Source organism: Pogoniulus pusillus, chromosome 39 (assembly GCF_015220805.1).
Source record: "Pogoniulus pusillus isolate bPogPus1 chromosome 39, bPogPus1.pri, whole genome shotgun sequence".
NCBI lineage: Eukaryota > Metazoa > Chordata > Aves > Piciformes > Lybiidae > Pogoniulus > Pogoniulus pusillus.
Window position 1 is genome coordinate 1999064 of NC_087302.1, and position 136393 is coordinate 2135456.

At 56.0% G+C, this 136393-nt stretch overlaps 4 protein-coding genes across 8 annotated transcripts; 1 reads left to right on the top strand and 3 right to left on the bottom strand.

The window, feature by feature from the left end:
* Positions 1-3939: 3939 nt before the first annotated feature.
* CEPT1 (choline/ethanolamine phosphotransferase 1) lies at positions 3940-64168 on the bottom strand. Of its 2 annotated transcripts, none has more exons than XM_064173942.1 (9): positions 64126-64168; positions 59570-59971; positions 51700-51847; positions 47565-47706; positions 17855-17939; positions 9215-9346; positions 7718-7876; positions 5506-5631; positions 3940-4597 (listed from the first exon to the last, which is right to left on the bottom strand). In XM_064173942.1, exons 2-9 carry the CDS (start codon positions 59963-59965, stop codon positions 4448-4450), a joined length of 1338 nt encoding a protein of 445 aa, XP_064030012.1. In that variant the 5' UTR covers positions 59966-59971; positions 64126-64168; the 3' UTR covers positions 3940-4447. The 2 variants fall into 2 exon arrangements, with proteins under 2 accessions (XP_064030012.1, XP_064030013.1); XM_064173943.1 differs by lacking the exon at positions 17855-17939 and adding an exon at positions 29079-29163.
* A 30-nt stretch (positions 64169-64198) lies between these two features.
* DRAM2 (DNA damage regulated autophagy modulator 2) lies at positions 64199-87971 on the top strand. Of its 3 annotated transcripts, none has more exons than XM_064173945.1 (9): positions 64199-64254; positions 70972-71060; positions 72421-72673; positions 75138-75205; positions 77174-77313; positions 81545-81722; positions 83971-84053; positions 85160-85252; positions 87597-87971. In XM_064173945.1, the coding sequence occupies exons 3-9, from the start codon at positions 72543-72545 to the stop codon at positions 87702-87704; spliced, it is 801 nt and encodes a 266-aa protein (XP_064030015.1). In that variant the 5' UTR covers positions 64199-64254; positions 70972-71060; positions 72421-72542; the 3' UTR covers positions 87705-87971. The 3 variants fall into 3 exon arrangements, with proteins under 3 accessions (XP_064030015.1, XP_064030014.1, XP_064030016.1); XM_064173944.1 differs by having other exon boundaries at positions 72516-72673; XM_064173946.1 differs by lacking the exon at positions 72421-72673.
* Positions 87972-89429: 1458 nt separating this feature from the next.
* On the bottom strand, positions 89430-99908 carry LOC135191380 (triggering receptor expressed on myeloid cells 2-like). 2 transcript variants are annotated; one of them, XM_064173625.1, is made up of 4 exons: positions 99805-99908; positions 94364-94705; positions 92386-92440; positions 89430-90416 (listed from the first exon to the last, which is right to left on the bottom strand). In XM_064173625.1, the coding sequence occupies exons 1-4, from the start codon at positions 99845-99847 to the stop codon at positions 90182-90184; spliced, it is 675 nt and encodes a 224-aa protein (XP_064029695.1). In that variant the 5' UTR covers positions 99848-99908; the 3' UTR covers positions 89430-90181. The 2 variants fall into 2 exon arrangements, with proteins under 2 accessions (XP_064029695.1, XP_064029694.1); XM_064173624.1 differs by having other exon boundaries at positions 94364-94708.
* Positions 99909-104317: 4409 nt separating this feature from the next.
* On the bottom strand, positions 104318-118270 carry LOC135191403 (polymeric immunoglobulin receptor-like). The gene is made up of 8 exons (XM_064173688.1): positions 118198-118270; positions 116855-117208; positions 115576-115887; positions 110016-110342; positions 108118-108193; positions 107272-107381; positions 106166-106215; positions 104318-104786 (listed from the first exon to the last, which is right to left on the bottom strand). The coding sequence occupies exons 1-8, from the start codon at positions 118238-118240 to the stop codon at positions 104580-104582; spliced, it is 1479 nt and encodes a 492-aa protein (XP_064029758.1). The 5' UTR covers positions 118241-118270; the 3' UTR covers positions 104318-104579.
* Positions 118271-136393: the final 18123 nt, after the last annotated feature.

A 136393-nucleotide genomic window follows, 5' to 3' on the forward strand; every position in this document is an offset into this window, starting at 1 on the left:
GAAATGAGGAGGAGGAGGTTGGGGATGAGAAGGAGGAGAAGTACCATGACAAGGAGGAAGAGGAGGAGGATAAGGACAAGGAGGGTGAGGAGACCAACCCCCACCTGGCTGCAGCCTGCCTTCAGGAGCTGTGAACAGCTGTCTGCAGCTGCCTGCAGGGAGGCTGTAGCCAGGTGGGGTTGGGCTCTGCTGCCAGGCAGCCAGGGACAGAAGAAGGGGACATAGGCTCAAGCTGTGCCAGGGCAGGTTGAGGCTGGATGTTGTTAGGAAGTTGTTGTCAGAGAGAGTGATTGGCACTGGAATGGGCTGCCCAGGGAGGTGGTGGAGTGGCTGTGCCTGGAGGTGTTGAAGCCAAGCCTGGCTGGGGCACTGAGTGCCATGGTCTGGGTGGTTGGGCAGGGCTGGATGCTAGGTTGGGCTGGAGGAGCTTGGAGCTCTCTGCCAACCTGCTTGGTTCTATGAACAGGACATGTCCATGCTCTGCTGGACAAGGCAGCATCTCAGTTCCACTTCTGAGGCCAGCCCCAGTTGATAGAATCCCCAGAGTGGGTTGGGCTGGAAGGGACCTTCAAGATCATCCAGTGCCAATCCCACGGCAGGGTCAAGTCCTACCAGCACAGGTTGCTTAAGGACTCATCCAGCCTGGTCCTGAACACCTCCAGGGAGGTGGTGGAGCACAGAAGCACCCAATGTGATCTTTGATCACATTGGGTGCTTCTGTGCTCCACCACCTCCCTGGGCAAACCTATGCCAGTGTCTCACTCACCCTCAACCTGTGCCAGTCTCTCACTCACCCTCAACCTGTGCCAGTGTCTCACCACCCTCAACCTGTGCCAGTCTCTCACTCACCCTCAACCTGTGCCAGTCTCTCCCCACCCTCAAGGCCAGGTTAGATGAGTCCTTGAGCAACCTGTGCTGGTGAGAGGTGTCCTTGCCCATAGCAGGGAGGTTGGCACTGGCTGCTCTTCAAGATCCCTTCCATGCCTGAGCAGGGCAGTGCCACACACACAGCTGCAGACAGTTTGGTTGCTCTCAGAATTCTCCTTTATTCAGAGCAGAAAGGGAGAAAGAATTTGTTTGGCTTCAGTTTTCTCCAGGAAAAAAGTGAACAGCAGATTTGCTTCCCCCTCCCTTCCTCTTCTGCCTTTCCCCCCTTCCCTTTTCCCTTTCCTCCTCCCCTTTCTTCCTCTCCCTCCCCTCTTTTCCCTTCCCTCCCCCTCTTTCTTCCTTTCCCTCCTCTCTTTTCCCTTTCCCCCCCACTTCTTTCTTGCTTCCCCTTCTCTTCCTTTCCCCCCCCTCTTTTCCCCCCTTCTTCTTCTCTCACTCTTCTTTTTTCCTCCTCTCTTCCCTCCTTTTTCCCCTCCTTTCTTCCTTTCCTCCTCCACTTTCTTCCTTTTCCCCCTTTCTTCCCTTTTCCCCTTTTTCCTTTCCCCTTCTATTTCCCTCTTTCCCCTTTTTCCCTCCCCCCTCTTTTTCCTCCTTTTTCCCTTTTCCCTTTTTTACCCCTTTTTCTTCCTTCCCCCCCTTTTCCATTGCCCCCCCTTTCCTTCTTCCTCCCCTTTTCCCTTCCCCCTTCTTTCTTCCCTTCTCTCCCCCTCTTTCCCCCCTTCTTCCTTTCCCCCACCTCTTTTCCCCCCCTTTTCCATCCTTTTCCCCCCCTTTCTTCCTTTCCTGACCTCTTTTTCCTTTTTCCCTCTTTCCCTTTTCCTTCCTCCCCTCTTTTTCCTCCTCTTTCCCCCCCTTTTTCCTATCTTCCCCCCCTTTTCCCTTTTTTATCCCTTTTTCTTCCCTCCCCCCCTTTTCCCTCCTTTCCCTCCCCTTCTTCCTTTTTTCCCCCTTCTTCCTTTTTCCTCCTTTTTTTCCTCCCTCTCTTTTCCCTCCTTCCCCCCACACTTTCTTTCCCCCCCCTTCCATTTTCCCCTTTCCCCCCCCTCTTTTTCCTCCTTTCCCTCTCCCCCTTTTTCTCCTTTTTTTCCCTTTCTCCCTCCCCCCCCCTTACTCTCCCTTTTCCCTCCCCTCTTTCCCCCTTCCCCCCCCTTTTTTCTCCCCTTCCCCCCCCTCTTTTTCTGCCTTTTTTTCCCCTTTTTCCTCCTCCCCCCCTTTTCCTCCTTTCCCACCCCCTCTTTTTCTTCCTTCTCCCCCTTTTTTCTTTCCTCCCTTTTTCTCCCCTTCTCCCCCTTTTTCTTTCCTCCCTTTTTTTCTCCCCTTTTACTTTCCCTCTCTTTTTGCCTATTTCTTCCTCTTTCCCCTCCTTCCCCCCCCCCCCTTTTTCTGCCTTTCTCTCTTCCTTTCCCCCCCCTTTTCCTCCTTTCCCCACCTCTTTTTCTCCCTTCCCCCTCTCTTTTTTTCCATCCCCCCCCTCTTTTCTCCCTTCCCCCTCACTTTTTCTCCCTTCCCCCCTCTCTTTTTCTCCCTTTCCCCTCTCTTTTTCTCCCTTCCCCCTCTCTTTTTTCCATCCCCCCTCTCTTTTTCTCCCTTCCCCCCCACTTTTTCTCCCTCCCCCCCCCTTTTTCTCCCTTTCCCCTCTCTTTTTCTACCTTCCCCCCCTCTTTTTCTCCCTTTCCCCTCTCTTTTTCTCCCTTTCCCCCTCTCTTTTTCTCCCCTTCCCCCTCTCTTTTTCTCCATCCCCCCCCTCTCTTTTTCTCCCCTTCCCCCTCTCTTTTTCTACCCTTCCCCCCACTCTTTTTCTCCCTTTCCCCCTCTCTTTTCTCCCTTTCCCCCCTCTCTTTTTCTCCCTTCCCCCCTTTTTTCTCCCTTTCCTCCTCTCTTTTTCTCCCTTTCCCCTCTTTTTCTCCCTTTCCCCCCTCTCTTTTTCTCCATTCCCCCCCTCTCTTTTCTCCCCTTCCCCCCTCTCTTTTTCTACCTTTCCCCCCTCTTTTTCTCCCTTCCCCCTCTCTTTTTCTCCATCCCCCCCCCCTTTTTCTCCCTTCCCCCTCTCTTTTTCTCCCTTCCCCCTCTCTTTTTCTCCCTTTCCCCCTCTCTTTTTCTCCCTTTCCCCCTCTCTTTTTCTCCCTTTCCCCCCTCTCTTTTTCTCCCTTCCCCCCTCTCTTTTTCTCCCTTTCCCCCCTCTTTTTCTCCATTCCCCCCCCTCTCTTTTCTCCCCTTCCCCCCTCTCTTTTCTCCCCTTCCCCCCCCCTCTTTTTCTCCCTTCCCCCCTCTCTTTTTCTCCCTTTCCCCCCTCTCTTTTTCTCCCTTCCCCCCTCTCTTTTCTCTCTTCCCCCCCCTCTTTTTCTCCCTTCCCCCCTCTTTTTCTCCCTTTGCCCTCTCTTTTTCTCCCTTTCCTCTCTTCTTCTTCTTCCTTCCCTCTCTCTTTCTCCTTCTTTTCTCCCCTCTCTTTTTCTCCCCCCCCCTTTTTTTCTGCCTATTTCTCCCTCTCTTTTCCCCCTTCTCTTTTTCTTCCCTTTCCCTCCCTCCCCATCCTCATTTCCCCCCCCAAGAAAACAGAGCAATAAAAGTTTTATTTTTTTGTTTGGTTTTTGTCTTTTTTTTTCTCCTTTTTTTTTTTAAGATAACCTTTATTTAAAAAAATAAAATTCCTTGCCCCAGAGACCTCTGCCTGCTGCTCAGCCCCAGCTGCTCAGCCCCTGCTGCTCAGCCCCAGCTGCTCAGCCCCAGCTGCTCAGCCCCTGCTGCTCAGCCCCAGCTGCTCAGCCTCTGCTGCTCAGCCCCAGCTGCTCAGCCCCTGCTGCTCAGCCTCTGCTGCTCAGCCCCTGCTGCTCAGCCCCTGCTGCTCAGCTCCTGCTGCTCAGCCTCTGCTGCTCAGCCCCTGCTGCTCAGCCCCTGCTGCTCAGCCCCTGCTGCTCACCCTGCACCTCTGCCTCACCCCCACCCCCTCCTTCAACAAACCAACCACAACCACCACAAGAAGCCCCCAAAAACCTCTCAGCCTCTCAGCCCAGGCTCTGCCAAGCTGCTTCAGCTCCACCAGGCAGTGAGAGATCTCCTTTGGGGGTTTTATTATTAACCAGCTCAGGTCTTTAGTCAAATCAAGTTTCAAGTGGCCACTAAACAAGGATCTGTCACTAAGAGATGATGAGAGATTAAGATGGGAAGCAACTGGAACTCTACTGCGTTAGAAACTGGGGGTGGGGGTGGGGGGTGGGGATCCATTCACCAGAGAGAAGATTAAGTTGTAATCAAAGGTAATTACAAAGACAGAGCCTTAACCCCCCCCTCCCCCTCCCTGCATGCTTTCCCAGGCTTGCAACCAACAGAGTTGACTACATGGAGAGTTGACTAAGGTGGACTTGGAAGTGACTCTCTTCAGGCAGGAGACTAATTAAGGAGTGTTACTGCTAACGAGGAGGAGAAGTGATGCGACACTGATTAGTAGCAATGACTTGGGTCTGCTCTGCTGCTTGCCTTTAGTCTCCTACTTCTCTTCACAGCCATTCATGTAGAAACTCAGCTCTTGCTTAGTTCTCAGCGTGGGGACTCCCCTGGGTCACTAATGGTGGTTAGAATGAGTGGAGGAAGAGGAGGAGGAGGAGGAGGAGGAGGAGGAGGCCTTGATCCTGAACACGTGGATATGCAGGTGGGCAGCGATCTGATTGCAGACACTGACACAGTACCGAAGCAAATCGAAGAGGGAAAGGATCTGCCAAGGGAGAAGGAGTGACACAGTCAGGCCTGAGGCAATGATTTCTTCCTCAGCTCCACTCTCACTCTGCCCTCTCCCACCTCAAAGCCATTGGCCCTCAGCCTGCCACTCCCAGGCCTTGTCACAAGTCCCTCCCCAGCTCTCCTGGAGTCCCTTCAGCTACTGGAAGCTTCTCTGAGGTCTCTCTGGAGCCTTCTCCAGGCTCCCCACACTTACAGCTATCCACTGCATGAACATCCTTGAGGGTCTCTGAGGTTTCAGTGCCAGCCTGGAGTGAAGCCCTGGCACCTCCTGGCCACCCTGTAGAGCCATCACTGCCCACTTCCAGGCAGTTTAGCCCACAAAGCTTTTCTCCAGCTCCCTTCCCCTGCTTCTTTTAGGTGGCAGAGTCCCTGGGGCTGGCTCTGGATGTGCTCAATTCCCTCTGCAGTCCTCAGGGGGCTCCCAGCCCTTGTCAGAAGTCCCTCCCCAGCTCTCCTGGAGCTCCTTCAGGTACTGGAAGGTTGCTCTAAGATATCCCTGGAGCCTTCTCTTCTCCAGGCTGCACAGCCCCAACTCTCCCAGCCTGTCCCCACAGCAGAGGTTCTTCAGCCTCTCATCATCTTTGTGGCCTCCACTGGACCCTCTCCAGCATTTCTGTGTCCCTCTTGTGCTGAACTGGAGGCAGTGCTGCAGGTGAGGTCTGAGCAGGGCAGATTGGAGGGGCAGAATCCCCTCCCTGTGCTGCTGCTCTCCCTCCTCTGCCTGCAGCCAGCACTCAGCTGCCTGCTGGGCTGCCAAGTTGGTGTCCCCAGTCCTAGCACACCCTCCAGGTGAGTCAAGCCAGGCTCAAGCACCAGCACCAGCAGCTGGAAGAGCAGGTGAACATCTGCCATGCCCCCCAGAGCACTGAGCCCCCCCCTCACCAGGGCAATCCAGAGGACAATGTACTCATCAATGAAGCTGTTGAAGTACTGGTCCAGGAAGAGCAGCGCGGGGCCGATGAAGGCTGTGTCATAAAGGTGCATTTCACTTTTGGTCATGTGTGCAACCTTGGGGGGAGGGCAAAAAGGAGAGGGAAGTTAAAGAACAAACATCCACCAGGCAAGGCTGAAGGAGCACAGAACAGGCAAAGCCCAGGCAGGGACAGTGACACAATCTCTGCCTTTGCAAAAGGCCTCCGAGAGCGGATGGGAGGCTGCAGAAGCTCCCCTGTGGGGGCAGGCTGGGGGCTGGCAGCCTGCAGAGTGCTCCAGGGAGACCTCAGAGCAGCCTTGCAGTACCTGAGAGCTGAGGAGAGGCTCGATGTGATCCTGGGCCACCTGCTTGAGTTGGAGGTGTCTCTGCTGTCCTGGTTGCTCAGGGCTCCATCAAGTTTGACCTTGAATGTCCCCGGGGTTGGGGCTGTAACCACCTCTCTGGGCAGCCTGTGCCAGTGCCTCCCCACCCTCACTGTGCAGAGCTCCCTCCTCATGTCCAGCCTAAATCCCCTCTGCTCCAGTTCCCAACCACTGCCCTTCATCCCTGCCCAGCCTGCTTGTAGGTCCCCTTCAGAGACTAAAATGCAGCTCTGAGGTCTGCCTGGAGCCTTCTCTTCCCCAGGCTGAGCAGCCCCAAACTCTCCAGAGCAGAGCTTCTCCAGCCTCTGATCGCCTTGGTGGCCTCCTCTGGGCCCTCTCCAGCAGCTCCAGGTCCTTGTGTTGAGGGCTCCAGAGCTGGCCCCAGCCCTGCAGGTGAGCTATGAGAGCAGAGCAGAGCAGAGCAGAGCAGAGCAGAGCAGAGGGGCAGGATCTCCTCTCTCCAGCTCTGCTCAGGCTGCTGTGGATGCAGCCCAGGCTGCCCTTGGCCTTCTGTGCTACCAGTGCCCACTGCTGGCTCCTGCCCAGCTTCTCCCCCACCAGCACCCCCAAGTCCTTCTCTCCAGGGCCCCTCTGGATCTCAGCATCCCCCAGCCTGGCCTGGTACCAAAGGTTGCCTGCAGAACTGGGATGCTGTGGGCCTGTTTCATCCCTCACTGTGTTCCCCAGGGGCTCCTCTCCTGACGACAGCACCACCCTGGTCCAAACCTGCCACTCCTCTTAACCTCAGTTTCTCTCCAGATGTTTAGCTTAAGCCTCCAGCAGCTGTTCCAAGCCTCAGCAACTCTGTCACCTCCTTTCCTCCCAAACCTTCCTCCCCTCTACACCTGTACCTCTGTTCCAGCAGAGCTCATCACACATCTGTGCCAACACTCTGCAGTGTGAATAAACAGCTGGAGGAGAGGAAGAAAGAACTCAGGGTGCTGGAGGTTGTGTAGCACTGACTGTAACCATGGCATTAGCTTGAGGTTTACCACCCCCACCTCTGAGAGAAGAAATGCTCCACTGCACCTCTGAGTAAAGCATGAGTATGGCTTGAGTACACAGACAGATGCAGGCTTCATGTTCATGGAATGGGTTGGGTTGGAAGGGACCTTCCAAGATCAGCCAATGCCAACCTCCCCTGCCAGGGCTGGGACAGCTCCCACCAGCACAGGTAGCTCAAGGACTCATCCAGCCTGATCCTGAACCCCTCCAGGGAGGTTGTGGAGCACAGAAGCACCCAATCTTTGATCACATTGGGTGCTTCTGTGCTCCACAACCTCCCTGGGCAACCTGTGCCAGTGTCTCAGCACCCTCAACCTGTGCCAGTCTCTCCCCACACTCACTCTCAACAATCCCTTCCTCCTCTCCACTCTCCCTCTCCCCTCTCCCAGCTCTAAGCCATTCTCCCTCCTCCTGACACTCCCAGCCCTTGCCCAAAGTCCTTCTCCAGCTCTCCTGGACTCCCTTCAGCTACTGGAAGCTGCTCTGAGATCTCCCTGCACTCTTCTCCAGGCTGCACAGCCCCAACTCTCCCAGCCTGTCCCCACAGCAGAGCTTCTGCAGCCTCTCATCATCTTTGTGGCCTCCTCTGGCGCCTCTCCAGCAGCTCCAGGTCCTCCTTGTGCTGTGTTCCCCAGAGCTGGAGGCAGTGCTGCAGGTGAGGTTCGAGCAGAGCAGAGCAGAGCAGAGGGGCAGGATCCCCTCCCTGTGCTGCAGCTCTCCCTGCTCTGCCTGCAGCCCAGCCACAGGTTAGAGCTTGAACAAAGAAGAAACTGGAGGCTCCTGCCCCACTTACCACGAGTTTGTTTGTTATCTTAGCAGACACAAAGCCAAAGGTGAGGATGTAGAGGCAGGGATGCCTCTCAAAGAGCTGCACAGCTGATTTCTTGTAGATCATTGCAGCCAGGGCGATCACTGAGCCGATGTGAAGGAAGGGGGACAGGACACTGGTACCCTGCAGAGAGAGGGCACAGCAGCAGCTCGACATGGACCCGTGGCAGAGAGCCAAGCACTCACCCTGGGGGCTTCTCTCTAAGGTCACAGCCAAACAGAACCTTCTGCATGCTGGGAAGCACAGGGGCAAGGAGTGAGGGCAAAGAGAGAAGGCAAAGCCTGAGGGCAGAGTGAGAGAGGGCAAAGAGTGAGAGAGGGCAAAGCCTGAGTGCAAAGAATGAGAAAGGCAAAGCCTAAAGGCAAAGAGTGAAAGAGGACAAAGAGTGAAAGAGGACAAAGAGTGAGAGAAGGCAAAGAGTGAGAGAGGGCAAAGAGTGAGAGAGGGCAAAGAGTGAGAGAGGGCAAAGAGTGAGAGAGGGCAAAGCCTGCAGGCAAAGAATGAGTGAGGCAAAGCCTAAAGGTAAAGAGTGAAAGAGGACAAAGAATGAGAGAAGGCAAAGAGTGAGAGAGGGCAAAGCCTGCAGGCAAAGAATGAATGAGGCAAAGCCTGAAGGCAAAGAGAGAGAGAGAGGACAAAGAGTGAAAGAGGACAAAGAGTGAAAGAGGGCAAAGCCTGAGGGCAAAGAACGAGAAAGGCAAAGCCTAAAGGCAAAGAGTGAGAGAGGCCAAAGAGCGAGAGAGGGCAAAGCCTGAGGGCAAAGAGTGAGAGAGGGCAAAGAGTGAGTAAGGAAAAGCCTAAAGACAAAGAGTGAAAGAGGGCAAAGAGTGAGAGAGGGCAAAGCCTGAGTACAAAGAATGAGTGAGGCACAGAGTGAGGGCAACGAGTGAGAGAGCAAGGAGTGAAGAGGGCAGAGAGTGAGAGAGGGCAAAGCCTGAGGGCAAAGAATGAGTGAGGCAAAGCCTAAAGGCAAAGAGTGAGAGAGGGCAAAGAGTGAGTACAAAGAATGAGTGAGGCAAAGCCTAAAGGCAAAGAGTGAGAGAGGCCAAAGAGCGAGAGAGGGCAAAGCCTGAGGGCAAAGAGTGAGAGAGGCAAAGCTTGAAGGCAAAGAGAGAGAGGACAAAGAGTGAAAGAGGGCAAAGAGTGAAAGAGGGCAAAGAGTGAAAGAGGGCAGAGAGTGAGAGAGGGCAAAGCCTGAGTACAAAGAATGAGTGAGACACAGAGTGAGGGCAAGGAGTGAGAGGGAGGAGTGAAGAGGGCAGAGAGTGAGAGAGGGCAAAGCTTGAGGGCAGAGTGAGTGCAGAGCCTGAGGGCAAAGCCTGTGTGTCCCCACACAGACCATACTCATTTGGTTTCTCCCAAGCCAGCAAGGCTCTGCCAGGGAAACTCCCCAGGCAGGAGGAGCCAAAGCTGGGCAAGGCCCCAGGCTGGGCAGAGGAAGCAGCAGCAGGCAGCACTTACTGCTATGGTGGATCCATTCTTGCCAACTCCACCTGTGAAGATGACACCAAAGTAGTTGGTACAGGAGAAGATGGTTCCTGCCACTGTGCAGAGAGCTGGGAAGATTTTCACCTGAATATTCAAGATTGGGATCTTGAGGGAAGAGAGAGAAGAAGTTAAACCCTGCAGCAGCCAACTGAACCTGGGCCGAGCAGATTGGGTGCACTCAAACACTCCACTTTCCACCACCACCTTTGCTTTTCTCTCCCTGGAAGGCACAGGTGGAAATGGCTCCAAGGCAGAGAGAAATCTCAGCTGTGCCAATAATCCTTCCTTGGTTTGCCACAAAGCCAGGTTCAGCTGCACACACCTGAGGAGAGCTGCTCACAGAGCCAGGCTCAGCTGCACACACCTGAGGAGAGCTGCTCACAGAGCCAGGCTCAGCTGCACACACCTGAGGAGAGCTGCTCACAGAGCCAGGCTCAGCTGCACACACCTGAGGAGAGCTGCTCACAGAGCCAGGCTCAGCTGCAGGCACCTGAGGAGAGCTGCTCACAAAGCCAGGCTCAGCTGCACACACCTGAGGAGAGCTGCTCACAGAGCCAGGCTCAGCTGCAGGCACCTGAAGAGAGCTGCTCACAGAGCCAGGCTCAGCTGCACACACCTGAAGAGAGCTGCTCACAGAGCCAGGCTCAGCTGCAGGCACCTGAGGAGAGCTGCTCACAGAGCCAGGCTCAGCTGCAGGCACCTGAAGAGAGCTGCTCACAGAGCCAGGCTCAGCTGCAGGCACCTGAGGAGAGCTGCTCACAGAGCCAGGCTCAGCTGCAGGCACCTGAGGAGAGCTGCTCACAGAGCCAGGCTCAGCTGCACACACCTGAAGAGAGCTGCTCACAGAGCCAGGCTCAGCTGCAGGCACCTGAGGAGAGCTGCTCACAGAGCCAGGCTCAGCTGCAGGCACCTGAGGAGAGCTGCTCACAGAGCCAGGCTCAGCTGCAGGCACCTGAAGAGAGCTGCTCACAAAGCCAGGCTCAGCTGCAGGCACCTGAAGAGAGCTGCTCACAAAGCCAGGCTCAGCTGCAGGCACCTGAGGAGAGCTGCTCACAAAGCCAGGCTCAGCTGCACACACCTGAGAGCCATCCAGAGCAGAGAAGTGGACACCAAGACCTTGCAGCTAAACCATCTCTGTGGCACAGACACACAGCAGCCATGGTTCAGCCTTCTCCCAGCTGCAGCCCAAGCCCCAGCTGGGCAGAGCAGAGCCACAGAATGGCTCAGGTTGGAAGGGACCTCACAGAACCTCCTCTCCATGGGCAGGGTCACCCCTGAACTAGACTCATCCAACCTGGCCTTGAACATCCCCAGGCAAGAGGCAGCCACAGCCTCCCTTGGCTGCCTGTGCCAGTCTCACCACCCTCCTACTCAATAACTTCTTCCTCAGCTCCAGTCTGACCCTCCTCTGCCTCAGCTCCAAACCATTCCCCTTGGCCTGGCTCAGACACCCTCAGCAGAAGTCTCTCTGCAGCCTTCCTGCAGGATCCCTTCAGGCTCTGGCAGCAGCTCTGAGGTCCCCCTGGAGCCTTCTCCTCTGCAGGCTGCACCCCCCCAGCTCCCTCAGCCTGTGCTCACAGCAGAGCTGCTCCAGCCCTCTGACCATCTTGGTGGCCTCCTCTGGCCTCCCTCCATAGCTCTGTGTGCTTCTGCTGGGGACAGCAGCACTGGAGGCAGGATTGGAGGAGAGGTCTGAGCAGAGCAGAGCCAAGGGGCAGGATCCCCTCTCTTGCCCTGCTGCCCACACTCTGGCTGCAGCCCAGCACTTGGCTGCCTGCTGGCTGCATGAGGGCACTGCTGGCTCCTGGGCAGCTGCTCAGCACCAGCACCCCCAAGGCTTCAGGGCTGCTCTCAACCCCCTCTGCACCCAGCCTGGATTTGTGCCTGGGGTTGGCCTGTCCCAGCTGCACTGTGACTTGTTGAACCTCATGCAGTTGGCAGTGGCCACTTCTCAAGCCTGTCAGGACCCTTCTGGAGGCCATCCCTGCCCTCAAGTGAGCCACTGGAGACGATGAAACAAAGCCCTTGCACAAACTGGGTACCACCTTAAGGGCAAGACAAGAGGAGCAGAGATCAGAGGAGTGATGGCAGGCAGGGAGCTTAGGAGAGCAAGGGATGAGGCTGCTGAAGAAGAGGCCCAGGCAGCTGTGGAGCTGTGGGGGGAAGGCAGCAGCTTTGGTCACTTCCAGCAGTGCTCTTTCAAGCAGGACAGGAGGAAAAAAGAGAAGTGAAGAAGAAAGAGTTGAAAATAAACCAAAGGAAACACATTATGGAAGCAGGAGTGGAGAGAGATCAACCCAAAGCACCTCAGCTGCAGCCAGACAACTGCCAAACCTCTTCAGTCACAGAATGGCTGTGGCTGGAGAAGACCTTGCAGACCATCAGGAGCAACCCTAAAGCCAGCACTGCCAGGGCACCACTGAACCATGGCCCTCAGCACCTCATCTCCATGGCTTTGAAACCCCTCCAGGGCTGGGGGACTCCCTGGGCAGCCTGGGCCAGGCCTTGGCAAACTTTTTTGGGGGGAAGAAATTGTTCCTCATGTCCAACCTAAACCTTGTGGGCTTCCTGAGGGCACTGCCAGCTCCTGCTGGTGTTGTCAGGTTCTTTGTCCTTCTCTGATGCCTCTCCCAGTGGAGATTTCCTTTCATTTTCTATCATGTTCAAGAACTTGAACCTTGATCTTGGCAGAGCCCAAGCCAGAGGCAGAGGCAGCTTTAACTCTTCATGCCTGGTGCTTGCCATCCTCCAGATCACCTCTCCAAATGCCTGCCCCCAGGCTTCCAGGCAGCTGGCACAGTTCCAGCACACTCAAATCTCTCTCTGCCTTGCCTAGGGTCAAATCCTGCTGCTTCAGGAGCTGTGGCAGCATTTCTGACCTGCCCTCACTGCAGTGAAGCAGGAAGGGGCACAGGAGTGGGCATCACATCTTGTGTGAGGAGACTGTGGCCAGGAAGCTGCAGCTCTTTAGAGATCAATTCACTGCAAGAAGGACATTGAGAGGGTGGAGAAGGTCCAGAGAAGGGCCACAAAGGTGGGGAAGGGTCTGGAGAGCAGGCCTGGGGAGGAGCAGCTGAGGGAGCTGGGGGTGAGCAGCCTGGAGCAGAGCAGGCTGAGGGCAGAGCTCATTGCTCTCTGCAGCTCCCTGAGAGCAGGCTGCAGCCAGCTGGGGGTTGGGCTCTGCTGCCTGGGCTCAGGGGATGGAAGGAGAGGAACTGACCTGAAATTGTGCCAGGGGAGGGCTGGGTTAGAGAAGAGGAAAAGTTTCTTTGCTGCAGGAGTGGTGAGGGACTGGCAGGGGCTGCCCAGAGCAGTGGTGGAGTGCCCATGGCTGGAAGCATTTAGAAGCTGCAGAGCTGTGGTGCTCAGGGCCATGGTTTGGCCTCAGCCTTGGCAGAGTTAGAGAATGGTTGGGCTGGAGGAGCTGAGAGCTCTTTTCCAGCTAAAACAAGGCTGTGACTTAAATCACAATGACCCCCAAACAACCTCCCTCCCTCCCCTCGTTTTCTGCAAGAGCAGAAAGAAGGTGGCACAGACTGGCACAGCCTGCAGTGCCAGCTGTCATCATCCAGCAGTGTCACCAGGCACAGCACTTCAGGAGGCCCCTGGGCTGCTCTGTGCTTTGGCATTTAAAGCAGGGAGGCAATTTGCTCTGCTGCAGGAGGAGGAAGGCTGTGGCAAGCTTCAGCCAGGAGTCACAGGACACTGAGGCTGACATTTCCCAAAGGCAAGAGGGGAATGGCCCCAGGAACTCCCAACTAAACACACCTGAGAAGCCCAGAAGCCAGCAGGGTGGGGGCTGGCTGTGTGTATGGACACTCAGAGCACATCTGCAAGAGGAACAACAACTCACAGCAGGCCAAAACCCAGCTGGCAGTGCAGAACCACAGAATGGTTGGAAGGGACCTCCAGAGACTGAGTTCAACCTCCCTGCCAGAGCAGGTCACACAGCAACACCCTGAGGAACAGGCCCTGGGGCTCTGGGCTGATGCAAAGCTCAACAGGAGCCTGCAGTGGGAGTGCAGCCCAGACACAACCCTGTGCTGGGCTGCAGCAAGAGCAGTGTGGGCACAGGGCAAGGGAGGGGACTCTGCCCCTTGGCTCTGCTCTCCTCACACCCCACCTGCAGTCCTGGGGGCACTTCTGCAGCCCCCAGCACAAGCAGGACAGGGAAGTGTTGGAGCCAGTGCAGAGGAGGCCACCAAGATGCTGAGAGGGCTGCAGCAGCTCTGCTCTGAGCACAGGCTGAGAGAGTTGGGGCTGTGCAGCCTGGAGAGGAGAAGGCTTGGAGGAGACCTTGGAGTGGCCTTGCAGGATCTGCAGGGGGCTGCAGGAGGGCTGGGGAGGGACTGTTGAGAAGGTCTGGGAATGGCAGGAGGAGGAGGAATGGGTTTGAAGTGGCAGAGGGAAGATTGAAAGTGGATGTGAGGAAGAAGTTGTTTGCAGTGAGGGTGGTGAGAGACTGGCACAGGCTGCCCAGGGAGGCTGTGGAGCACAGAAGCACAACCTCCCTGGGCTAACCTGTGCCAGCCTCTCCCCACCCTCACTCTCAACAATTTCTTCCTCCTCCCTCCATCTCCATCTCCATCTCCCTACCTCCCCTCTCCCAGCTCAAAGCCATTATCCCCCAACCTTGCACTCTCACTCCTTGTCACAAGTCCCTTCCCAGCTCTCCTGGAGCCCCTTCAGGTACTGGATTGCTGCTCTGAGGTCTCCTCAAACACCTTCCACTGGATCAGGTTGCTCAAAGTCTCATCCAACCTGGTCCTGAACACCTCCAGGGAGGTTGTGGAGCACAGAAGCACCCAATGTGATCTTTGATCACATTGGGTGCTTCTGTGCTCCACAACCCCCCTGGGCAAACCTGTGCCAGTGTCTCACCACCCTCAACCTGTGCCAGTGTCTCACTCGCCCTCACTCTCAACAATTCTTTCCTCCTCTCTCCCTCTCCCCTCTCCATCTCCTCATCTTGGCCTCTCCCAGCTCAAACACCTGGCCTCAAACACCTCCAAGGAGGGGACAATGCTCCTCAAGCTGACTCTGTGAAACAAACCCCCAGCAGCTGTAGCCAATTTGAAGGGCACCTCCCCTGTAGAACCACAGCAGCACACAAGTTGCACCTGAGCTTGCTCACTCTACTCACATTTTCCACCTGAGGATGGCAGCTGCAGTCCTATTCAGCACCCACCTGGAATTCCCAAGCTCCTGGAGCTTTGGAGAGCAGCTTCCACCAGGCTTTAAAGATAAGAACCTGCCCTGATGGAAAGGAAGAAGCAGGACAGGCACAGAGGGGAAAATAAGCTCACAAAAGTCACCCAATTGCCCTCTTGCCTCTTCAGGTGGTTTGGCTTTGCAGGTGTTAGCAGGAGGAAGTGGAATGTTTGAGTATCAACCACAGCTCAGATCATTCTTTTCCCCTCCAGAGAGAGCCAAACCCTCCCCTCCACCCCCACCCCCAATCCCAAACAGCAGTTATGCAGTCCCAGAAAGCAGGGAAGGACTGGGGAGAGGGGAGGGGGTAAGGAGGGGTTTGTGTGAGGCATTGTTGCTCTGCAAGTGGTAAATAGCATTTCCCTCTGAACAACCAAGATCTGCCAAGCTGAAGCAGAGAGGAGAATTCCCAATGGTCCCAGCATCATTCCCAGCAAACCTGATTGGAGTTGGTGCTCTGGAGAAAATCAATCCCAACAGCTTCAAAATCAGAGAATGGGTTGGGTTGGAAGGGACCTCCAAAGCTCATCCAACTCTCCCTGCAGGGACATCCTCCACCACAGCAGGTTGCTCAGAGCCTTGTTGAGCTTCACCTTTGAATACCTTCAGGGCTGAGGCCTCAACAGCCTCCCTGGGTAACCCTTTGCAGTGTCCCAGGGTTCATCCAGTCCATCCTTTTGGATTGGATCAGCTTGGAGGTCTCTTCCAACCTGATTGATTCTATGATTCTGTGATCTTTTGGGAGCTGACTTGGCCAAAAGCTGCTGCAAGGCTGCTAAGAGATGCCTGAGAAAGGCTTCTTTAAGAGGCTCATTTAAAGGGTTGATTATTGAAGTTATTTAATGAGAGGACAATTTCTGAGCTCACAGCAGCCTCCTCCTGCACTCAGCTGAGCCAGAGGGTGATTTTTTTCCCCCTTCTCTCTCTTTATGAAGGGGAAAAAGGAAAGGGAGAAGAGGATTTAGGACATCCCTGCCTGCCATGTGGAGCAGCAGCTGCTTGGAGACGTTGGCCAAGCTCCTCTCTGCAAGCCTGGCACCAAAAAGCTGACTTGAAGCCTTCATTCTTTTGGTCCATCCCTACTCATCCTCTCTTCAGAGTCACAGAACCCATCAGGTTGGAAGGGACCTTTAAAGATCATCTTGTCCAAACCCCCCCCTTGCAATCAGCAGGGACACCTCCAACTGGAGGAGGTTGTTCAGGGCCACATCAAGTCTGACCCTGAATGTCCCCAGGGATGGAGGTTCCAACCACATCTCTGATGTTATTTACTCTGCAGCTGACACAATTAACTAGGGTGGGGGGGGGAGGGAGGTTTTAAGGCTGAAAGCAAGGTTAGCTTCTCACTCTGCATTTGCTCCAGGAGGTTAGAAGGGTTCATTTCTCCAGGGGTATGCAGCAGATTAGGAGCTCATCAATTTGGGGAGGGGTGGGGGGGAGATGTTTCAGGCATTTTTGACCATCTCTTGGTTTTGTTGCAGGAAAAAAAAAGGATTGAAGATTTCTTTTGAGGTCCCAAACAAGATCAACCCCCAGGAAGAAGAAAAAAAAACCTTGCAGGAAATCAATGCTTTGAATTTGATTTCCAGGGGGGGGATTTCTCCTTTTCTTTCTCTATCTACCTAAATGGTTTTATTTCTCTGGATAAAGCCCAAGGTGGTTTCAGCTGTGAAGGTGAAGTCAGCTGCTGGCAGCCCATAAAGCCCCAGCTGAGAGCTGCAGCCAGCTCACCTTGCTTAATTACAACCACAGAATGGATTGGGTGGGAAGAGACCTCCAAAGGTCATCTTGTCCAACCCCCACCCTGCCCTCAGCAGGGACATCTTCCACTAGATCAAATGGATTGGGTGGGAAGAGACCTCCAAAGGTCATCTTGTCCAACCCCCACCCTGCCTCAGCAGGGACATCTTCCACTAGATCAGGTTGTTCAGAGCTTCAACTTGAACATCTCCAGGGCTGGAGCCTCAACAACCTCCCCATGGCAACCTGCTGCAGTATTTCAGCATCCCCATGGTGCAGAACTTGTTCCTCACATCCAACCTAATTGGGATGATCTTCACTTTGAGGGACAATGTTTGGTTTGCCCCCACTCAGATCCAAGTTGGCAGCCACGTTCAGACCAGATTATCTACTGCTGGTTAACAACTGCTCTGCAAAAGCTTCTCCCAGCCAACTCAGAACTCCTCCAGTGCTGAGCTCATTGCATGGCACTCACAGACTCACACAACAGCTGGGGTTGGAAGTGACCTTAAAGATCATCCAGTTCCAACTCCCCTGGCATGAGCAGAGACACCTCCCACTAGCTCAGGTTGGCTCAAGGTTGGAAGAGACCTCAAAGATCATCCAGATCCAACCCCCTGCCATGGGCACAGACACCTCTCACTAGCTCAGGTTGGCTCAAGGTTGGAAGAGACCTCAAAGATCATCCAGATCCAACCCCTGCAATGGGCACAGACACCTCTCACTAGAGCAGGTTGGCTCAAGGCTGGAAGAGATCTCAAAGATCATCCAGATCCAACCCCTGCCATGGGCACAGACACCTCTCACTAGCTCAGGTTGGCTCAAGGCCTGATCCAACCTGGCCTTGAACAGCTCCAGGGATGTTGCCAGCTGCACTTGCACTGATGAGTTCATTTTGTGCAATGCAAAGCCAAGCTACCAAACTTGTTTGAATCCCTCTGGTGGCACCAAACATATTTTAATCCCTCTGGTGGCACCAAACTTGTTCTGGATCCCTCTGGTGGCACCAAACTCATTTTGGATCCCTCTGGTGGCACCAAACTTGTTCTGGATCCCTCTGGTGGCACCAAACTTGTTCTGGATCCCTCTGGTAGCACCAAATTTGTTTTGGATCCCTCTGGTGGCACCAAATTAATTTTGGATCCCTCTGGTGGCACCAAACTTGTTCTGGATCCCTCTGGTGGCACCAAATTTGTTCTGGATCTCTCTGGGTCACCAAACTCATTTTGGATCCCTCTGGTGGCACCAAACTTGTTTTGGATCCCTCTGGGTCACCAAACTCATTTTGGATCCCTCTGGTGGCACCAAACTTGTTTTGGATCCCTCTGTGGCACAAAATTTGTTCTGGATCCCTCTGTGGCACCAAACTTGTTCTGGATCCCTCTGGTAGCACCAAAATTGGTTTTGGATCCCTCTGGTGATACCAAACTTGTTCTGAACCCCTCTGGTGGCCCCAAACTTCTTTTTAATCACTCTTGTAGCACCAAACTCGTTCTGCATCCCTCTGGTGGCAGCAGAAGCCACAGGAGAGGAGGTTGAGGTCTCGCCCTGGATTTCTTTCCACGGGAGGAGAAGTGAAGGAGCTTTCCCCTTCACCGTGCAGGCACTGAGGAGATCCTTACAAGAGGAGAAGAAGAAGAAGAAGAAGATGAACAAAATTACCAGAGATTGCCAAAAAGGAGGTCCTCCAACCACTGCCAGTAAGTGCATGATTATTATGAAGATTTGTACTTCAGTCACATCAATTCTGATTAGGTGCAGGGGAACAAAACAAAGCCATAAAAACAAACAAACAGAGAAAGCAGAAATTACTCAAAGCAGTTTTTGTTCCAGGCAGTTATTTGCAAGCTCAGCAGCTCTCCTCTATCATGCACCACAGGAAAAATAAACCAACTCCAGAATCCTGAGAGGAGAAGGAGTGGGAATGGTTCACAAAAGCACAAAGAGTCTGTTTGAGTTTGTCTGGTAGGGCTCAGAGCTGGGCTGGGCTTTGGGGGTCACTGCGCTGTGCAACTCCTTCGGGCAGCTGTTGGAATGCTTCAGAGAGAGCTGCTGCTGGAGGGGGGAGACAGAGAGAGAGGAGGAGAGAGAGAGAGAGAGGAGGGGAGAGAGAGAGAGGAGGGGAAGAAAGAGAGAGAGGGAGGGAGAGGAGGGGAAGAGGGAGGGAGAGGAGGGAAGAGGGCAGGGGGAGAGGAGGGGAAGAAAGAGAGAGGGAGGGAGAGGAGGGGAGAGAGAGAGGAGGGGAAGAAAGAGAGAGAGGGAGGGAGAGGAGGGGAAGAGGGAGGGAGAGGAGGCAAAGAGAGAGGGAGAGGAGGCGAAGAGAGAGAGGGAAGAAGGGGGAGGAGGAGAGAGAGAGGGAGAAGGGGGGAGAGAGAGAAGGGGAGAGTGAGAAGGGGAGAGAGGAAGAAAGGGAGAGGAGGGGAGAAAAAGAGAGGAGGAGAGAGAGAGAGAGAGGGGAGGAGAGGGAGAGAGAGAAGAGAGAGAGAGAGAGAGGAGGAGAAAGAGTGAGAGGAGGAGAGAGAGAGAGGAGGAGAAAGAGAGTGAGAGGAGGAGAAAGAGAGTGAGAGGAGGAGAGAGAGAGAGAGGAGGAGAGAGAGAGAGGAGGAGAGAGAGAGAGAGGAGAGGAGAGAGAGAGAGGGGAGGGAAGTGAGAGAGGGGAGGAGAAAGAGAGGGGAGGAGAGAGAGGGGGAGGAGAGAGAGGGGGGAGGAGCGAGAGGGGGGAGGAGAGAGAGAGGGGAGGAGAGAGAGAAGGAGAGAGAGGAGAAGAGAGAGAGAGAGAGAGGAGGAGAGAGAGAAAAGAGGAGGAGAAAGAGAGAGAGAGGAAGAGCGAGATAGAGAGAGAGGAGGACAGAGAGAGAGAGAGGAGGAGAGAGAGAGAGAGAGAGAGAGGAGAGGAAGAGAGAAAACCCAAACGTTCAGTTTTAACCTTTTCCACCAGGAAAATAAACCATTTCTTTCAGATGAGAGGTCTCAGGAAGATCTTTTTTAGCTCTTTGGATATTCTCTCCCCTATTTTTTCAGATGCACTTCTTGGGGTTCTCTGGAGCCTTCTCCCCTCCAGGCTGAACACCCTCAGCTCCCTCAGCCTGTCCTCACAGCAGAGCTGCTCCAGCCCCCTGATGATTTCAGTGCCCTCCTCTGGATCTGCTCCATCAGGTCCATGTCCTTCCTGAGCTGAGGGCTGCAGGGTTGGATGGAGCACTGCAGAGGAGGTCTCCCCAGAGCAGAGCCAAGAGGCAGAACCACCTCACTCGACCTGCTGGCAACACATCTTTGATGCAGCCCAGAACATCTAGTTCCAAGCTCCCTGCAGCCAGCAGGGACACCTGCTAGACCATGCTGGCCACTGCCTAGAAGACCTCAAATCACTTCTTTTGGGCACAAGCTTGGCTATTCCATTAGCCCCACTGCCACCACCGACTGCACAGGCACCAGGGACCTGCAGCTCAAGGATTTCCTTTGCCTCTCTGCTTTAAATGTGAGCTGCCAGACCATGGAATTAAGTTTAGCATTGGATAAACCACAGAATGAGGGAAGTGTTTAGGTCAGAAAAGGCCTTGAGGATCACTGAGTCCAAGCATTGACCCAGCACTGCCAGAGCACCATTAAACCATGGCCCTCAGCACCACATCTCCACACCTTTAAAACCCCTCTAGGGATAGGGACTGGGCAGCCTGGACCAGACCTTGAAAACATAAGAGGAAGAAATTTCCTCTCCTGTCCAAACTAAACCTCCCCTGGGGCAACCTGAAGCCATTTCCTCTTGCCCTGTTGTTCCTTGGGAGCAGAGCCCAACCCCCAGCTGGCTGCAGCCTCCTCTCAGAGAGCTGCAGAGAGCAATGAGGGCTCCTCTCAGCCTCCTCTTCCCCACACTGCTCACCCTCAGCTGCTCCTCCCCAGCCCTGTTCTCCAGACCCTTCCCCACCTTTCTTGCCCTTCTCTGGACCTGCCCCAGCCCCTCAATGTCCTTCTTGCAGCGAGAGGCCCAAAGCTGACCCCCAGGACTCAAGCTGTGGCCTCAGCAAAGTGATGTTGTTGTCAAGGAAGATCCTGAGCAAAGCTCACTGAGGTCACCACCTGCCAAATGCCACCAGGCTGGGCAGCCTGCAGGACAAGTCCTGGCTGTGCTGTAATGATTAACCTCTGCTTGTCAATAGCCTCAAGATAAAATCTGCCAGCCACAAAACCTGTGCAGGAGTCACCTCTGCCACCAGAGAGCTTTTGAACTCTGCTAGAACCAGGAAGGCTCCTCCTAAAATGAGCAGAGTGAAGCAAGGCTGCAGGTGAAAGCTGTTTGCTGAGACTGGATGCAGTGAGAGAAGCTTTGCTGTGCCCTGCAGGGAATCTTCCTGTGGCTTGCTTCAGAGGCTGGGGAGATCACTGGCAAGGCAGGGTGAGAGCAGCCCTGCTCAGCCAGCACAGGAGCAGCACTGGGGCTGTTCACACCCAGAATCATGGAATCAGGCAGGATGGAAGAGAGCTCCAAGCTCCTCCAGCACAACCTATCCCCAGCCCTGCCCAACCAACCACACCATGGCACTCAGTGCCCCAGCCAGGCTTGGCTGCAACACCTCCAGCCACAGCCACTCCACCACCTCCCTGGGCAGCCCATTCCAGTGCCAATCACTCTCTCTGACAACAACTTCCTAACAACATCCAGCCTCAACCTGCCCTGGCACAGCTTCAGGCTGTGTCCCCTTCTTCTGGCCCCAGCTGCCTGGCAGCAGAGTCCAACCCCACCTGGCTACAGCCTCCCTGCAGGCAGCTGCAGGCAGCAATCAGCTCTGCCCTGAGCCTCCTCTGCTGCAGGCTGCACTCCCCCAGCTCCCTCAGCCTCTCCTCACAGGGCTGTGCTCTCCTTCTGTCTATTCAGTTAAATGCTGGGGGGGGACTCACACATCTTCAGCAAACAGAAATGGAAGGAGGCAGCAGCAGGAACTCTGCAGCTCAGGGCAGGGGGGGTTGCTGCAGCCTCCTGAGGGGGCTATTTTCAGCAATCACTGGAGCCACACTTCCCCTGAGCTGCCACTTTTCTCCCTGCTGCTTCCTGCCACACTGCCTCAGCTCAGCATTGCCCAGACAGTTGCTGCTGCTGCTTGGCTGCTGCTGTCTCAGCACCCAACGGTGTGGCAGATCCTTTTAATGCTTCTGAACTGGAGCAAAGGAAACAAACTATTCCCACTGTGGTCACTGTGATGGTTCCTCAGCAGACACAAAGCAGTCCTAGCTCCAAAGATGCCTTCTCCAAATAAACCTGGGCCTTTTTTTTTATCTCCAGTCTCCTGGGAAAACAAACAGAAGATCCCTGAAAGGGGTTTGCAAGCTCAGCAGGAGCATGGCAAGAGGCAAGGAACTAAGCTCAGGCACTGAAGACAAAGCAACAAAGGATTCAGACTCAAGAGTTGAACAAACTAAATGTGCCCAGACAGGACATCCCACTGCAAGGCTGGGAATGACCCTGGAAAATCCTGGACCTGAAGCAAACTGCTGCTGGTAAAGACAACAAAGAGCAGCTCTGCAGGGCTGAGAAGCAGGGAGTAGGGCAGACAATGTCAGCACTGCAGCAGCTACCTGGGAATGAAAGGCTGCAAACAAGAAAGGGAAGTGAAGATGTTGGGAGGCTGTAAAGGAATGTTTCATAGATCCAAGGAATGCTTTAGGTTGGAAGGGACCTGAAAGCTCAGCCAGTTTCAACCCCCCTGTTATGGGCAGGGACAATTCCCACCAGCACAGGTTGCTTAAGGATTCATCCAGCCTGGTCCTGAACATCTCCAGGGAGGTTGTGGAGCACAGAAGCACCCAATGTGATCTTTGATCACATTGGGTGCTTCTGTGCTCCACAACCTCCCTGGGCAGCCTGTGCCAGTGTCTCACCACCCTCAACCTGTGCCAGTCTCTCCCCACACTCACTCTCAACAATTCCTCCTCTCCACTCTCCCTCTCCCCTCTCCCAGCTCAGATCCATTCTCCCTCCTCCTGCCACTCCCAGCCCTTGCCCAAAGTCTCTCCCCAGCTCTCCTGCAGCCCCTTCAGGCACTGGAAGGTTGCTCTGAGGTCTGCCTGGAGCCAGTCCTGTTCAATATCTTTATTGATGATCTGGACCAGGAGACAGAGTCCAACATCAGTAAGTTTGCAGATGACACCAAGCCAGGAGCAGGTGTTGGAGGGTAGGACAGGTTGGACTGGATGATCTTGGAGGTCTCTTCCATCCTGGTTGATTCTAGTTGAGAGGTGGCTGCCTCCTGGCTGGGGATGTTCAAAGCCAGGTTGCATGAGGCCTTTAGCAGCTGAGTCTAGCTGAGAGGCTTCCATGGTTGGAGCAGAGGATCTGTGAGGTCCCTTCCAAACCTGAGCCATTCTGTGGTTCTATGATTGAACTCCTTCACACAAGCCTGGTACCACCAGCAGAGCTGTGGGAAACCAAAAACCATTTCAGAGCACACAGGGAATTGGCCTGTTCAGAGATTCACAGCATGGGCTGGGTTGGAAGGGACCTCAAAGCTCAGCCAGTGCCAACCTTCCCTGCCACGGGCTGGGACATCTTCCACCAGCACAGGTTGCTCAAGGACTCATCCAGCCTGGTCCTGAACACCTCCAGGGAGGTTGTGGAGCACAGAACCACCCACTGTGATCAAAGATCCCATTCTGTGCTTCTGTGCTCCACAACCTCCCTGGGAAACCTGTGCCAGGGTCTCACCACCCTCAACCTCTGCCAGTCTCTCCCCACCTTCCCTCTCAACAATTTCTTCCTCCTCTCCACTCTCCCTCTCCCCTCTCCCAGCTCAAAGCCATTCTCCCTCATCCTGACGCTCCCAGCCCTTGCCCAAAGTCTCTCCCCAGCTCTCCTGGAGTCCATTCAGGTACTAGAAGGCTGCCCTAAGGTCTGCCTCAGATCACATTTGGTGCTTCTGTGCTCCACAACCTCCCTGAGCAACCTTTTCCCCTTGCCCCTCTCTTTCTTGCCCCTTCTGTGCTACACAACTCCCCTGGGCAACCTGTGCCAGTGTCTCCCCACCCTCACTCTCAACCTTTCTTCCTCCTCTCCACTCTCAATCTCTCCTCTCCTAGCTCAAGGCCCCTGCCCCTCATCCTGGCACTACAAATCCTTGTCCAAACTCCCTTCCCCTGTAAAAAGCTCCAATCCTGCCTCTATTTTCTCATAGAATCAGGCAGGTTGGAAGAGAGCTCCAAGCTCCTCCAGCCCAACCTAGCATCCAGCCCTGCCCAACCACACTGACCATGGCTCTATGTGCCTCAGCCAGGCTTGGCTTCAACACCTCCAGCCACAGCCACTCCACCACCTCCCTGGGCAGCCCATTCCAGTGCCAATCACTCCCTCTGCCAACAACTTCCTCCTAACATCCAGCCTAGACCTGCCCTGGCACAGCTTCAGGCTCTTCTCCAAGCTGAACACCCCCAACTCTCCCAGCCTGTCCCCTCTGAGCATCTTGGTGGCCTCCTCTGGACTCTCTCCAGCAGAGGTTGAAAGTTTTGTTAGCCACTTGGGGCTGCACAACAGGGAGGGACAAACACTTCTGTAGCACAATGAGTTCCAGGGCAGGCTTAATTAGTGTCCAGGGCAGGCTTAATTAGTGTCTGCAGCTCTTCCAATGTGGAGCTTCAGCTGCCTTCTGCTGGCTTTATTTTCACTCTTGACTTAGAAGCAGAAGATGCTGCACACAAAGCATCCTGCTCCAGGGCAGGCTGTAGGTCAGCTTTGGATTTCAGTGTTGCACCACCTCTGGGATGCTACAGCTACAGCAGATCAGTATCCCTCTTATTCTCTCCTATCTGAGAGCTCTTTCATCTGACAAATGTTTGCAGTGAGAAAGAATGGAGCTAAATCCTGCCCTGAATACACTGCCTGGGCTGGCCAGCTAGGAAATGAAGAGCTGAGAGTTCATCCAGTACAGATCAACCCTGTGCTGGGCAGTGAGGGAGGGGGGAAGGATAAGCCTCAGTTTGCTGATGCCTTCAGGCTGTGCAGAAAGGATTTACAAGGGTCTGAAGGCTTTAACCAATGGGAAATGGATCTGGGGCAAGAAGTGAAAGCAGGTTTGAGCTCTGCACATCCACACTTCTGAAGAGCTTCTTCAGCCCTCCCTCCCCACTCCCTGCAGCTCTGCTGTGGCATCCTCCAGCACCTGGAGGGCTGTGATGGGGACAGGATCAGAATGGGTTTTACAGAAGCACAGAGAGGCTCAGGTTGGATCTCAGAGATCATCTGCTGCAAACCCCCTCCACAGGCAGGGACACCTCTCAACTAGACTCAGCTGCTCAAGGCCTCATCCAACCTGGCCTTGAACACCCCCAGGCAGGAGGCATCCACTGGACAACCTATTCCAGAGTCTCACCACCCTCCTACTGATGGATTTCTTCCTCAGCTCCAGTCTAACTCTGCTCTCCCTCAGCTTCAAACCACGCCTGGATGTGTCCCTGTGTGACCTTGCTTGGGCAGGAAGGTTTGGACTCAACCTCTGGAGGTCCTCCCAACGCCTACCATTCTGTGATTCTCCTTGAACAGCAAATTCAGCCTTTCCAAAGGCAGAGCTTAGAGCTCAGAGGGGATCCAGAGAGCAACACCTCCATCAGTTCTAGGTCACTTGTGTAGAAGAATCATCTCTGACTGGGGCCAGAGTGGCTGAGAGTAGCCAGGCAGAGAGAGAGCTGGGGGTGCTGGAAGGGAGTAGCTGAAGAGGAGGCAGCAGTGCCCAGGTGGGCAGCAGAGCCAGTGGCATCCTGGGCTGACTCAGGAGCAGTGTGGGCAGCAGGACAAGGGAGGTTCTTCTGCCCCTGTGCTCAGCACTGCTCAGGCCATCCCTGCAGTGCTGTGTCCAGTTCTGGGCCCCTCAATTCAAGAGAGCTGTTGAGGTGCTGGAAGGTGTTTGGAGAAGGGCAGCAAGGCTGGGGAGGGGCCTGGAGCACAGCCCTGTGAGGAGAGGCTGAGGGAGCTGGGGGGGTGCAGCCTGCAGCAGAGGAGGCTCAGGGCAGAGCTCATTGCTGCCTGCAGCTGCCTGCAGGGAGGCTGTGCCCAGGTGGGGTTGGGCTCTGCTGCCAGGCAGCCAGGGCCAGAAGAAGGGGACAGAGGCTCAAGCTGTGCCAGGGCAGGTTCAGGCTGGATGTTAGGAGGAAGTTGTTGTCAGAGAGAGTGATTGGCACTGGGATGGGCTGCCCAGGGAGGTGGTGGAGTGGCTGTGGCTGGAGGTGTTGCAGCCAAGCCTGGCTGGGGCACTGAGTGCCATGGTCTGGTTGGTTGGCCAGGGCTGGGGATAGGTTGGGCTGCAGGAGCTTGGAGCTCTCTTCCACCCTGCCTGATTCTATTCTGTGATGCCTTCACTAAACAGCAAATTTGGCCTCATCCATTTGAAACAATTCACTTTCCAGGACAGAAGCTGAGCTGCTTCCTCTCCCACCATCACCAGACCAAGGGGTGACTTTGGAAGCCTCCAAACGTTTGGGCACTAAGGGAGCTTTTCTTGTGCTGCAAACGAGCCCTAGGCAGAGCTGTGATGTTGTTATCACCACTGGCTCACATCTTGATGAAGCTCTTCCTTCCTTCAAGCTCCTGCTTGCTGCCTCACCACTTCCTGACCCCAAGAAGTTCCAGGCTTTCAGAGACTGTCAACAAAGTGTTTTAAAATGATATCACCCTCCCTGCTCCCTCCAGAGAAAGCCTCAGTGAAGCTAGGAGGGAGCTGGCAGAGGCAGGGAGTGGGTATGAGCCACACCAGCAGGTTGCTGGGTCTAAAGGAGAGCTGCCAGTGAAGGGATCCTCCCTGCAGCCTCACTGAAGCAGAGAGAAAAAAAACACAACAGCAACAAACTTACAGAATGGTTTGGGTTGGAAAAGGCCTCAAAGGTCATCCAGTCCAACCAGCAACCCAGCAGCACCATGGCCACTGAGCCATGGCCCCACCTGCCATGGCCACAGCTTCCTGCAACCCCTCCAGCCATGGGCACTCCATCACCTCCCTGGGCAGCCTCTGCCCATCCCTGGCCACTGCTCTAGTAAAGACATTTTTCCTCCTCTCCAACCTAACCCTCCCCTGCTACAATTTCAGGCCAGTTCCTCTCCTTCCATCACCTGAGCCCAGGCAGCAGAGCCCAACCCCCAGCTGGCTTCAGCCTGCTCTCAGGGAGCTGCAGAGAGCAATGAGCTCTGCCCTCAGCCTCCTCTGCTCCAGGCTGCTCACCCCCAGCTCCCTCAGCTGCTGCTCCCCAGCTCTGCTCTCCAGACCCTTCCCCACCTTTGTTGCTCTTCTCTAGACCTGCTCCAGCCTCTCAATGTCCTTCTTGGAGTGTCAGGCCCCAAAGTGACCCCAGGATTTGAGGTGTGGCTGCACCACTGCCCAGCCTCACTCCTGCTGGCCACACCACTGCTGCTGTTCTCTTCCCACAGCCATCTTCATAGCCCCTCATGACACAAGCTGTGGCCTCCCCAGTGCCCAGCCCAGGGGCACAACAACCCCTGCCCTGCTCCTGCCCACACCATTGCTGATCCAGGCCAGGCTGCTGGTGCATTCCTTGCCCACCTGGGCACATTCTGGCTCATCTTCAGCTGCTGTCACCCAGCACCCCCAGATCCTTCCCCAGCAGATTGTTTCCAGCCACTCTGCCTCCAGTCTGGAGCCTTCATGGGCTTGTTGTGACCCAAGTAGAGGACCCAACCCTTGGCTTTGTTAATCCTCATCCCACTGGCCTCAGCCCATGGATCCAGCCTGGCCAAATCCCTCTGCACATCCTTCCTACTCTCCAGCAGATCAACACTGCCACCCAGCTTGGTCTCATCTGCAGACTGACTCAGGCTGCCCTCAGCTCCCTCATGCAGATGCCTGATGTGCAGCAATGGAAGTTTAATGAAGGCTGTGCAAACAAACCAGCAATAAAAACCACCAAACCCCAACCCAACCCAACCAACCAAGCACCCAACTCCACTTTACTTCAACCCTGAGGCAGTCCTAAGAAGGCTCTCAAAGCTCCATCCTTCCACCTTCAAATACTTCAAGGGAATCTCTTAGTTATTAATCCTTCAACTGGGAGAAGTTTGAAGGCTCTCAACTGACTCACTTTTATTGATGAGGTGGGGAAAAAAAAACCCAACCCACAAACCACTTAGGTATGGTGGAAAAAGAGCTCCAAAACCAGAATGAAGGAAGAGAAAGTCCTTTCTGAAGAGCAGCAGGGCAGAGCAGGATATATTTAGCACAGCCATGAGGAAAATCACTTTGAACATCAAGACAGGCAGGAAATGAAGCTACTTAACACAAGCCCAGTTGGGTGAGTGGGTTAAGAAGCATGGCCCAGTTCAAATGGCAAGTTTAAAACCACTCACTGGTGACTCTTGAAGCTATGGCAGGTCCCTGAACTAGTTTTAAACCACTACTGGTGACTCTGGAAGCTATGGCAGGTCCCTGAACTAGTTTTAAACCACTCACTGGTGACTCTTGAAGCTATGGCACAGCCTAACAGGTCCCTGAACTAGTTTTAAACCACTCACTGGTAACTCTTGAAGCTATGGCACAGCCTAACAGGTCCCTGAACTAGTTTTAAACCACTCACTGGTAACTCTTGAAGCTATGGCAGGTCCCTGAACTAGTTTTAGACCACTCACTGGTAACTCTTGAAGCTATGGCACAGCCTAACAGGTCCCTGAACTAGTTTTAAACCACTCACTGGTGACTCTTGAAGCTATGGCACAGCCTAACAGGTCCCTGAACTAGTTTTAGACCACTCACTGGTGACTCTTGAAGCTATGGCACAGCCTAACAGGTCCCTGAACTAGTTTTAAACCACTCACTGGTGACTCTTTAAGCTATGGCACAGCCTAACAGGTCCCTGAACTAGTTTTAGACCACTCACTGGTGACTCTTGAAGCTATGGCACAGCCTAACAGGTCCCTGAACTAGTTTTAAACCACTCACTGGTGACTCTTGAAGCTATGGCACAGCCCAACAGGTCCCTGAACTAGTTTTAGACCACTCACTGGTGACTCTTGAAGCTATGGCACAGCCTAACAGGTCCCTAAACTAGTTTTAGACCACTCACTGGTGACTCTTGAAGCTATGGCAGGTCCCTGAACTAGTTTTAAACCACTCACTGGTGACTCTTGAAGCTATGGCACAGTCTAACAGGTCCCTGAACTAGTTTTAAACCACTCACTGGTGACTCTTGAAGCTATGGCACAGCCTAACAGGTCCCTGAACTAGTTTTAGACCACTCACTGGTGACTCTTGAAGCTATGGCAGGTCCCTGAACTAGTTTTAAACCACTCACTGGTGACTCTTGAAGCTATGGCAGGTCCCTGAACTAGTTTTAAACCACTCACTGGTAACTCTTGAAGCTCTGGCACAGCCTAACAGGTCCCTGAACTACCCCAAGTGGGTTTTTTTCCTGGTGGAAAGGTTTTTGAACAGCACCAACCAATCTGAAGTAGTTCCAACACAGTTGTGTTTTACCCCCAGACTTACAGAGCTGCTTCCACAATCCTGGGTAGCTTTCAGGTGAAGGCACAGCTGTGATCAAAATGAAGGCAAAAGGTTTTACCCAAACTTTTGGTTAGCAGGCAGGGGGTTTTGTGCTCTGTTTCCAAGCAAACCATGATGCTGTCCATAAAGGAACATGAATTCATTTGCACTCAGCTTGGATTTTCCTCGCTCCTTCAAAGCTTTGCAAAGGTTTCTAGCGATGGAATGGCTTGGAAGGGAGCTTAAAGCTCTGCCACAGGCAGGGTTACCTCCTAACCAGCCCAGACTGTAAAGCACTTGTGAAACCCCCCCCTCTCAGCAAGGTGCTTTGGATCCAGCAGTTGCTGTGTGCATGACAAAGGTGCTGCCTCTGCTCAGCCCATGCCAGCGCTCGCCAGGCAGCAGGAACCTTCTCTCGTTACCGTGTAGTTCCAGAAGCTGGGCCCCAGAGATCCTGTCAGGAGGTGGATGGCTACAGTACAGAGCACAGACTCCGTAACATCAAATCTATGTGTGAGGGAAAGAAACAGTTCAAACAAAACATTGTCCTGAGCATTAGATTGGAGGCAGCAGAAAGGATCTGCAGGGAGGGATAAACTCCGGCCAAGCGCCGCGCGGTGCTGAGGTCTGTGACAGGGGAAGGCAAAGGAAGCAAATGAAAGGCTACAAAAGGAGGATGAATGAATTCCCAAAGCTGTTGGAACCCCCAGAGCGTTTTGCACGTTTCAAACCTCAATTCAGACCTTCTGAGACCCACTCCACCAGATGGGCAAAAGCCAAGTGGCAGAGTGAGGGAGGGGAATGAAATCCCTCGGTGCAGGACGCAGCAAATCCAATTCAGCATCCAACACGGCCCAGAGCCTCTCATCTACCTCAGCCAGGCTCAGAGCTGAGCACACAAACAGGTTGCCCAAGGAGGTTGTGGATGCCCTCTCCCTGGAGGTTCATTGTGAGCAGCAGTAATAGAATGGGTTGGGCTGGAAGGGACCCTAAGGATCATTCAGTCCCAACCTCCTGCAGGGACACCTCCTACCAGCCACAGGTTGTTCAAGGACTCATCCAACCTGGTCCTGAACACCTCCAGGGAGGTTGTGGAGCACAGAAGCACCCAATGTGATCAAACATCCCATTCTGTGCTTCTGTGCTCCACAACCTCCCTGGGAAACCTGTGCCAGGGTCTCACCACCCTCAACCTGTGCCAGTCTCTCCCCACACTCACTCTCAACAATTCCTTCCTCCTCTCCACTCTCCCTCTCCCCTCTCCCAGCTCAAAGCCATTCTCCCTCACCCTGACACTCCCAGCCCTTGCCCAAAGTCTCTCCCCAGCTCTCCTGGAGTCCATTCAGGTACTAGAAGGCTGCCCTAAGGTCTGCCTCAGATCACATTTGGTGCTTCTGTGCTCCACAACCTCCCTGAGCAACCTCTTCCCCTTGCCCCTCTCTTTCTTGCCCCTTCTGTGCTACACAACTCCCCTGGGCAACCTGTGCCAGTGTCTCCCCAGCCTCACTCTCAACCTTTCTTCCTCCTCTCCACTCTCAATCTCTCCTCTCCTAGCTCAAGGCCCCTGCCCCTCATCCTGGCAACCCAAGGAGGTTGTGGATGCCCTCTCCCTGGAGGTTCATTGTGAGCAGCAGTAATCATAGAATGGGATGGGCTGGAAGGGACCCTAAGGATCATTCAGTCCCAACCTCCTGCAGGGACACCTCCTGCCAGCCACAGGTTGTTCAAGGACTCATCCAACCTGGTCCTAAACACCTCCAGGGAGGTTGTGGAGCACAGAAGCACCCAATGTGATCAAACATCCCATTCTGTGCTTCTGTGCTCCACAACCTCCCTGGGAAACCTGTGCCAGGGTCTCACCACCCTCAACCTGTGTCAGTCTCTCCCCACACTCACTCTCAACAATTCCTTCCTCCTCTCCACTCTCCCTCTCCCCTCTCCCAGCTCTAAGCCATTCTCCCTCATCCTGACACTCCCAGCCCTTGCCCAAAGTCTCTCCCCAGCTCTCCTGGAGTCCATTCAGGTACTAGAAGGCTGCCCTAAGGTCTGCCTCAGATCATATTGGGTGCTTCTGTGCTCCACAACCTCCCTGAGCAACCTTTTCCCCTTGCCCCTCTCTTTCTTGCCCCTTCTGTGTTCCACAACTCCCCTGGGCAACCTGTGCCAGTATCTCCCCACCCTCACTCTCAACCTTTCTTCCTCCTCTCCACTCTCAATCTCTCCTCTCCTAGCTCAAGGCCCCTGCCCCTCATCCTGGCAACCCAAGGAGGTTGTGGATGCCCTCTCCCTGGAGGTTCATTGTGAGCAGCAGTAATCATAGAATGGGATGGGCTGGAAGGGACCCTAAGGATCATTCAGTCCCAACCTCCTGCAGGGACACCTCCTGCCAGCCACAGGTTGTTCAAGGTCTCATCCAACCTGGTCCTGAACACCTCCAGGGAGGTTGTGGAGCACAGAATGTGATCACAGATCACATTCTGTGCTTCTGTGCTGCACAACCTCCCTGGGCAAACCTGTTCTAAAGTCTCATCAGTGCCTGAGGAAAGTAAATTAACTTCCTCACAGCAAATAAAAGCCAGCACCAAACACAGCCCAGGGCCTCTCATCTCCCTGCCCCTGGCTCACATCTCTAACTGACACAGGTTGCCTAAGGAGGTTGTGGATTCCTCCTCCTTGGAGGTGTTCAAAGGCAGGTTGGAAGATGCCTTGAGTAAGCTGGGCTGGTGGGAGGTGTCCCTGCACACAGCAGGCAGGTTGGAGCAGATGACCTTTATGGTTGGAGTAGATGAGCTCTGACCTTGGAGTAAGTGATCTCTAAGGCCCCTTCCAACCCAAACCACTCCATGATGGTTCAGCTGAAAATGCTCCTCTGAGTTTATTCTTTGTAGAGCACATAGAATCATAGAATCAACCAGGTTGGAAGAGATCTCCAAGATCATCCAGTCCAACCTATCACCCTGCCCTATCCAATCAACTAGACCATGGCACTAAGTGCCTCATCCAGTCAGTTTGCCACCTCCAAGGGGAAGTAAAAGGATCCAGCTCCCTGCTCACAGAACCCTTTTGGGCTCCTTGGCAAATAAAGCTCCAAAAGCTAACAGAGCTCTGGATTCCCACTCATGGTAACTGAATTTCATCCCAGCACATTTATTCCTCACCCCTGATGGAAAAATTATGGCCAACAGAACCCCAGTGACCACACAGAGTCTTTGGAGTAAGAAAATCACAGTCACAGCACTGTGGAGCTCACAGAATCAGGGAATGAGTTGGGTTGGAATGGACCTTAAAGATCATCCAGCTCCAAATCCCTGCTATGGGCAGAAACACCTCCCACCAGCCCAGGTTGCTCAAGGTCTCAGCCAAGCTGGCCTTGAACACCTCCAGGGAAGGGGCAGCCACAACACAGAATCACAGGGGATGAAAGGGACCTCAAAAGGTCATTGAGTCCCAGTCCCCAGCCAGAGCAGGATCACTCAGGGCAGGTCACGCAACGCATCCAGGTGGGTTCAGAAGGTCTCCAGAGGAGACTCCACAACCTCTCTGGGCAGCCTGTTGCAGTGTCTCCCCACCCTCCCTGTAAGGAATTTCTCCCCAGTGTCCAGGGTATTTTAAGAGCTGAGCAGACCCTGAGCCATCCAGTTACAAACCTCAGGCTCAGGACGCAGCAAGAAGAGCTGCAGCCAGCCCAGAGCCTCTTTACTGCACAGCTTATCGCAGCAGGCCTGGCACAGGAGCACCCAATCTGCCACCCTGTCCCTGGCCAGCTGATTAGAAAGGGGCATCAGGGAAGCAAAGTTCAGCCTGAGAGGGCTCAAGCAGTGCAGTGACAATGTGCAGGCCCTGTCTGATAAGAGGTGTTCTGCATTCCAGCCCCAGCAGCAGTCCCAGCTCCATTCTCCCAGCACGCAGCTAGGAAAGGCAACGGTTGGGGCTTTGGGGAGCCCAGGCTGGGGAAACCACAACCTCCACAGCTCACTGGGGTGCTTCTGGCCAGCTGCAGCTTCTTGGCCTTCTTTCCCCTCAGTCATTTTGCAGTTCAGGCATGGAGTCATGTTTTAAACATTACCCAGGAAGGCTAAACAGAGGCCATCGACCTCGGCATGTGCTTGACTCGGTGACAAGTCTCTTTGGTATGCTGCCTGCTCTGCTGGCTTCTCTTGGCATCTGCTGAGAGGCCCCAGCCAATTACCACACAATTGATTAGTCATGCAGCCAGAACATGCTCTTGTCAGTGCTAATTTAGCCAGTTTATTCTGTGGGTGACTCTTAAAAGGTCCTGTTTGACTCAACAAACCATCAGGGCCTCGGAAAGATCACCACTGAACCACCTCCCAGAGTTCTCAGGCAGCTGCAGTCAATCCTTGTCCTGACCAGAATGGTGGAAACCAAACAGATGGAAAGCAGAGAAGAGAAATTGCCTCAGGAAGCTGTTCTTGCTTCACAGGAACCAGAGAGCTACACTGGAGATGGCGCTGAAAGCAACTCAGTCACCACTGCTACAGCTGATCTAGCACAGCTTCTGATGCTGTGACCATCCTCCTCCTCCTCCTCCTCTCCTCTCCACCACGCAGAATTCCTTCAGAGAGTCACAGATTGCATCAGGTTGGAAGTGACTCTCACAGAGCATCTTGCCCAACCCCTCTGCAGTCAGCAGGGACATCTCCAACCAGGGCAGGCTGCCCAGGGACACACTGAGTTTGACCTTGAAGGCTGGTGTGGTTGATGGGGCACAGCCCTGGGCAACCTGTTCCAGTGCTTCACCACCCTCGTGGGAAGAATTTCCTCCTGATGTCCAACCTGAATCTGCCCTGATCCATCTCCAAATCATTGTACCTCATCCTGTCACTCCCAGCCCTTGTCACAAGCTCTCCTGTAGCTCCTTCAGGTAGTGGGAGGCTGCTCTAAGGTCTCCCTGAAGCCTTCTCTTCTCCAGGCTGAACAGACCCAGCTCAGCATTTCCAGCCACTGCCCAAAGCAGAGGTTCTCAAGCCCTCTGATCATCCTCATGGCCTCCTCTGGACCCTCTCCATCAGGTCCATGTCCCTCTTGTGCTAGGGGTCCCAGAGCTGGATGCAGTGCTGCAGGTGAGGTCTCAGCAGAGCAGAGAGGCAGAATCTCCTCTCTTGGCCAGCTCTGGCCACTCTGCTTTTGACACAGGACCAGTTCTGTTAACTGTCCTTGTGCCAGTCCTGTGTGGCAAAGCTCAGCAGGCAAGGAAAGCACTCTTGCCTCATCAGCAAGCAGGAGTTCTGAGGCTGGAACTCCAGGGGCTGTGTCTCCAATTGAGTACTCCAAGCAACACTGCTCTGAGCAATGGGGACTGCTCCATCTGCTCAGCCTGCAAGTGGGATCACTGAGGCTGGGCAACCACCTGAGCCTGGACAAAGGACTTCAAAGCCTTTGACAGGGTCTGCCACAAGCAGCTCCTAGCCAAGCTGGCAGCTCATGGCTTGGACAGATTCACTCTGTGCTAGGTCAGGAACAGGCTGGATGGCAGAGCCCAGTGAATGGTGGTGAATGGTGCCACAGCCAGTTGGCAGCTGGCACCAGTGGTGTGCCCCAGGGGTCAGTGCTGGGCCCAGTCCCGTTCAGTATCTTTACTGATGATCTGGAGCAGGGCATTGAGTCCTGCATCAGTGAGTTTGCAGATGGCAGCAAGCTAGGAGCAGCTGTGGAGCTGTTGGAGGGTAGGACAGTCCTGCAGAGGGACCTGGGCAGGCTGCATGGGTGGGCAGAGGCCAAGGGGATGAGACAGAACAAGGCCAAGTGCAGAGTTCTGCACTTTGGCCACAACAACCCCAAGCAGCACTGCAGGCTGGGGACAGAGTGGCTGAGAGCAGCCAGGAAGAGAGGGAGCTGGGAGTGCTGGGAGAGAGGAGCTGCAGAGGAGGCAGCAGTGCCCAGGTGGGCAGCAGAGCCAATGGCATCCTGGGCTGGCTCAGGAGCAGTGTGGGCAGCAGGACAAGGGAGGTTCTTGTGCCCCTGTGCTCAACACTGCTCAGGCCACCCCTGCAGTGCTGTGTCCAGTTCTGGGCTCCTCCATTGCAGAGAGCTGTTGAGGTGCTGGAAGGTGTTTGGAGAAGGGCAGCAAGGCTGGGGAGGGGCCTGGAGCACAGCTCTGTGAGGAGAGGCTGAGGGAGCTGGGGGAGTGCAGCCTGCAGCAGAGGAGGCTCAGGGCAGAGCTCATTGCTGCCTGCAGCTGCCTGCAGGGAGGCTGTAGCCAGGTGGGGTTGGGCTCTGCTGCCAGGCAGCCAGGGCCAGAAGAAGGGGACACAGCCTGAAGCTGTGCCAGGGCAGGTCTAGGCTGGATGTGAAGAGGAAGTTGTTGTCAGAGAGAGTGATTGGCATTGGAATGGGCTGCCCAGGGAGGTGGTGGAGTCTGCATCCCTGGGGGTGTTCAATAAAAGCCTGGATGAGGCACTTAGTGCCATGGTCTGGTTGACTGGCTAGGGCTGGGTGCTAGGTTGGACTGGATGAGCTTGGAGGTCTCTTCCAACCTGGTTGATCCTATGGTTCTGTGATTCTAAGGGCTGTGATCCTGAGGCACTGCAGCAAGAGCAGAATGTTCATCAGCACAGCTCCAGACAGGAACTGGGGCAAAAATTCCAAGTTTACTTTGAAAGGTTACTGCAGAGTTGAATCTTCATCCCTGCCAGTGCAGCACTTCTGTTAGGATGGAACTGAAGCTAACAGCATGAAGTGAGCAGGGGCAGGGAGGGGACTCTGCCCCTCTACTGAGACCCCCCCTGCACTGTTGGATACAGCTCTGGAGTCCTCAGCATGGCACAGACAGGAACCTGCTGGGGCAGGGCCAGAGGAGGCCACAGCAGTGCTGGCAGGGCTGGCAGGGCTGTGCTGTGAAGCCAGGCTGAGAGTTGGGGGTGTGCAGGCTAGAGTGGAGAAGGCTCCAGGGAGAACATCTGGCAGCCTTCCAGTGCCCAAAGAGGGCTGGGGACAGGGCCTGTTGTGGCAGGACAAGAGGTGATGATTTGGGACTAAAAGAGGCAGATTCAGAGGGGAGAAGGGAGAAATGTTTGGTGAGAGCCTGTCCCAGGGTGCCCAGAGGGGTGGGAGATGTCCCACGCTTGGCACCATTGCAGCTCAGGCTGCTTGGGGCTGTGAGGGACCTGCTCTGGTTGGGGATGTCCCTGCTGACTGCAGAGGGTTGGACTGGATGAGGTTTGAGGGTCCCTCCCCACCCCAAACCAGGCTGTGGCTCTAAGGTAACACAAACTGCAGAGAAGAAAGCAACAAGAGCATGAAGTGAATCCCTTTCCAGCTACAGGACATTCATGTGGAGGTACAAATGACATCAGAAATGAGCCCTCAGCTCTCCTCCTTTCCTTGTTCTGACACATTTATGATGCCACACAATTATCTGCCCTTCAGCTGTAGGTCAGAAGGCAGCCACAGGCTTCAGCTCCACCTTGAGGCTCAGCAACAGCCCAGACATCTCGGTGACAAAAGCAACAAAAGCAGCAGCAGCTCTGCCCAGGAGCTACTGGGACCTGGTGTAAAACAGTGTTAAGGGACTTGGAGAGAGAGAAAAGAGGAGGAGGAGGAAGATCATGGTGTGGAAAATCCCTCTGCTCATTGACGTCAGCCCTCAGCAGTCCCAGCTGCAGGTGTTAATGATGGGGCCAGGATCTGCTCAGGGTGACGCAGAGCGAGCGCCACAGAGGGGCTGGCAGGAGGCAGCAGAAGGCACATTGCAGGCAGGAAACTTAACACCCACCACAGCCATGCTCCAACACCTACTTCTTGTGAGCAGAGAGAAACCAATTCCTCCCCTAGCCAGCCCCCAGCAGCAGCAGAGACTCTGCTGAGCTGCAAACTCTCCTCTGCAAACAGCCCAAGGTGTGAAGAGTTCTTTGAGAAGCGTTGGGGGAAAAACTCTGAGGGATGGAAAAAAGCTTTAAGAGGTGCAAGTGTGGAGGTCATTGCCTTATCTCCTGCCACAAGCCAGGGAGCCTGAAGCTGTTCCCAAGAACTCCATGTGCTAAGCTTTGACTTGGAAGGTTTCCATCTCTGTATCTGAAACTAGGGCAGGGCAGTTTGGGATTGGATGTCAGGAAGAAGTTCTTTGCTAGGAGGAAGGGGAGACACTGGAACAGGTTGCCCAGGGAGGTTGTGGATACCTCATCCCTGGAAGTGTTTTAAGAGCAGGTTGGATAAAGCCTTGAGAATAGAATCAAGCAGGTAGGAAGAGAGCTCCAAGCTCCTCCAGCCCAACCTAGCACCCAGCCCTGCCCAACCAACCAGACCATGGCACTCAGTGCCCCAGCCAGGCTTGGCTGCAACACCTCCAGCCACAGCCACTCCACCACCTCCCTGGGCAGCCCATTCCAGTGCCAATCACTCTCTCTGACAACAACTTCCTCCTCACATCCAGCCTCAACCTGCCCTGGCACAGCTTGAAACCTTGCTTTAGCGAGAGAATGTCCCTGCCCACAGCAGGGGGTTGGCACAGGATGATCTCAAGGGTCCCTTCCAACCCAACCCAGTCTATGGCTTTATGATTTTGACATTTGGTGTGAGTTGTTCAGCCAAGGCAACACCCAAACTGCTCTGCTACTCACTGCTAGAGAGGATGGCCTCATTTTAGGGGCTAAGATACAGAATCAGAGAGCCACAAAACACTGTCAGTTGGAAAAGCTCTCTGAGATCCTCCAGTCCAACACCAACCCAGCCCCACCATGGCCACTAAACCCTGGCCCCAGGTGCCATGGCCACAGCTTCCTTCAACCCCTCCAGCCATGGGCACTCCACCACCTCCCTGGGCAGCCTCTGCCAGGCCCTCACCACTCCTCCAGCAAAGACATTCTTCCTCCTCTCCAACCTAACCCTCCCCTGGCACATTCCCCTCCCAGGTCAGTTCCTCTCCTTCCATAACCTGAGCCCAGGCAGCAGAGCCCAACCCCCAGCTGGCTGCAGCCTGCTCTCAGGGAGCTGCAGAGAGCAATGAGCTCTGCCCTCAGCCTCCTCTCCCCCAGGCTGCTCACTCCCAGCTCCCTCAGCTGCTCCTCCCCAACCCTGCTCTCCAGACCCTTCCCCACCTTTGCTGCCCTTCTCTGGACCTGCTCCAGCCCCTCCATGTCCTTCTTGGATTGAGAGGCCCCAAACTGAGCCCAGCAATCAAGCTGTGGCCTCACCAGTGCCCAGGACTGGGCATAATCCCTGCCTGGGTCCTGCCCATTTACCAAGCTCTCCTTTATAACCCTCTCAGTGCCAGTACTGGTAAGAGGGCCCAGAGGGTTAACCAAAGGATCCTTCTGCCCCTCCTAAGCCAAGCAGAGTCCTGCTGGTGTACAACTGCTGCAGTGTCACTGAACAAGAATGTTCCCCAAGCTCTCCAGCATTCCTCAGCAGCAGCTGCTCTGTAGCCAGTCTGGATTCTTCTGCTTCCTCCAGGGACCAGCATCCAAACACTGCAGTGACACTGAACTCTGCAGTGACCTGGAAGCTGGTAGGAGCTGATCCTGCAGAGAATGAATTGGGCTGGAAGGCACCCTTGAAGCTCATCCTGTCCAACCCCACTGCAGGCAGCAGGGACACCTCCAACCAGAGCAGGCTGTACAGGGACAGTTTGACCTTGAAATGGCTCCAGGGATGGGGCCACAACCACATCCCCAGGCAGCCTGTGCAAGTGCCTCAGCATCCTCTTTGTGAAGAGCTTCCTCCTGATGTCCAACCTAAATCTACCCTGCTCCATCTTCAAACCACTGTCCCTCATCCTGGCACTCCCAGCTCTTGCCCAAAGTCCCTCCCCAGCTCTCCTGGAGCCCCTTCAGGGCCTGGGAGGCTGCTCTAAAGTTTGCCCTGAGCCTCCTCTGCTGCAGGCTGCACCCCCCCAGCTCCCTCAGCCTCTCCTCACAGGGCTGTGCTCCAGGCCCCTCCCCAGCCTTGCTGCCCTTCTCCAAACACCTTCCAGCACCTCAGCAGCTCTCTGCAATGGAGGAGCCCAGACCTGGACACAGCACTGCAGGGGTGGCCTGAGCAGTGCTGAGCACAGGGGCACAAGAACCTTCCTTGTCCTGCTGCCCACACTGCTCCTGAGCCAGCCCAGGATGCCTTTGGCTCTGCTGCCCACCTGGGCACTGCTGCCTCCTCTGCAGCTCCTCTCTGCCAGCATCCCCAGGTCCCTTTCCTCCTGGCTGCTCTCAGCCACTCTGGCCCCAGCCTGTAGTGCTGCTTGGGGTTGTTGTGGCCAAAGTGCAGAACCCTGCCCTTGGCCTTGTTCAAGCTTCTGGCACTGGACTGTGCTCATCTATTTAGAATCATAGAATCAGGCAGGTTGGAAGAGAGCTCCAAGCTCCTCCAGCCCAACCTAGCACCCAGCCCTGCCCAACCAACCAGACCATGGCACTAAGTGCCCCAGCCAGGCTTGGCTGCAACACCTCCAGCCACAGCCACTCCACCACCTCCCTGGGCAGCCCATTCCAGTGCCAATCACTCTCTCTGACAACAACTTCCTCCTCACATCCAGCCTAGACCTGCCCTGGCACAGTTTCAGCCTCTGTCCCCTTCTTATGGCCCTGGCTGCCTGGCAGCAGAGCCCAGCCTCACCTGGCCACAGCCTCTCTTCAGGTAGCTGCAGGCAGCAATGAGCTCTGCCCTGAGCCTCCTCTTCTCCAGGTTAAACAACCCTGTTTAGCCTCCCCTCTTGGAGAAGCCCATACCCACATGTGGGAGCTGTTTTCTAAGCAGCCTCTGGCACAGGACTTTCCACTCTGGTCCCTGCTGATGCTCCTGCAGCGCCTCCTCCTGCAGCCAGCCCAAGCTTGCTGCTTCCTCCCTGGCAATGCTGGAGCAATGCTGACCTCTAGCTACTGCTGGGAGCTGTTCAGCCACCTCTGGCTGCTCTTCAAGAGGCTCCATCAGGTGCCAAGACCTAACAAAGTTATATCAATTGTATCGTTTAAAGATGGAAACAGATCACAGGGACTTTACAGAACAAACTCATCTGCCCAGAAGCCAAACGTGGCTTGGGCTGCATCCAAAGCAGCCTGGCCAGCAGCACAGGGAGGGGATTCTGCTTCTCTGCTCAGACCCTAGCAGCAGCACTGCTTCCAGTTCTGGGCAACCCTGCAAAAGAAGGACCTGGAGCTGCTGGAGAAGGGCCCGAGGAGGCCAACAAGATGATGAGAGGCTGGAGAAGCTCTGCTGTGGGAACAGGCTGGGAGAGTTGGGGCTGTTGAGTTTGGAGAAGAGAAGGCTCCAGGCAGACCTCAGAGCAACCTTCCAGTGCCTGAAGGAGCTAAAGGAGAGCTGGGGAGGGACTTTGGGCAAGGGCTGGGAGTGCCAGGATGAGGGAGAATGGCTTGGAGCTGGGAGAGGGGAGAGGGAGAGTGGAGAGGAGGAAGGAATTGTTGAGAGTGATGGTGAGGAGAAACTGGCACAGGTTGCCCAGGGAGGTGTTCTAGGCCAGGCTGGATGAGGCCTTGAGCTACCTGTGCTGGTGAGAGCTGTCCCTGCCCATGGCAGGGGGTTAGAACTGGCTGAGCTTTCAGGTCCCTTCCAACCCAACCTATCCTGTGACCATTCCACAGCCCTAGAGCAGCACAGGGCAGCTCCCTGCAGCTGTCAGTGGGGAGAAAAAGAAGCTGCACAGTTGATGATTTTCTAGCTGGGGGCAATTAAACAGAAGTCACAGTCTCACAGTATCACAGTCTCACAGTATCACAGTCTCACAGTATCACAGTCTCACAGTATCACCAAGGCTGGAAGAGACCTCACAGCTCATCAAGTCCAACCCTTTAGCACAGAGCTCAAGGCCAGACCATGGCACCAAGTGCCACGTCCAGTCCTGCCTTGAACAGCTCCAGGGACGGCGACTCCACCACCTCCCCGGGCAGCCCATTCCAGTGTCCAATGACTCTCTCAGGGAAGAACTTTCTCCTCACCTCCAGCCTAAATCTCCCCTGGCACAGCCTGAGGCTGTGTCCTCTTGTTCTGGTGCTGGCCACCTGAGAGAAGAGAGCAACCTCCTCCTGGCCACAACCTCCCCTCAGGTAGTTGCAGACAGCAATGAGGTCTGCCCTGAGCCTCCTCTTCTCCAGGCTAACCAATCCCAGCTCCCTCAGCCTCTCCTCGTAGGGCTGTGCTCAAGGCCTCTCCCCAGCCTCGTTGCCCTTCTCTGGACACACTCAAGCATCTCAATGTCCCTCCTAAACTGGGGGGCCCAGAACTGAACACAGCACTCAAGGTGAGGTCTAAGCAGTGCAGAGTACAGGGGCAGAATGACCTCCCTGCTCCTGCTGGCCACACCATTCCTGATGCAGGCCAGGATGCCACTGGCTCTCTTGGCCACCTGGGCACACTGCTGGCTCATGTTCAGGTGGGTATCAATCAGCACCCCCAGATCCCTCTCTGTCTGGCTGCTCTCAGCCACTCCGACCCCAGCCTGTATCTCTGCATGGGGTTGCTGTGGCCAAAGTGCAGCACCCTGCACTTGGAGCTATTGAACTCCATCCCCTTGGACTCTGCCCATCTGTCCAGGCAGTCAAGGTCCTGCTGCAGAGCCCTTCTGCCCTCCAACCCAGCCACATCTGCCCCCAGCTTGGTGTCATCTGCACACTTGCTGATGTCTGACTCGACTCTTCTCCTCCTCCAGCTGTGATTCTCCACAGCAATGTGGCAGGAGGGTTCCCATCTCCATTCTCCATCTCCCTTGGGCTGAACACTGCTGCTCTGCAGGCAGAGCCTGACCCCTGGACACTCTGCAAAGCTTCAGAGGCTCGTCAGGGCTGGTACAGTGACAGCATCCACATGCCAGCCATGCTGCTGTGCAAGCAGTCACCTCACCTGGCACTAATTGAGCTGCTTTTGTTTAGTTCAACGGCCTCTTGCAGTGCCCCAAGGTTGATTATGGATGGAACTGCTGAGGGCTGAGCTCTGTGTGTGGTGTTAAACATCAATCCCTCCTTCAGCACTCTGCTCCTGCTCTTCTGAGCTGTTGCAAGTTTGTTCATTCCAATCACAGAACAGTTTTGGCTGGAAGAGAGCTTTCAGCTCATCCAGGCCAACCATTCTTTAACTCTGCCAAGGCTGGAGCTAACCCAAGGCCCTCAGCACCACAGCTCTGTGCTTCTAAACACCTCCAGGGATGGAGATTTAACCACCTCCCTGGGCAGCCTGTGCCAGGCTTGGAGAACCCTTTCAGGGGAACAGTTTATTCTAATGGCCAAACTAAACCTCCCCACAGCAACCTGAGGTCATTTCCTCTTGTTCTATTGCAGTGAGGAGACTAACCTCACCTCACTGCAACCTCCTCTCAGAGAGCTGCAGAGAGCAATGAGGTCTCCTCTCAGCCCTCTCTTCTCCACAATGAGCACCCTCAGCTCCCTCAGCTGCTCCCAGAATCATAAGGGCTAGAAAGGCTCTCCAAGGTCATCCAGGCCAACATCAACCCAAGCCCACCATGGCCACAAGTGCCATGGCCACAGATCTCCTCAACCCCTCCAGCCATGGGGACTCCACCACCTCCCTGGGCAGCCTCTGCCCATCCCTGGCCACTGCTCTAGTAAAGACATTTTTCCTCCCCTCCAACCTAACCCTCCCCTGCCACAATTTCAGGCCAGTTCCTCTCCTTCCATCCCCTGAGCCCAGGCAGCAGAGCCCAACCCCAACCTAGCTCCAGCCTTCCTTCAGGGAGCTGCAGAGAGCAATGAGCTCTGCCCTCAGCCTCCCCTTCTCCAGGCTCCTCACTCCCCTCTCCCTCAGCTGCCCCTCCCCAGCCCTGCTCTTCAGACCCTTCCCCACCTTTGCTGCCCTTCTCTGGACCTGCTCCAGCTCCTCAATGTCCTTCTTGCAGTGAGCTGATCTCTGTAGAGATGCAGCTTCCTGGACACAATCTCCTCACACAGACACAAGATGTGATGTCCACTTGTGTGCCCTTTTCTGCTCCACTGGAATGACTCCACAGGGCAGAAATGCTGCCAGGGCTCCTGAAGCAGCAGGAGTGACAAGATGCAGGGCAATGGCTTTGAGCCCTAAGTCTGGGAGCCCCCTGAGGACTGCAGAGGGATGTGAGCACATCCAAACCCAGCCCTAGGGGGATTGACACCTACCAGGAGCAGGGGAAGGAAGCTGGAGAAAAGCTCTGTGGGATAAACTGCCTGGAAATGGGCAGTGATGGCTCTACAGGGTGGCCAGGAGGTGCCAGGCCTTCAACCCAAGCTGGGACTCTCCCTTTCAGTGCCTCAAGGATGTCAATCCAGTGGATGGCTGCAAGTGTGGGGAGCCTGGAGAAAAGAGGAGGCTGCAGGGAGACCTTAGAGCAGCCTTCCAGTGCCTGCAGGGGAGCTGGGCAGGGACTGGTGATAAGGGCTGGGAGTGCCAGGCTGAGGGACAATGGCTTTGAGCTGGGAGAGGGGAGAGAGAGTGGAGATGAGGAAGGAATTGCTGAGAGTGAGGGTGGTGAGACACTGGCACAGGTCGCCCAGGGAGGTTATGGAGCACAGAAGCACAGAATGTGATCTTTGATCACATTGGGTGCTTCTGTGCTCCACAACCTCCCTGGGGGTGTTCCAAGCCAGGCTGGATGAGGCTTTAAGCTACCTGTGCTGGTGAGATGTGTCCCTGCCCATGGCAGGGGACTGGAACTGGATGATCCTGAAGGTCCCTCCCAACCCAGACCATTCTGACTCTATGCTCCCTGCTGCTCCCTGGCTGTACTTTGGAGGTGCTCACTACCCAGGCTAGGCAGAGAGGACAAAGCCACTGTGCACCAAGAGCTGTTTGGCTCTTTCCACCAGCTGCCTGCAGCTCCACTTTCTCAGTGCTCACAACACCTAAGCCTGTGTGCTCCAGTGCCTCTGAAAGGGCAGACACAACACAGCTCCCAGCTGGGCGAGTGCTGAAATGAAAGCTGCAGCACAACCAAACAGCTCTCAAACATTGGATCAATCACCTCAGAGCTTCTGCCATCAAGTCTATGTCAGCTCCTGGCAGTCTAATTAACCTTTTCCCTCAGGGCAAGCAAGCAAATGTGTTTACTCCCCGGGGCTGTCTGTCATCTGAAATCACGACACAGGCATTTGTGTGCCTTCTGCCTTCTTTAAATTACCTACATCCTGCTGGAGCCTCAACCTGGCAAGCTGTAAAAGCAAGCAGAATCATAGCACCATGGAACCATCTGGGCTGGAAAGATCTGTAAGAGTCCAACCATTCTCTGTCTCCACCAAGGCTGGGGCTAACCCATGGCCCTCAGCACCACAGCTCTGTGGCTTACTAACAGCTCCAGGCATGGGGATTCAACCACCTCCCTGGGCAGCCTGAGAACCCTTTCAGTCAAGAGGTTTCTCCTAATGTCCAACCTAAACCTTCCCTGTACAGCTTGAGGCCAATTCCCTCTCATCCTGCCATTTTTACTGGGGAGAAGAGCAACCTCCAGCTCACTCCAACCACCTCCCAGGGAGCTGCAGAGAGCAATGAGGTCTGCCTCAGCCTCTTCTTCTCCAGGCTGCACACTCCCAGCTCCCTCAGATGCTCCTCCCCAGTCCTGTTCTCCAGGGCCTTCCCCATCTTTCTTGTCCTTCTCTGGATCTGGTCCAGCTCCTCAATGTCCTTCTAGAAGTGAGCTGATCTCTCAAGAGCTGCAGTTTGCTGCCCACAACCTCCAGCCCCTCAATGTGCTTCTTGGAGTGAGCTGATCTCTAAAGAGATGCAACTGCCTGGACACAACCTCCAGCCCCTCAATGCCCTTCTAGAGGTGAGCTGATCTCTAAAGAGCTGCAACTGCCTGGACACAACCTCCAGCCCCTCAATGTCCTTCTACAAGTGAGCTGATCTCTCAAGAGCTGCAACTGCCTGGACACAACCTCCAGCCCCTCAATGTCCTTCTAGAAGTGAGCTGATCTCTAAAGAGCTGCAACTGCCTGGATACAACCTCCAGACCCTCAATGTGCTTCTTGGAGTGAGCTGATCTCTAAAGAGCTGCAACTGCCTGGACACAACCTCCAGCCCCTCAATGTGCTTCTTGGAGTGAGCTGATCTCTCAAGAGCTGCAACTGCCTGGACACAACCTCCAGCCCCTCAATGTCCTTCTAGAAGTGAGCTGATCTCTAAAGAGCTGCAACTGCCTGGATACAACCTCCAGCCCCTCAATGTGCTTCTTGGAGTGAGCTGATCTCTCAAGAGCTGCAACTGCCTGGACACAACCTCCAGACCCTCAATGTCCTTCTACAAGTGAGCTGATCTCTCAAGAGCTGCAACTGCCTGGATACAACCTCCAGACCCTCAATGTCCTTCTAGAAGTGAGCTGATCTCTAAAGAGCTGCAACTGCCTGGACACAACCTCCAGACCCTCAATGTCCTTCTAGAAGTGAGCTGATCTCTAAAGAGCTGCAACTGCCTGGACACAACCTCCAGACCCTCAATGTCCTTCTAGAAGTGAGCTGATCTCTAAAGAGCTGCAACTGCCTGGACACAACCTCCAGCCCCTCAAAGTCCTTCTACAAGTGAGCTGATCTCTAAAGAGCTGCAACTGCCTGGATACAACCTCCAGACCCTCAGTGTCCTTCTAGAAGTGAGCTGATCTCTAAAGAGCTGCAACTGCCTGGACACAACCTCCAGCCCCTCAATGTCCTTCTAGAAGTGAGCTGATCTCTAAAGAGCTGCAACTGCCTGGACACAACCTCCAGACCCTCAATGTCCTTCTAGAAGTGAGCTGATCTCTAAAGAGCTGCAACTGCCTGGACACAACCTCCAGCCCCTCAAAGTCCTTCTACAAGTGAGCTGATCTCTAAAGAGCTGCAACTGCCTGGACACAACCTCCAGCCCCTCAGTGTCCTTCTAGAAGTGAGCTGATCTCTAAAGAGCTGCAACTGCCTGGACACAACCTCCAGACCCTCAATGTCCTTCTAGAAGTGAGCTGATCTCTAAAGAGCTGCAACTGCCTGGACACAACCTCCAGCCCCTCAAAGTCCTTCTACAAGTGAGCTGATCTCTAAAGAGCTGCAACTGCCTGGATACAACCTCCAGACCCTCAGTGTCCTTCTAGAAGTGAGCTGATCTCTAAAGAGCTGCAACTGCCTGGACACAACCTCCAGCCCCTCAATGTCCTTCTAGAAGTGAGCTGATCTCTAAAGAGCTGCAACTGCCTGGACACAACCTCCAGACCCTCAGTGTCCTTCTAGAAGTGAGCTGATCTCTAAAGAGCTGCAACTGCCTGGACACAACCTCCAGCCCCTCAATGTCCTTCTACAAGTGAGCAGATCTCTCAAGAGCTGCAACTGCCTGGACACAACATCCAGCCCCTCAATGTCCTTCTACAAGTGAGCTGATCTCTAAAGAGCTGCAACTGCCTGGCCACAACCTCCAGCCCCTCAATGTGCTTCTTGGAGTGAGCTGATCTCTCAAGAGCTGCAACTGCCTGGACACAACCTCCAGCCCCTCAATGTCCTTCTAGAAGTGAGCTGATCTCTAAGGAGCTGCAACTGCCTGGACACAACCTCCAGCCCCTCAATGTCCTTCTTGGAGTGAAGCCTCTAAAACTAAATCCAAAATCTGAGGCATGGCCTCACCAGTGCCCAGAACAGGGAGCAAAATGCAGCACCTGCTACAAAATGCTGCCTTCAAAACACCTCAGAACAGCAGAGAGCAGAATTCCAGGGAATTCCAGGAGCAGCAGACATTTCTCTGGAGCACCACAGCAACCTGGTGGGTTTGATACCCTCATCTGTGAAGTCAAGCACATGCCAGGGTCGAGGGATTTGTGTTCCTTGGTTCCTTTAGTTATCAGGGCTTTGTGAAGTATAAAGTGAGCTAAAAGCATTCAGTGTTGAGACATCCAGCGTGGAAATGAGAAGCCTAAAACAGCACAAGATTGGACCAAATGCCTCATTTCAAAGATTAAAGAGCAGGGAATTGATTTGAGACTCTTCTGACAGCTTTGCTGCTGCCAAGATTAGAACAGGGCTGGAGATATTTTAGTTCCTCCAGCAGACTTTGGAACCTGCTCTGTCAGGTTTTGGAGCTTCTCCAGGAGAATCTGCATTGGAATTCTGTCACCAGGAGGTGTTGTAGGCAAGAGGCTGCTGTCTGTGCTGCTTTAGCAGTGGCTGGGTGTCTCCAGATCAATAACTGGAACTAAACTGTGCAGGCTGGAGCATTGCTTCCAAATTCCACACAAAGTGAGGACCAATTTGAGAGCTTTCCAGGTGACAAAGTCATTCTGCAGAACATTCACTTGAAATACATTTGTTAGTTTGCAAGAGCTCTGGATGGGAATAGAGAACAAATATTCCCACAGCTCCCCAAGTCCTTCTGGTTCATCTCCCCCACCCTGACCCTCCCTCACCCAGCAGGAACCAAGACTTCAGCTGCCGAATTCTCCTCCTGTTGCAATTTTAGTCTCATTCTTGACAGAATCAGGCTCTAGACTACCTCAAAGGGATGCAACAGCTGAAACAGTGGGCAAAAGATCAATTCATATCATCATTATGTTAGAGATAATCACTTCATTTCCAGAGCTAATAGTGAAGATTAACTACACTGCATCCTGAGTCAGGCAGATAAAGGAAGGCTAAAGGCAGACAGCGGAAGGCTAAAGGCAGACTGCCACCACCTGACAGAAGCACTCCTAACCATGAAACATCAACTCCTTCTCCTTATTCATTAAGCTTCCTTCCCCTTATTTATTTATTGGGAGCTCTTAATGACCTCATTTGACAAAGAGATATTTTCCCCCTCCTAAATCAAGCTTTGCCACCTTCGGTGAGGCAGATCTGACAGCTACCAACGAGCTCTAGGTGAGTGCCTAGACGAATGCAACCACTTTACTACAGCTCTAAACACAATCAACTAACTACAGCTCTAAGGATCTGAACTACACCCACAAAGCACAGCTAAACACCTGTTAGGGGGAGCAGCTGACCCTCAGTTTTGCTGCCAGCCAAGGTACTCACATGCCGAAGCGCAGCGTTCCCGAGACGTAGGTCTGCCAATGAGCGCAGTAAAACATGAAGGTTCCAGCAAAACAACAAAAGAACATCCAGTCAGGGTTGGTTCCCAGCTGCACAGCAACACAAGTTCCCAAAACCACAAAGACTGCAGAAGAAAATCAAGTCACACAGTAAAAAAAGATCCAAAGGCTGCAAGGGCATCAAGACCCTTCCCAGAAATCAATCTAATGCCGGCAGAGAAAACGGAGGATGGAAAAGGGTTGGGAGGGATCTCTGGAGAGGATTCAGTCCAAGCCCCCTGCCAGAGCAGGAGCATCCAGGGCAGGGCACACAGGAATGCATCCAGATGGGACTTGAAAGTCTCCAGAGAAGGAGACTCCATAACCTCTCTGGGCAGCCTGCTCCAGGCCTCCAGCACCCTCACGCTAAAGAGGTTTCTCCTGGTGTTGAGGTGGAGCTTCCTGGGATCCAGTTTGTGTCCACTGCCTCTTGTCCTATCACAGGACACCACTGACCAACCTCTGGACCCTTCTTCTTGACACCCACCCCTCAGATATTTATAGACATTGCTAAGATCCCCTCTCAGTCCTCTCCAAGCTAACCAGCCCCAGGGCTCTCAGCCTTTCCTCATCACACAGATGTCCCAGGCCCTTCATCATCTTCACAGCCTCCCCTGGACTCTCTCCAGCAGGTCTCTGTCTCTCTTGAATTGGGGTGCCTGAAACTGAACACAATATTCCAGATGAGGCTTCACTAGGGCAGAGCAGAGAGGGAGGAGAACCTCCCTTGACCTGCTGGACACCCACAGGAGGAGAGGCAGCACAAAGGATGGATCCTGAGGTGGTCTGTATCAACACTTGCATTTGCAGAGAGCAGAGCCTGCAATATGTCCACTTCAGTTCCCAGCAAGAGCCCTCAGTGCTGAGGGCTTCTTAAGTCTCCTGCATTTCCATTCAGCTTAATGAGATTAGACACGAAGGGGCTGCAGTGATTTATGCAACCACAGCCTCTGGCCAGTTGGAGCTTTTCCTCATGGATCCAGGATTTGGGGACTATTTTTTGTCCCCATCCTGCTTTTGCTGGGACAGAAGCACAGGGCAAACTCAGGCTGCAGGCTCTTAGCACCTTGGAGCCAGGCAGGAGCTGGCTGAAGGAGCTCTTCTACTCCAGGAGGGGATAAAAGAGCTGAATTAAGGTAGAGGGAGGGGCTGTGCTGCTGTGAAGCTGTAAATATACTTTGGACACTTTTTAATTGCCTTTTATATTCTTATATTTAGTCTCTTTTGTATATAGAGTTCCAATTCTGCTTCCCAGTTCTGAGAGTAGTGAAATTGCCCTTTGGGGGAGGGAGCAGGTGTCCAGAACAAGGTTACTGGGGAAAATACAATCCAAGCCATACAAGCAGCACCACACTCAGGAGCAGCTGTGGATCTGTTGGAGGGTAGCAGAGCCCTGCAGAGGGCCCTGGCCAGATTGCATGGGTGGGCAGAGGCCAAGGGGATGAGATTGAACAAGGCCAAGTGCAGGGTTCTACACTTTGGCCACAACAACCCCAAGCAGCACTACAGGCTGGGGCCAGAGTGGCTGAGAGCAGCCAGGCAGAGAGGGAGCTGGGGCTGCTGGCAGAGAGGAGCTGCAGAGGAGGCAGCAGTGCCCAGGTGGGCAGCAGAGCCAATGGCATCCTGGGCTGGCTCAGGAGCAGTGTGGGCAGCAGGACAAGGGAGGTTCTTGTGCCCCTGTGCTCAGCACTGCTCAGGCCACCCCTGCAGTGCTGTGTCCAGTTCTGGGCTCCTCCATTGCAGAGAGCTGCTGAGGTGCTGGAAGGTGTTTGGAGAAGGGCAGCAAGGCTGGGGAGGGGCCTGGAGCACAGCCCTGTGAGGAGAGGCTGAGGGAGCTGGGGGGGTGCAGCCTGCAGCAGAGGAGGCTCAGGGCAGAGCTTATTGCTGCCTGCAGCTGCCTGCAGGGAGGCTGTGGCCAGGTGGGGTTGGGCTCTGCTGCCAGGCAGCCAGGAACAGAACAAGGGGACAGAGCCTGAAGCTGTGCCAGGGCAGGTCTAGGCTGGATGCTAGGAGGAAGTTGTTGTTGGCAGAGAGTGATTGGCACTGGGATGGGCTGCCCAGGGAGGTGGTGGAGTGGCTGTGGCTGGAGGTGTTGAAGCCAAGCCTGGCTGGGGCACTGAGTGCCATGGTCTGGCTGATTGGCCAGGGCTGGGGATAGGTTGGGCTGGCTGAGTTTGGAGCTCTCTGCCAACCTGCCTGATTCTGTGGTTCTGTGATCAAGAGGGAAGCTTGCTGAGGGTAAGTAGCCTCCTGCTTGGGTTCCTCCAGCTGAGGGCTGTCTCCCTGTTCAGTGCCAGCTGGGCCTTTGCTGAGCTGAGGACAACTTAATGTACTTGGGTCTGACACTGAGAGCAGTTTGGCTCTGGCATGAAATCCATTTCACCCTGAGGACCTTCTCTCCTTTTCCTGATCCCTCTTCTCTGCTGGGGAGGGAGCATCACTGCTGGAGTTTAGGCTAAGCACAGATCCTCCCTCCATTTCCTGAGTTATTGTGCCATGAAGAGAGCTCCAAGCCAGGGCTCAGATGGCTTTTCTGCCTTCCCATCCATCCTTTAAACACACAGCTTGGAGAAGGCACTCCAAATTGTAACCAAAAGAGCTTCAGAACTGCAGTTAATTGACCAAAAACCAACTCAAAGCATCTGACCTGTTCTTTGGCAACAGGGTTAAACTCCAGGCTGACCTCTGCCTAGTCAAGACCTGACCTTATTGATAGAGTCCCAGAATGGGTTGGAAGGGACCTTAAAGATCACAGAATCATGAAGTGTTAAGGGTTGGAAGTGACCTCAAAAGAGGATCTAAGTCCAACCCCCCTGCCAGGGCAGCATCATCTTGAGTAGGTCAAAGACCATCAAGTTCTAACCCTAGGGAACCAGGGACACCTTCCACCAGCCCAGGTTGCTCAAGGCTTCATCCAGCCTGGCCTTTGAACACTTCCAAGGAGGGGTCATTAGATGAGAATCTTGCTGCCTCTAATCTCAGCCTTCTGTGGTCCCCCTGTTCAGGCTTCACACTTGGCCTGCATTCACTGTCTAGATTCAGACTGAAATAAGACAAAAGAACATTCTGACAGCTTCTTACTGCAGGTTTTGAGAGCCAAGCCTCTGCCAGAGCAGCTACAGAACGCTGCTGGCTCAGGCTGAATTAGTCACATGCTTCATCTGTTGTTCAGTGGCACACAAGGGAAGACACTGAGCTGCTCAAGAGCACTGGCTGTGGAAAGAAGGCTGCCAGAAAAGCTCTCCTTTCTGCTGCTGCAGCTCTCCTCCTCAGAGAGAAAACACTGCCCTGTGTTCCAGACTGGGTCCCAGTCATTACTGCTTACACCTCAATTAATAATCACAGAATGGGTTGGCTTGGGAGGAGCCTCAGAGCTTATCTGCTCCAAACCCCTGCCTCGGGCAGGGACACCTCTCACCTAGACTCAGCTGCTCAAGGCTTCATCCAGCCTGGCCCTGAACACCCCCAGCCACCACCTCCCTGGGCAGCCTGTGCCAGGCTCACCACCCTGCCACTGAAGAACTTCTTCCTCAGCTCCACTCTAACCCTGCTCTGCCTCAGCTCCAAACCATTCCCCCTTGGCCTGGCTCAGATACCCTCAGCAAAAGTCTCTCTGCAGCCTTCCTGCAGGATCCCTTCAGGCTCTGGCAGCAGCTCTGAAGTCCCCCTGGAGCCTTCTCCTCTCCAGGCTGCACCCCCCCAGCTCCCTCAGCCTGCCCTCACAGCAGAGTTACTCCAACCCTTGGATCATCTTTGTGGCCTCCTCTGGCCTCACTTCAACATCTCTGTGACTGTCTTCTACTGGAGGCAGCAGAACTGGAGGCAGGAGTGGAGGGGAGGTCTGAGCAGAGCCAAGGGACAGGATGGCCTCTCTTTCCCTTCTGCCCACACTCCTCTGGCTGCAGCCCAGCACACAGCTGCCTGCTGGGTGCATGAAGGCACTGCTGGCTCCATGAGGGCACTGCTGGCTCCTGGGCAGCAGCTCAGCACCCACCACTCTCAAGGCTTTTTCCTCATAGCTGCTCTCAACCCACTCTGCACCCAGCCTGGATTTGTACCTCAAAAAAAAATGACAATACCTGTGGAAAGTGAGTCACAGCCATGATCAAAGAGCTCTCCTAAGGGGGAGCTGCTATTTGTCCTTCTTGCTTGTTTTCCATCTATGGCATCCAGAGACTGGTAGATGAAAAGGCCACAAGCACAGGCAATGTATGCCCAGGGAGGTGCCTGCAAAAGAAAGATCAATGAGAGCAGATGTTATAAACCTGAGAGGCAAGGGCCAAAGATCACAACCTCACACTCTCCAGCAGGACATCATAGTTTGCCTCTGTGCATGCCTGGACCCATCAGCAGCTGCTTCTTGTAGGCAGAGGCAGAGTGGGTTCTGATGTGACAGCTAAACAGCAGTGACAAGCTCCAGGCTGCTCAGAGGAACAGCTCTGCACTGTGCACCTGGAAATACAACAGCACTGAAGCCCCTCCCTGCCCCTGCTGCTGGAGATCAGCCCAGGCCAGGCAGGGGCTGGGCTGGCAGCACTCACTGCCAGCTCCTGACCAGCTCTGCACCCCCAAGCCCTTCTCCACAGGGCTGCTCCCCAACCCTTCAGCCCCAGCCCAGCTGCAGGAGCTTGCCCTTGGCCTTGTTGACCTTTATGAGGTTCACACAAGAGCACTTTCTCCAGCCTGTCCAGGCCCCTCTGACCAGATCCCTTCCCTCCACCAAACAGCTTGGTGTCATCCAGAGCCTTGCTGAGAGAGCCTGAACCTCACTGCCCACATCAAAGACATTAAACAGCACCACCCTGAGGAGCATCACTTCCCACTGGTCTCCACTTCGACATCCCTGTCTTGTTTCTAGTTCCAGCAGGGCTGTGGGCAAGTTGTCTGACTTTAGAAACTCAGAAGTATTCTTAGCCCCCAGAACGTGCAGCAGTGTCACAGACACTGAGCTCATCTCCACCAGAGCTCACCCAGGGCTCAGCTGCAGGAGCAGTGCCAAGGACAGGCTGCAGTGGCCCTTGGGAAGCACTTCACTGCGGAGTGCTCAGACCTCTGGAGCTCAGCTCTCAGTGCTCTGCAGAGCAGCAGCTCCACCACTGACTTCACAGCTTGCATCAGGCTGGAAGGGATCCTCAGAGGTCAACTTGTCCAACTTCCCCCTGCAGCCAGCAGGGACACCTCCAACAAGATCAGGTTGCTCAGGGCCACATCGAGTTTCACCTTGAATGTCTCCAGGGACAGAGCCTCAGCCACATCCGTGGCCAACCTCTTCCATTATGTCATCACCCTCAGTGTGTAGAACTTCCTCCTGGTGGCCAACCTCAGTCTCCCCTGCTCTAGCTTTAAACCATTGCACCTTGTCCTGTCTTACAAGGTCTTGGAAACAGCCCCTCCACAGACTTGCAGTGGCCTTCAGGTACCCTTCAGGTACTGGAAGTGCAGTACCCTTCAGGCACTGGAAGGCTGCTCTAAGGCTTCCCCCAGACACCTTCCACTAGATCAGGTTGCTCAAGGCCTCTAAGATCTCCCTGCAGCCTTCTCTCCTCTGGGCTGAAGAGCCTCACTCATAGAATCAGTCAGGGTTGGAAGGGACCACAAGGATCAGCCAGTTCCAACCCCCCTGCCACAGGCAGGGACACCCTACCCTAGATCAGGGGAGGTTCTCCAGCCCTCTGATCATCCTCCTTCTCCAGCAGCAGCAGCTTTGCCAGTTCCCTGGTACTGACTATTCCCATCCTGCACAGCAATTTTTTCCCCTCTCTCCAGAAGTCCAACCAGTGCCAGCAGAGACTACAACTCCAGCCCTTTCCAGGAGTGAACCATAAACCACAGCACCCACAGAAGCCAGAGAGGGCTGCCATTAGCCTCTCCCAGGTTAGACATTGATTCATCTGCTAGCATTGGACCTTTTGCAGCCTTCCCATCTGACACACTTCATGAAGTGAGCATTTATCAGCAGCTTTAGTTTACAGACCACGCCAAGAAGGTTCAGAGCCAGCCAAGCAGCTTAATCAAAGCTGAGTCTCCTCTCATAAAGCTCTGGAGTGCAGCTTGGGCTATGCAACCATGACTCACACAGGCTTAAATCTCTTTCTTTCCAGAGCTTGCATTGCTCCTGCTACTGTAGTTCACCAAGACACTTCATTCTGCTTCAACAGCTGGCACCAGGCTCTGCTTTTAGCAGCAGATCCAACCAAACCAGCTCTGGAACTCTCAACACAGGAAGGATGTGGACCTGACAGAGTCAGAGGAGGTCATGAAGATGATCAGAGGTTGGAGAGCCTCTGTTGAGGCAGTTGGGGCTGTTCAGCCTGGAGAAGAGAAGGCTCCAGTGAGACCTCAGAGCAGCCTTCCAGTACCTAGAAGGGGGCTACAAGAAGGCTGCAGAGGGACTGTTTGCAGAGGCCTGCAGGGACAGGACAAGGGCAGTGGCTTCAAACTAGAGCAGACTGAGATTGGATGTGAGGAACAAGTCCTGCAGCAGGAGGCTGCTGGAACACTGCAGCAGGTTGCCCAGAGGGGTGGTTGAGGAGATATTGAAGGTGAGGCTGGACAGGGCTGTGGGAAACCTGCTCTAGAGGAGGATGTCCCTGCTGAGTGCAGGAGGTTGGACTGGACCAGCTTTGGAGCTCCTTTCCAACCCAAACCATTCTGTGGTTCTCAGATTCTCAGGGTGGCTGTTTCATAGCATCCCAGAATGGTTTGGGTCAGGAGGGACCTTCAAGCTCATCCAGTCCCAACTCCCTGCCATGGGCAGGGACACCTCCCACTAGTCCAGGTTGCCCAAGGCTTCATCCAACCTGACTCTGAACTCCTTCAGGCTTGGAGCCTCCACATCTTCTCTGGATAACCTGTTCCAGTGCCTCCCCACCCTGATGGGGAAGAATTGCTTCCTGAAGCCCACTTCTTCCAGGCTGAAGCCATTACCCCTCCTCTGGGCAACCTGTCCCAGCACCTCAGTTTCCACTCAGTTATGTCTGTAAGGCTGCACTTGGATGTTCCACAGAATCCTTGAGTGATTTGGGTTGGAAGGGAACTTAAAGACCATCCAGTTCCAACCCCTCTACCAGGGGCAGGGACAATCTCACACTAGACCAAGTTGCTCAAGACCCCATCCAACTTGGCCATGAACAGCTCCAAGGCATCACAGAATCAACCAGGTTAGAAGAGACCCTCCAAGCTCATCCAGCCCAACCTAGCCCCCAGCCCTATCCAACCAACCAGACCATGGCACTAAGTGTCCCAACCAGGCTTGGCTTGAACCCCTCCAGGGACAGTGACTCCACCACCTCCCTATGTTCTAAGTACCTGTGTAAGATTTCACAGCTCCCTCTCAATCAAACCACTTTTCCTCCTCACCCCCCCATAAAGACTCCCCCATTCCATCAGGCAGCACTTTGCTAGCTGCGGTCTCCCTCAGACACCAATTCTGCTGCCTGCTGAAGCTGCTGAAGCTGCAAGCAAGCAACCACATCCCCTCGGCCACACCTTTCCTCGACAGGAAGAAACAAGTCGCCTTTGAAAGGAGCTGAACCAAGAGCTGAGCTACAAGGAAGAGCCAATTTACATCTGAAAGCAAAACTGCTCCCAGGGCAAAGGAAGGGGAAAAAAGAAGCTATTTCTGGAATCTGCAAGCCCCATTTTCTCCAGCAGAGAGCTTCCCAAGCTGCATAAAGCAGGAGCTCCCAGCTCCACCACCGAGATGGCATCTCCCTGTGCCACATGGAAAGCAGAGCAGCTGAAGCCACCTCAGCAGAAAGTTCTTTTGCAGCTCAAATGAGGAGACCTCTCCCTGCCTTTGCAGCTCTCACGCTGGCGAAGGCCCAGCAGGGCTTGAATGCAGTGAGCAGGGGGAACTGAGCTGAGGCTCTGAGCACAGCTTCTGAGGTTTAATCACAGACAGTCATAGAATCAGGCAGGTTGGCAGAGAGCTCCAAGCTCAGCCAGCCCTGCCCAGTCAACCAGACCATGGCACTGAGTGCCCCAGCCAGGCTTGGCTGCAACACCTCCAGCCACAGCCACTCCACCACCTCCCTGGGCAGCCCATTCCAGTGCCAATCACTCTCTCTGACAACAACTTCCTAACAACATCCAGCCTAGACCTGCCCTGGCACAGCTTCAGCCTCTGTCCCCTTCTTCTGGCCCTGGCTGCCTGGCAGCAGAGCCCAACCCCACCTGGCTACAGCCTCCCTGCAGGCAGCTGCAGGCAGCAATCAGCTCTGCCCTGAGCCTCCTCTGCTGCAGGCTGCACCCCCCCAGCTCCCTCAGCCTCTCCTCACAGGGCTCTGCTCCAGGCCCCTCCCCAGCTTTGTCACCTACCCAACCCCCCACCCCTGCACTCTGGGTTTCACTTTGTGCTCTGCTCAGCAGCCTGCAGGAGCTGCTGGAACAGAGGCAGGTTGAAGTCTCTCTCTGAGCTGAATCACAGCTTCAGCCCCCAGCTAACATCGCTGGAGGGGGGCAAGTGAAAAGCAAGCCTCAGAACGATGCCATCAGCTGGAAAAGGAAGGAGCTGCTCCAAGTGCCCACTGCTCAGATTCACCACTCACTTTTTAGCTTGCACCTGCCAAACCCCAGCAGTTATTGTGAAACTCTTTCAACAGATTTCTACAAGAGGCAAACACCTCTGGGCCATGTCAAAGGTGGAGCAGGGACTCAGCCTTCCATGTGCCAACCTGACTGGGGGTGTCACAGCCTGGCTGGAACCAAATTCCTAGAATCATGGAGTTGTTTAGGTTGCAAAAGCTCTCTAAGGTCATTCAGTCCAACGTCAACCCAGCCCCACCATGGCCACTAAACCTTGTCCCCACCTGCCATGGCCACAGCTTTCTTCAGCCCCTCCAGCCATGGGCACTCTCCTGGGCAGCCTCTGCCAGTCCCTGACCACTCCTCCAGCAAACTCATTTTTCCTCCTCTCTAACCTAACCCTCCCCTGGCACAGTCTCAGGACATTTCCTCTACTTCTACCCGAGCAAAGCCCAACCCCCACCTGGCTCCAACCTCCTCTCAGGGAGCTGTAGGTCTCTCCTCAGCCTCTCCTTCTCCAGGCTGAACACCCCCAGGCCCCTCAGCTGCTCCTCCCCAGCCCTCTTCTCCAGACCTTCCTCCAGCTTCCTTGCCTTTCTCTAGACCTGCTCCAGCCCTTCAATGTCCTTCTTGCAGTGAGGGCCCAAAACTGACCCCAAGATTCAAGACGTGGCAGGGGCACAACCCCTGCACTGCTCCTGCTGCCCACATCGCTGCTGACCCAGGCCAGGCTGAGACTAAGGAGAAGAATCATAGAACCAACCAGGTTGGAAGAGACCTCCAAGATCATCCAGTCCAACCTAGCACCCAGCCCTATTCAATCAACTAGACCTTAGCAAAGGGAGCAGAGCCCAACCCCCACCTGGCTCCAGCCTCCTTTCAGGGAGACATCTGTGACTTGTGTCCAAAGTATCTCCCCAGCCCCAGCTGGCAGAGCTGGTTTCAAGGCCAGAACTGCTGAGACATTCTGCAGCTAGCCAACATCTAAGCCATTTTCTCTACCAAACAATTCCTTCTTTCAGTGCACACAGATAAGGTTCAACATCCCAAGTGACAAAACTTTTCCAGTGCACAAAAACAAAAGTCAGAAAATGCCCCAGGAGGATCTGAGAGAGAGAAAAGTCTTTGGAACACCTCACAAAGGTTTCTGTGTCCCCTGATACCAGGAATTCCAGGGCAGCAGGAATCACAGGCCATTGGGTGCCCCTGACACCAGGAATTGCAGGACATTCAGACAGGGCAGTGCACTCAGAACACAGACTTTGATCCAGCCTGCCCAGGAGGACAACTGTGTTCCCCCAGCTCATCTCACACTGTACCCAAGAGCCTGCTCCGTGCTGCCAGGACCCACATGGGCTGAAGAAAGGTTCTTTTCTCCTGATAAGCTGACTTCAGTCACAGCAGCACAGAGCAAGCAGCCTCTTGGGAGCTCAGCCCTTTGCCTGAGCTCAAGTTCCTTGCAGTGTTGCAACTCTAGCTGGGTTCATGCAGCCTCAGCTCGCTGCCAAGAGAGTCACCTTGTGCCTCTTGTTGTGTGGTAACTCTAGATCAGAAGGCTGAAGGTGACTAACCCCACAAGCAGAGAAAATAAACAGGCAAAAGCTCTGCAGGCAGCTGCAGATCCACTTAACTGCCTGCACTCAAGCCCTGGGGGGGCTGCAAGGGTCCTGCAGCAGGTTCCATCACAGCCTGCTTTGGTGCTAAGCCTCATCTGATACAATCACAGAGCCACAGAATTGTTTGGGTTGGAAGAGACCTCCAAGGTCAAGTCCAATCATCAACCCAACACCACCACAGCAATCAAACCATGTCCCCAGGTGCCAAGTCCAAATGTTTCTTGAACACCTCCAGGGGTGGGGACTCCACCACCTCCCTGGGCAGCCTGCTCCAACCCCTGATCACTCTTGCAGCAATCAAATGTTTCCTCAGCTCAACCTAAACCTCTCCTGGCAGGATTTCAGGCCTCCTGTCCACCTTGATGCACTCAGCCAGCAGTGTGCTCACCCCAGTCTGCATGCTCTTGCTGCATGCAGGTGCTCCCAGAGGCACACAAAGGCTGAGACAAATCAACTTCATGTTAGAAAGCAGCAACAACCCTAAAGCTGCCTTCCAGTACCTGAAGGGATCCTACAGGAAGGCTGCAGAGGGACTTTTCCTGAGGGTGTCTAGAGCCAGGCCAAGGGGGAATGGTTTGAAGTTGAGGGAGAGCAGGGTTAGACTCAATCTTAGGAAGATTCTTCAGTGTGAGGGTGGGTGAGACACTGGAACAAGTTGCCCAGGGAGGCTGTGGATGTCCACTCTTTGGAGGTGTTCAAGGTCAGGCTGGATGAGGCCTTCAGCAACCTCATCTGGCTGGAGCAGCTCTCCTATGAGCACAGACTGAAAGAGCTGGGGTTGTTCAGTCTGGAGGAGGCTCCAAAGTGACCTTCTTGTGGCCTTCCAAGACCTGAAGTGGGATACAAAAAAGCTGTGGAGGGACTTTTGAGGCTGTGAGGGAGTGGCAAGACTGGGGGGAATAGAACAAAGCTGGAGGTGGGGAGAGTGAGTCTGGAGGTGAGGAGGAAGTTGTTGAGCAGGAGTGGTGAGAGGCTGGAATGGGTTGCCCAGGGAGGTGGTTGAGGCCCCATGGCTGGAGGTGTTTGAGGCCAGGCTGGCTGAGGCTGTGTGCAGCCTGCTCTAGGGTAGGGTGTCCCTGGGCATGGCAGGGGGGTTGGGACTGGCTGCTCCTTGTGGTCCCTTTCAGCCCTGCCTGATTCTGTGACATGTCCCTCAGCTCAGAAACAGTTTTCTACCCCTTGCTTGTGGTCCCTTCCAATTGATTCTTTGACCTAGTTCAGAGGTGTCCCTGCCCATGGTGGGGAGGACCTCTGAGGTCCCTTCTGACCTGAGCCATTCTGTCACTCCAAGAAAACTGCAGGCTGGCCAACGAGAAAGATCATAGAATCAACCAGGTTGGAAGAGACCTCCAATCTCATCCAGTCCAACCTAGCACCCAGCCCTAGCCAGTCAACCAGACCATGGCACCGAGTGCCTCATCCAGTCTCTTCTTGAACACCTCCAGGCACAGCCACTCCACCACCTCCCTGGGCAGCCCATTCCAATGCCAATCACTCTCTCTGACAACAACTTCCTCCTCACACCCAGCCTGTACTTCCCCCGGCACAACTGAGACTGTGTCCCCTTGTTCTGTTGCTGCTTGCCTGGGAGAAGAGCCCAACCCCCACCTGGCTACAATGTCCCTTCAGGTAGTTGTAGACAGCAATGAGATCACCCCTGAGCCTCCTCTTCTCCAGGCTGCATACCCCCAGCTCCCTCAGCCTCTCCTCATAGGCTTTATGTTCCAGGCAAAGCCACCAGAAACCAATGCCAGCTGCCACGAGACAAACAGCAACCACCCAGAAACACAGCCAGAGGTCCACTTACCTGCTCTGTAGCTGTAGGGCAGTAATATACTAATAGCAGAGTTGTAAAGATATTTATTAACAGTCCAATGATGGTGATCAGGTTGGGGGCAATCCAGGCTGGAACTCTTCCAACTAACCATTCCCAGTAGCCTTGCATCAGAGGCTCAAGCAGGGACCGTCCAGCGCTCTGGTATTTGTGTTCTTCTAACCGTTTCAGCTGGTGCTTGGACAGGGGAGGTGTAGGCAACTGAACCAGCTTGCTCAGCACACAGCCAGCAGCAGGGCTGTGCCCACAGCCTGCCAGGGACTCCAGGTGGGACTCCCCACATCGCCTCTTGATGTTCCGATGCCCACTCATGGATCGGGAGGGCTCAGAGCTCTTGTTTGGCAGGCAGCAGCTGTTCTGGAGAACCATAAGATCCTGCAACACAAAGGGTTGGGATGTGCTGAAGGTGAACCAGTCACAGAATCACAGAAACATCCAGGTTGGAAAAGAGCCTCCGGATCATCAAGTCATAGAATCAACCAGGTTGGAAGAGACCTCCAAGATCATCCAGTCCAACCCAGCCCCAGCCAGTCAACCAGACTATGGCACCAAGTGCCCCATCCAGTCTCTTCTTGAAGACCTCCAGGGACAGTGCCTCCACCACCTCCCTGGGCAGCCCATTCCAGTGGGAAATCACTCTCTCTGTGAAGAACAACATTCACTTTAAACCATATCCCTAAGCACCACATCCAAACCACCCTTAAACACATCCAGGCTTGGTACCTCAACCATCTCCCTGGGCAGCTCACTCCAGTGCCTGATCACTCTCCCAGTGAATTCTTTTCCCTAATGTCCAATCTAAGCCTACCCAGCCTCAGCTTGAGGCCATTCCCCCTTATTCTGTCCCAAATGACCTGTGAGAAGAGACCAGCACCAGCCCCTCCACAACATCCCTTCAGGTACTCGCAGACAGCAGCAAGATCTTCCCTCAGCCTCCTCTTTTTCAGACCAAACAGCCCAAACTCCTTCACAGTCACTTCTCATGAGGCTTATTCTCTAGACCCTTCACCAGCTTCAGTGCCCTCCTCTAGACCAGCTCCAGCACTTCCATGTCCTTCTTGTCCAGCTTTAGGCTCCATCTAGGGCTAGCAGTGCCTGCAAACATTTCTAGGTGTAGCAGCTCAGTTGTCTAAGTTGCTCTCACAGTATGTTGGGAGTTCACAGTGTCACAGTATCACCAAGCTTGGAAGAGACCTCACAGACCATCAAGTCCAACCCTTTAGCACAGAGCTCAAGGCCAGACCATGGCACCAAGTGCCATGTCCAGTCCTGCCTTCAACAGCTCCAGGCACAGCCACTCCACCACCTCCCCGGGCAGCCCATTCCAGTGTCCAATGACTCTCTCAGGGAAGAACTTTCTCCTCACCTCCAGCCTAAATTTCCCCTGGCACAGCCTGAGGCTGTGTCCTCTTGTTCTGGTGCTGGCCACCTGAGAGAAGAGAGCAACCTCCTCCTGGCCACAACCACCCCTCAGGTAGTTGTAGACAGCAATAAGGTCTCCCCTGAGCCTCCTCTTCTCCAGTTGGTTCAAGCAGGAGACTGTCCCCAAAAGGCATGTTGGAAGGGGTCACAAGGATCATCTAGTTCCAGCCCCCACCCCTGCTGTGGGCAAGGACACCTCATGCTAGAGCTTGAGATAGCCAAAGTTCATAGGTGATGCTCTCAGGCGGCTTTCACTTGGCAGCAGCAAAGAGAGGAGGTGGGGCACAGGCAGAGCAGGCAGCAGGGGATTCTGCCCCTCTGCTATGCTGAGGCCCCACCTGCAGCACTGCCTCCAGTTCTGGGGCACAAGGACATGGAATTGTTGGTGAGGGTCCAGAGGCCACAAAAATTGATCAGAGGGCTGAAGAACCTCCCCTGTGGGGACAGGCTGGGAGAGTTGGGGCTGTGCAGCCTGGAGAAGAGAAGGCTCCAGGGAGGACTTAGAGCAGCCTTCCAGTATCTGAAGGGGCTCCAGAAGAGCTGGGGAGGGACTCTGGAGGGCAGTGACTCTGAGCTGGGAGAAGGGAGAGAGTGGAGATGAGGAAGAAATTGTTGAGAGTGAGGGTGGGGAGAGACTAGCACAGGTTGCCCATGGAGGCTGTGGCTGCCCCCAGCCTGGAGGTGCTGAATGCTAACCTGGATGAGGCCTTGAGCAAGCTGAGCTGGTGGGAGGTGTCCCTGCCCATGGCAGGGGTTGGAACTGGATGAGCTTTAAGGCCCCTTCCAACCCAGACCATTCTCTAACTCTGATTTCACATCAGCTCACCCTTGAAAACCAAAGCTATGTAGAGAACTGCTGGGGGAAAGACCAAGGCCAAGCATTTTCCATGTGGTTACAAACTGGTGAAGACAAATCTGTTTGCTTCCCTTGCTGCCCACTGCAGCCTGAATTTCAGCAGCAGAAGAAACTTAAACCATCCCAGTGACTTATGTTACAGACCAAGGCACAAGCAGCACCCTGGCATCTCTCACAGGACTGTAGCTGTACCTAACAGACAGACACCACTTCAGCTTCTCGACTAGAAGGCACTAAAAGCAGTCCAAATACAGAGCAGACTTCAGTTACAATGCTTTGGAGCAGCTTTGCCTCTCTGGGGATGATGAACAACCACCTGAAGGCAGTTCAAAGCATTTTCACAAGATCACTGCTCCTTATTTCACTTTTCCTGTGGCTCTTTTCCTCTCTGAATTTACCCCAGCTCAGGTGAGAGCTCATTTCAAGTCAACTCTTCAAGACATGCAGCAGCTAAAGAGCTTTAGCTGAGCAAACACAGCCTACAGATAACAGTTGGGAAGAGAAAACACAAAGCTGGGAACAGCATCTCCAGGCCATGGTGACCCTCATCATGGGTCAATCTCCCTTGAAGGCAGGTGACCAGAAACACAAACCTCTCCACACCAGCTAGAGGAGAAGCAGCAGAGAAAGGAGACTCAAAAGAAAAGTTTGTTATTTATCTACAAGAAAAAGAGAGGGAGGGAGGGGAAAAAAATCCTTAGTTGTGGAGTCCAGCTAGAGGTGAGAGCCATCAGCTACTCACACACCAGGTAGGGACAAGCATAGAGTGGTTTAGGTTGGAAAGGAGCTCAAAGCTCAGCCAGTTCCAACCCCCCTGACATAGGCAGAGACACCTCCCACCAGAACAGGTCATTCAAGGCTTCACCCAGCCTGGTCTTGAACATCTTCAGGGAGGTTGTGGAGCACAGAAGCACAGAATGTGATCTTTGATCACATTCTGTGCTTCTGTGCTGCACAACCTCCCTGGAAAACCTATGCCAGTGTCTCACCACCCCCAACCTGTGCCAGTCTCTCACCACCCTCACTGCAAACAACTTCTTCCTAACATCCAGTTCCAATCTCCCCTCTGACACTTCAAACCCATCTCTCCTCTTCCTCTCATTCCCAGATCTTGTCAATAGTCCCTCCCCAGCCCTCCTGCAGCCCCCTTCAGATCCTGCAAGGCCACTCCAAGCTCTCCTCCAAGCCTTCTCTTCTCCAGCCTGCACAGCCCCAACTCTCTCAGCCTGTGCTCAGAGCAGAGCTGCTGCAGCCCTCTCAGCATCCTGGTGGCCTCCTCTGCACTGGCTCCAACACTTCCATGTCCTGCTTGTGCTGGGGGCTGCAGAGCTGCCCCCAGGACTGCAGGTGGGGTGTGAGGAGAGCAGAGCCAAGGGGCAGAATCCCCTCCCTTGCCCTGTGCCCACACTGCTCTTGCTGCAGCCCAGCACAGGGTTGTGTCTGGGCTGCACTCCCACTGCAGGCTCCTGTTGAGCTTTGCATCAGCCCAGACCCCCAGGGCCTGCTCCTCAGGGCTGCTCTCAGCCATTCCCCACCCAGCCTGGAGCTGTGCAAGCTGAATAAACCAGAAGTCAGCACTGGCACAAGCAAAGTTCTCTCCTTTCCACAGTTTAATTACAGCAATTTCCCAGCGGGAAAAGGCAACCTCGGACAGCTCTGTCAGCAAGGGACGTGACAAGCCGGAGAGCAGCAAACCTGCACCCATTCGTTTATCAGGCAATTAGACTTAGTCACCTAGAAGGCCCCTGTGGGTGCCGTCCTGGCTGCCCAGAAGAACGCCTTTCGGTGCAGCAAAACGCTTGCTCTGCCCCTGCCCTGGAACGGCTCTGCCCCCGCGGAGCCAACACCACTCCAAAGCAAGCCCCACAGCGCCCGCCCCCCAAGGGACCTTCCCCCGGGCCTGGCTGCTCGCCGGCGAACACCCACAGCAGGGGAAAGAGCACAAGGACACCCCCCCGGGCCGGCCACCCGCTGCTCCCCCGGCGCCGAGCAGGCAGCTCCCGGAGCTGCCAGGACGCAGCCGCTGCCAGGCCGGGGAGGAGGAGGAGGAGGAGGCCGGGGGGAGGCGGGGGGGGGGGGGGGAGTACCCCGGCCCAGCCCGCGGCAAAGGCCCAGCCCCAACCTCACGGCTCTCTCCCCTCACCCGCAGGGCTTTCCCCTCCCTCCGAGAGCCCCCAGCAGAGCAGCCCCCAGCCGAGCAGCCCCCAGCCCCTCGCCGCCCACCCGCCGGCGCAGCCAGCCCAAGCTCTACCTCAGTCTCCCCGCACCGGGCGGCGCTTTACGCCACTTTTGCGACAGCCGCAAAGGAGGGGAGGGGAAGGGAGGGGGGCGGGGCGGGGCGGCGCGAGGACGGCGCGGGGCCGGCGCGAGAGCGGCTGAGGTAAAGGCGGGAGGGGGCCGCGGGGGGGGGCTGAGGGGGGCTGGGGGCAGGCACCGAGCGCGGAGCTGCTGCTCGGCTGCGGACCCGCTCCGGTCCTGCTCCGGTCCTGCTCCGGTCCTCAGCTCCTGAGAGCAGCTGCAGAGGAGGCAGCAGTGTGCCCAGGTGGGCAGCAGAGCCAATGGCATCCTGGGCTGGCTCAGCAGCAGTGTGGGCAGCAGGACAAGGGAGGTTCTTGTGCCCCTGTGCTCAGCACTGCTCAGGCCACCCCTGCAGTGCTGTGTCCAGTTCTGGGCTCCTCCATTGCAGAGAGCTGCTGAGGTGCTGGAAGGTGTTTGGAGAAGGGCAGCAAGGCTGGGGAGGGGCCTGGAGCACAGCCCTGTGAGGAGAGGCTGAGGGAGCTGGGGGGGTGCAGCCTGCAGCAGAGGAGGCTCAGGGCAGAGCTCATTGCTGCCTGCAGCTGCCTGCAGGGAGGCTGTAGCCAGGTGGGGTTGGGCTCTGCTGCCAGGCAGCCAGGGCCAGAAGAAGGGGACAGAGGCTGAAGCTGTGCCAGGGCAAGTCTAGGCTGGATGTTGTTAGGAAGTTGTTGTCAGAGAGAGTGATTGGCACTGGAATGGGCTGCCCAGGGAGGTGGTGGAGTGGCTGTGGCTGGAGGTGTTGCAGCCAAGCCTGGCTGGGGCACTGAGTGCCATGGTCTGGTTGGTTGGGCAGGGCTGGGTGCTAGGTTGGGCTGCAGGAGTTTGGAGCTCTCTTCCTATCTGCTTGGTTCTGTGATTCTATGACTCTATTCTATGATTCTCTTCTCCCTCCGTCACCCCCTCAGCGACCCTCCCTCCCTCCCTCCGCGATCCCCCCTCGGCTCTGCGCTGTCCTCGTCCCTCCCTCGACCCTCAGTCTGCCCTGGGAGTCCCCCGAGACCCTCGCCGGGGTCGGCCCTGCACTGCCCTGGCAGACTTCTCCTCACCCCGGGCTGGTGTCAGCCCTGCGGCTCCTCACCGCTCCCTGCTGCCTCAGTAGCCTCTGGCCACCTTCCCCCGGCGGCGCCCATCGCGGCCACCCACCTGCCCTGCCCCGGGCCCTCATCGAGCCCCTCCGTCCTGTCACTTCCCACCCCCCGGGGCCTCCTCTCTCTTCCCTCTGTCTTCACTTCCTCCCTGCCCAGCTGCTTTCCTCGACTTTCCCTTCCCCAGACCTTCCCTTTCCAAACCTTCCCTCCCAGACTTTCCATCACAAACCTTCCCCTTCCAAACCTTCCCTTTCCAAACCTTCCCTCCCAGACTTTCCATCCCAAACCTTCCCCTTCCAAACCTTCCCTTTCCAAACCTTCCCTCCCAGACTTTCCATCACAAACTTTCCACTTCCAAACCTTCCCTTTCCAAACCTTCTCCTTCCAAACCTTCTCTCCCCATCCTTCCATCACAAACCTTCTCCTTCCAAACCTTCTCTCCCCATCCTTCCATCACAAACCTTCCCTTTCCAAACCTTCCCTTTCCAAACCTTCCTTCCCCAGCTTTCCATCACAAACCTTCCCTTTCCAAACCTTCTCCTTCCAAACCTTCCCTCCCCAGCTTTCCATCACAAACCTTCCCCTTCCAAACCTTCCCTCCCAAACTTTCCATCCCAAACCTTCCCCTTCCAAACTTTCCCTTTCCAAACCTTCCCCTCCCAAACTTTCCATCCCAAACCTTCCCCTTCCAAACTTTCCCTTTCCAAACCTTCCCCTCCCAAACTTTCCATCCCAAACCTTCCCCTTCCAAACCTTCTCCTTCCAAACCTTCCCCTTCCAAACCTTCCCCTCCCAAACTTTCCATCCCAAACCTTCCCCTTCCAAACCTTCCCCTTCCAAACCTTCCCCTTCCAAACCTTCCCCTTCCAAACCTTCCCCTTCCAAACCTTCCCTCCCAAACTTTCCATCCCAAACTTTTCCAAACCATCCCTCCCCAGCTTCCCAACACACTCCTTCCTTTTCCAAACCATCCCTCCCCAGCTTCCCATCACACTCCTTCCTTTTCCAAACCTTCCCTCCCCAGCTTCCCATCACAGCCTTCCCTCCATCCCAGTCCCTTGTTTCTCTCCTCCTCCCAGCCAGAGCTGCTCCCCGTGCCCAGTGCCTCCAGTCCCTCTCCATCACCTCCTGCCTGGCTCGGAAGCTGGCTCCCAGTACTCACAGTTTTCCAGCTGTTTCCCTCTGCTCAGACAGGTTGGGCTGACAGTGCTCATGCTGGACAGGGAGCTCCTGGGCCGGCCACAGGAGCAGGCTGGGACCTTGCTGTGCCAGATTTCTACCCCAGGCATTGGTACCTCCTCATGCCCTCGGCTTGTGCCTGGCTCTGTTTGCCTTGGCACCAGGCCCCCCAGCTGGGTGACAGGGGCTGAGCCAGGGCATGCAGATCCTCACCTCAACCCTCTGGAAGCTGCCTCCCATGGGCAGAATGATTTAGTAACAACTCTCTTTGGTGTCTGCAGCAAGAAAACTCCCCACAGGAGCCACCTGTCAGTGCCCTGCAGTGGGAACAAAGAAGGTGACACATTTCCCACTTTCTTCCTTCCAGCCCTTTGAGGATTAGCAACCTTTAACCCTTGTTATCAGCCTGACCCTGACAGTCAGTTGTGCAAGTGACATGGCCAGCCCCTCTCTGACTCCTTCCCACCCAACCTTCCTGTTTCCTGAGCAGCACACGCAGTAGACTGCTTTGTCCTTCCTCCAGCAGGGTGTGTTGGGGAGGTTTGCTGGAGAGGAGGAGAGATGTGCCCTTCTGCAGCTTCATCTCTGCCTGGCTTGCTGAGATGCCAGGTTGGCACCAGGGAGTTAGCATCAGTTGAGAGCTTTCTGGTTTTGAATCACAGAATGGGTTGGGTTGGAAAGGACCTTAAAGGCCATCCAGTTCCAACCTGCCATAGGCAGGGACATCTCCCACCAGCACAGGCTTGCTCAAAGCCTCATCCAACTTGGCCTGCAGGTTGGGGGCAGCCACAACATCCCTGAGCAGCCTGTGCCAGTGTCTCCTCACTCTCAACAATTTCTTCCTCATCTCTACTCTCAGACTCCCTTCTCCCAGCTCGAAGCCTTGGTCCTGTCACTCACAGCCTTTGTCAGAAGTCCCTCCTCAGCTCTCCTGTAGCCCCTTCAGCTACTGCAAGGCTGCTCTAAGATCTGCCTGCAGCCTTCTCTTCTCCAGGCTGCACAGCCCCAACTCTGCCAGCCTGTCCCCACAGCAGAGCTTCTCCACCCTCTCGTCATCTTTGTGGCCTCCTCTGGAGCTCCAGCAGCTCCTGGTCCTCTTTGTGCTGAGTTCCCCAGAGCTGGAGGCAGTGCTGCAGGTGAAGTCTGAGCACAGCAGTGCAGAGGGCAAAATCCCCTCCCTGTGCTGCAGCTCTCCCTGCTCTGGCAGCAGCTCAGCACACAGCTGCCTCTGTGGGCAGTTTGGCACCAACTGACCCCCACAAATGTTTTCACTCATCTTTACCTTTCTGCCATTAAAGCTCTTGGCCACCTTTCACTTTCATCTGGAGTTTCAATTCCTCATGCTTGAGCCTAGGCTGAGCCCCTGCACACTTCCTGTTCTTAAAGGAGAACCTCAGAGATTGTTAGAATCTCCTCTGAATCACTGACTTGGTTTGCTCTTGATGAAGATTTGTTAGTGTCTGCCTGTGATGCTCAACCTGGGAATTAAAAAGCCCTCTTTGGACAGGAAAGTGATGACAGCAGGAGAAGAGCTTCAGAAACTCCATTGTGGAGCAGGGAGGAGCCTCTGCAGTTGGATTAGAGGTTGGCAAAGGAGCTTCTGAACAGCCAAGGAGGTTTTCTGCCTGCTGCTGGGAACAATAGCACAGGATGAGATGTTCATTTATGTTAGGACTTTCCAGCTGGCAAAGTGCAAGGCAGCTCTGTCCTCCTCCCAGTCATCTGAGCTGCCTCCTTATGTGCCTGTACTTGCCCAGATCCTGTGTGTGGCAGCCACAGGGTGGGTCTATAGCAGGGCCAGGGCACTTTGGGCACAGCAAAACCTGTGTGGTTCTCACAGTCTGCCCACATCAGAGCATGGGGGAGAAAAATCCATCTCACTGAAAAGGAAAGAAGGTGAGAGGAGGTGAGGAGAAATCAGCTCCTGGCAGAGCTGAGAAAGAGTTTAGTGGGGAATTGCTTGAGAGGGTCCAGCAAGGGACTGTGGAGATGGTTAGGGCATGAGAACATCAGCAGTGATGTGGCCAGCGGGAGTGAGGCTGCGAACTGGAGAGGTCATAGCTCAAATCTTGGGGTCACTTTTGGGCCCTGCACTCCAAGAAGGACATTGAGAGGCTGGAGCAGGTCCAAAGAAAGGCAACAGAACTGGAGAAGGGTCTGGAGGAGAGGGCTGGGGAGGAGCAGCTGAGGGAGCTGGGGGTGAGCAGTCTAGAGATGAGGAGGCTGAGGGCAGAGCTCATTGCTCTCTGCAGCTCCCTGAGAGCAGGCTGCAGCCAGGCCAGGATTGGGCTCTGCTCCCTAGGCTCAGATGATAGAAGGAGAGGAACTGGCCTGAAATTGTGGCAGGGGAGGGTTAGGTTGGAGAGGAGGAAAAATGTCTTTACTAGAGGAGTGGTCAGGGACTGGCAGAGGCTGCCCAGGGAGGTGGAGTGCCCATGGCTGGAGGGGTTGAAGTAACCTGTGGCCATGGCACTTGTGGCCATGGCACTTGTGGCCATGGTGGGGTTGGGTTGGTGTTGGACTGGAGGATGTCAGAGAGCTTTTCTAACCTTTCTGAGTCTGTGATTGATGAAAAGAGGTTTTTTTAGCCTGGAGAGGAGCAGCCTGAGGGGGATCTGATCAGTGCTCATCAGATCAATGCTTCAGGGGTGGGTGTCAGGAGGATGGGACCAGGCTTTGTCCAGTGGTACCCAGTGACAGGACAGGAGGTGCTGGGCACTAAGTGGAACATCAGAAGTTCCATCTAGGCATGAGGAGGAACTTCTTTAAATGAAACATGCTGGAGCCCTGGAGCAGGCTGCCCAGAGAGGTTCTGGAGTCTCCTTCTCTGGAGATATTCACCACCCACCTGGCTGTGTCCTGTGTGACCTGCTCTAGGTGACCCTGCCTTGGCAGGGGGCTGGGCTGGACTGGCTGATCTCCAGAGGCCCATGGTGAGCCATGCTGTGAGAAGTGCACAGAGCAGCTCTAAGCACCAGGAGAGTTTTTCAGGGGGTCTGGGACTGTAAGAGGAGCTTACAGAGCTGCAGTGGCCTGCCAGAGCCCAACCCAGCTCCCTTCCCCACACCTTTGGGATGTACCTGCCCGCAGCTACCTTCAGAGCACCAAGCTGACCCTCAGCAGAGCTCTCAGCTTGTGACTGAAGCCACCACAGTGCTCTTCAGACCTGGCCACATCAAACAAGGCTCCTTTGTGCCCAGGCCTTCGCTGCAGGCTGCATGACACCATCAGTCTTGGCAGGCTGAGAGCTTCTTTGTGGCAGGGCTTGCCCTGGAGATGGCACTGCTGATGAGCTGCCTGTGTGGGGACTTCTGGTAGGGCACGGGAACATTATCCAGGGGAACCCTTGGGAAGAGCTGTTCAGTTTCTCTCAGCTTGCTTTAGTCCAGGTCAATCCATCTGCACAGGCACAGAAGCTTCCAGCAGGAGGAGAATCTTGCTCGGCTGTGAGCCTGACTCCACCTGCCTCTGTCCCACTGCAGCAGCCCAAAGCTGCCTCTGGCCAGCACCCAAACGTGGCAGACAGAAAACCATGACATGATTTAGGTTGAAAAGGGCTTCAAAGCTTATCCACTCCAGCCCCCTGCAGTCCCCCTGCAGGTTGCTCGCAGCCCCAACCAACCTGACCTGCAGTGGGTGGTGCCAGGCATGGGGCAGCTCCCACCCCTCTGGGCAACCTGAGCCAGGCTTTCACCACCCTCAGGGGCAAACATTTCTCCCTTCTCTCCACTCTGCCTTCTTTAGTTCCAAACCATCCCCCCTTGGCCTGCCACAACAGACCCTGCTCAAAAGTCTCTCCCCAGCTTTCTTCCAGTACCTTTAAGCCACACTGAAGTGCCACCACAGCAGGAAGGTCTCCCTGGAGCCTTCTCTACTCCAGGCTGAACAACCTCAACTCTCAGCCTGGCCTCACAGCAGAGCCCTGCCAGCCCTGCCAGCATTTGCAAAGTCTCTTCTGGATGTGAGGGCAAGAATACAGGCACCAGCACCTAAGAGAACACAGCACAGCATCTCCTCTCATGGACTCTCTAGGGTGTGCCCCTCTAACTCTGCCAAGCCTGGTGCCCTCAGCACCACATCTCTGCCTCTTTTAAGCAGCTCCAGGGATGGGGATTCAGCCACCTCCCTGAGCAGCCTGTTCCAGTCTTTGAGAGCACCTCCAGTGAAGAGGTTTCTTCTAATGTCCAACCTAAACAACTGGTGCAACTTGAGGCCATTTCCTCTTGTCCTGTCACTTCTTCCTCCAGAGCAGAGCTCAAGCCCTGCTTGCCTCCAGTCTCCTTTCATGGAGCTGTAGACAGCAATGAGGTCTCCCTTCACCCTCCTCTTCTGCAGGCTGCACACCCCCAGCTCCCTCAGCTGCTCCTCCCCAGCCCTGTTCTCCAGAGCCTTCCTCAGCTTTGTTGCCCTTCTCTGGACCTGCTCAGCTACCTCAGGCCCCCAGTGCTAAGAAGGCAAATAAATGCTGTGGTGTGAGAGCTGTAGAAGTACCTCCAAGCTTGCTTTTTTTCCTCCTTTCTCTCTCAAAAATGTAGGAATAAAATGAAGCAGATGTGGAGCTTCACCAGCACAATGACTTTGGATTCCCCTTGAGGTGACTTCTCTTTGGACACCCTTTTCTCAGGTATGTGCCTGGTTGGTTGTTCTGTTCTCAGGCAAGAAGTCCTTTAGCTCAGAAATGGACTGAGGGCACTGGCAGCATTGAAATGATGAAGGAAAAATCATATTTAAGCATCAGCTCAACTGCTTCAGGTTTGGAATTGCTTGCCCAGGCAAGTGCCATCCATAAGAGAATCACAGAATGGGAGGGGTTGGAAGGGACCTCTGTAGATCAGCCAGTCCAAGCCCCCTGCCAGAGCAGCAGCACCCAGAGCAGCTCACACAGAACACAGCCTGGAGGGGTTTGGATATCTCCAGAGAGGGAGACTCCACAGCCCCCCTGGGCAGCCTGTGCCAGGCTCTGCCACCCTCACAGGGGAAAAATTCCTCCTCATGTTCCCATGGAACCTCCTCTGCCTCAGCTTCCACCACTGCCCCTTGGCCTGGCACTGGCATCCCCCAGCAGAGCCTGGCCCCAGCCTCTGCCACTCACCTGCTCATCTGTGTAAACATTCATCAGGTCCTCCCTTAGTCTCCTCTTCTCCAAGCTCCCAGCCCCAGCTCCCTCAGGCTCCCCTCACAGGAAGATGTTCCATTCCTTTCAGCATCCTTGCAGCTCTGTGCTGGACTCTCAAGGAGTTCCCTGAGGTCCTTCTTGAACTGAAGGGCCCAGAACCAGACACAATATTCCCAATGTGTCCCCAGCAGGGCAGAGCAGAGGGGCAGGAGACCCACACTGCTGCTGCCTCTTCTCATCATCTCCTAAAGCTTTCACAGTCTGATGCTTTGGGTGTTCCCTGTCCCCCCACACTTAGAGAATCACCCAGGCTGGACTCAGCTGAGCTGGAAATTGAATGGAGCTTTCTAGTCCCAGCTTAGCACAAGATCCAAGCAGGTATTTCCAGTAGCTACAGCTCTAGGCAGAAACAGACAAGTTAAAGGTAATACAGAAACACAGCAGCCCTCCCAGAAACCAGAGTGCCCAGGAGGGGCTCCCAACCACCCTTCCACCTCCTTTCCACCCCTCCACCTTATCTCAGACTTTGCCTTATGTTCAAGGTGAGTTTGGAGGATTGGCCAAGGGGGTTAGGAAGCAGAAGGATTAGTTACACAGACAGCAGGTTTAAAGAGTGAAGTGCATGCAGCCAGAGCCCAAGAGCAGCTCTGTTACCTATGTTTATGTTCTTACCCATCTCAGCAAGCCTGTGAGTGCAGCAGCCACCACCTTTGTTTCCTTTTCACAGCCTAGCATCTAATTCCTCTCACCAGACTATTCCAGCTGGGCTCAAACTGGCACACACAGTCAGCACTTCCAGCTCTTTGTTAGGTTTTTGCCCTCCTCCTGCTCAGCTCTGTGCCATGATGTTCACTTTTGAGTTTTGCAGGCCAGGACTGGCAGCACTTTCAGTTGGAGTTTGGCTGGGGCCAGAGCCAAGCCTGTGCCAGCCTTCAGCCAAGCCTTGGCTCTGGTTCCTCGCAGCCTTCCCCAGGAGCCGGCGGCGCTGCCATGTGGTGGTTCCAGCAGGGCCTCTCCTTCCTGCCTGTGGCTTTGGTTGTTTGGTCAGCTGCATCTTTTGTCTTCTCCTACATCACTGCCATCGTCCTCCACCACGTTGACCCCCTGGTGCCCTACATCAGGTCAGTGATGCTTTGTGCTGTGCTGCTACAGCCTCACGTTGGCTTCTTGCTCCTGAGAGTTCTCTCCCCCAGCTCCAAACTTCACACAGCAGTTCCTGCCTGACAGCTCTGGAGTTGATGGCTGCTTGTAGTTGTTTGTGGTTAAGCTCTAAGCTTGGCACTGTGAACACAGCCTCCCTTGCAAGGGCTTGGAGTGCTGGGAGCACAGAATCACAGAGTGGTAGGGGTTGGGGAACACTCCTGGAGATCACTGAGTCCAAACCCCCTGCCAGAGCAGGGTCACCCAGGGTAGGGCACACAGGAACACATCCAGGTGGGTTTGGAACCTCTGCAGAGCAGGAGATTCCACAACCTCTCTGGGCAGCCTGCTCCAGGGCTCTGTCACCCTCTCACCAAAGAAATTCCTCCTCATGTTCAGCTGGAACTTGCTGTGTTCAAGTTTGTGCTCATTGCCTCTTGTCCTGTCCCTGGGCACCACTGAGCAGAGTCTGGCCCCAGCTCCCTGACAGCCACCCTTAGATATTGGTAAGCATTGCTCAGATCCCCCTCAGCCTCCTCTCTTGCCCAGGCCAACCAGCCCCAGCTCTCAGCCTCTCCTCATGGGAGAGATGTCTCAGTCCCCTCAGCATCTCAGTGGTCCTCTCCAATCATTCTTTCTCCTTCCTGAGCTGGGATGCCCAGAACTGGACACAGTATTAACAGGTGTGGAGGATGTGAGGGAAAGGCTTTGAGCTGGAAGAGGGGAAATTGAGACTGGAGATTAGGAAATCATTATTTAAAGTGAGGTTGGGGAGAGACTGGCACAGGTTGAGGGTGGGGAGAGACTGGCACAGGTTGAGGGTGGTGAGACACTGGGACAGGTTTCCCAGGGAGGTGTTCTAGGCCAGGCTGGATGAGGCCTTGAGCAACCTGTGCTGATGAGAGTTGTCCCTGCCCATGGCAGGGGGTTAGAACTGGCTGAGCTTTCAGGTCCCTTCCAACCCAACCTATCCTGTGACCATTCCACAGCCCTAGAGCAGCACAGGGCAGCTCCCTGCAGCTGTCAGTGGGGAGAAGAAGAACCTGCACAGTTGATGATTTTCTAGCTGGGAGTAATTAAACCAAAGTCCTCCTCCTCCAGCTGTGATTCTCCACAGCAATGTGGCAGGAGGGTTTCCATCTCCATTCTCCATCTCCCTTGGGCTGAACACTGCTGCTCTGCAGGCAGAGCCTGACCCGTGGGCACTCTGCAAAGCTTCAGTGACTTGTCAGGACTCTTCAAGAGTCTCCTTGCCCATGGCAGGGAGCTGGAACTGGATGATCTTTAAATCCCTCCCATATCAAACCATTCTCTGCTCATTCCAGTGGGCAGCTTCCTGTATCTGTCAGGGAAACCCAAACCATTCTCTGATCTCTTCTCTGTGCACCTCTCTGCAGCTGCAGTGCTGTTGTATTTCTAGGTGCACAGCACAGAGCTGTTCTTTCTGAGCAGCCTGGAGCTTGTCACTGCTGTTTAGCTGTCACATCAGAACCCACTCTGCCTCTGCCTACAAGAAGCAGCTGCTGATAGGTCCAAGCATGCACCACTAAATCCATGCAGGAGATCCATAGATTCACAGAATGGGTTGGGGTTGAGTTGGAAGGGACCTTCAAGATCCAGTTCCAGCCCCTGCCATTGGCAGGGAGAGCTCTCACCAGCACAGGTTGCTCAAGGCCTCATCCAGCCTAATCTTGAGCACCTCCAGGGAGGTTGTGAAGCACAGAAGCACAGAATGTGATCTTTGATCACATTCTGTGCTTCTGTGCTCCACAACCTCCCTGGGAAACCTGTGCCAGTGTCTCACCACCCTCAACCTGTGCCAGTGTCTCACCACCCTCAACCTGTGCCAGTGTCTCACCATCCTCAACCTGTGCCAGTGTCTCACCACGCTCAACCTGTGCCAGTCTTTCCCCAGCCTCACTCTCAACAATTCCTTCCTCATCTCCAGTCTCAATCTCCCCTCCTCAAGCTTCAGTCTGTTCCCCCTTGTCCTATCACTACAAGCCCTTGTAAAAAGTCCCTTCCTGGCTTTCTTGCAGACCCTGTTCAGGCACTGGCAAATCCATCAAGTCCTATAATCTGTATTCCCTCTGCATTGCAGCAAGGCTCCACAGAGCACCTTGGTTGTGGTCTTTTGCTTTTCCAGCTTTTTCATTTTCCCTGCTTTATCCACCTCTTGTGGAATCAAGATCAGTGTCAAAGGAGTGATCACACTCAGAGTGTTCCTTCCTTCTCCTAAGGACTCTCTGTCTTTATTGCCCTTCTTTCTCCAGCTCCAAAACCAGCCCAGTTCAGGCTGAGCAAGGGAAAAATCCAGGGGGAGACATCTGGGGGGGTCCTTTACAAATCTGCCTTCTGCCAGAGCCTTTGTAGACTGCAGTGATAAAGTTGGGCTGCAGGTGTGTGTGGGACAGACAGGTAACAAACCCTGCTTGTCTCTTGCAGCGACACAGGGACAATACCTCCGGAGAGATGCTTGTTTGGGATCATGTTAAATGTTTCAGCTTTCCTGGGTGAGTACAAGTTGCTGCAGGCACTTTGCAGCGATCTCATTTCCTTAGCAGCTCATTAGCCACTAATTGTCAGTAGACTGAGGAATCAATCTTTGTGATGGTGGAATGGTTTAGGTTGGAAGGGGCCTCAGAGATCATCTGCTCCAACCTCTCCTGCATGGGCAAGGACACCTTGCACTAGATCAAGCTGCTCAAGGCCTCATCCCAAACTGGACTTGAACAGTTCAAAGCAAGGTTGGATGTGGCACTTGGTGCCATGGTCTAGCCTTGGGCACTGTGGTAAAGGGTTGGACTTGATGATCTGTGAGGTCTCTTCCAACCTTGGTGATACTGTGATACCTCCAGGCAGGAGGCAGCCACAGCCTCCCTGGGCAGCCTGTTCCTACTGCTTACACCTCAGTTAATAATCACAGAATGGGTTGGCTTGGAAGGAGCCTCAGAGCTCATCTACTCCAAACCCCTGCCTCGGGCAGGGACACCTCTCACCTAGACTCAGCTGCTCAAGGCTTCATCCAGCCTGGCCCTGAACACCCCCAGCCACAACCCCCCTGGGCAGCCTGTGCCAGGCTCACCACCCTCCTACTGAGGAACTTCTTCCTCAGCTCCACTCTAAGCCTCATTTGCCTCAGCTTCAAACTGTTCCCCCTTGGCCTGGCTCAGACCCTCTCAGCAGAAGTCTCTCTGCAGCCTTCCTGCAGGATCCCTTCAGGCTCTGGCAGCAGCTCTGAGGTCCCCCTGGAGCCTTCTCTCCAGGCTGCGCTCCCCCAGCTCTCTCAGCCTGTGCTCACAGCAGAGCTGCTCCAGCCCTGGCATCATCTTTGTGGCCTCCTCAGGCCTCCCTGCACACCTCTCTGCCCTTCTGCTGGGGTCTGAGGAGAGGTCTGAGCAGAGCAGAGCCAAGGGGCAGGATCCCCTCTCTTGCCCTGCTGCCCACACTCTGGCTGCAGCCCAGCACTTGGCTGCCTGCTGGCTGCATGAGGGCACTGCTGGCTCCTGGGGAGCTGCTCAGCACCAACACCCCCAAGGCTTCAGGGCTGCTCTCAACCCCCTCTGCACCCAGCCTGGATTTGTGCCTGGGGTTGGCCTGTCCCAGCTGCACTGTGACTTGTTGAACCTCATGCAGTTGGCAGTGGCCACTTCTCAAGCCTGTCAGGATCCTTCTGGAGGCCATCCCTGCCCTCAAGTGACTCCCCTGTGCCAGTCTCTCACCACTCTCACTGCAAACAACTTCTTCCTAACATCCACTTTCAGTCTCCCCTCTGCCACTTCAAACCCATTCCTCCTCCTCCTCCTCTCATTGCCAGACCTTCTCAATAGTCCCTCCCCAGCCCTCCTGCAGCCCCCTTCAGATCCTGCAAGGCCACTCTAAGGTCTCCTCCAAGCCTTCTCCTCTCCAGGCTGCACAGCCCCAACTCTCTCAGCCTGTGCTCAGAGCAGAGCTGCTGCAGCCCTCTCAGCATCTTGGTGGCCTCCTCTGCACTGGCTCCAACACTTCCATGTGCTGCTTGTGCTGGGGGCTCCAGAACTGCCCCCAGGACTGCAGGTGGGGTGTGAGGAGAGCAGAGCCAAGGGGCAGAATCCCCTCCCTTGCCCTGTGCCCACACTGCTCTTGCTGCAGCCCAGCACAGGGTTGTGTCTGGGCTGCACTCCCACTTCAGGCTCCTGTTGAGCTTTGCATCAGCCCAGACCCCCAGGGCCTGTCCCTCAGGGCTGCTCTCAGCCATTCCCCACCCAGCCTGGAGCTGTGCTTGGCATTGCAAGCTGAGTAAACCAGAAGTCAGCACTGGCATAAGCAAAGTGCTTCTTTATCCACCAGAACTCCCAGGTCCTTCTCTGTGAAGCTGCTTTGGCTCCTGGGCAACTTGTAGTGTAAGAGCCTGTGTTTGAAGGAGTGCCTCTGCCTGTCAGCACCTTGCCAGTGGCAGGGGACACTGCCCAGCTGACAGCCTTTGGCTTGCTCCCCACCAGGGATGGCCACCATGTACGTGCGCTACAAGCAAGTGTCCGCCTTGACTCCAGACAAAGCCAGGATCATCAGACTGAATAAGGTTGGCCTCACCCTGGGCTGGATGAGCTGCTTTGGACTCTGCATCATTGCAAATTTCCAGGTTGGTGCTTTGCAAGGCTGGGGAGGGGCCTGGGGCACAGCCCTGTGAGGAGAGGCTGAGGGAGCTGGGGGGGTGCAGCCTGCAGCAGAGGAGGCTCAGGGCAGAGCTCATTGCTGCCTGCAGCTGCCTGCAGGGAGGCTGTGGCCAGGTGGGGTTGGGCTCTGCTGCCAGGCAGCCAGGGACAGAAGAAGGGGACAGAGGCTCAAGCTGTGCCAGGGCAGGTCTAGGCTGGATGTTAGGAGGAAGTTGTTGTGAGAGAGAGTGATTGGCACTGGCATGGGCTGCCCAGGGAGGTGGTGGAGTGGCTGTGGCTGGAGGTGTTGCAGCCAAGCCTGGCTGGGGCACTGAGTGCCATGGTCTGGTTGGTTGGGCAGGGCTGGGTGCTAGGTTGGGCTGGCTGAGCTTGGAGCTCTCTCCCAACCTGCTTGGTTCTAGGATTCTATAACTACTTTATTGTGTGAGAGCCAAATCTCCATGGAGCACAGGTCCCATCGGCTGCTGTGTACAGCAAAGAAGTCAGCCCTTGGGCTGCAGCGGCTGCCGGCAGGTCCTGGGGGCGCAACTCGTTGCTAGGTCGTTGCTAGGTCGTTGCCTAGATTCAGCCAAAGTCAAAGGCACTTGGGTTTGACTGAGCTCAAGTGGGCAACTCAATCCCAGTGCACATCAAGCAGCTTCAGTGCCTCGGCTCAGTGCAGCAGACAGGCAAGGTGGGAGCTGCTGTTCGTGGGGCAGGCAAGTCCCCAGCTAGGCAGTGCAAAAGCACACAAGGCAGACAGGGAGCAGACAAAACAGAGGCAGCAGCAGCAAACAAACAAACAAGTTGGCTGGGGTTTAAGCATTGTGCTGAGTGTCTTTGACCAATAGCAACAGATAAAACCAGCCCTGGAACCGATCCTGCATTGTTTCACCAGAAAAGAGAGACGCACAGGTCCAGCAGCCCTGAGCTGTGCTGACCCAGGGCAGGCTGCAGAACAAGGCCAGATGCAGTGTCTGTGCTAGGCTGAGAGGCACCAAACCTTTGTCTGCTTTGCCACTTCTTCCACCCAGGAAGGAGAGAGACAGGGGGGAGGCAAGGTGAGCATTCAGGCAGGTGTTTAGGACATGTCTTGGATGTGGATTCTAGGTAGAATTTGGCCCTTCCATCACAGGGGGAGGTGTTCTGAGGTGTCATAGGATGGGGAGGTGCTGAAAGCAAAGTGTTTGGGGGCAAAGCTGCTTTGCATGGGATCTCAGAATGGTTCAGGTTGGAAGTGACCTCAGAGCTCAGCTGTTGGGACCTCAGAGCTCAGCTGTTGCAACCTCCCTGGCATGGGCAGCAACCATTTGTTGCTCAGTGGCACACAAGAGAAGACACTGAGCTGCTCAAGAGCACTGGCTGTGGAAAGAAGGCTGCCAGAAAAGCTCTCCATTCTGCTGCTGCAGCTCTCCTCCTCAGAGAGAAAACACTGCCCTGTGTTCCAGACTGGGTCCCAGTCATTACTGCTTACACCTCAGTTAATAATCACAGAATGGGTTGGCTTGGAAGGAGCCTCAGAGCTCATCTGCTCCAAACCCCTGCCTCGGGCAGGGACACCTCTCACCTAGACTCAGCTGCTCAAGGCTTCATCCAGCCTGGCCCTGAACACCCCCAGCCACCACCTCCCTGGGCAGCCTGTGCCAGGCTCACCACCCTCCTACTGAGGAACTTCTTCCTCAGCTCCACTCTAACCCTGCTCTGCCTCAGCTCCAAACCATTCCCCTTGGCCTGGCTCAGATACCCTCATGAAAAGTCTCTCTGCAGCCTTCCTGTTGTGCTTCTACTGGAGAGAGTAATGCAGAGCTCTGAGGTGCTGAAGAGAGTTGAACATCTCTCCTGTGAGGAAAGGCTGAGAGCCCTGGGGCTGTTTAGTCTGGAGAAGAGAAGGCTGAGGGAGGATCTGATCAATGTCTATCAATACCTGAGGGGTGGGTATCAAGAGGAAGGGGACAGGCTCTGTTCAGTGGCACCTGGTAATAGGGCAAGGAATGATGGATGTAAGCTGGAGCCCAGAAACAGGAGGAGAGACTTCTTTCCTTTGAGGGTGCTGGAGTCACAGGGGTTGTGGAGTCTCCTTCCCTGGAGGCTCACAAAGCAGAGTCACAGAGGTTGTGGAGTCTCCTTCTCTGGAGGCTCACAAAGCAGAGTCACAGAGGTTGTGGAGTCTCCTTCCCTGGAGGCTCACAAAGCAGAGTCACAGAGGTTGTGGAGTCTCCTTCCCTGGAGGCTCACAAAGCAGAGTCACAGGGGTTGTGGAGTCTCCTTCCCTGGAGGCTCACAAAGCAGAGTCACAGAGGTTGTGGAGTCTCCTTCCCTGGAGGCTCACAAAGCAGAGTCACAGAGGTTGTGGAGTCTCCTTCCCTGGAGGCTCACAAAGCAGAGTCACAGGGGTTGTGGAGTCTCCTTCCCTGGAGGCTCACAAAGCAGAGTCACAGAGGTTGTGGAGTCTCCTTCTCTGGAGGCTCACAAAGCAGAGTCACAGAGGTTGTGGAGTCTCCTTCTCTGGAGGTTCACAAAGCAGAGTCACAGAGGTTGTGGAGTCTCCTTTCCTGGAGGCTCACAAAGCAGAGTCACAGAGGTTGTGGAGTCTCCTTCCCTGGAGGCTTTCAAAGCAGAGTCACAGAGGTTGTGGAGTCTCCTTTCCTGGAGGCTCACAAAGCAGAGTCACAGAGGTTGTGGAGTCTCCTTCCCTGGAGGCTCACAAAGCAGAATCACAGAGGTTGTGGAGTCTCCTTCCCTGGAGGCTCACAAAGCAGAGTCACAGAGGTTGTGGAGTCTCCTTCCCTGGAGGCTCACAAAGCAGAGTCACAGAGGTTGTGGAGTCTCCTTTCCTGGAGGCTCACAAAGCAGAGTCACAGAGGTTGTGGAGTCTCCTTCCCTGGAGGCTCACAAAGCAGAGTCACAGGGGTTGTGGAGTCTCCTTCCCTGGAGGCTCACAAAGCAGAGTCACAGAGGTTGTGGAGTCTCCTTCCCTGGAGGCTCACAAAGCAGAGTCACAGGGGTTGTGGAGTCTCCTTCCCTGGAGGCTCACAAAGCAGAGTCACAGGGGTTGTGGAGTCTCCTTCCCTGGAGGCTCACAAAGCAGAGTCACAGAGGTTGTGGAGTCTCCTTCCCTGGAGGCTTTCAAAGCAGAGTCACAGAGGTTGTGGAGTCTCCTTTCCTGGAGGCTCACAAAGCAGAGTCACAGGGGTTGTGGAGTCTCCTTCCCTGGAGGCTCACAAAGCAGAGTCACAGAGGTTGTGGAGTCTCCTTCCCTGGAGGCTTTCAAAGCAGAGTCACAGAGGTTGTGGAGTCTCCTTTCCTGGAGGCTCACAAAGCAGAGTCACAGAGGTTGTGGAGTCTCCTTCCCTGGAGGCTCACAAAGCAGAATCACAGAGGTTGTGGAGTCTCCTTCCCTGGAGGCTCACAAAGCAGAGTCACAGAGGTTGTGGAGTCTCCTTCCCTGGAGGCTCACAAAGCAGAGTCACAGAGGTTGTGGAGTCTCCTTCCCTGGAGGCTCACAAAGCAGAGTCACAGAGGTTGCGGAGTCTCCTCTGGAGGCTTTCAAAGCCAAACTGGATGTGTTCCTGTGTGTCCTGCCCTGGGCAATCCTGCTCTGGCAGGTTGGAACTGATGATCTCTGGAGGTCTCTGACATTCTGTGATTCTGTGCTCCTCTGTTGCCATTTGAATGGGCTGCCCAGGGAGGTGGTGGAGTCTCCATCCCTAGAGGTGTTCAGTAAGAGCCTGGATGGAACACTTAGTGCCATGGTCTGGTTGCTTGGCTAGGCTTGGGGGATAGGTGGGACTGGATGAGCTTGGAGGTCTCTTCCAACCTGCTTGATTCTGTGATTAGCTGTGCAGGTTGCTGGGGTGGAGTGCTCAGGAGCCAGCTTGAGCCTGCTGCCCCCCTCCTGGCCAGCCCAGCTGCCCCACTCCTGTGCCAGTGCCTGTCCTGCCTCGTGAGAACAGCTCTCATCAAGTCCTCTTCTTTAGGTGTAGCTGGGACTTGGCCAGAAGAACTGAACCAAAGCAGCAATACAGGGGCCTGGCAGGGGCTGGCTTCCAGCTAACTCTCTCTGAGGTCTCCAGAGACAACCTGCCAAGTGCTGGCACATGCCAGGGCTGCAGGTGTGGAGGTGACTGAGTGGGTGGAGTGCCAACGCTCTGCAGAAGGAAACCTCCCCGAGGCACAGATGGGAGCAGGCTGGGTACAAGCAGTGCTTTCTGTCCCTAGAAATGCATCCTCTACTACATCCACGTGCTGGGAGCCTGCCTGACCTTTGGAGTGGGAGCCATTTACATGCTGGTTCAGACCATCCTGTCCTACCTGGTGCAGCCAGAAGTTCACAGCAAGGACATCTTCTGGATCCGCCTGACCGCGCTGCTCTGGTGCTGCTCCAGCATCGTCAGCAGTATCCTTCGGTGCACAGAGGCACAGGAGCCAGCCCCAGGGGTGGGCTGCAGCAAGAAGAGTGTGGCCAGCAGGTCAAGGGAGGTTCTCCTCCATCTCTACTCAGCCCTGCCAAGGCCACACCTGCAGGACTCTGTCCAGATTTGGGCTCCCCAGTTCAAGAGAGACAGAGTGGATGGGTGGGCAGAGGCCAATGGGATGAGACTGAACAAGGCCAAGGGCAGGGTTCTGCACTTTGGCCACAACAACCCCAAGCAGCACTACAGGCTGGGGCCTGAGTGGCTGAGAGCAGCCAGGAGGAAAGAGACCTGGGGGTACTGGTGGATAGTAGCTGAAGCTGAGGCAGCAGTGTGCCCAGGTGGCCAAGAGAGCCAATGGCATCCTGGGCTGGCTCAGGAGCAGTGTGGGCAGCAGGACAAGGGAGGTTCTTCTGCCTCTGTACTCAGCACTGCTCAGGCCACCCCTGGAGTGCTGTGTCCAGTTCTGGGCCCCTCAATTCAGGAGAGATGTTGAGGTGCTGGAAGGTGTTTGGAGAAGGGCAGCAAGGCTGGGGAGGGGCCTGGAACACAAACCCTATGAGGAGAGGCTGAGGGAGCTGGGGGGGGTGCAGCCTGCAGCAGAGGAGGCTCAGGGGTGACCTCACTGCTGTCTGCAACTACCTGAAGGGAGGCTGTAGCCAGGTGGGGTTGGGCTCTGCTGCCAGGCAACCAGCAAGAGAACAAGGGGACACAGTCTCAAGTTGTGCTGGGGTAGGTCTAGGCTGGATATTAGGAGGAAGTTCTTCACAGAGAGAGTGATTGGCATTGGAATGGGCTGCCCAGGGAGGTGGTGGAGGCACCGTGCCTGGAGGTGCTCAAGAAAAGCCTGGATGAGGCACTTAGTGCCATGGTCTGTTTGGTTGGGCAGGACTGGGTGCTAGGTTGGACTGGATGATCTTGGAGCTCTCTTCCAACCTGCTTGATTCTATGATTAGTGAGGGGAAGGCTGTGCTGAAGTGGTTCTGACTGGCACTGGAGGAAGTGGTACCAGCAATGGTGTGGGCAGCAGGAGCAAGGATTGTCCCCCTGGACTGGGCGCTGGTGAGGCCACACCTCAAATCCTAGGGTCAGTTTTGGGAGTCAGACCACAAGAAGGACATTGAGAGGCTGGAGCTGGTCCAGAGGAGGGCAGAAGAGGGGGAAGGGGAGGGGAGAACAGGGGTGAGGAGGAGCAGCTGAGGGAGCTGGGAGTGAGCAGCCTGGAGAAGAGGAGGCTGAGGGCAGAGTTCATTGCCTTGAAAGGAGGCTAGAGCCAGGTGGGGGTTGGGCTCTGCTGCCTGGGCTCAGGTGATAAGAGAGGAAATGTCCTGGAGTTGTGCCAGGGGAGGGTTAGGTTGGAAAGGAGGAGAAGTTTGTTTGCTGGAGGAGTGGTGAGGGCCTGGCAGAGGCTGCCCAGGGAGGTGGTGGAGTGCCCATGGCTGGAGGGGCTGCAGAAAGCTGTGGCCATGGCATTTGGGGCCATGGTTTGGTGGCCATGGTGAGGCTGGGTTGGAGTTGGACTGGGTGATCTCAAAGGGCTTTGCCAGCCCAGTCAATCTCATGGTTCTGTGATTTGGACTAGGGTTAGGGCTGTGCCTTGTGCCAGTAACTAAGCCACTGGAACAACCTCCAAGTTGAAGAGAACCATGAGCAGTCCCTGCCACCATCACTGCTCGTTGTGCTGAGGACACCCTGTGGGGAACTCTGCTTGTGAGAGCTCCTAAAGCAGCCTTCCAGTCCCTGAATTAGAAGGGTTAGGTGATAGGTTGGACTCAGAGGTCTTTTCCAACCTGCTTAACTCTGTGATTCTGTGAAGGGAGCCCAAAGGGAAGCTGGAGAGGAACTGTTTATAAGGGCCTGTGGTGCTGGGACAATAGACAGGGGTTTGGAACTGGAGCTGGGGAGGTTGAGAGCAGAGGTGAGGAAGAAATTCTTTGAGGTTGAGGAGATGCTGGAACAGGCTGCCCAGGGACATTGTGGATGCCTCATCCCTGGAAGTGTTTAAGACCAGGTTGGATGAAGCTTTGAGCAACCTGGGCTAGTGGGAGGTGTCCCTGCCCATGGCAGGGGGTTGGAACTGGATGAGCTTCAAGGTCTCTTCTATCCCAACCCATTCTGTTTCATCACAGAGATCTCCTCATGGCCTCACTCTGACACAGTCCAGAGCTGAGTCTGAAATGTCCTCATTTGCTCATCCTTGGGTTTGCATCTTCCTTAACACCTTCCTCACAGTGTTTGTTTCCTCAGTTGTCCTGTACAGTGGCCTCTATGGAACTAACCTGGTGCAGAAGCTGCACTGGGACCCTCAGGAGAAGGTAAATGTTGGAGTGGGAAAAATCAAGAGAGCAAAACCCAGCTGCATTATTTGCAGGGACAGCTGCCTCTGGCCACTTGCTGCTGCTGTGTGCAGGTGTTGCAGAAGACACTCAGCTGGTTGGAGGGTTGGAGGCTCTGCAGAGAGATCTGCACAGGCTGCATGCATGGGCTGGGGCCAATGGGATGAGGATCAACAAAGCCAAGGGCTGGGTCCTGCACTTGGGGCACAGCAACCCCGCAAAGGCTCCAGGCTGGGGGCAGAGTGGCTGGAAACTGCCTGGTGGAAAAGGACTTGGGGGTGCTGGGTGACAGCAGCTAGAGATGAGGCAGCAGTGCCCAGGTGGGCAAGAAGGGCACCAGCAGCCTGGGCTGGATCAGCAATGGTGTGGGCAGCAGGAGCAGGGCAGGGATTGTGCCCCTGGGCTGGGCACTGGGGAAGCCACAGCTTGAATCCTGGGCTCAGGTTTGGGCTCCTCACTCCAAGAAGGACATGGAGGAGGTGGAGAAAGTCCAGAGAAGGGCAACAAAGGTGGGGAAGGGTCTGGAGAGCAGGGCTGGGGAGGGGCAGCTGAGGGAGCTGGGCGGGAGCTGGGTGTGGAGGAGGCTGAGGGCAGAGCTCATTGCTCTCTGCAGCTCCCTGAGAGCAGGCTGCAGCCAGCTGGGGGTTGGGCTCTGCTGCCTGGGCTCAGGGGATGGAAGGAGAGGAAATGTCCTGGGATTGTGCCAGGGGAGGGTAAAATTAATTTGCTGGAGGAGTGGCCAGGGGCTGGCAGAGGCTGCCCAGGGAGGTGGTGGTGGAGTGCCCATGCCTGGAGGTGTTGCAGGAAGCTGTGACCATGGCACCTGGGGCCATGGTTTGGTGGCCATGGTGGGGTTGCAGGTGGGATTTGAAGCCCCAGTGGGTTCAGCCCAGCTGTGTGGATGGGGCAGGTTTTTCCTGGCCATTCTCTTCTGCTGAGCTCAGAGCTTCACTCCTGGAGACTCAGATGCACCAAGAGCTTGTGCTCCACGCTCCAGGATGTCCTGTGGCCAAGCCAGCTTGGTGCCATTGCATGGGCAGCAGGAGCTTTTCATGCTGTTTGGGGTTTTTTCCCCCTTCTCACAGGGCTACACAACTCACATCATCAGCACTGTCTCAGAGTGGTCGTTGGCATTCTCCTTCCTCAGCTTCTTCCTCACCTACATCCGAGACTTCCAGGTAAGGTCAGCTGAAGTGCTCCTGCTTCTCACCTGACAGGGTGCTGGGAGTGCTCTGCCTCCTGCTGTCAGTCAGCAGGGCTGGAGGAGCTGTGGGCTGAGCAGCACAAGCAGTCCTCTCAGCCCCAGCAGGCTCTGCCCCTGCCCTGGTAGCACTCAGACCCCAGAACCAGGCTGGCATCAAACAGCTTTGCCTGGGAGACCTTTCACAGGCACAGGGGAGAGCCTTTGAGACAGACCCCAGGAGCAACCTTCTCACTGCTCCCTGGGACAGGACAAGCAGCAGTGGATGGAAGCTGCAGCACAGGAGGTTGCAGCTCAGCACAAGAGGCAACTTCTTGCCTGGAAGGCTCCCAGAGCCCTGGCACAGGCTGCCCAGAGAGGTTGTGGAGTGTCCTTGTGTGGAGCCTTTCCAGGCCTGTCTGGATGTGTTCTGTGTGCCCTGAGCTGGATTGTGTGGCCCTGCTCTGGCAGGGGGCTTGGCCTGGATGATCTCTTTGGGTCCCTTCCAGCCTCTAAGGTCTTGTGAGCCTGTGAAGCCTTCTCTGTAAGCTGGAGGGATGGGGGTGGGGTGTGGAATGTTCACTGAATCACAGAATCCTTGAGGCTGGAAAAGAGCTCTGAGATCATCAGCTCCAGCCTGTGACCCAGCACCAGGACAGCAGCTAGCCCATGCCAGCCAGTGCCACAGCCAAGCTCTTAAAGACCTCCAGGCATGGTGACTCCACCACCTCCCTGGGCAGTCCACCCTAGGTCCTACTCACCCTTTCCATCAGGAAACACTTCCTAAGATCCAACCTAACCCTCCCCTGGCACAGCATCAGGCCATGCCTTCTTGCCCTGTCACAGGTTGCCTGGGAGAAGAGCCCAACCCCCACCTGACTACAACTTTAGATAGCTGTAGAGAGGGCTAAGGTCCCCTCTAAGTCTCCTCCAGGCTGCACCCCCCCAGCTTCCTCAGCCTCTCCTCATCAGCCTTCCCCTCCAGCCATTGCTCTCCTCTGGCCCCACTCCAGCCCCTCAGTATCTCTCTAGCAGTGAGGAACCCAGAGCTGCACAGTGCTGGAGGTGAAGCCTCCCCAGTGCCAGCACAGGGGCAGAATCATGTCCCTAGTCCTGCTGGCCACACTATTCCTGACACAGGCTGAGATGCCTTTGGCCTCCTGTGCCAGCTGGGCACGCTGCTGGCTCATGTTCAGCTGCTGGCACCCAGCACTGCCAGGTTCCTCCCAGCCAGGATGCTCTCCAGCCACTCATCCCCCAGATCAGTGGGTAGGGAATTGGTTGGAGGGGCACATCTAGAGGGCCAACAGCTCGATGGCCAGGTGAGGATCAGTGACAGGGGTGTCCCTCAGGGGTCTGGACTGGCACTGGTGCTGTTCAATATCCTCAGCAGTGCCATGGAGAGTGACACCTGAGGGACAGAAGCCATCCAGAGGGACCTGGACAGGCTGGAGAAATGGGAGTGGGAACCTCATGAGGCTCAACAAGGCCAGGTGGAAGCTCCTGCAGCTGGGCTGGGGCTGAGGGGCTGGGGAGCAGCCCTCTGGAGAAGGGCCTGGGGGTGCTGGGGGTGCAGAGCTGGGCAGGAGCTGGCACCGAGCGCTGCCAGCCCAGCCCCAGCCTGGCCTGGGCTGATCCCAGCAGTGTGGGCAGCAGGGGCAGGGAGGGGATCCTGCCCCTCTGTTGTGCCTGCTCAGACCCCCCCTGCAGTGCTGGGGCAGCTCTGGAGCCCTCAGCACAGACAGGGACCTGCTGGGGCAGGGCCAGAGGAGGCCACAGCAGTGCTGGCAGGGCTGGAAGGGCTGGAAGGGCTCTGCTGGGAGCCAGGCTGAGAGCTGGAGAGGAGAAGGCTCCAGGGAGACCTTCTGGTGGCCTTGTAGGACTTAAAGGGCTGATTAGGAAGCTGGGGACAGACTTTTGAGCAGGGCCTGTTGTGACAGGACAAGAGGTGATGGTTTGGAACTGAAGGAGGCAAATTCAGAGTGAAAAGGAGGCAGAAATGTTTGCCCCTGAGGCTGGTGAGAGCCTGTGCCAGGCTGCCCAGAGAGCTGGGAGCTGCCCCATGGCTGGCACCACTGCAAGTCAGGTTGTGTGGGGCTATGAGCAGCCTGCTCTGGCTGCAGATGTCCCTGCTGAGTGCAGGGGGCTGGAGTGGAGGAGCTTTGAAGATCTCTTTCCACCCAAACCACTCTCTGAAGCTTGCTCTCGGGTTGCAAGCAGCACACTCTGGCAGTCAGCCTTACCAAGTGCCACAGCTACCTGCTCAGAGGAGCTTCATCTGACACTGCCCACGCTGGGACAGTGCCTGAGCTGCTCACTTGACTTTTCTTTCTCCTCCACAGAAGATTTCCCTTCGTGCTGTTGCCAGCCTGCAGGGCCAGACCCTCTACAGCACCCCTCAGAGCTTCGGGAGCGACCAGCAGGGCCTGCTGGTGGCAGGGAGCATCTGATGAGGGCTGGGAGCCCCTGCTGAAGGTTGGGAGCATCTGCTGAGGTTGTCCTCAGCACCACTCAGGAATTCCCTAGCAATAAGGAGTGAGCTCTGTCAGCATTTCTTCCCCACACACACAGGGTCTGTGTGAAGTGCTTGGACTGCACTAGACCCAAAGGGCTTTGCTGGTAACCCACAAGCAATGCAAAACGTCCTCAGTGTTGTAGCCTGTGACATTTCCACACCTGCCAGTGTCCTGGGAGGATTAAATGAAGGTTAATCAAGAGCTGTTGTCTCCTCACTTCCACCACAGCCAATCTTCACCTATCTGGGGCTCTGGGCTGATGCAAAGCTCAACAGGAGGCTGCAGTGGGAGTGCAGCCCAGACACAACCCTGTGCTGGGCTGCAGCAAGAGCAGTGTGGGCACAGGGCAAGGGAGGGGATTCTGCCCCTTGGCTCTGCTCTCCTCACACCCCACCTGCAGTCCTGGGGGCAGTTGTGCAGCCCCCAGCACAAGCAGCACATGGAAGTGTTGGAGCCAGTGCAGAGGAGGCCACCAAGATGCTGAGAGGGCTGCAGCAGCTCTGCTCTGAGCACAGGCTGAGAGAGTTGGGGCTGTGCAGCCTGGAGAGGAGAAGGCTTGGAGGAGAGCTTGGAGTGGCCTTGCAGGCTGTGCAGAGGGCTGCAGGAGGGCTGGGGAGGGACTATTGAGAAGGTCTGGGAATGAGAGGAGGAGGAGGGATGGGTTTGAAGCACTTGGTGCCATGGTCTGGTTGACTGGCTAGGGCTGGGTGCTAGGTTGGGCTGGATGATCTTAGAGGTCTCTTCCAACATGCTTGATTCTATGATTCTATGAAGTGGCAGAGGGGAGATTGAAAGTGTATGTTGGTAAGAAGCTGTTTGCAGTGAGGATGGTGAGAGACTGGCACAGGTTGAGGGAGGTTGTGGAGCACAAAATCTCCTGAGCACAGCAAACCAGCCCCATCCAAATTCTCTCAGGTCAGAGAATCACAGAATCAGTCAGGATTGGAAGGGACCACAAGGAGCAGCCAGTCCCAACCCCCTGCCATGCCCAGGGACACCCTACCCTAGAGTAGGCTGCACACAGCCTCAGCCAGCCTGGCCTCAAACACCTCCAGCCATGGGGCCTCAACCACCTCCCTGGGCAACCCCTGCCAGGCTCTCACCACTCTCCTGCTCAACAACTTCCTCCTCATGGTCAGCTCAAGGATGCAGGACCAGGTCAAGGTTACTCCTTTCTCTTATAGAGGAACTCAAGGCTAAGGCTGGACAAGCCTCTTCTGAGAGCTGCTTGCACCAAAGTTTCTCCTCCAGCCACTCTGCCCTGCCCTGGTGAGTCCACCCTGGAGTGCTGTGATCAGTTTTGGACTCCTCAATTCAAGAGAGACAGAGATCTGCTGGAGAGAGTGCAATGGAGGCTGCCAGGGTGATGAAGTGACCTGAAGAGCTCTGCTCTGAGGAGAGACTGAAGGAGCTGGGGCTGCTCTAGGAGAGGAGAGAGGGAAGAGCTGGAGCTGGTGAGATGCCCCCTCTGGAGTGGTGGGCTCCTGGGTGGCTGCCATGAGGAGGTCCTTTTCTCATACAGGGGGCACAGGTGCCTGCAGTGCACTGCTGTGGCATTCCCTTTGCTCCATCTCTGGGCACCTGTCATAGCTGTAGAGCAGACAGAAGCTCTTTTAATGCCTCCCGGGCGGGGGTAGAAGAAAAACACTCCACAGAGGATTGGAAAGAGCTGGGATGGAAATGGCAGAGCTGTTCACAGCTGTGTGCAGCAGTGCAGCAACACACCAAGTACACAGTCATCTCCATCTCTGGCCCAGTTCTCCATCTCTGGCCCAGTTCTCCATCTCTGGCCCAGTTTTCCATCCTAGGCCCAGTTCTACATCTCTGTCCCAGTTCTCCATCCTTGGCCCAATTCTCCATCCTTGTCCCAGTTCTCCATCCTAAGCCCAGTTCTCCATCCTAGGCCCAGTTCTCCATCTTTCTCCCAGTTCTCCATCTCTGTCCCAGTTCTCCATCCTAGGCCCAGTTCTCCATCTCTGTCCCAGTTCTCCATCTTAGGCCCAGTTCTCCATCTCTGTCCCACTTCTCCATCTCTCTCCCAGTTCTCCAGCCTAGGCCCAGTTCTCCATCTCTGGCCCACTTCTCCATCCTGGGCCCACTTCTCCAGCCTGGCCAGCATCATCCAAAAAACCTCCCCCCAGAGCCATCCCTCAGTGCCCTACCCCTGCCCTGTACCTCCCTACCCAGGCCTGAATGACACAGGGGAAAAAACATAGCCAGAAGCCTGCCCTGAAGTACCCAAAGGAGAGAGAGAATCCATGCTGGGAGCAGCAGAGAGGGAGGAGGGGCAAGGAGCTGGCTGCAGCTGTTCAGACAGGGGAGGGAGATGCAGAGGGGAATGAAGAACCAAGGTTGCATTTCTCCAGTGTCCCACTTCTGGGCTTCTCTACCCCTAGAGGACTACTCCCTGGTTAAGACATCCCAGCTCTTAAACCCACCACAGCACTGCTGCCCCAGGAGGGGCTGAATCCACTGGCTGCAGGGGCAGCAGTGAGAGGGAGGCTCTGCAAGCCTGGCCCCTGCTGCTCTGTTCCTCTCTGCATCCTGCTGGTGATGATGGCAAAGGTCAGCAGAGCCACCACGAACTTGGAGAGCAGGAATCCAGCAAGGATGTAGAAGGCAGTGAAGTCAGCTGCTGGAGGGAGGCTGTGGGGAAGCAGAAATACAGCCAGGTGAGGAGGCTGACATCTAACAGAGGCACAGCAGGAACCAGGCTGGGAAAGACCTTCCAAGCCATCGACTCTAACCTATCCCCTAACAGCTTCTGATTCACTGAGCCCTGGCACTGAGTGCCTCAGGCAGCCTCCTCTGAAACACCTCCAGCCACAGCCACTCCACCACCTCCCTGGGCAGCCCATTCCAGTGCCAATCACTCTCTCTGCCAACAGCTTCCTCCTAACATCCAGCCTAGACCTGCCCTGGCACAGCTTCAGACTCTGTCCCCTTCTCCTGTCCCTGGCTGCCTGGCAGCAGAGCCCAACCCCACCTGGCTACAGCCTCCCTGCAGGCAGCTGCAGGCAGCAATGAGCTCTGCCCTGAGCCTCCTCTGCTGCAGGCTGCACCCCCCCAGCTCCCTCAGCCTCTCCTCACAGGGCTGTGCTCCAGGCCCCTCCCCAGCCTTGCTGCCCTTCTCCAAACACCTTCCAGCACCTCAGCATCTCTCTGCAATGGAGGAGCCCAGAACTGGACACAGCACTGCAGGGGTGGCCTGAGCAGTGCTGAGCACAGGGGCACAAGAACCTCCCTTGTCCTGCTGCCCACACTGCTGCTGAGCCAGCCCAGGATGCCATTGGCTCTGCTGCCCACCTGGGCACTGCTGCCTCCTCTGCAGCTCCTCTCTGCCAGCACCCCCAGCTCCCTCTCTGCCTGGCTGCTCTCAGCCACTCTGGACCCAGCCTGTAGCCCTGCTTGGGGTTGTTGTGGCCAAAGTGCAGAACCCTGCACTTGGCTTTGTTGATACTCCTGGCTCTGGACTGTGCCCATCTGTGCAGCCTGCCCAGGTCCCTCTGCAGAGCCCTCCTGCCCTCCAGCAGACCCACACTTGCCTCCAACTTGGTGTCATCTGCAGACTCACTGCTGCTGGGTTCAATCCCCTCGTCCAGGTCACCAATGAAGATACTAAACAGGACTGGGCCCAGCACTGATCCCTGAGGCACACCACTAGTGGCTGCCTGCCAGCTGGCCCTGGCACCATTCACACCACTCCCTGTGCCCAGGCATCCAACCAGCTCTGAACCCAGCACAGAGTGCCCTGAAGGGGCAGGAGCTGCCTGTGCAGAGCAGAGCCTGCTCCTCTCACACAGCTCAGTGATGGTCAGCAGGAAGTGTTTTGCTTGGCACCCAAGTGCTGTGCTTTCTGGAGTAGGAGAAAGCTGCTGGATAGAACCCCCAGCAGCTCTGGGGGGTCATAAACTGGCAAGAGAAGGGCAATGAAGCTGGCAAGGGGCCTGGAGCAGAGCCCTGTGAGGAGAGGCTGAGGGAGCTGGGGGGGTGCAGCCTGCAGCAGAGGAGGCTCAGGGCAGAGCTGATTGCTGCCTGCAGCTGCCTGCAGTGAGGCTGTGGCCAGGTGGGGTTGGGCTCTGCTGCCAGGCAGCCAGCAGTAGAACAAGAGGACACAGCCTGAAGCTGTGCCAGGGCAGGTCGAGGCTGGATGTTGTTAGGAAGTTGTTGTCAGAGAGAGTGATTGGCACTGGAATGGGCTGCCCAGGGAGGTGGTGGAGTGGCTGTGGCTGGAGGTGTTGCAGCCAAGCCTGACTGGGGCACTGAGTGCCATGGTCTGGTTGGTTGGGCAGGGCTGGGTGCTAGGTTGGGCTGGAGGAGCTTGGAGCTCTCTGCCAACCTGGTTTGATTCTATGATTCTCTGATAGGCCTCTGGGGGTGCCCACACAGCTTCAAATCCACCTCAGTCCTGGGAAGAGAAGAGATTCCAGCAGGAGCAGCTTTAATACACACACAGATTGCTGCAGGTTGGAAGGGACCCTCAAAGGTCATCTTGTCCAACCCCACTGCAGTCAGCAGGGACATCAACTAGATCAGGAGTTCCCATCTGGAATGTTTCCAGGAGTGGGGCCTCAACCATATCCCTGGGCAACTTCTTCCAGTGTTTATTGCTCACCTGGAGATGCTCTGCACAGCTTGAGGCTCCTCTGGCATTTGGGTCTCCAGGACATCTGGTGACAGAAAGAGAGCAGCTCAGCCTGCAGATGCTTCTGGGGGTCACTAGCAGCAGTGCCCCAGGCAGGCAGAGATAACCAAGGTGAGCCTGGGCACTGAGCTGTGCTGGAGGACTGCTCTGGGGGGTGCTGTGTTAGAAAAGAAGGCTTGGAGGAGACCTTGGAGTGGCCTTGCAGGATCTGAAGGGAGCTCCAGGAGGGCTGGGGAGGGACTATTGAGAAGGGCTGGGAATGAGAGGAGGAGGAGGAGGAATGGGTTTGAAGTGGTAGAGGGGAGATGGAAAGTGGATGTGAGGAAGAAGTTGTTTGCAGTGAGGGTGGTGAGAGACTGGCACAGGTTGGGGGTGATGAGAGACTGGCACAGGTTGGGGGTGGTGAGAGACTGGCACAGGTTGAGGGTGGTGAGAGACTGGCACAGGTTGCCCAAGAGGACACAGCCTGAAGCTGTGCCAGGGCAGGTTGAGGCTGGATGTTAGGAGGAAGCTCTTGCCAGCAAGAGAGATTGGCACTGGAATGGGCTGCCTGGGGAGGTGGTGCAGTGCCCATGCCTGGAGGTGTTTCAGAGGAGGCTGCATGAGGCACTCAGTGCCAGGGGTTAGTTGATTGGAAGGTGTTAGGGGATAGGTTGGACTCAGAGATCCTTCCCAACCTGCTTTCATTCTGTGCTCCCCCAGCACTGCTGTCTGCAGCACAGCACCTACCTGGAAGCACAGCACCCACATAGCACCACAGCACCTACCTGGCAGCACAGCACAGCACCCACATAGCACCACAGCACCTACCTGCATCACAGCACCCACATAGCAGCACAGCACCTACCTGGCAGCACAGCACCTACCTGGCAGCACAGCACCCACATAGCAGCACAGCACCTACCTGGCAGCACAGCACCTACCTGGCAGCACAGCACCCACATAGCAGCACAGCACCTACCTGGCAGCACAGCACCTACCTGGCAGCACAGCACCCACATAGCAGCACAGCACCTACCTGGCAGCACAGCACCTACCTGGCAGCACAGCACCCACCTGGCAGCAGAGCACCTACCTGGCAGCACAGCACCCACCTGGAAGCACAGCACCTGCCTGGCAGCACAGCACCCACATAGCAGCACAGCACCCACCTGGCAGCACAGCACCTACCTGGCAGCACAGAACCCACTTGGCAGCACAGGACCCACCTGGCAGCACAGCACCCACCTGGCAGCACAGCACAGCACCAGCCTGGCAGCACAGAACCCACCTGGCAGCACAGCACAGCACCCACATAGCAGCACAGCACCTACCTGGCAGCACAGCACCCATCTGGCAGCACAGCACCCACCTGGCAGCACAGCACCCACCTGCAGCACAGGACCCACCTGGCATCACAGCACCCACCTGGCAGCACAGCACAGCACCCACATGGCAGCACAGCACCTACCTGGCAGCACGGCATCCACATGGCAGCACAGCACAGCATCCACATGGCAGCTCAGCACATCACCTGGCAGCACAGCACCCACCTGGCAGCACAGCACCCACATAGCAGCACAGCACTTACCTGGCAGCACAGCACCCACATAGCAGCACAGCACCTACCTGGCAGCACGGCATCCACATGGCAGCACAGCACAGCATCCACATGGCAGCTCAGCACATCACCTGGCAGCACAGCACCCACCTGGCAGCACAGAACCCACATAGCAGCACAGCACTTACCTGGCAGCACAGCACCCACATAGCAGCACAGCACCCACCTGGCAGCACAGCACAGCACCCACCTGGCAGCACAGCACAGCACCTGCCTGGCAGCACAGCACAGCACCCACCTGGCAGCACAGCATAGCACCCACCTGGCAGCACAGCACAGCACCCACCTGGCAACACAGCACCTACCTGGCAGCACAGCACCCACATAGCAGCACAGCACAGCACCCACCTGGCAACACTTCCACTCGCACCTTGCCCAGGCTCTGGGCTTCCCCCAGGTGGTGAGTTTGGCACTGGTAGATGCCAGCGTCCTGCTTCCTGAGCTGCCGCATGGTGACGGTCAGGAGCCCGGCGTGGACGTCGTCGCTGATGGAGGTGGTACCGTTCCAGCTCGGCAGGAAGGGCAGCCACAAGCGCCTGGCACTCACCACGTGCTGGCACTGGCTCTGCCCCACCTGCCGGCACCAACTCTTCTTCCTCCAGAGCTGCTGCCAGGGATTGTAGCTGCAGTTGACAGAAACGGTGCCCCCCTCCATGCCATACACCACAGTGATGTTCTCTGCTGCACAGCCTGCTAGGGGAGGAGGAGGAGGAGGAATTGGGGAGCTGCCCAGGTGAGCAGCAGAGCCAATGGCATCCTGGGCTGGCTCAGCAGCAGTGTGGGCAGCAGCACAAGGGAGGTTCTTGTGCCCCTGTGCTCAGCACTGCTCAGGCCACCCCTGCAGTGCTGTGTCCAGTTCTGGGCTCCTCCATTGCAGAGAGATGCTGAGGTGCTGGAAGGTGTTTGGAGAAGGGCAGCAAGGCTGGGGAGGGGCCTGGAGCACAGCCCTGTGAGGAGAGGCTGAGGGAGCTGGGGGGGTGCAGCCTGCAGCAGAGGAGGCTCAGGGCAGAGCTGATTGCTGCCTGCAGCTGCCTGCAGGGAGGCTGTAGCCAGGTGGGGTTGGGCTCTGCTGCCAGGCAGCCAGGGCCAGGAGAAGGGGACAGAGGCTCAAGCTGTGCCAGGGCAGGTCTAGGCTGGATGTTGTTAGGAAGTTGTTGTCAGAGAGAGTGATTGGCACTGGAATGGGCTGCCCAGGGAGGTGGTGAAGTGGCTGTGGCTGGAGGTGTTGCAGCCAAGCCTGGCTGGGGCACTTAGTGCCATGGTGTGGTTGGTTGGGCAGGGCTGGGTGCTAGGTTGGGCTGGCTGAGCTTGGAGCTCTCTTCCACCCTGCTGGATTCCATGAAATGCCCATGAAGTTTATCCTCATTTTAAGCCCTGGGCAGTGCAAGGATCACAAAGCAGCATCCAGACAGCTGCTCAGGAAGTTACTTCTTCACTCTGCTTCTAATTTCTAACCCTGGGGGCTTAGTAAGAGTTTGTTTTTTTTCAGCCTATCTTTTAGCACCCTGCTATTTTGAACCTGCCAGCTGGGCTCTGGCTGCTGGGCTTTTGTTTTGCCTTAGTTCCTCATTTCTTATTTCCATTCCTCTTTGTGGCAGGCAGAGGCAGAAGTGCTAAGCTGAGCTATGAATAGCTGCAGAGAGAAGTGCACTGTGCTGTTTGGGGAACTCTGTGCTTCTAGGGAAGGAGCCTTCTGTGGGTCAATGAGCAAAGATAAACCAGGAGTATATTTAACACCAGGCTCTTGGTGCTGGCTGAGCCTTGGAGCAACATCTCCTGCAATAGCTTTGGCCATTCCAAGCCACTTGGCAGCTGCAGTCTGTAAAGGGCTCCAAGGTCTGGCTAGGAAGGTGACATCAAAATGGATCTGCCCTCTCCAAGCATCCAACTACACTTCCAAGGCTTTGTCCTGATGCTTTGTTCCACTTGTTCCTTCCAGGCAGGGCTTCCCTCACTGCATGTACACAGAATCACAGAACCAAGCAGGTTGGAAGAGAGCTCCAAGCTCCTCCAGCCCAACCTAGCACCCAGCCCTGCCCAACCAACCACACCATGGCACTCAGTGCCCCAGCCAGGCTTGGCTACAACACCTCCAGCCACAGCCACTCCACCACCTCCCTGGGCAGCCCATTCCAGTGCCAATCACTCTCTCTGACAACAACTTCCTCCTAACATCCAGCCTAGACTTGCCCTGGCACAGCTTGAGGCTGTGTCCCCTTCTTCTGTCCCTGCTTGCTTGGCAGCAGAGCCCAACCCCATCCCTTCAGGTAGTCCCTCAAAGCATTTCAACTCCCTCTCCACTTTCTCTTGTGGACCAAATGATCTCCAAGGTCTTTCCAACCTGGTTGATTCTGTGACCCCTCCTCACTTCCAGGTCACAGCACCACAGAATGCCAGGGGCTGAGCCCAGGGGACCTCTCTGCCCTGACTGTGGTGAACACATTGCTCCTGCCTTGCTTCTCCTCTGCCATCTCAGGAGCTGTCCTGTGCAGTGCTGGAGAAACTGGACTCTGACTGACTGTGAGAGGAGATGGCAGCAAGGAGCCTGCCCTGCTGCACCTCCCTGTCCTCCCCAGGGCTCTGTGAGGTGGGAAATGAAGAAGTGGTGGGCAGGGAATCACAGCACCACAGAATGTCAGGGGCTGGGAGGGAGCTCCACAGCTCAGCCAGCCCAAGCCCTGCCAGAGCAGCAGCACCCAGAGCAGCTCACACAGAACACAGCCAGGAGGGGGTTGGATATCTCCAGAGAGGAGACTCCACAGCCCCCCTGGGCAGCCTGTGCCAGGCTCTGCCACCCTCACAGGGCAAAATTCCTCCTCATGTTCCCATGGAACCTCCTCTGCCTCAGCTTCCACCACTGCCCCTTGCCCTGGCACTGGCATCCCCCAGCACAGCCTGGCCCCAGCCTCTGCCACTCACCTTTGCATCTTTACCAGCACTGCTGAGGTCACCTCTCAGCTCCTCTGCTCCAAGCTCCCAGCCCCAGCTCCCTCAGGCTCTGCTCCTAACAGAGCTGTTCCCTTCCCTGCAGCATCTCTGTGGCTCTGTGCTGGGCTCTCTCCAGCAGTTCTGTGTCCCTCTTGACCTGGGAGGCCCAGAGCTAGCCCAGATGTGTCCTCAGCAGGGCAGAGCAGAGGGGCAGGAGAACCTCTCTCCACCTAGCAGCCACACTAACCCCTTTGCTTCCTGGCATGGCCTCAAGGTTTTGGTTCTTTGTAGAATCAGAGAATCATTTGGGTTGGCAAAGCCCTTTAAGCTCATCCAGTCCAACCATTCTCTGTCTCCACCAAGGCTGGAGCTAAACCATGGCCCTCAGCACCACAGCTCTGTAGCTTTCAAGCACCTCCAGGCAGGAGGATTCAGCCACCTCCCTGGGCAGCCTGTGCCAGGCTTTGAGAACCCTTTCAGCCAAGAGGTTTCTCCTAACATCCAACCTAACCCTGCCCTGGTGCAACTTGAGGCCATTTCTTCTCAGCCTCTCTTTTAGCTAGAAACAGCTCTGCAAAACCAAACCAACAAACATCTCTTGATCAGCCTCTTGGCATCTCCAGGTTTGCTGATGCCTCTGTGGAAGCCTTTGTGGCATTGCCCTCAAGTAATCCTGCTGACAGCTCTGTTGCTCTCTGTGTTCCTCCTCCCTTCTTGTGTCCTACTGGAAGAAGAAAACAACCCAAACCCCCCCAAGTGCAGTGCAGCATTTCCAGAGTCAATCAGATTCTTGGGCACAGCTTTCTCTGCTCCCAGGACCTGCATCTGTTGCCTTCCTGTGCACTGCTGCAAGAGTTTGGGACCTCCAAAGCGTGGCTGGAGAGAGAAGGCTGCTGGCTGGGAGGCCCCAGCTGGGTTTCAGGTGGATGTTGCTTTCCAAGCTGCAAACATGTCCAAGCTTTCAGACCTGTCCCACCCACTGAGTCTTGTTTTCTTCCTCTTGAACACTGCCTGCAGCAATTCACATTTGGAGCCCTACAAATGCCAGCAGAAAGGATTTGGCAGTTTCACATCTCCCTCTGAAAAGGCACTCAGGGCTCCCATCAGAGCTTCAGAGAAGCACAGAAGTGTCAGGGCTGGAAGGGACCCCAAGGATGTGCCAGCTCCAACCCCCCTGCCATGGGCAGGGAAACCTCACACGAGGTCAGGTTGCTCAGAGTCACATCCAGCCTGGCCTGAAGACCTCCAGGGATGCTGAACAGGTTGCCCAGGGAGGTGATGGAAGCCTCATCCCTGGAGGTGTTTAAGGCCAGGCTGGCTGAGGCTGTGGGCAGCCTGCTCTGGTGTGAAGTGTCCCTGGGCATGGCAGGGGGATTGGCACTGGATGCTCCTTGTGGTTCCTTCCAACCCTGACTGATTCTATGAGGTTTCCACCACCTCCCTGGGCAACTTCTGCCAGGCTCTCACCACCCTCATGCTCAACAACTTCTTCCTAACATCCAGGCTGACTCTCCCCATTTCCAGTTTTGTTCCATCCCCCCCAGTCCTGTCACTCCCTGACAGCCTCAATAGTCCCTCCCCAGATTTCCTGTAGCCCACTTCAGATCCTGCAAGGCCACAATTAAGGTCTCCCTGGAGCCTTCTCCTCTCCAGCCTGCACAGCCCCAACTCCCTCAGCCTGTCCCCACAGCAGAGCAGCTCCAACGCTCTGAGCATCCTCCTGGCCCTGCTCTGGACTGACTCCAGAAGATCCCTTGAGTAAAGCTGAGCACTTGGACCACCACTGGCCCTTGGATAAATTAAGAGCAGAGTCTGGGGGAGGACTCTGCCACCCAAAGAGCAAACTCTGAGACAAAGGAGTCTGCTACCCAAAGGAAGGACTCTGCCACCCAAAGGAAGGACTCTGCCACCCAAAGGAAAGACTCTGCCACCCAAAGAGCAGACTCTGAGACAAAGGAGTCTGCCACCCAAAGGAAGGACTCTGCCACCCAAAGAGCAGACTCTGAGACAAAGGTCTCTGCCACCCAAAGGAAGGACTCTGCCACCCAAAGGAAAGACTCTGCCACCCAAAGAGCAGACTCTGAGACAAAGGAGTTTGCCACCCAAAGGAAAGACTCTGCCACCCAAAGAGCAGACTCTGAGACAAAGGAGTCTGCCACCCAAAGGAAGGACTCTGCCACCCAAAGAGCAGACTTTGAGACAAAGGAGTCTGCCACCCAAAGGAAGGACTCTGCCACCCAAAGGAAAGACTCTGCCACCCAAAGAGCAGACTCTGAGACAAAGGAGTCTGCTACCCAAAGGAAGGACTCTGCCACCCAAAGGAAGGACTCTGCCACCCAAAGGAAAGACTCTGCCACCCAAAGAGCAGACTCTGAGACAAAGGACTCTGCCACCCAAGGGAAGGACTCTGCCACCCAAAGGAAGGACTCTGCCACCCAAAGAGCAGACTCTGAGACAAAGGACTCTGCCACCCAAAGGAAGGACTCTGCCACCCAAAGGAAGGACTCTGCCACCCAAAGGAAAGACTCTGCCACCCAAAGAGCAGACTCTGAGACAAAGGACTCTGCCACCCCTGCAGTGCCCCCGTGGAGGGAGGGCAGAGTGCAGAAGCCACTGCAGGCTGCAGGCTCCCTCTGCTTGCATTGCAGGCAGGCAGCAAGAGCCTGGATCCACAGTGAGGGTTTGTGTTGGCCTTCCAAAGAGCTGCATCAACAACGAGGATGCCTTTGGATGCATCTGGAAAAGGCCCAATGGATGTCAGGACCTCTGCTGGCCTTTCCCAGAGCTTTAGCAGGAGGAGGTTTTGCACTAATCCTTCCTCCCTGTTAATCAACCCCCCAAGGCTGTGGCTGCTTCCTTACCTGAGGAGACCACCAAGAAGATGAGGTGCATGAATTTCTCCATGGCTGAGCAGCAAAGGGGATGAGAGGAGTCTGGAGAAAAGGGAAAAGGGCTCTTGCCCAAGAGCAGCTTTGCTTTCTGCCCCCTCCTTGCTGGCAGGAAGGGATGAGGACAGGAACTTGGCATCATTTTTGTCCTGCATGTTGAGCAATCCACCCAGGGACTGGCATTTATCTCATGGGCTGAAAACTTCAGCATCAGCAGTGCTTACTCACAGCCCCAGTTTAGTCTGGGCAGCCTGAAAGGGCATCATGGGATGGCCTCAGACCATGGCACTGCCCTCAGCTTAGCAGCAGTGCAGACCACCAGAACAGGCTCTGCCTGGGGCACTCTCTGGAAAGGCAGGATCATAGAATCATGGAATCAGGCAGGGCTGAAAGGGACCACAAGGAGCAGCCAGTTCCAACCCCCCTGCCATGCCCAGGGACACCCTACCCTAGAGCAGGCTGCACACAGCCTCAGCCAGCCTGGCCTCAAACACCTCCAGCCATGGGGCCTCAACCACCTCCCTGGGCAACCCATTCCAGCCTCTCACCACTCTCCTGCTCAACAACTTCCTCCTCACCTCCAGCCTCACTCTCCCCACCTCCACCTTTGCTCCATTCCCCCCACTCCTGACACTCCCTCACAGCCTCAAAAGTCCCTCCCCAGCTTTTTTGGAGCCCACTTCAGATCCTGGCAGGCCACAAGAAGGTCCCCTGGGAGCCTCCTCTGCTCCAGCCTGCACAGCCCCAACTCTTTCAGGCTGTGCTCACAGCAGAGCTGCTGCAGCCTCTGAGCATCCTCCTGGCCCTGCTCTGGACACTCTCCAGCATCTCCACAGCCCTCTTGTCCCAGGGGCTCCAGAGCTGGATGCAGGACTCCAGGTGGGGTCTCAGCAGAGCAGAGCAGAGGGGGAGAATCCCCTCCCTGGCCCTGCTGGCCACACTGCTGCTGCTGCAGCCCAGGCTCTGCTTGGCTCTCTGGGCTGCAAGTGCACACTGCTGGCTGCTGCTGAGCTTCTCCTCCAGCAGCACCCCCAAGTCCCTCTCCTCAGGGCTGCTCTCCAGCCTGGCACTGCCCAGCCTGCATTGGTGCTTGCCATTGCCCTGACCCAGCTGCAGGACCTTGCCCTTGGTCTTGTTGAACCTCCTGAGCTTGGCTTGTGCCCACCTCTGCAGCCTGCCCAGCTCCCTCTGGCTGGATCCTGCCCTCCAGCCTGGCTGCTGCACCACACAGCTTGATGTAGGCAGCAAACCTGCTGAGGCTGCACTCAGTGCCTCTGTCCATGGCACCCACAGAGATGTTGAACAAGACTGGTCCCAGGACTCATCCCTGAGGGACTCTGCTTGTCCCTGGCCTGCACTTGGCCATGGAGCCATTGGCAGCCACTCTTTGGGTGTGGCCATCAAGCCAGCTCTGTATCCATCCAGTGGCTCATCCATCAAAGCCATGTGGCACCAGCTTGGATACCAGGATGTGGTGTGGGACAGTGCCAAAGGCCTTGCTCAGCTCCAGGTCAATGCCATCAGTTGTTCAACCCTCTTTGAGGATGGAGGATGGCTTCAGCAGAGCTCTGCAGGTAGCCCAGTCAGCAGCACCAGGGTGAAAGAAGGGTAAGGACATAATCCAGAGGAGAAGGCTCCAGGGAGACCTCAGAGCAGTCTTCAGTACTTCTTGCAGAGGACACCAAGTTGGAGGCAAGTGTGGGTCTGCTGGAGGGCAGGAGGGCTCTGCAGAGGGACCTGGGCAGGCTGCACAGATGGGCACAGTCCAGAGCCAGGAGTATCAACAAAGCCAAGTGCAGGGTTCTGCACTTTGGCCACAACAACCCCAGGCAGGGCTACAGGCTGGAGCCAGAGTGGCTGAGAGCAGCCAGGCAGAGAGGGACAGGGGTGGGGGGGATTGCTTGGCAGCAGCTGCAGAGGAGGCAGCAGTGCCCAGGTGGGCAGCAGAGCCAATGGCATCCTGGGCTGGCTCAGGAGCAGTGTGGGCAGCAGGACAAGGGAGGTTCTTGTGCCCCTGTGCTCAGCACTGCTCAGGCCACCCCTGCAGTGCTGTGTCCAGTTCTGGGCTCCTCCATTGCAGAGAGCTGCTGAGGTGCTGGAAGGTGTTTGGAGAAGGGCAGCAAGGCTGGGGAGGGGCCTGGAGCACAGCCCTGTGAGGAGAGGCTGAGGGAGCTGGGGGGGTGCAGCCTGCAGCAGAGGAGGCTCAGGGCAGAGCTCATTGCTGCCTGCAGCTGCCTGCAGGGAGGCTGTAGCCAGGTGGGGTTGGGCTCTGCTGCCAGGCAGCCAGGGCCAGGAGAAGGGGACAGAGGCTGAAGCTGTGCCAGGGCAGGTCTAGTCTGGATGTTGTTAGGAAGTTCTTGCCAGCAAGAGTGATTGGCACTGGCCCAGGGAGGTGGTGGAGTGGCTGTGCCTGGAGCTGTTTCAGAGGAGGCTGCCTGAGGCACTCAGTGCCAGGGCTCAGTGAATTAGAAGCTGTTAGGTGCTAGGATCTTGAAGGTCTTTCCCAACCTGCTTAACTCTGTGTTTCTGTGATTCTCCTACAGGAGAGCCTGGGAGGGAGCTTTTACCGAGGCCTGGAGGGACAGGACAAGGGGAGAGGGCTTCAAGCTGCAGCCACAGCCAGAGCAGCTGCCTGGATGTGACTGACTGGTGAAGAGGGAATGGTTCAGGTCTCTTCCCTTTGGCCCCTGGCTGCAGAGCTTGCTGCAGCCCTGCAGAGCTTCTGGTCTTCTGCAGAACCTGAGCTGAGTCCCTGCAAGCTCATTTTGCTCTGCTTGCCCCAGGACTACTAAATAAAGGCAGCAAATGTCTCACCTGGAGCCCTGCCAGCAGAGAGGGAAGTCCAGAGAGCACTTTGCAAGGTCCTGCTTTGCTCTGCCCCAACACTGCAGGTGCACTTCTGCTTTCCTGTGACTTCAGCAGAAGCTGGAACAGTTTCCCATGGCATGACCAACACCAGCCTACATCTGCCCTCCTCCAGCTGCACTCCTTTCCCTCCTGCCCTCTCACTGTCACCTGCTTGGTGCTCAGGGTCACCCAGCACAACCCTCAGGCTGCAGCGTGCAGGGAGCTCATCACCCTGCTGCACCCTCAGGCAGGAGCTGGTTCTGCTCTTTCCCCTGTTCCAAAGCTCATTTCCCCACCCACCCCATGCCAAGGCAGCCTGGGCACAGCCAGGTTAGAGGTTGTTCAGGGAGAGTTTCCTTGTCTCAGAGTAGCTGAACCCTCAGAAATAGGGATGAGTTCCCAAACCCATCCATATCCAGGATGCATAGGAGCACAGAATAGAAGCACAGAATCAGGCAGGTTGGCAGAGAGCTCCAAGCTCAGCCAGCCCAGCCTAGCACCCAGCCCTGCCCAACCAACCAGACCATGGCACTCAGTGCCCCAGCCAGGCTTGGCTGCAACACCTCCAGCCACAGCCACTCCACCACCTCCCTGGGCAGCCCATTCCAGTGCCAATCACTCTCTCTGACAACAACTTCCTAACAACATCCAGCCTAGACCTGCCCTGCCACAGCTTGAGCCTCTGTCCCCTTCTCCTGGCCCTGGCTGCCTGGCAGCAGAGCCCAACCCCACCTGGCTACAGCCTCCCTGCAGGCAGCTGCAGGCAGCAATGAGCTCTGCCCTGAGCCTCCTCTGCTGCAGGCTGCACCCCCCCAGCTCCCTCAGCCTCTCCTCACAGGGCTGTGCTCCAGGCCCCTCCCCAGCCTTGCTGCCCTGCTCCAAACACCTTCCAGCACCTCAGCATCTCTCTGCAATGGAGGAGCCCAGAACTGGACACAGCACTGCAGGGGTGGCCTGAGCAGTGCTGAGCACAGGGGCACAAGAACCTCCCTTGTCCTGCTGCCCACACTGCTCCTGAGCCAGCCCAGGATGCCATTGGCTCTGCTGCCCACCTGGGCACTGCTGCCTCCTCTGCAGCTCCTCTCTCCCAGCACCCCCAGCTCCCTCTCTGCCTGCCTGCTCTCAGCCACTCTGGCCCCAGCCTGTAGTGCTGCTTGGGGTTGTTGTGGCCAAAGTGCAGAACCCTGCACTTGGCCTTGTTCAGTCTCATCCCATTGGCCTCTGCCCACCCATGCAGCCTGGCCAGGTCCCTCTGCAGGGCTCTGCTACCCTCCAACAGCTCCACTCCTGCTCCTAGCTTGGTGTCATCTGCAGACTCACTGATGCTGGACTCAATCCCCTGCTCCAGATCATCTCTACAGTCATTGACCAGGACTGTGCCTAGCACTGATCCCTGGGGCACACCACCAGTGCCAGCTGCCAACCACCACTACTCTCTGGGCCCTGCCTTCCATCCAGTTCTCGACCCATCTCAGAGTGAATCTGTCCAGGCCACAAGCTGCCAGCTGTGCCAGGAGCTGCCAGCTGTGCCAGGAGCTGCTTGTGGCAGATGGTGCCAAAGGCTTTGCTGCAGTCCAGGCAGGCTCCATCCACTCCTGCCCCACAAAGGATCAGCCCTCCACAAGAGTCTGCATTTTAATGGACTGAAGGAAGCAGATGTGCAAGGGATGCTGAGAGCCACCCAGCATCTCTCTCTGCCTCAGGAGCCTCTGGACACTCTTGGCAGAGTTCTCTACTGGCCTCTAATAGGAGGAAGGCTTTGCACATGCACAGGCAAGACAGACACAGCAGCAGAGACTTGGATCTCCCCCCAGTCTCCAGCCACACATCTCTCCTCCCCATTCCCACTTTGTAATCCACTTCTTTTCTCCTGTTTCTGGGCTGTTTGGGGCTTCTGTGCTTCAGCCTCTGCCACAGGCTGGCAGCTCCTTGAGCCCAATGATGGCATATTGGACTTCATCATCTCTGGGCCTCCTGTGAGCCTGACTTGCTTCAATGTTACAGTAGAGAGCATCCTCAGTGCTGGGCTGGGCTTCAAAGTCCAGGGTAGCATATTTTAGGTCTTTGCTGTCACCCTTGAGGCTTTCCTTCCTTTCACTGCTGCCATCCTGTGAACAGAAAGCAGAGACTGATGGAAGCACAGAGCTGTTGGCCTTGGAAAAGGCCTCTGAGGTCATCCAGTCCAACCATCAGCCCCACACCACCATGGCCACTAAACCACATCCTGAAGGGCCAGGGCCACATCTTTTTGACCACCCCCAGGGATGGAGACTCCACCACCTCCCTGGGCAGCCTATTCCAATGCCTCCCAGTACCTGAAGGGGCTACAGGAAAGCTGGAGAGGGACTTGTGGTGGTAGGACAAGGGACAATGGTTTAAACTCGACCAGGGGAGATTTAGGTTGGACATCAGGAAGAAGTTGTTCACTGTGAGGGTGGTGAGACACTGGCACAGGCTGCCCAGAGAAGCTGTGGACACTTCATGCCTGGGAGAGCTTCTTCAGAGGTTTCCTGAACACCCCCCCCAGGGATGGTGAACTCTTGTAAGCATCACTCAGTGCCAGGCCCCAGCTGCTGCCCAAGGACAGCAGGAGGAAAGGAGAAGCCCTGTGAAAACTGAACCTTCAGTCACCACAGAGGGGAAAGGACAGAAATCTCTTTCCTTCCTCACCTCTCCCTGCTGCAGGGCACAGCCTCACTGCCCAGCCTTGCTCCTGGCCTCTGATTCATTTCTCAGCCACAGAAGCATTTGCTCCACTCTGCTTTTCCATGTCTCTGGGGGGCTTTCCTTACACCAGCTCCAAGCCTCTCCCTCCAGCAAGGACCACTCTTCTCTGGTGACATTAAGTCTCTTTCCCTCTCTCTGGTGACATTAAGTCTCTTTCCCTCTCTCTGGTCCCATTAAGTCTCTTTTCCTCTCTCTGGTCCCATTAAGTCTCTTTTCCTCTCTCTGGTGACATTAAGTCTCTTTTCCTCTCTCTGGTGACATTAAGTCTCTTTTCCTCTCTCTGGTGACATTAAATCTCTTTTCCTCTCTCTGGTCCCATTAAGTCTCTTTTCATCTCTCTGGTCCCATTAAGTCTCTTTTCATCTCTCTGGTGACATTAAGTCTCTTTTCCTCTCTCTGGTCCCATTAAGTCTCTTTTCCTCTCTCTGGTCCCATTAAGTCTCTTTTCCTCTCTCTGGTCCCATTAAGTCTCTTTCCCTCTCTCTGGTGACATTAAGTCTCTTTTCCTCTCTCTGGTGACATTAAGTCTCTTTCCCTCTCTCTGGTGACATTAAGTCTCTTTTCCTCTCTCTGGTCCCATTAAGTCTCTTTTCCTCTCTCTGGTGACATTAAATCTCTTTTCCTCTCTCTGGTGACACTCAATCCCATTTCCTCTGCTGCTCACCACCAAAGCTGAGCCCCAAGGTCCTCAGCAGATGGGGCAGGCAGCTCCACTGGTGAGGGGTTCTGGAGCACAGTGGAAATCTCTCCTTCTCCTTACCTGTGCCATGCCCTCTGCTTTGCCACAGGTGTCCTCTCCTCGGCTGTTACCTTTGGAATGAGCCAAAAGCAGAGGGTTTAGAAGCAGAGAAGTGCATGGAAGGTTGGGGCAGTGCCTGTGCTGCAGGAGGTCTGGGGCAGGATTTGGGACTGGCCAGTGGGAGAAGCAGTGGTTGAGCCCAGGGGACCTCTCTGCCCTGACTGTGATGAACACATTGCTCCTGCCTTGCTTCTCCCTGGGCAGCCCATCCCAGTGCCAATCACTCTCCCTGCCAACAACTTCCTCCTAACACCCAGCCTTAACCTGCCCTGGCACAGCTTGAGCCTCTGTCCCCTTCTTCTGGCCCTGGCTGCCTGGCAGCACAGCCCAACCCCACCTGGCTACAGCCTCCCTTCAGGTAGTCCCTCAAATCATTTCAACTCCCTCTCCACTTTCTCTCATGGACCAAATGATCTCAAAGGTCTTTTCCAACCTGGGTGATTCTGTGACCCCTCCTCACTCCCAGGTCACAGCATCACAGAATGCCCCTTGCCCTGGCACTGGCATCCCCAGCAGAGCCTGGCCCCAGCCTCTGCCACTCACCTGCACATCTTTATCATCATTGCTGAGGTCACCTCTCAGCTGCTCTGCTCCAAGCTCCCAGCCCCAGCTCCCTCAGGCTCTGCTCCTAACAGAGCTGTTCCCTTCCCTGCAGCATCTCTGTGGCTCTGTGCTGGGCTCTCTCCAGCAGTTCTGTGTCCCTCTTGACCTGGGGGCCCAGAGCTAGCCCAGATGTGTCCTCAGCAGGGCAGAGCAGAGGGGCAGGAGAACCTCTCTCGACCTTCTCACCACAGCCCTTCTGATCCACCCCAGATGGCATTGGCCCTGCTGGCCCCAGAGCTCACTGCTGGCTCATGCTCACCCTCCCTTCCACCAGGACCCTCCAGATCCTTTTCCCCTTTACTGCCTTCCAACAGCTCAGTCCCCAACCCCCCCTGCTCCCTGGGGCTGTTCTGTCCCAGGTGCCAGACTCTCCCCTTGCCCTTGGTGAATTTCATTCCCTTTCTTCCCGGGAAGGTCCTGTTCAGTACAGAGCAGAACAGGAGGCACCAGCAGGCTGCACCTACCTCTCCTCCTCAGCTGCTTGCACCACCAGACACACAGCACTGCTGAGACCACGAGGGTCAGGATGAGCAGGATGCTCAGGACCAGAGAGAGCAGGAGGAAGATCTTCAAGCTTGAGCCGAAGCAAGAGGAGCAAAGGAGGTTCCAGCATTAGATGATGGCACAGTGTGATGCTGCCACAGCCCACGACCAAGCAGGCACCAAACAAAGGCACACAGACAGCTTTGGTGCACTGCAAGGGAGGTCTGATCCTCCTGCAGCAGTGCTGGCTTCGTTTTTCTACCTGCTTGTGCCTTCTGAGCATTCCCTAAACTCCTCTCTGGGCTTTAAACCCAAAGCCCTGCTCCAAGAGCACAGTGCAAGGCTCTCTCAGGCAGGAGCTGCCTTCTCCTCCTGTCTTTTGCTGCACCTGCTGCACTGGAGCTGATGTCTGGTTGTACTCCCTGGTGCTGCTGCAGTGCTGATGTCTGCATCTAACAGCCTGGGGAGCGAAGGCTCAAACAGCTGCCAAGGACTGTTTCACTGTTAGGTGTTCATGGAGAGCAGTGAGAAAGGCTTAAGGGCAGCATCAGAGTTTCTTGTGCTGCCAAGAGCACAGCCCAGAGAGAAAAGGGTTCAAAAGCAGTTAGAGTCCAGGAAACTGGGACTGGGCTCTACCAGTCTGCTCCTTCCTCTGCAGTTCCACCCTGGGCAGCAGCTGGAAGGATGCCTGCCAGACACAGCTCCTCTCTGAGCAGGAATCTCCACAACACCCAGAGCCAGCCTGCCCCAGGAAGCTGGGGAGGTTGGGGGTGAGATTTAACAGCTCTTGCCTGTGTTGGAGCTCAGGGACTTTCTGCAGGCCTTACCTTGGTGCCAGGGTGATGGCAGCAGGAGTTGCCTGGCTGGAGTTTGCTGCAGCTGACAAAGTGGTTCTGTTTGAAGCTGCAATCACAGACACCAAGAGAAGAAGAATCACTGCTGGGCTGCCTGGCACAGCACCACAGCATGGGTTGGGTTGGAAGGGACCTTAAAGAGCATCCAGTCCCAACCCTCTGTCACTGGCAGGGACATCTCCCACTAGAGGAGACTGCTCAGGGCCTCATCCTGCCTGGGCTCAAACACTTCCAGGGATGAGTGTCCACAGCTTGCCTGGGGGACCTGTGCCAGTGTCTCACCACCCTCATAGTGAACAACTTCCTAATGTCCAATCTAAACCTACCCTGCTCCAGTTGAAACCATTGCCCTTTGTCCTATCACCACAGGCCCTTATAAAAGGTCCCTCTCCAGCTCTCCTCTAGCCCCTTCAGGTATTGGAAGGCACTGGGACAGGCTGCCCAGGGAGGTGGTGGAGTGCCCATCCCTGGAGGATGAAGAAAAGTGTGCCCATGGCACTTGGGCACAAGGTTTAGTGGCCGTGGTGGTGTTGGGTTGCTGGTTGGATTTGATGATCTTAAAGGTCTCTTCCAACCAAACCACTTCCATGGTTCTATCTTCCACAGCATGGTTAGAGAGGGGAGGTTCAGTCCTGTAGGGTTTGGGCAGGGAAATGAAACTCAGTATGGACTCAGAGAATGGTTGAGATTGGAAGGGAGCTCAAAGCTCAGCCAGTTCCAACCCTCTGCCATAGGCAGGGACACCTCCCACTAGAACAGGTTGCTCAAGGACTCATCCAGCCTGGTCCTGAACACCTCCAGGGAGGTTGTGGAGCACAGAAGCACAGAATGTGGTCTTTGATCACATTCTGTGCTCCACAACCTCCCTGGGAAACATGTGCCAGTGTCTCAGCAACCTCAACCTGTGCCAGTGTCTCACCACCCTCAACCTCCATCAGTCTCTCACCACCCTCACTGCAAACAACTTCTTCCTAACATCCACTTTCAATTTCCCCTCTGCCACTTCAAACCCATTCCTCCTCCTCTCATTCCCAGACCTTCTCAATAGTCCCTCCCCAGCCCTCCTGCAGCCCCCTTCAGATCCTGCAAGGCCACTCCAAGGTCTCCTCCAAGCCTTCTCCTCTCCAGCCTGCACAGCCCCAACTCTCTCAGCCTGTGCTCACAGCAGAGCTGCTGCAGCCCTCTCAGCATCTTGGTGGCCTCCTCTGCACTGGCTCCAACACTTCCCTGTCCTGCTTGTGCTGGGGGCTGCAGAACTGCCCCCAGGACTGCAGGTGGGGTGTGAGGAGAGCAGAGCCAAGGGGCAGAATCCCCTCCCTTGCCCTGTGCCCACACTGCTCTTGCTGCAGCCCAGCACAGGGTTGTGTCTGGGCTGCACTCCCACTGCAGGCTCCTGTGGAGCTTTGCATCAGCCCAGACCCCCAGGTCCCCATCTTCTCCCTTGCACCAGCACCCTCCTTGCTCAGCACTGTTTAGCTCAGTTCCTCACTGCCTCACATCCCTGCAGAGCATCAGGCTTGGATGAGAGCTAAGGACTGGTTGGAGCTGCTCTGCTGAAGAAGCAACTTCTGCAGCCCTCTGAGCATCTTGGTGGCCTCCTCTGGACTGGTTCCAACACTTCCATGTCCTGCTTGTGTTGGGGTCAGTCCTTCTGGAAGGCAGCTTTGGTGCACTGCACGGGAGGTCTGATCCTCTTGCAGCAGTGCTGGCTTCATCTTTCTCCCTGCTTGTGCCTTCTGAGCATTCCCTAACCTCCTCTCTGGGCCACGTTGAGGAGGTGCTGTAAGCTGGGCAGTGAGGGGGCCAGATGGAGGGAGGAGGAAAGCAAGTGAGCCTGGCACCTGCCACCCACCCCACCGAGCAGCACTCACCCTGGGCAACGCTGAGAGTCACCTCCACCATGCGCAGGAGCTGGTCCTGCTCCTGCAGGGCACACCAGTACACACCAGAGTCCTGTGCCTGCAGGCTGCTCATGGTGACAGTGACAATCCCCTGCAGGGAGTCGTCCTGGATGGTGACTCTGCCTTGAGACCCCTTGTGGCTCCGTGGGGACTCGGTGTCCGTGCTGGCCAGCAGGGTGCATGGCTTCCCAGCTTCTGCTCTGCACCAGGCTTTGCTCCCAGGGCTGTGCTCAGAGGAGCTGTACAGGCACTGCACAGAGACCTTGCCTGACTCCTTGGCCGTGCAGAGCTCTGTCCCTGCAAAACACCCAGCAGCTTGGTGACATCTCCGTGTTGTGGAGGGCCAACAGGCCCCAAACAGGCTTAGAGCTACCTATTAAAGGGACACAAATGGGCACAAAAGGGACACAACAGACCTGGCACCAGAAAGCCTGGCCTGCCCAGGGCCCAGGTTGTGTCAGCTCACACACCTAGCTCATGGTCTACTGGGTGCAAGGTCCCTGCTCTTCCCATATTTGGGGGAGCCAGGCCTGTGGACCCTGCCTAACATGGTGTGGTTTGGCTACCTGCCCTCCTGATTGGCTATTCTTCTGTCCAAGGGGCAATGAATCCCAGCCCACGTTGCTAAAAGGAGACAGGCAGGTGAACAACCTGCTTTTGCTCCCCTGCTTTGCTCCCCTGCTCTGTGCCTGCTCTCTCTGCTGTGCAGGGTTACTGCTGCTTGAGCAAGGTTACTGCTGCTGGAGCAGGGTTATTGCTGCTGGAGCAGGGTTACTGCTGCTGGAGCAGGGTTACTGCTGCTGGAGCAGGGTTATTGCTGCTGGAGCAGGGTTACTGCTGCTGGAGCAGGGTTATTGCTGCTGGAGCAGGGTTACTGCTGCTGGAGCAGGGTTACTGCTGCTGGAGCAGGGTTACTGCTGCTGGAGCAGGGTTACTGCTGCTGGAGCAGGGTTATTGCTGTTGGAGCAGGGTTACTGCTGCTGGAGCAGGGTTACTGCTGCTGGAGCAGGGTTATTGCTGCTGGAGCAGGGTTACTGCTGCTGGAGCAGGGTTACTGCTGCTGGAGCAAGGTTACTGCTGCTGGAGCAGGGTTATTGCTGCTGGAGCAGGGTTATTGCTGCTGGAGCAGGGTTACTGCTGCTGGAGCAGGGTTACTGCTGCTGGAGCAAGGTTACTGCTGCTGGAGCAGGGTTATTGCTGCTGGAGCAGGGTTATTGCTGCTGGAGCAGGGTTACTGCTGCTGGAGCAGGGTTATTGCTGCTGGAGCAGGGTTATTGCTGCTGGAGCAAGGTTACTGCTGCTGGAGCAGGGTTATTGCTGCTGGAGCAAGGTTACTGCTGCTGGAGCAGGGTTACTGCTGCTGGAGCAGGGTTACTGCTGCTGGAGCAGGGTTACTGCTGCTGGAGCAGGGTTATTGCTGCTGGAGCAGGGTTACTGCTGCTGGAGCAAGGTTACTGCTGCTGGAGCAGGGTTACTGCTGCTGGAGCAGGGTTATTGCTGTTGGAGCAGGGTTACTGCTGCTGGAGCAAGGTTACTGCTGCTGGAGCAGGGTTATTGCTGTTGGAGCAGGGTTACTGCTGCTGGAGCAGGGTTACTGCTGCTGGAGCAGGGTTATTGCTGCTGGAGCAGGGTTACTGCTGCTGGAGCAAGGTTACTGCTGCTGGAGCAGGGTTACTGCTGCTGGAGCAGGGTTATTGCTGTTGGAGCAGGGTTACTGCTGCTGGAGCAGGGTTACTGCTGCTGGAGCAGGGTTACTGCTGCTGGAGCAGGGTTACTGCTGCTGGAGCAGGGTTACTGCTGCTCTTGCACACTGCCTTATTGCTGCCTGCTAAACTCCACTGCTGCCAGTTACCAGGAGCAGACCCTGGATGCCTGCATGCAATCAGCCTGTGTAGCCAGCTGGCACCATGCTGAGGCTGCAGCACATCTGCCTCTGCACCTGAAGGTCCTGCCTAGAACCCCTGCACATATACCCACAGATCATCCAGAAGAAGCCAGGAGAACGAGGTCAGAGACCATCTGCATCCTTTCCCCAGGAGCCAGGAAGACTCAAACCTCAATGTCCAACAAGACAGAGTCCCCTGAGAGCATTTGGGCACTGTCTGGACTGTGCAGGAAGGACCTTGCCTGAGCCTTGGCTCCACTGGCCCGAGGAGCAGCCACCTCTGTGCCCACCAGAGGCAGAAAGGCAGAGACGTGGGGGGCAGCTGTGTGCTGGCCACGCTGGGGCTCCTCTGTGCTGTGCTGTGCTGTGCTGTGCTGTGCTGTGCTGTGCTGTGCTGCAGGGGGGCAGAGAGAGCAGGGCAGGAGGGGCTGAACTCTGCCAACAGCCACACTTGGCTGCAGGGAGGGGCAAGGCTGACTCCAGGGACTACCACACTTGGCTGCAGGGGGAACCACAGCTGGCTGCAGGGGGGGACAAGGCTGACTCCAGGGACTACCACAGCTGGCTGCAGGGACTGCCACAGCTGGCTGCAGGGACTGCCACAGCTGGCTGCAGGGGGACCAAGGCTGACTCCAGGGGGTATCAGCTGACTCCAGGGAGTACCACAGCTGTCTGCAGGGATGTTCTAGAGCACTCCACATTCTTTCCTTCTCCCCCCTGCCCCCTCAGGTTTAAATGGGAGTGAGGTTGGGTAAAAGAGTTAAGGCAGAGACAGCCACACACAGGCTGCCAAGGCTGACTCCAGGGACTACCACAGCTGGCTGCAGGGGCACCACAGCTGGCTGCAGGGAGGGACAAGGCTGACTCCAGGGACTACCACAGCTGGCTGCAGGGGGACCACAGCTGGCTGCAGGGGGGGACAAGGCTGACTCCAGGGACTACCACAGCTGGCTGCAGGGGGGGCCAAGGCTGAGGTTGGAAGGGACCTCAAAGCTCAGCCAGTTCCCAGCCTCCCCATAGGCAATGGCACCTCCCACTAGAACAGGTTGCTCAAGGTCTCATTCAGCCTGGTCCTGAACACCTTCAGGGAGGTTGTGGAGCACAGAAGCACCCAATGTGATCTTTGATCTTTGATCACATTGGGTGCTTCTGTGCTCCACAACCTCCCTGGGAAACCTGTGCCAGTGTCTCACCACCCTCAACCTGTGCCAGTCTCTCACCACCCTCCCTGCAAACAACTTCTTTCTCACATCCACTTTCAATCTTCCCTCTGCCACTTCAAACCCATTCCTCCCCCTCCTCCTCCTCCTCCTCCTCCTCCTCCTCCTCCTCCTCCTCCTCCTCCTCCTCCTCTTCCTCCTCCTCCTTCTCCTCCTCCTCCTCTCATTACCAGACCTTGCAATAGCCCCTCCCCAGCCCTTCTGCAGCCCCCTTCAGATCCTGGAAGGAGCAGAGCTGGGAACTCACCGAGCAGTGTGTGAGCAGTCAGTGTCTCATCTCTGTTGTGCCTTTCTCAGCAGAAGAGAGTGCTGCAGGCCACTGTTGGGGGTTTTAATCTTGCTCCTCACAGATAAGGATTTCATTTCTCTCAGTAAAATATTCCAATTAGCCTCAAACCAGCACATCTGAGTGAATTCATTGTGTGTGTGTGGAGTGGGGGGGGGGGGGGGGTGGGTGGATAACTCCCAAACCATCACAGGTGGCTTCCACAAATCCCTGTCCTGTGGCAGCTGTGCCTTGAGACACTTCTGACTTTGGCAGCTTTTCCACCCACCTTGGACTCCTGCCCTGTGGATCCAGACTGCTGGATATTGCTTGCAGCATCAGGAGGCAACCAAGCTGCAGAGGGATCCAGCAAATGATCACTGCCCAACACCTGTCTGCTCCCTGTGGGCAAAGCCTGCTGCTGCCTGCATTCTCTGCTCAGCCTGAGTGGTCGTGGGGTAAAAGCTGTGTTTGTAGCTTAGCCTTTTGTGCTGGTTCCATAGAGTCACAGAATCCAGCAGGTTGGAAGAGAGCTCCAAGCTCCTCCAGCCCAACCTAGCACCCAGCCCTGCCCAACCAACCAGACCATGGCACTAAGTGCCCCAGCCAGGCTTGGCTTCAACACCTCCAGGCACAGCCACTCCACCACCTCCCTGGGCAGCCCATTCCAGTGCCAATCACTCTCTCTGCCAACAACTTCCTCCTAACATCCAGCCTGGACCTGCCCTGGCACAGCTTGAGACCTGCCTTGGGAGGGACTCCTGCCTATTGGATACTGCTTGCAGCATCAGGAGGCAGCCAAGCTGCAGAGGAATGCACAAGGGATCATCACCCAACACCTATCTCCTCCCTGTGGGCAAAGCCTGCTGCTGCCTTGATTCCCTGCCCAGCCTGGCAGGGAGGTAAAGCTGTGTTTGCAGCTGAGCCTTTTGTGCTGGTTTGAGGCTGATTGGAATATTTCAGTGAGAGCAATGAAATCCTTAGCCGTGAGGGGGAAGGATAAAACCCAACAGCAGCCTGCAGCACTCATCCTCCTGCTGAGAAAGGCAATTGCTGGGAGTGCAGATAAGGCACTCACTGCTCACACACTGCTCAGGGAGCTCTCAGTTCTCACTCCAGGGGGCACCACAGCTGGCTGTGGGGGGTAGCACAGCTGGCGGCAGGGAGCACCACAGCTGGCTGCAGGGGATATCACAGCTGGCTGCAGGGGATACCTCAGCTGGCTGCAGGGGATACCTCAGCTGACTCCAGGGGGGAACCACAGCTTGCTGCAGTGGGTACTACAACTGACTGCAGAGGGCAGCACAGCTGGCGGCAGGGGGTACCACAGCTGGCTGCAGAGGGTACCTCAGCTGGTGGCAGGGGATAGCACAGCTGACTGCAGGGGATAGCACAGCTGACTGCTGCGGGTAGCACAGCTGGTGGCAGAGGGTACCACAGCTGGCTGCAGAGGGTAGCACAGCTGGTGGCAGGGGATAGCACAGCTGACTGCAGGGGGTAGCACAGCTGGTGGCAGGGGGTACCACAGCTGGCTGCAGAGGGTAGCACAGCTGGCTGCAGAGCATATCACATCTGATGGAAGGGGGTACCACAGCTGACTGCAGAGGGTAGCACAGCTGACCCCAGGGGGTATCACATCTGACCCCAGGGGGTACCACAGCTGACTGCAGAGGGCACCAGAGCTGGCAGCAGGGGGCACCACAGCTGGCTGCAGGGGGCACCACAGCTGGCTGCAGGGGGCACCACAGCTGGCTGCAGGGGCTATCTCAGCTGAGTCCAGAGGGTTCCTCAGCTGAGTCCAGAGGGTACCTCAGCTGTCTGCAGGGGGTACCTCAGCTGTCTGCAGGGGGTACCAAGGCTGACTGCAGGGGGTACCACAGCTGACCCCAGAGGGTACCACAGCTGACTCCAGGGTGTAACACAGCTGGCTGCAGTGGCTATCACATCTGACCCAGGGGGTACCTCAGCTGTCTGCAGGGGGTACCACAGCTGGCTGCAAGGGTACCTCAGCTGACTCCAGGGGGTACCACAGCTGGCTGCAGGGGTACCTCAGCTGACTCCAGGGGGTACCTCAGCTGGCTGCAGGGGTACCTCAGCTGACTGCAGGGGGTACCACAGCTGACTGCAGGGGTACCTCAGCTGAGTCCAGAGGGTACTTACTCTTGGACACATAGAGCCTGACCTCTACAAGCCGGGCGAGCTGCCGGTCCCCCTGCAGCGCACACCAGTAGGTGCCAGCATCCCGAGCCTGCAGCTTCCTCATGGTGACAGCCACAGTTCCACTCTGGATGTCGTCTTGCATCAGGGCTCTGCCTCCCAGGGCTCTGCTGTTGGTCCAAGTTGAGTTTGTGCTCAGCCAGGTGTGACACCCACTTGGACCTCTTCGACACCAGACTCTGGGCGCGGTTCTGTGCTCCGCGTGGCTGTACCTGCACTGCACAGAGACTGTGTCCAGCTCCCACTTGTGCAGCTCTGCAACCCAGGGAAGCACAGAATGGGTTGGGTTGGAAGGGACCTCGAAGCTCATCCAGTCCCAACCCCACTGCCATGGGCAGAGACACCTCCCACCAGCCCAGGCTGCTCAGAGCCTCACCCAACCTGGCCTTGAACACCCTCCAGGCAAGGGGCATCCACAACCTCCCTGGGCAGTCTGTGCCAGCATCTCCTCACCCCCACAGTGAAAAACTCCTTCCTCATGTCCAATCTACACCTACCCTGCTCTAGTTTCACATCATTGCCTCTTGTCCTAAACAACAGGAGTTGTCCATTGCCCCCTGCCCAAAACAGCAGAGAAGGTCTCTGACCCACAAGTGATGGGCACAAAGGCATTCTCCTGGCCTGAGCTGGGCATCTGCACCAAAGTGCCCCTCAGGGACAGCCCAGCAGTGAGGGCAGGGAGGAGCCAAGAGCCTGTAAGGCCAGCTGGGGCTCTGCCACGCTGTGCCTGTGAGAGGGGAAGGCAGCAAGCAGGGCTGGGCAGGGTGAGCAGCTGTGGGCATCACAGAACATCAGGGGCTGGAAGGGAGCTCCACAGCTCAGCCAGCCCAAGCCCTGCCAGAGCAGCAGCACCCAGAGCAGGTCACACAGAACACAGCCAGGAGTGGGTTGAGTATCCCCAGAGAAGGAGACTCCATATCCCCCCTGGGCAGCCTGTGCCAGGCTCTGCCACCCTCACAGGGCAAAATTCCTCCTCATGTTCCCATGGAACCTCCTCTGCCTCAGCTTCCACCACTGCCCCTTGCCCTGGCACTGGCATCCCCCAGCACAGCCTGGCCCCAGCCTCTGCCACTCACCTGCACACAGTTATCACCACTGCTGAAGCTGCTCAGCTGCACGGGTGAGGGGGGGCAGAGTGGGGGCAGGAAGGATGCTGCTTTCTGACAGCATCATTCTGACACCTGCTGGGTTTGTTGAGGGGGGGTGGGAGGCAGAGACTCACCCTTGTACACATTGAGTGAGAGAGTCTTCTGTGCCAGGTACTGCTCGTAAGGGGAGGTGCGGAGGCTGCAGCAGTAGGTGCCTGAGTCCTCTGCCTGGAGGTTCTTCATGATGATGGTCACTCTCCTGGTCCTGCTGTCATCCCTTAGAGTGACTTTTTTCACTGTGACCTCCTCTGAGGTTGGGTATGGAGCAGACCAGATCTCTGCTAGGATTTCCAGCTGCTCACCTGTGACCCGGCCCCAGCCCCTCAGCTGCTGCTGCTGGCCCCGCGGGGCTGTGTAAGGACACTCCAGGAGCAAGCTGCTGCCCTCCCTTCGTGTCTCCTCAGCATCAGGGCTTTGGCCTTGGAGCCCTGCAAATATCAGATAGGGTGAGGGGAAGGGGAGCTGGTGCAGGGCTGCTCACAGCCTCCCTAAGGACCAGGGAAACTCTGCCTCTGACCTTCCCCTCTGGGCACCTGTGGCTGGAGGAACTCAGAAACCCAACATCCATTCCTGTTGGTAAGTTCACCTGCTTGGAGAGGGGAAGGTTGGTTTCTGGTGGGCAGTGTGGAGACCTGAGCTGGGCTTTAGAATCAAAGCACAGAGGTGTGGGTGCCAGGGGTGCTGGACCTTCAAGGCTAAAGGTGTGGGTGCCAGGGGTGCTGGACCTTCAGGGCTAAAGGTGTGGGTGCCAGGGTTGCTGGACCTTCAGGGCTAAAGGTGTGGGTGCCAGGGGTGCTGGACCTTCAGGGCTAAAGGTGTGGGTGCCAGGGGTGCTGGACCTTCAGAGCTAAAGGTGTGGGTGCCAGGGGTGCTGGACCTTCAGGGCTAAAGGTGTGAGTGCCAGGGGTGCTGGACCTTCAGAGCTAAAGGTGTGGGTGCCAGGGGTGCTACACCTTTAAGGGTAAAGGTGTGGGTGCCAGGGGTGCTGGACCTTCAGGGCTAAAGGTGTGGGTGCCAGGGGTGCTGGACCTTCAAGGCTAAAGGTGTGGGTGCCAGGGGTGCTGGACCTTCAGGGCTAAAGGTGTGAGTGCCAGGGGTGCTGGACCTTCAGAGCTAAAGGTGTGGGTGCCAGGGGTGCTACACCTTTAAGGGTAAAGGTGTGGGTGCCAGGGGTGCTGGACCTTCAGGGCTAAAGGTGTGGGTGCCAGGGGTGCTGGACCTTCAGAGCTAAAGGTGTGGGTGCCAGGGGTGCTGGACCTTCAAGGCTAAAGGGAGCAACAGTGAGAACTGGGCTGCCCCTTCCCTCCCCACCCCTGCAGCCAGCTGCCCACTGTCGAGTCCCCCTGCACTGTGGAGCTCCCCAGGCAGCAGGAGGGAGGGAAGTGGACTCCACGCCCATCCCCAGCCCTTCTCTTACCTGGGAAGCAGAGTGACAGCAGGAGGAGGATGCTCAGCCCCATGGCTGTGCTCAAAGCCAAGGGAGGGGCATTGCTGGGGGCTGCCCGAGGTGCCCTGCTCAGAAGTGCCTGCCTGGTGGAGCCCTCCCCGAGCACAGAGCTGCTGCTGGAGGAAGTGCCTGAGGGCTGTGTCCCAACGGAAACCCTTGGCCACGTTTTGCAACAGAACTGCTGCTGAGATAACTCAAAAGTGCCTTTGGGGAAGTGGCTAAGAGCAGAGCTCAGCCTGCCCTGGGGGGCACAGGGAGTCCCTCTGCTGCTCTTGCCAGGCTGCTCCCATGCTCTGCCCGCGGCTGGCAGATGGAGCAGGTCTGTTGGCACGGCCTAGCCCTTCCTGCTGGGCATCTAAGGGGTCCTCTACCCAGCCTGCAATAACTCCTCAGAGCCAGGGAGGGCAATGAAGTTGCCACCGAGTTGGAGGCAAGTGTGGGTCTGCTGGAGGGCAGGAGGGCTCTGCAGAGGGACCTGGGCAGGCTGCACAGATGGGCACAGTGCAGTGCCAGGAGTATCAACAAAGCCAAGTGCAGGGTTCTGCACTTTGGCCACAACAACCCCAGGCAGGGCTACAGGCTGGGGCCAGAGTGGCTGAGAGCAGGCAGGCAGAGAGGGAGCTGGAGGTGCTGGCAGAGAGGAGCTGCAGAGGAGGCAGCAGTGCCCAGGTGGGCAGCAGAGCCAATGGCATCCTGGGCTGGCTCAGCAGCAGTGTGGGCAGCAGGACAAGGGAGGTTCTTGTGCCCCTGTGCTCAGCACTGCTCAGGCCACCCCTGCAGTGCTGTGTCCAGTTCTGGGCTCCTCCATTGCAGAGAGCTGTTGAGGTGCTGGAAGGTGTTTGGAGCAGGGCAGCAAGGCTGGGGAGGGGCCTGGAGCACAGCCCTGTGAGGAGAGGCTGAGGGAGCTGGGGGGGTGCAGCCTGCAGCAGAGGAGGCTCAGGGCAGAGCTCATTGCTGCCTGCAGCTGCCTGCAGGGAGGCTGTAGCCAGATGGGGTTGGGCTCTGCTGCCAGGCAGCCAGGGATAGAAGAAGGGGACAGAGGCTCAAGCTGTGCCAGGGCAGTTTGAGGCTGGATGTTGTTAGGAAGTTGTTGTCAGAGAGAGTGATTGGCATTGGAATGGGCTGCCCAGGGAGGTGGTGGAGTGGCTGTGGCTGGAGGTGCTTCAGAGGAGGCTGCATGAGGCACTCAGAGCCAGGGCTTAGTGAATCAGAAGCTGGTAGGGGATAGGTTGGGCTGGATGAGCTCAGAGGTCTTTCCCAACCTGCTTGATTCTGTGATTCTGTGAGTTCAGAGCTGTGTCTGCTGTACCCACCATGGGATGCCCAATCTCTACCACCCCAGGCAGTGCCCTTGTGCCCTGCTGTGCACACAGCTTTGCTTTCCTTTGCTTTAGTTGGAAGGGAGATAATTTTGTTATTTAAACTGGAGAAGTCTTCACTCTCCACTTGTCAGCTGGCCTGGGGATCAGAGCAAACCAGACCAGACAGAGAAAGATCTCAGGCACCTCCACCAGAAATAACTGAGCCTGGAAAGGAAGTGACAGAGGGGGGGAGATATAAAATCAGAATCAGCAGAGAGAGAGAGAGGGAGGAGCATTAATTCAGTGAGGTTGCAGGAAGGAAGAGGAGAAATCTTTGATCACATTGGATGCTTCTGTGCTCCACAACCTCCCTGGGAAACCTGTGCCAGTGTCTCACCACCCTCAACCTGTGCCAGTCTTTCCCCACCCCTCTTGTAAAAGAATTTCTGCCTAATCCCTTGCCTAAATCTGCTCTCCTCCAGCTCAAGCCTTGGTGCAGAAACTCTTCTTTGCCTTGTACACTTGGGTGGCTCTTTGCTTTGGCTCTGCCCTGCTCAAGCAGGAGTCAGAAACAGGCACCCCCCCGCCCCCCCTAAAACCATGCAGCAGTTGTGCTGCCTGGCTCGGTGCCAGCTCCACTGGAGCTCTGCCCCACGTCGTTGTGCTGCCTGCTGGGGCTCAGTCTGTGCCTCCAGGAGAAAGGCAGGGATCAGGCAGGAAAATTGTGGCCAACAAAAGACCAGGAGATTCTCCAGCTTTGGGTAAGGCTTAGTAGAGTGCTCAGGGAGAGATCTTTTCATGCCTATTCAAGCTTTCTGTCTGGAGACAGAGTGAGCACAAATAGAGATGGAATTAGGTTCCCTCTGTGGAATAGTTAACAGGCCTGAGCTGGCTCTGCAGAGGCTTCAAAAGCCTGAGGATATAAAAGGTTTGGTAAGGCTGTGTCGGTTGTGTGTGATAGCAAAGCTGTGCCAGTCATTCCTGGGAGAGGAGGGTTGCTGGAGCAGGGTTATTGCTGCTGGAGCAGGGTTATTGATGTTGGAGCAGGGTTATTGCTGCTGGTGCAGGGTTACTGCTGCTGGAGCAGGGTTACTGCTGCTGGAGCAAGGTTACTGCTGCTGGAGCAGGGTTACTGCTGCTGGAGCAGAGTTACTGCTGCTGGAGCAGGGTTACTGCTGCTGGAGCAGAGTTACTGCTGCTGGAGCAGGGTTATTGCTGCTGGAGCAGAGTTACTGCTGCTGGAGCAGGTTTATTGCTGTTGGAGCAGGGTTATTGCTGCTGGAGCAGGGTTACTGCTGCTGGAGCAGGGTTATTGCTGCTGGAGCAGGGTTACTGCTGCTGGAGCAGAGTTACTGCTGCTGGAGCACGGTTATTGCTGCTGGAGCAGAGTTACTGCTGCTGGAGCAGGGTTATTGCTGCTGGAGCAGGGTTATTGCTGTTGGAGCAGGGTTACTGCTGCTGGAGCAGGGTTATTGCTGCTGGAGCAGGGTTATTGCTGTTGGAGCAGGGTTACTGCTGCTGGAGCAGAGTTATTGCTGTTGGAGCAGGGTTATTGTTGCTGGAGCAGGGTTACTGCTGCTGGAGCAGGGTTACTGCTGCTGGAGCAGAGTTACTGCTGCTGGAGCAGGGTTATTGCTGCTGGAGCAGAGTTACTGCTGCTGGAGCAGGTTTATTGCTGTTGGAGCAGGGTTATTGCTGCTGGAGCAGGGTTACTGCTGCTGGAGCAGGGTTATTGCTGTTGGAGCAGGGTTACTGCTGCTGGAGCAGAGTTACTGCTGCTGGAGCACGGTTATTGCTGCTGGAGCAGGGTTATTGCTGTTGGAGCAGGGTTATTGCTGCTGGAGCAGGGTTATTGCTGCTGGAGCAGAGTTACTGCTGCTGGAGCAGGGTTATTGCTGCTGGAGCAGGGTTATTGCTGTTGGAGCAGGGTTACTGCTGCTGGAGCAGGGTTATTGCTGCTGGAGCAGGGTTATTGCTGTTGGAGCAGGGTTACTGCTGCTGGAGCAGAGTTATTGCTGTTGGAGCAGGGTTACTGCTGCTGGAGCAGGGTTATTGCTGCTGGAGCAGGGTTACTGCTGCTGGAGCAGGGTTATTGCTGCTGGAGCAGGGTTATTGCTGCTGGAGCAGGGTTACTGCTGCTGGAGCAGGGTTATTGCTGCTGGAGCAGAGTTATTGCTGCTGGAGCAGGGTTACTGCTGCTGGAGCAGGTTTATTGCTGTTGGAGCAGGGTTACTGCTGCTGGAGCAGGGTTACTGCTGTTGGAGCAGGGTTACTGCTGCTGGAGCAGGGTTACTGCTGCTGGAGCAGGGTTATTGCTGCTGGAGCAGGGTTACTGCTGTTGGAGCAGGGTTATTGCTGCTGGAGCAAGGTTATTGCTGTTGGAGCAGGGTTACTGCTGCTGGAGCAGGGTTATTGCTGCTGGAGCAGGGTTATTGCTGCTGGAGCAAGGTTATTGCTGTTGGAGCAGGGTTACTGCTGCTGGAGCAGGGTTATTGCTGATGGAGCAGGTTTATTGCTGTTGGAGCAGGGTTACTGCTGCTGGAGCAGGGTTACTGCTGCTGGAGCAGAGTTATTGCTGCTGGAGCAAGGTTATTGCTGTTGGAGCAGGGTTATTGCTGTTGGAGCAGGGTTACTGCTGTTGGAGCAGGGTTATTGCTGTTGGAGCAGGGTTACTGCTGCTGGAGCAGGGTTACTGCTGCTGGAGCAGAGTTATTGCTGTTGGAGCAGGGTTATTGCTGCTGGAGCAGGGTTACTGCTGCTGGAGCAGGGTTATTGCTGTTGGAGCAGGGTTACTGCTGCTGGAGCAGGGTTACTGCTGCTGGAGCAGGGTTACTGCTTCTGGAGCAGGGTTACTGCTGCTGGAGCAGGGTTACTGCTGCTGGAGCAGGGTTACTGCTTCTGGAGCAGGGTTATTGCTGCTGGAGCAGGGTTACTGCTGCTGGAGCAGGGTTATTGGTGCTGTTATTTGGATGAGCTCAGTTCCAAAAGTCCCAGCAAGTCTTTTCTGCACATTTGCTTCCTCCCTGTCTCCCAGAGAACTTCCTTCTCCTCCACAGAGGGATCCTTCCCTTGGGCAGCTGCTTTTTATGCTGTATTAAAGGTGCAGGACTCAGTGCCCTGGCTCTGGTGTGCTTCTGGTGCCATGGTCTGGTTGATTGGCTAGGGCTGGGTGCTAGGTTGAACTGGATGAGCTTGGAGGTCTCTTCCAACCTGGTCGATTCTATGGTTCTATGGTTAGTACCTGGGGTCCTGCCTCTTCATGAGCAGCTCCTAAGAGACATTCAACAGCCTTGAAGAAAATGAGTCACAGGATCACAGGCTCACAGATGTCAGGGGTTGGAAGGGACCCAAAAAGATCATCCAGGCCAATCCCCCCCTGCCAGAGCAGGGCCACACAATCCAGCTCAGGGCACACAGAACACATCCAGACAGGCCTGGAAAGGCTCCACACAAGGAGACTCCACAACCTCTCTGGGCAGCCTGTGCCAGGGCTCTGGGAGCCTTCCAGGCAAGAAGTTGCCTCTTGTGCTGAGCTGCAACCTCCTGTGCTGCAGCTTCCATCCACTGCTGCTTGTCCTGTGCCAGGGAGCAGTGAGCAGAGCCTGTCCCCCCCTCCTGACCCCCAGAGCCTGTCCCCCCAGAGCCTGTCCCCCCACTCCTGACCCCCAGTCCTCAGAGAGTTACAGACATTGATTCAATCCCCTCTGAGTCTTCTCCTCTCCAGAATAAGCAGCCCCAGGTCCCTCAGCCTCTCCTCACCAGACAGTGCTCCAGTCCCTTTAGCATCCTCACAGCCCTCCCTTGGACCCTCTCCAGCAGATCCTCTGCAACTGGGGAGCTCAAAGCTGAACACAGTCATAGGACCACAGAATGTGCTGGTCAGAAAGGTCCTCTAAAGGCATCCAGGCCAGCCCCCTGCAGTCAGCAGGGACATCCTCAAGCAGATCAGTTTGCTTAGTGCCCCCTGAATGTCTCCAAGAACAGGAGATGCTCCCTGGGCAACCTGTTCCAGTGTTCCACCACCCTCAGTGTGCAGAGCTTCCTCCTGATGGCCAACCTGAACCTCCCCTGCTCCAGTTTCAAACCCTTGCCCCTCACCCTGTTGCTACAGGACCTTGTGAACAATCCCTCCCCAGCTTTCCTGCAGGCTTGCTCCAGATGCTGGAAGGTCACTCTGAGGTCTCCTTGGAGCTTTCTCTTCTCCAGGCCAAACAACCCAAAATTTCTCAGTCTGTCCACCTCGAGTCCTGCCCTTCAGGGGGCTGTGATGTCTATGAAGCATTGCACATGCAGAGGAGGAGCTGCTGTGGGGACAGCTGTCCCTTGAGCCACTGACCTCATGGTCCTCTCTGGGAGTGGTGGAGCTGACCCAGGGGATGTGCTCCTCAAGGTGAGCAAAGCCACCTGTGGAAAGCTCCAGTTCAGTCCCCAAGCTGCAACCTGGGTGGCAGCTGTGACCAAAGGCTGCCTTTAAGGGAGGCTGTCACAGCTCTCAGGTGGATCTCTCACAGCTTCTTCTACCTCAAGCAGCTGTTTGAGGAAGGGCAGGCTGTGGCAGGCCTGTCCATGCTTCCAGAGGATCACAGGGTCACAGGATATTAGGGGCTGGAAGGGACCCATGGAGATCATCCAGTCCAACCTTCTTCCCAGAGCAGGACCACACAATCTAGCACAGATCACAGAGGAACACATCCAGACAGGCCTTGAAAGGCTCCACAGGAGGAGACTCCACAACCTCTCTGGGCAGCCTGTGCCAGGGCTCTGGGACCCCTACAGTAAAGAAGTTCCTGCACTCTTTCTTGGCCTCACTCCTGCTGTGGCTGCTGCAAGGTCTGTCCTTGCCCTGTGCTGCCTCCTGCTTCTGTGCCCTTAGTCAGCAGGCTCTGCTAGGCTCCCCTCTGCCTCCCCTTCAAATCCCTGTGCCCTTCTCTACCCTTCAAGGCAGTGACAGGAGCCTAGCAGCAGTAAATTCCTCTGCTGCCCCACTGCCAGCAGATGTGCTCAGATTGCTCTCCCCTGGGCCACTACCTACCTGTCTCGCTCCAGCAGAGCAGCGCAGAAAGGCTGCACTGACACCCTGGCTGCAAATCATTTCCAATTATAGGACTAAGCAGCTTATTAACAACACATTCTGGCTAATCATCTTGTGCCAGATAGCTTCACATTGTCTTGTCCCCAAATCCCTCTCTCATCAGGCACTTGATGCTGGGTAACAAGCAGGGGGATGGCACTCGTCCTCCGACGGACGCACCCCAGGAGCCTGCAATTAGTTCAGTTCCTGCAACTGGTTGCCTGCAAAGGGAGCCAAGGACCCTGCTGCACTGCAGCCCTCAGCCACGGCCATGGGCAGAGCATTGGCAGCCCCTGCCATGTGAAGAAGGGCTGGGAATCATGGAATCATAGAACCGAGCAGGTTGGAAGAGAGCTCCAAGCTCCTCCAGCCCAACCTAGCACCCAGCCCTGCCCAACCAACCACACCATGGCACTAAGTGCCCCAGCCAGGCTTGGCTTCAACACCTCCAGCCACAGCCACTCCACCACCTCCCTGGGCAGCTCATTCCAGTGCCAATCACTCTCTCTGACAACAACTTCCTCCTCACATCCAGACTTTCAGCCTTGAAAAGAGAAGGCTTAGGGGAGACCTTATCACCATGGCCCTCCCATCAAGGGAGGCTGCCAGGAGGATGGAGACTCCCTTTTCATAAGGAGTCCAGGGGTGATGGGGACAAGTTGCTGCTGGGAACTTGCCCATTGGACTCCAGAAGAAAAATGTTGACCATGAGAGCAGTTGGACATTGAAATCAAAGAATCACAGAACCACACAATCAGGCAGGGCTGGAAGGGACCACAGGGATCAGCCAGCCCCAACCCCCCTGCCATGGGCAGGGACACCTCACACTAGATCAGGCTGCCCACAGCCTCATCCAGCCTGGCCTGAAACACCTCCAAGGGTGAGGCTTCCACCACCTCCCTGGGCAATCCCTTCCAGGCTCTCACCACCCTCATGCTGAAGAACTCCTTCCCAACATCCAGTCTGACTCCCCCCACTTCCAGCTTTGTTCCATTCCCCTCTCCCAAGGGAAGCAGTGGAGTCCCCTACATTGGTCAGCTTGAAGCTTCAGCCTGGCAGGGTGCTGGGTCAGCTCATTTCAACTCCACCATCACCTAGAAAGGTTGGACCAGATAATCCTTGGGGTCCTTTCCACCCTGGCATGCTGTGATTTTGTGACCTGCATTTGCCATGTCCATTGGAGATCTTGGAGAAGAGAAGCCTTCTGGAGTCCTAACTACAAGAAGGTTATGGATGTGCTGGAAGGTGTCTAGAGAAGGGCCAGGAGGATGCTCAGGGGGCTGGAGCTGCCATGGTCTAGTTGACTGGATAGGGCTGGGGGATAGGTTGGACTGGATGATCTTGGAGGTCTCTTCCAACCTGCTTGATTCTATGATTCTACTATGAGGAGAGACTGAGGGAGTTGAGGCTGTGCAGTCTGCAGAGGAGAAGGCTCTGAGGTGACCTTATTGTGACCTTGCAGTATCTGAAGGGAGCTACAAGAAACCTTGGGAGGGACTTTTCAGGCTGTCAGGTAGGGATAGGACTTGGGGGGGATGGAACAAAGCTGGAAATGGGGAGAGTCAGACTGGATGTTGGGAAAAGGTTCCTCAGCATGAGAGCAGTGAGAGTCTGGAAGGGATTGCCCAAGGAAGTGGTGGAAGCCTCATCCTTGGAGGTGTTTCAGGCCCGGCTGGATGAGGCTGTGGACAGCCTGATCTAGTGTGAGGTGTCCCTGGGCATGGCAGGGGAGCTGGCTGATCCTTGTGGTTCCTTTCAACCCTGACTGAATCTATGGTTCTGTGGTTCTAGGATAGGCCATGATGAGATGTCTGGCCAGGACCCAGCATGGTGTCACTAAGGAGCAGCAGCAGTAATGAAGTTGGTCCTTTGGCTGCATCCCTGGCAGAGGATTCTCTTGGAGAAGAGGAGGCTCAGGGCAGAGCTCGTTGTTGTCTACAACTACCTGAAGGGAAGTTGTGGCCAGGTGGGGTTGGGCTCTGCTGCCAGGCAAGCAGCAACAGAACAAGGGGACACAGCCTGAAGCTGTGCCAGGGCAGGTTCAGGCTGGGTGTTAGGAGGAAGTTGTTGTCAGAGAGAGTGATTGGCACTGGAATGGGCTGCCCAGGGAGGTGGTGGAGTGGCTGTGCCTGGAGGTGTTGCAGCCAAGCCTGGCTGGGGCACTTAGTGCCATGGTCTGGTTGGTTGGGCAGGGCTGGGTGCTAGGTTGGGCTGGAGGAACTTGGAAGTCTCTTCCAATCTTGTTGATTCCAACCTGCTTGATTAATATGGGGTTTAATTAGAGCATCAGAGAAGATAAGAGGAATGCTACCTCAGCAGGTCACTTCACCCAGCCTGGTGACACACAACAGGATTAGCTCCTTCCCTGTCACTTCTACAGATCTCTCCTTAGCTGGTTTAGGTTGCAGCATCTTCCCAGTGACCTGTTCCAGTGCTGCACCATCTGAGAGCCTCTCCCAACATCTGAGGCCACTTCAGTGCCTCTCTCCCTTTTGAATCTGCTTTGAGCTCAGACAGACAAGTCCCTTTCTCTTGCTCTCTACGCAGTGGCTCCTGCTGTGCCTCCCCTCAGTCTTTCCATTCCACAGTGACCATCCCAAAGCCTTTTCATTTTCCCTCCTAAGTTGTGTTTCTGACAGCTTGGATCTCTTTTTTTCCCCCCCTTCTGAGCTCTTCATCCAATCCAAGATGAAGCCAGATGCTTCTCTGTTCTCTTCCAGAGAATTCTTGCTTCCTGTTTATTTATTCCCAGGTCTGTGAAACTGAGCTCTGGATTTATCCAAGAGACAAAGAGCTACTGGGGACAGCCCAGTGGAGGCTATGAAGATGCTGAAGGGTCTGGAGCATCTCTGTGAGGAGCAAAGGCTGAGACCCCCGGGGCTGAGAGCTTGGAGAAGAGCAGCCCCAGAGGGCATCTGAGCAACACTCAGCAAGAGCTAAAGTGTGAGGGGGCAAGAGGCTGGGGCCAGACTCTTGTCAATGGTGCCCAGGGACAGCACAAGGGGCAACAGGCAACTGGAACCCAGGAGGTTCCATACGAAGATGAGGAGAAACTTGTGTGATGTGAGGGTTCTGGGGGCCTGTAGCAGGCTGTCCAGAGAGGTTATGGAGACCTTCCAACCCCCTCATGTCATTACAATCGTGGGCAAGCTGCTGTGAGTGCCATGCCTGAGCAGTGGGGCTGGACTGGATGATCCCCAGAGGTCCTTTCTGACCTCTCCGTGCTGCGGCTCTGGAGTTAGATGGTTCTGAAAACGCCAGCGGCCTTACAGACCCTTCCCCGCCCTAGGGCCAGCTCTGCCCTCGCCGATCGCTGCAGGAAGCCCTGGCCCAGAGGTGTCCGCGGCAGCAGCGCTGCAGCAGCTCCAGGAGCGCCGAGCGCGGGGGCGATGCGCGGAGCCCTGCCGGGGACGGAGCTGCTTTGGCGGGGAGAGGCCACTAGAGGGCAGAGCACGACCAGGAATGGGGGCGCAGGGCTGGGGCCAGGCTCTTGGGGGGGGGCGCAGGCAGGGAGGGTCCTCTCTGCGCTCTAAGGCAGCCAGGTGGCTGCTGCTGCTCACTTGGGGCACCCAGGAGCGGGGCTGGGCTGAGTTTTGCCTTCCCATTCTGGAGGAGAGGAGGCTGAGGGCAGAGCTCATTGCTCTCTGCAGCTCCCTGAGAGCAGGATGCAGCCAGATGGGGGTTGGGCTCTGCTGCCTGGGCTCAGGGGATGGAAGGAGAGGAACTGACCTGAAATTGTGCCAGGGGAGGGTTAGGTTGGAGAGGAAGAAAAATGTCTTTGCTGGAGGAGTGGTGAGGGACTGGCAGAGGCTGCCCAGGGAGGTGATGGAGTGCCCATGGCTGGAGGGGTTGAAGCAAGCTTGGGGCCATGGTTTGATGGCCATGGTTGGGTTGCTGCTGGGCTGGATGACCTTAGAGGGCTTTTCCAACTGTAACAGTTCAGTGCCTCATCATATTCCCTGTGAAAATGAAACCCTGCTCAGCTGGGACTGAAGCCAAGGTGTCAGCTGCTGGCTGCCCAGGAATGGCAGCTTGTCACTTCTGTGTCCCCTGGCTCTGGGGGGCAGGTGCCTCTGTGAGCCCATCTTGTGCACGCTGCAAAGGTCTTTGAGAAGCTGTAGATCCTTGCTTCACCCTGCGGGGTGCCTCCAGAACGTTGGAGTTGATGATCTTAGAGGTCTTTTCCAACCTTAATGATTCCAATTCTGGGCCCCCTAGGTCAAGAGGGACACAGAACTGCTGGAGAGAGCCCAGCACAGAGCCACAGAGATGCTGCAGGGAATGGAACAGCTCTGTTAGGAGCAGAGCCTGAGGGAGCTGGGGCTGGGAGCTTGGAGCAGAGGAGCTTAGAGGTGACCTCAGCAATGGCTATAAAGATGTGCAGGTGAGTGTCAGAGGCTGGGGCCAGGCTCTGCTGGGGGATGCCAGTGCCAGGGCAAGGGGCAGTGGTGGAAGCTGAGGCAGAGGAGGTTCCATGGGAACATGAGGAGGAATTTTCCTCTGTGAGGGTGGCAGAGCCTGGCACAGGCTGCCCAGGGGGGCTGTGGAGTCTCCTTCTCTGGAGATACTCAACCCCCTCCTGGCTGTGTTTTGTGTGAGCTGCTCTGGGTGCTGCTGCTCTGGCAGGGCTTGGGCTGGCTGAGCTGTGGAGCTCCCTTCCAGCCCCTGGCATTCTGTGATGCTGTGACTGAGAGAGACCTTAGCCAAGTAGCTTACAGCTGTAAGACCTTATCCATCAGCTGCTGGAGCCTGCCAGGCCTTTCCTGGAGACATCACCACCAGTTGCTTCTTCAGCAGAGCAACTCCAGCAAATCCTTCACCCTCATCCAGGCCTGATGCTCTGCAGGGATGTGATGCAGCAAGGAACTGATGCTAAACAGTGCTGAGCAAGAGAGGTGCTGCTACAAGGGAGAAGACGGGGACCTGGGGGTCTGGGGTGATGCAAAGCTCCACAGGAGCCTGCAGTGGGAGTGCAGCCCAGACACAACCCTGTGCTGGGCTGCAGCCAGAGCAGTGTGGGCACAGGGCAAGGGAGGGGATTCTGCCCCTTGGCTCTGCTCTCCTCACACCCCACCTGCAGTCCTGGGGGCAGCTCTGCAGCCCCCAGCACAAGCAGGACATGGAAGTGTTGGAGGCAGTGCAGAGGAGGCCACCAAGATGCTGAGAGGGCTGCAGCAGCTCTGCTCTGAGCACAGGCTGAGAGAGTTGGGGCTGTGCAGCCTGGAGAGGAGAAGGCTTGGAGGAGACCTTGGAGTGGCTTTGCAGGATCTGAAGTGAGCTCCAGGAGGGCTGGAGAGGGACTATTGACAAGGTCTGGGAATGAGAGGAGGAGGAGGAATGGGTTTGAAGTGGCAGAGGGGAGACTGAAAGTGGATGTGAGGAAGAAGTTGTTTGCAGGGAGGGTGGTGAGAGACTGGCACAGGTTGAGGGTGGTGAGACACTGGCACAGGTTGAGGGTGGTGAGACACTGGCACAGGTTTCCCAGGGTGGTTGTGGAGCACAGAAGCACAGAATGTGATCAAAGATCACATTCTGTGCTTCTGTGCTCCACAACCTCCCTGGAGGTGCTCAGGATCAAGCCGGATGAGTCCTCAAGCAACCTGTTCCAGTGGGAAGCATCTCTTCCTATGGCAGGGGGGGTTGGAACTGCCTGAGCTTTGAGTTCCCTTCCAACCTAATCCATCCCATGGGGACTTGCCTCAGTGTAAAGTGGCAGAAGCTGGCAGAGGGAAGCAGCAGCTTCAGGCAGCAGCAGGCAGGGGAGCGTGGCTGGGGGCTGCGGCTGTGTGCGTGCAGCGCCTGCTGGACAGGCAGGACAAGGGCCATGGGCTCGGCTCAGCTCTAAAGGAGAAGAGGCCCCACAGCAGCAGCTTAGCGAGGGGCCTGGTGTTTGGTCTGTTCCACATCAATGGGGCGTCCAGCTGTGGCTGAGGATGAAAGCAAGCGAGAGAGAGAGGATTAAAGGCTCCCAGGGTCTCCTCTAACCCGCCTAAGACTCGCCGAGAGGGCAGCACAGGGCTGCAGGAAGGCTTCTTCATATGGAAAATATTATGTGAGAGGGAGAGAAAGAAGGGGGAAGGGAAGAGGGAGAGAGGGAGACTTCTGTCCAGAGCGGGGCTGGGGGGGAAGACTGATCAGGAAAAGCCCTTTGGAGGCTCGGATCAAGCTGAAGGAGAGAGTCCTGAGTGTGGAGGGGCACAGGTGTGATGAGTTTGGGAGGGCTGCAGGTAGCAGAGGAGAAAGTCCTGAGCTCTGCTGAACCCAAAGTGTGGAGGGACTCAGGTGTGATGAGTTTGGGAGGGCTGCAGGTAGCAGAGGAGAGAGTCCTGAGCTCTGCTGAACCCGGAGTGTGGAGGGGCACAGGTGTGATGAGTTTGGGAGGGCTGCAGGTAGCAGAGTGAGCTGAAGGAGAGAGTCCTGAGCTCTGCTGAACCCAAAGTGTGGAGGGGCACAGGTGTGATGAGTTTGGAGGGCTGCAGGTAGCAGAGTGAGCTGAAGGAGAGAGTCCTGAGCTCTACTGAACCCAAAGTGTGGAGGGGCACAGGTGTGATGAGTTTGGGAGGGCTGCAGGTAGCAGAGGAGAAAGTCCTGAGCTCTGCTGAACCCGGAGTGTGGAGGGGCTCAGGTGTGATGAGTTTGGAGGGCTGCAGGTAGCAGAGTGAGCTGAAGGAGAGAGTCCTGAGCTCTGCTGAACCCAAAGTGTGGAGGGGCACAGGTGTGATGAGTTTGGGAGGGCTGCAGGTAGCAGAGTGCGAGGTCCAAATGTGAGCACAGCAGGAGGAAAACGAAAGGGCTGAAAGCAGAGGGGAAAGGGAGAAGGGGAATGAGGAGGCTGGCAAAAGGGAGGAGAGGGGAGACGAATGGAGGGAGAGGTGGTGAAAGGCGGCAGGAGGGGCACGCAGGAAGGGGAGAGGTGGTGAAAGGCAGCCTGTCTGCTCCATTGTGCTATTAGCCAGGTCGCCAGGTGGGAGCCACCCCCCCCACAGCCCTGCTGGCCCTTTTCCTTCTCCCAGGAATGTTTGTGATGGGGAACAAATTGCTCCCAGCAGCGAGAGGCTTCGCGCTGGATGCGAGCGAGATTCCAGCGCAAGGCTCCTGTCAGCGGGTCGGGGCTGGAGGCTGCGGAGCCTTTCTGCCTGCTCTGGCAGGATAATCCTGCGAGTTAACACCGAGCATTGGTTACAGCCCAGGATAAAGGAGCCCCCAGGCTGGGCTTTCCTGCCTCCTGTTCTGCCTGCCACTGTTTGGCTGCTGTCACTCCCGGGTATTTTCTGCTTCGCCCATGTGTGGCATTCTCAGCCCCCTTAGCCCTTCCTCTGCTCCCCCCATCCACCCCCTGCCGGGGAGATCTGCTGAGCGTTCCCAGCCTTCCACTCTGCTTTCCAGCTTGATTTATGCTGTTGAACTGCGTGACCTTCCCCGACCTCGTTTTCACGACGGTGTGAGCAAAGCCATCAGCACTCAGCGAATGGCAAAGTCCCTCCTGGGCAGCCCTGCCCCTCCCAGCTGCCAGGGCTTGGCGCCCTCTTTGCACACCAAGAGCCCAGCGAGGTGGAAGGACAGCGGTGGGGAAAACGCTGCTCTGCCTTTGCAGATCTGAACAGTGCTTATTTGGTGTGCAACACACAGGTGGTGTGCAGGGAAACGCTCCTCTGTGGGTCTCACTCCTTCATCTGTCCTTCAAGGGAGCCCACAGCTAGATCCGGTCTGAGGGACCCACAGATGGATGCATCCAGGGAGTCCCTGGGAGGGATGCACACCAAAACAGACAGATCTGGTCTGAGTGACCCACAGATGGATGCATCCAGGGAGTCCCTGGGAGGGATGCACACCAAAACAGACAGATCTGATCTGAGGGACCCACAGAAGGATGCATCCAGGGAGTCCCTGAGAGGGATGCACACCAAAACAGACAGATCTGGTCTGAGGGACTCACTGATGGATGCATCCAGGGAGTCCCTGGGAGGGATGCACACCAACACTTCCCCTCCTTTCTATCAGGGTTGCCATATTCTTGGTCATTGAAGCAGCTGAACATTTGCTAGACGAGCCAGAGAGGCCAAAAGCCAGAGCTGGGAGCTGTGCACTGCAAGCATGCCCAGAGCAGGGAGGGGACACACACACAAGGTGCACCACAGATATCCAGGTGCCCTGGGACTGCAGATGGAACAAGTGGATTTCAACGGGAGAGAGAAGAGATCACTTTCCCCTCCTGCCTAGAGAGCGCACAGCTGAGTCTCTGCTCCCGAGGAACTTCAGAGGAGCGTCTGAAGCTCTCCAGCGCAAGAGGCGCAGCCAAGCCCGAGGTGCTGCAGGGGCTGGGAACAGCGAGTTCGCTGCGATGCTGTTTGCCACCCTCCGCTCTCACCCCACCCAGACTCCGCTCTGACAGCCCCGAGAGTGTGCAAGACGCTCGGCTTAAGTAGCTGGCAGAGCAGCTTTGCCCCTTTTCCTAGCCCAGCTGCACATAAATCCCTTTGTCCCCTCGTCTGGAACTCTGCCTTCCTGTCCCTCCCTTCCCTGCCTTCCCGGGAAGCCAGCCTGGATGTGGTGTTGCCGGCTTGCCTGTCTGAGCTGCTGAGTTAAGAATAATAAACAAACGCCTCAATGGAAAGGATATTCTTTAAACCTGCCTTGTGCTGCCTGCCAGGGAATGCAGGCAGCGGAGTGCACCTCCTGTCCGCACCAGCCCCCGCCCGCCCCCACCAGCCCCAGCTCCAGGCTCTCCTGAAACCTGATCTGCTTCGCTGTGGAGCTGCACCATGGCCTCTGTGTGCACCTTCCCCCCTGACCCTGTCTGGATTCTCCTGTCCTTTTCCTGACACACACACCCCGAGCGCAGGCTCCTGGCTCAGACACACACACAGAGGGGCACGCAGCTGGACTCCTGTCCTGGATGCAGAGCTGCTTGTGCTCACTGCACAGATGGGCACAGGGCAGATGTGGAATCAGAGAACCGAGCAGGTAGGAAGAGAGCTCCAAGCTCAGCCAGCCCAACCTAGCACCCAGCCCTGCCCAACCAACCACACCATGGCACTAAGTGCCCCAGCCAGGCTTGGCTTCAACACCTCCAGCCACAGCCACTCCACCACCTCCCTGGGCAGCCCATTCCAGTGCCAATCACTCTCTCTGACAACAACTTCCTAACAACATCCAGCCTAGACCTGCCCTGCCACAGCTTCAGCCTCTGTCCCCTTCTTCTGGCCCTGGCTGCCTGGCAGCAGAGCCCAACCCCACCTGGCCACAGCCTCCCTGCAGGCAGCTGCAGGCAGCAATGAGCTCTGCCCTGAGCCTCCTCTGCTGCAGGCTGCACCCCCCCAGCTCCCTCAGCCTCTCCTCACAGGGCTGTGCTCCAGGCCCCTCCCCAGCCTTGCTGCCCTTCTCCAAACACCTTCCAGCACCTCAGCATCTCTCTGCAATGGAGGAGCCCAGAACTGGACACAGCACTGCAGGGGTGGCCTGAGCAGTGCTGAGCACAGGGGCACAAGAACCTCCCTTGTCCTGCTGCCCACACTGCTCCTGAGCCAGCCCAGGATGCCATTGGCTCTGCTGCCCACCTGGGCACTGCTGCCTCCTCTGCAGCTCCTCTCTTCCAGCACCCCCTGCTCCCTCTCTGGTGTACACAAACAAGCTGTGAAGTGATGCTAATTCCCACCATGCCAACATCTGGAGGCAGAGGTGGATACAGAGTAGGGGCAGAAATGGCACAGAAAGTCCAGGCCCAGACATGGACAGCAGTGTGGCACCAGATCTGCTCTGAAGTGGCAATCTCACAGAGCAGCACAGCACAGCCTGACAGCAGAGCATGCCCCATGGTGCCACACCAGCCACCATGTCAGCTATTGCAGAGCTATTGCATCCATCCTTCCATCCACCCATCCCCACTTTCCCACTCACTCACACCTCTGTTCCCTGCTGTTCCCTTCTCCCCTTCCCTGGAGGCTTTCCCCATGCTGTACAAGCCACCTACACTTGTGCTTGCAGCTCAGACCTTCCTGTACTCAGCTGCTTTGCTTTCAGACACTCCCTGCTCCTTGCAGCTTCTCTGTCCCCTTCCCCATCTGGGCCGGACCCAGAGAGTGGTGGTGAATGGTGCCACATCCAGCTGGCAGCTGGCACTAGTGGTGTCCCTCAGGGGACAGTGCTGGGCCCCATCCTCTTTAACATCTTCATAGATGATCTGGATGAGGGCATGGAGTCAGTCATCAGCAAGTGTGCAGATGACACCAAGCTGGGGGCAGATGTGGCTGGGTTGGAGGGCAGAAGGGCTCTGCAGCAGGACCTTGACTGCCTGGACAGAAGGGCAGAGTCCAAGGGGATGGCTTCAATAGCTCCAAGTGCAGGGTGCTGCACTTTGGCCACAGCAACCCCATGCAGAGATACAGGCTGGGGTCGGAGTGGCTGAGAACAGCCAGACAGAGAGGGATCTGGGGGTGCTGATTGATACCCACCTGAACATGAGCCAGCAGTGTGCCCAGGTGGCCAAGAGAGCCAGTGGCATCCTGGCCTGCATCAGGAATGGTGTGGCCAGCAGGAGCAGGGAGGTCATTCTGCCCCTGTACTCTGCACTGGTCAGACCACACCTTGAGTGCTGTGTTCAGTTCTGGGCCCCCCAGTTTAGGAGGGACATTGAGATGCTTGAGCGTGTCCAGAGAAGGGCAACGAGGCTGGGGAGAGGCCTTGAGCACAGCCCTACGAGGAGAGGCTGAGGGAGCTGGGATTGGTTAGCCTGGAGAAGAGGAGGCTCAGGGCAGACCTTATTGCTGTCTGCAACTACCTGAGGGGAGGTTGTGGCCAGGAGGAGGTTGCTCTCTTCTCTCAGGTGGCCAGCACCAGAACAAGAGGACACAGCCTCAGGCTGTGCCAGGGGAGATTTAGGCTGGAGGTGAGGAGAAAGTTCTTCCCTGAGAGAGTCATTGGCCACTGGAATGGGCTGCCCGGGGAGGTGGTGGAGTCGCCGTCCCTGGAGCTGTTCAAGGCAGGACTGGACGTGGCACTTGGTGCCATGGTCTGGCCTTGAGCTCTGTGCTAAAGGGTTGGACTTGCTGAGCTGTGAGGTCTCTTCCAACCCTGATGATACTGTGACACTGTGATCTCCCTGTATTGCTCATGCACCTTTTATTTAGGCACTCAGGCATCTTCTTCCACCTTGTCCTGCTTGTTCCTCCCCTTCCAGCTCACACAGCTTCCCACTTTTCCTTCTCTGTGGCCTATTTTCCTCATGCCAGCATCCAACAGCCAGCAGGAAGAGGATGTCAGTGAAAGGCTAAGCAGTCCCCAAGACCCCTTGGCCCTGCCACACTTTTTCAACCCACTTCTCATTTTTCTTCTTTTTGTTCACTCATTGTTTTCAGCTCTCCTCCTCCTCCTCCTCCTCCTCCTCCTCCTCCTCCTCCTCCTCCTCCTCCTCCTCCTCCTCGGTGCCTGCAGAAGGGAACTCATCTCCTTGCCCCCTCTCTTCTCTGGTTTTCATCTAAAGGAAAAAAGGGAAGAAAACCTATTTTGCTCTTTTTCCCAACTCCAATTCCCCTTCCACCCCCACCCCCTCTCCCAACTCACCCCCCTCCCCTCTTCCCCTAGCCCTGAAACCTTTTCCTGCTGGTGTTGCTGTAACTGTTCAATTAAAGCAGCAATTACAAAATCAATCAAAGCAAAACGTGTGCTGTGCACTGGGGGAGGGACCCACTGCCGAGTGGGGACATTGCCTGAGCCTGTCCCAGCCTGGGGGCAGCTCAGCTCCCAGCTCTGCTCACATTGGCTGGTTGGATGGTGAGATGCTGCTCTGAGGACAGCT

Excerpts from the sequence above, each read along its gene's own strand:
- CEPT1 (XM_064173942.1), bottom strand. The coding sequence starts at position 59,965 with ATGGTTCTCCAGAACAGCTGCTGCCTGCCAAACAAGAGCTCTGAGCCC. Across the intron at positions 7,877-9,214 it reads AGAATGGATCCACCATAGCA|GGTACCAGTGTCCTGTCCCC; the intron begins GTAAGTGCTGCC and ends CTCTCTCTGCAG. Across the intron at positions 4,598-5,505 it reads TTGTCCTCTGGATTGCCCTG|ATCCTTTCCCTCTTCGATTT; the intron begins GTGAGGGGGGGG and ends CTCCCTTGGCAG.
- DRAM2 (XM_064173945.1), top strand. The coding sequence starts at position 72,543 with ATGTGGTGGTTCCAGCAGGGCCTCTCCTTCCTGCCTGTGGCTTTGGTT. Across the intron at positions 75,206-77,173 it reads AAATGTTTCAGCTTTCCTGG|GGATGGCCACCATGTACGTG; the intron begins GTGAGTACAAGT and ends GCTCCCCACCAG. Across the intron at positions 77,314-81,544 it reads GCATCATTGCAAATTTCCAG|AAATGCATCCTCTACTACAT; the intron begins GTTGGTGCTTTG and ends TTCTGTCCCTAG.
- LOC135191380 (XM_064173624.1), bottom strand. The coding sequence starts at position 99,847 with ATGGAGAAATTCATGCACCTCATCTTCTTGGTGGTCTCCTCAG. Across the intron at positions 94,709-99,804 it reads CTTCTTGGTGGTCTCCTCAG|CAGGCTGTGCAGCAGAGAAC; the intron begins GTAAGGAAGCAG and ends CTCCTCCCCTAG. Across the intron at positions 90,417-92,385 it reads GCTGTGCAGAGCATCTCCAG|CCTCCCTCCAGCAGCTGACT; the intron begins GTGAGCAATAAA and ends GCTTCCCCACAG.
- LOC135191403 (XM_064173688.1), bottom strand. The coding sequence starts at position 118,240 with ATGGGGCTGAGCATCCTCCTCCTGCTGTCACTCTGCTTCCCAG. Across the intron at positions 108,194-110,015 it reads GACTCTCAGCGTTGCCCAGG|CTTCAAACAGAACCACTTTG; the intron begins GTGAGTGCTGCT and ends CTGTGATTGCAG. Across the intron at positions 107,382-108,117 it reads GCCATCACCCTGGCACCAAG|CTTGAAGATCTTCCTCCTGC; the intron begins GTAAGGCCTGCA and ends CTTCGGCTCAAG.